Source organism: Haemorhous mexicanus, chromosome 9 (assembly GCF_027477595.1).
Source record: "Haemorhous mexicanus isolate bHaeMex1 chromosome 9, bHaeMex1.pri, whole genome shotgun sequence".
Lineage (NCBI taxonomy): Eukaryota > Metazoa > Chordata > Aves > Passeriformes > Fringillidae > Haemorhous > Haemorhous mexicanus.
The window spans coordinates 29478005-29617181 of NC_082349.1; the positions used below are offsets into that span (position 1 = coordinate 29478005).

The following is a 139177-nucleotide window of genomic DNA, read 5'->3' on the forward strand; positions in this document are numbered from 1 at the left end:
GGCTGGACACTCACTGCTGGCTCCTCCTGCTGCCCTCTCCCACAATATCCAGTTCTGGGGCTGGGCACTCACTGCTGGCTCCTCCTGCTGCCCTCACCCACAATATCCAGTTCTGGGGCTGGGCACTCACTGCTGGCTCCTCCTGCTGCCCTCACCCACAATATCCAGTTCTGGGGCTGGGCACTCACTGCTGGCTCCTCCTGCTGCCCTCACCCACAATATCCAGTTTTGGGGCTGGGCACTCACTGCTGGCTCCTCCTGCTGCCCTCACCCACAATATCCAGTTCTGGGGCTGCAGCTGTGCCCCTGAGCAGACCCTGCACACTGCTCTGATCCCAGTCCCTGCTGGGCCAGAGCAGAGCTGCTCACTGCTACCTTGTGCCTGGCTGCTGGATGGGCAGCCTGGCACAGAAAAGCTCCTTCCTCCTGCCAGCAGGGCAGGCAGAGACTGATGTGGGTGAATGAATGGGGCTCTCTTTGGATGCTGTGTGTGCCCTGGGTCACTCAGAGGTGCTGTGACACTGTGACCCCTCCAGCTTCTTTAGCAGGCATCCATTTCTGTTCCACTTCTGTCCTTCTGTTTTCCCAGACAGAGAAATGCTCATGCTTAGGTAGCTGTGGAAGTCCAGTATTTATTTTTTCCTTGATCTCATTGCCTGTTTCTCTTGGTTTTAACCCTTCAGTCCCAGACCATATACTGGATACTGGATTTTATTATTTTTTAATACTGGATTTTTAGGGAGTTGTTATTCACACAGAACCTTGTTGTGTTCTGTGGGTGCTGCCTGAAGTCCACAAGACTCCTGGGAATTGCATCCACGCTGTCTTTGCAATCAGTCTGAGCTCAGAATGGATCTGGATCAACTCCCCTTGTCTCAGGAACACCTCATTTTCCTGCTGCTCAAGGGTGGAACATCCTGCAATACAACCCCCTCTCTGGGGGTCACCTTGTTTGCACACATTTGCTCATGTATAAGGGGACTGCAGGATATGCAGAATTAGGGCAATAAATACAGAATTATGGCTTTAAACCACAGTGAAGACAGGTTTTAACAAGCTGCTAGGCCAGGCTTTAGAATGCTTCTGCCTTCCTCTTCTAAAGACATCCAAAGAATCTTTCCTGGCTCTGCAGCATTGCCAGGAGCAGAAGGGTTGGTCTCCAATGCCCCCTGCAGCACATCCTCAGTGCTCAGTGGCTGTCTTCTGCCTCCATGAGTATTTCCTGCAGAATTTTCAGGCCTTCCCAGCTCATGGCTGTTTGTGAGGGACTTTCTGCTGCCTGCCAGCATGGCTCTGGGCTTGGCTGGGCTGTGCCGATGGAAACGTGAAAGAGAAATTACCCTGCAGGTGCTTAGTCAGAGCTGGCACGTGCTTTCCCAGGCATGGGAGCCAATTCTCAGGGTCAGAGTGTCTGGACTGTGTTTGGCCAAGTGTCTGGATGGTGGCCAGCACCTCGAGAGTGGCTAATTCCAGCAGGCTGGGCAGGGGACAGGCACCACTTGGTTCTTGGCCTCTCCTTCTTTGCTAACGTTGCTGGGGTCCCACAGCCCAGAGGGGAGACACCCACGTGTCCCTGCCCTTTGAGCAGGGGCTCAGCAGCATTCCCAGATGTTCCTCTGGCAATGCCAGGGCTGAACAAACAGCAGCAGATGGGATGGCCCCGTTGTGGTGCTGCCAGACGCCCCCAGGACACGTTTTGTGGAGCTGCTGCTCACAGCGAGCAGGTTTGAGTGATGGGGAGGAAATGAGGGAGCAGCAGGATCACTGCTGGATCCTTCTCAGGTCTGATTAGGAAGGAGCATGGAAGATGATGGCTCACCTCTGAGCTCTGTGTGCTGCTGCTGCAGAGAGGGTAAATACAGAATCAATAGCAGCTTTTAGCTTTTTTTTCCTTTTTTTGTTTTGCCGAGACAGTTGCTCCCAGGGGCATTTATTTTAGGAGAGAGGTTATCTCAGGAGTCTTTTCCCAAGAGACTTCTGTGTTATGTGATGTTTTAGCAAGAAAGACCTTCCCCAGAGACTGTGCATTCTCTTGGGGAATTCATGTTTTGCAGAGAATTTCCTTGCATGTTTCAAAAAACCCAATTTCTGTCCTCATGTATTTAAAAACAACACCTCATATCAGTCATAGCCTTCAGTCTGTGATGTGGTGGCCTCGCTCACCTCCCAGGCTGGACTTCAGGTGGACAGGAGTCATCCTGCTGTCTGCAGCCAGTGCCTGTGCTCAGTGCTGCCCTTGGCTGCAGGTACTCAAAGCCCTGGGTCACCACCCTTCCTGGAAGTCTCATCCCTTGCTGCTTTAGGATCAGTGTCCAGGAATATGGCCCCAGAGGCCACAGGAGCCTCCACAATTCCTTTTCCTCTTGGTTTCCCTGCAGGAATGACTTTGCTGCCATTTGTGAGCCCAGTTCAGCCTTTAAAGGGCTTTTCTAGAGTCCCAGGGTGACAAATTCAAAGCCAGACAGGGAGCAGAGTCCTGCTGCTACCCACCAGTGCCAGCACTGCCACATGATGATTTCTGGAGCTGAAAGAACCCTGAAGTGCAGGGCTGTCTGAAAAACCCTGCAGTGACTGCCCCTGGGCTTTCCATTTCCGAGGCTGGGCACTGCTGGATTCCCAGCCTGGTTTAAGTAGGGCAGAGAATGCGAGTGGAAGGGGACAGAAATGTCACAGAAACGGCTGGCAGGGAGCTGTCTGCCCCTGCAGGGACCCGAGGTGGATCCAAGCCATCAGGCTTCACAGCCAGGACGAGCTGCTAATTTCAGTGGTGGCACTGGCCCAGCCCCGCTGCCCGGGTTTTGTTTGTGCACTAGGCAGTCGTGTTCTGTGGGTGCCCCATCCACCACGGGGGATGTCTCTGGGAGCAGAGGGCCAGCACTAATGCCATCCTGTGTGGCTGGGAATGAATTCCCCCTTTATTCTGTGCTCTCCATCCCTGCTGGGCCCGGGGCTGACAGGCAGGAGGAGATGCTGCCGTTTGCAGCTCCACACCCTGGTGCCTCTAATCCCGGACAAAAACCCGGCCCCTGGAGCAGCAAACACAACAAGACCTCTATTCTTAGCCTGGAAAGCCTCAAAGCTGCTTCTTTGGGGTGTGGGGAGATGAATATGCAGTTGCTGGAGCTCTCACAAAAGCCCTGAGCTGGGAGCAGACTCTCCTCTCCCATTGGATCCGTAGCCTTTGCTGCAGCTTTTCACAGTTACATAAATATGGCCTATTTTCCCCTCCCAAATTAACATCTTGCTCACTAAGTTTAGGATCTTGCATGCATACAAAACAAACCTGCTTTTTCACATGCAGCTGGAAATCCTGGGTCAGCCAGGGAGAAGCTGTCCCTGCCCCTGTAGAGCTGGGGGGCACCTTCACAGTGGTGACAGAGAGTGGCACTGACAGTGTCCCCTTGCAAGTCCTGGACACCACACTGCAAATCATCAAATTGCCCTTTTTTTTCCCCCTCTGGGAGAGTCAGATCCTAGCCTACAAGGCTGCCAGAGTGCCTGTCCTCCTAGAGACTAGGAGTTTGGCTTGGGGCACAGAGCAGACAGCTCCTCACTCCCCACAAGACACGGATGGGGGGATTATTTTCCCCAAAGATGGTTCTTGCCCACCCCTCCCTCTGCAGTGTATCTGCATTAAAAACAGCCCTACAGAGAATGGATGTCACTTGGAAATCTCCCAGCCCTGGGCTGTAGGAAAGCTGTGCATCCTCAGAGACTCCTGGCAGCTTTGGGAGTGGTGTCAGTGATACAGATGCAGAGAGCTGCAAGAGAGAGGCCCACGCCCCCCTTTGCAGTGACAGTGCTCCAAATTTCAGCATCCTAAAGGGATCCAGCTCCCCAGCACCACCGGGATGTCTCTGGGATGGAGAAACAATCATGATCTTGTCATGGCACCAAACCTCAGTTCCTCACTGCTCTTGTGCTGGGAATGAGGGTGGGATACTGATGCTTTGTCAGAGCTGACCTAGAGCAGACCAGATGGAGTTAAAGAATAAAGCAGGGACTTATTAGGAGGCCTCAATGGATCCACCTTGGGCAGCACAAGAGCCCAGCCAGGGCTGCACCCAAGGTGATCCCAAAATGGTCACAAAATGGACAACAGGTCACGGGGTCTCTCACTTTTATGAGTTCTGCTCCATTTGCATATTGGAGTTAATTGTCCCATTCCAGCTCCAGCCCAGGCAGTCCCACCCTGCTTGTTTTTCTCTCTCCAGCCCACGTTGTTTGTGCTCTTGGGCTTAAATTTGGATCATTTGTCCTTGGTGCCCAGCTGGAGCAGGAATTGTTTTGTCTCCCTGCCTGTGCAGAGAGCTCACCATCCCATAATATGAAGCCCAGACCCACTCACTAAAGCAGCACAGAATGTGAAAATATAAAAGCTCAAACCTGAGGCATCAATACCTGGTTAAAGGCCCTGAAGTGATCATCCCCTGGGCCTTGGATGTGCTGCTGCTCCAGGCAGAGAATCCGTCCACAGCCATGGACCCACAGTGAGACCTTTTCTCTTGCAGGGCTGATGGAATGCTGAGACTTGAAATCTGTTCTGACAGCTCCTGGCAGGGTGATCTGTGAGGAGGGGCTTTCCTGGAGCTGGGTGCCAACAGCCTGAGGCCAGTGGAGCAGGCAGGATACTGGATTTTGCTTGGTAGGACTGATCCTGTCCTCTGCTGTGGGAATGTTCATCATTTTAGGTGAGTCTTGAAGGTGTGTGACTGAACACAGCCACCCAGAGATGGGGATGGGCCTGGTGTGCTCCCAGGTTAGCTGCTGGGCAGGGAATTGACTTGGAAATTCTGCACTTGTAATTCCATGCATCACCCATTGATTTCTATTAACAGCAGCCCTGTGGCTCGAGATCCATGTGTCTGCAAACACCAGTGGGAAACCTTGGAGTAAAATGGGTGAGTGGGGCTTTTGGGGAGGGTAGAATGCCTCAAGCATCTGACTTGACTTTATTTTAACCCTTCTGACCCAAACTGAGCTCCCCCAGGTGAGATCTGAGTGGCAAAACATGGGAGCAGAGGAGGGGAAGAGACGTGGGAGCTTTCAAGAAGCTGAAAAAGGCATGAGGTACAAAGCTCTCCCTGCCTTCCAGAGGATCACACGCTTCTAAACACTCGATGTTTTAGAGAAATAAAATCTGTGGGGTGAGAAATTGGAGCCCCTTTGGGAAGGATTCTGGCTGGATCTCTGGTTCCCCCCGTTTTGGGTGTGTCAGGGGCTGCAGGGGGCTCTGCCAGCAGCTCCCTGAGAGCATCCAGAGGGGAGGTGGCACAGCTGGAGTGTCTTACAACCCCCAAACAGCCCTGCCAGCCCCTTGGACCTGCATCAGGATGAGCCAGATCATGGGGGTGAGAGGGGGAGGCTGAGCTGGTGCTCTGGGATGTGCTGGCTCAGGCCACCCCCATGGCATCCCTGAGTGTCCCTGGGGAGCACCAGGCTTGGGGGGTTTGTTATGTTCAAAGGAAAAATGGAGTCACCCACAAAAAGCTGAACTATCTCTGCAATCCCTTCCTGCCTGGGCGTGGGAAATAGATTTGTAGAGAAAATGCAAAGTTTGAATAATTATTATTATTATTATTATTATCATCATCATCATCATCATCATCATCATCATCATTATAGTTATCATTATCATTTATTACTATTATTACTATTATTATTACAATTATTTTAAGGGTTTATCTATTATGTATAAAATTAATATATATAACATATAACATACATAATATAACATATAACACATAACATATACCATATACCATAACATATATAACATATAACATGTATAACATATAACATATATAACATATAATGAAGGCTTTCATGTCTTCACACTATTTTACAGCACAGAACTTAGAGTATTTTATTCCTTGCACACAACACCGATTTTGTCAGATAAAACTCTTTTCTAACTCAAAAATAGAACAGCTAAGAAGCGTTTTTAAAACTTTTATTTCATTTTTTCAGTCTCATGGGAAGAGTGAGACAATACAGGTGTTACAATTCACACCACCACAATCAAAAGTCAACCATTTCCTAATTACAATGCATTATAAGTGTTTCTTAACCTACCAATTTTTACTACACTATACTATAAATACCTTAAAACCAATTATCTAAAATTACCCCTCATAAGTTCTGCTACAATGCATCTTGCATAGTTCTATTTCTCTAAAATATCCGGTCTTATTTACAAAACCATCTTTTAAAACTTATTTCTAACTCCATTTCTCTCTCAGCAATATCTATCCTATTCCATAACATTTCTAAGCCAACATTTCTTATCTCACAATTTACATACAAATAAAGACGATATAATCCTTCCATCAAACTTTAAGATTTCTCTACAAATCTATTTCCCACACCCAGGTGCAGCAAACAAAGACCATGGAGCCCAAAAGCTGTATTTGTTTTGGTTTAGGGTAATTTTGGGAAACAAATTCTTAAAGACTTCTTTTAGAAAAGTAAATTTAAGTGGTTTTTTTTTAATTGGTTTGGGAAAAATTTTTTTGGAGAAAAGTGGGAAAAAATGTTTATTTAATAGGTATTTATTAATATAAAAATCAGTAATATTAAATAATTTTTTTTGTTTGTTTTAAAAGAGATTATAAATTTAGAAAGGTTTATTTGTGGGTTGTAGTTTGGTTTAGTTTTTTTGGTGTTGGAAATGTTGTGGTTTGGATTTTGCTGGGTTATAGGTGTGAGTTTTTCGGGACTTTTGGGTGTTTAGTTTACAGTAGGTTTAAAGAAAAGAGAAAAAACACTTATAGTTTAGGGAATTCTTTTGTTTTAGTTAGTTAAAATTAATTAAAAGTAAAGGAGAGTTTTGTTTTGTTGTTTGTTTGTAGATAATATAGGAGTAGGAATGTGAAGGAGTGAGAGTTTTTGAAAATAAAGGAGTCCTTTCCTCGCTCTGATGGTGTGTGAGGCCCTGGTCCCTCTCCTGTCCCTTTCCTGTCCCTTTCCTGACTCTTTCCTATCCCTTTCCTGTCCTTTTCCTATCCCTTTCCTATTCCTTTCTGTCCCTTTCCCATCTCTTTCCTGTGCCTTTCCCATCCTTTTCCTCTCCCTTCCCTCTTTCCCATCCCTTTCCTGTCCCTTTCCTGTCCCTTCCCTCTTTCCCATCTCTTTCCCATCTCTTTCCTGTCCCTTTCCTCTCCCTTTCCTGACTCTTTCCCATCCCTTTCCCATCCCTTCTCTGTCTCTTTCCCATCCCTTTCCCATCCCTCTCCCGTCCCATTCCCATCCCTCTCCCATCCTTTTCCCATTCCTTTCCCGTCCCTCTGCCGTCCCTTTCCCGTCCCTTTCCCGGTCCCCCCGGGCAGCAGCCAGCCCGCAGCTCTGACAAGCCGGGCAGGCAGTGCCAGCCTGCCCCAGCCCTGCTCCGTGTGTGTGTGTGTGTGCATCTGCCAGGGCTCCCGCTCTCCCTTCTCCCCCTTCCCTCTCCTCCCGAAACCCCCTCCTTCCACCAGCTCTTGTTCTTCCCACGAGATGCGGGGCTGGGCAGCTGGGGAAGGGGCACGGTGCTGCTCCGGGGGGGATAACGGGGCTGGGCAGCCGGGGAAGGGGCACGGTGCTGCTCCGGAGGGGATTACGGGACTGGGCAGCCGGGGAAGGGGCACGGTGCTGCTCCGGGGGGGATAACGGGGCTGGGCAGCCGGGGGAAGGGGCACGGTGCTGCTCCGGAGGGGATAACGGGGCTGGGCAGCCGGGGAAGGGGCACGGTGCTGCTCCGGAGGGGATAACGGGGCTGGGCAGCCGGGGAAGGGGCACGGTGCTGCTCCGGAGGGGATAACGGGGCTGGGCAGCTGGGGAAGGGGCACGGTGCTGCTCCGGAGGGGATAGCGGGGCTGGGCAGCCGGGGAAGGGGCACGGTGCTGCTCCGGAGGGGATAACGGGGCTGGGCAGCCGGGGGAAGGGGCACGGTGCTGCTCCGGAGGGGATAACGGGGCTGGGCAGCCAGGGAAGGGGCACGGTGCTGCTCCGGAGGGGATAACGGGGCTGGGCAGCCGGGGAAGGGGCACGGTGCTGCTCCGGAGGGGATAACGGGGCTGGGCAGCCGGGGAGGGGCACGGTGCTGCTCCGGGGGGGATAACGGGGCTGGGCAGCCGGGGAAGGGGCACGGTGCTGCTCCGGGGGGGATAACGGGGCTGGACAGCCTGGGAAGGGGCACGGTGCTGCTCCGGGGGGGATAACGGGGCTGGGACGGGTCCCACGCCCGCCCCGATGCTCCGGGACCCCGCAGCTCCTCAGGGTCCCAGCCAGCCGTGGCCATCGAGCGCCAAATGCCAGGGAGGTGCAGCACAGGTAAGAGGCAGGAGGGTGATGAGAGGCCTCCCCTTGGCCGCATCCCTGCGGGAGGAGGGATTTTTGACCTGTTCCTGCCCCGGTTTCCTGCGGGGAAGGGCGACTCTGCAAAGTGGGAGGGGAAGGGTGATGCTGGATGTCACCCCGTTAATGGCATTGCGGTGCTGCTCCCCCCGGGTAATCTTCCCGGGGCATCTTGTGAATGGTCAGAGGGGCACGGGCACGGCTGGGAATTAATTAGCAGGCGGGGAAAGAGCAGCTTTTCTTAGGCTGAGCCCAGCCCTGCCTGGGGAGGAGCGGGACCGGTTCTGGGTGATCTCCGTTGCAATGGGATTAGCGCTGGGCCTTTGATGCTGGGAGAAAACACCAGCCCGTGCCTGTGCTTGTGCCTGCACCTCGGAGATCTTCGGCATGCCGGCTTCTCCCCCCGCCCTGCTTTGCTGCTGTTGTGGTTTTAAAATGGTGGATTGTGTTTGCTTTGAGTATTCGGGTCTCTGTGACATTGTGACTGAGCGCCGGGGCTGAGCTGGTTAAAAATGAGACCAACTGGAGCGAAAAGATTCCGTGTTGGAGAGAGGAGAGCTGTGCTGAGCCGAGGCTGGAGAGAAAACTTGCAGATAGCAGAGGCATTTGCACTCTTTGGGGAAGAACCAGCTGGACTGGGGGGTTTATTTTCCTCCTGCCCTTACTGTGGGGCTGTCACACCCCACAGCAGTGAGGATCAGCTCCTTGCTCTCCCCTGGCTGGGGGAAACAAACTGGTTATTTGGCACAGCTGGGAAACAAACCGGTTATTTGGCACAGCTGACAAATACAAGGGGCCCGTTGTGCTGGCATCCTCTGGGGCTGCTGTGCCCCATCCCAGCGGAATGCGGTGGAATTCCTCCCCCTGGGGACCCCACAGGTTGCATAATGAGCGGGCTGAGCTTCCTCTGCCCTGCTCTGCTGCCCTTCTCCCGTCCCTGCAGCCCCCAGAGCAGCGCTGGGACAATCCTGCCCTGTCCCCCTGCCACCCCGCCCCCCTGCCATGCGGCTCTGGGGACATTGCCCATCTGGGCTTTGGCATCTCTCTGCAGCCTGGCAGGGCACGGGCACTGCTGGCAGCCACTCTCCCGAAGAGAAGCTGCTGCTGGATGCATCAGACAGTTTTATGAAAGAAAAATCTGCTGGAGAAAGAGGACAAGCTCATCTCGCCCGCCTCATTTATATTTTAGCTCAGGCTACGGCAGCAGCCTCCAGAGATGGATGAAAGAGAAATCCCAGCTCTCCCTGGTGGCTAGCTCTGTTTGTATTTCATCCTAGATGAGGTGTTTAAAGCCAAGCACGTGCTCAGGTGTTTTGCTGTGGTGGGAGCGTATCCATGGAGTAGCGAATGGCCCCAGGAAATCCTTGCCGTGGGACCTGGATGCCCTGCAGGCCCCAGTCTGCGGGATACCAGCGATAAGAGCGGAGCAGAAGCAGACCTTGTCCATCATAAATGGCTTTGGGGCCGCAACCCCGAGAGCTCTGGGGCTGATTTTTAACACTCAATAAACAGCTCGTTTGCAGTAGTCAGCTCACAGAACGCCGGCTGCTTGCGAGCACCTCGGATGATCTCCCAGCAGAAAATTAACCTTGTCTGTCAGCGGGGCTGGCTCCCTGACCCGCGCTGAGCAGCAGATCCCAGTCAAACCCTGCGAGGCACGGGGCAATCCGTGGCAGGGCATCGCTGTGGAGCGCTGTCTGTCTGCCGGGGTGGGTCTGTCCCGGCTCCCCAGCCGTGCACAGCCGCTGCCATATTGACAGCAGCAGCGATGCTGAGAGCTGGGAGGGCTCCAAGGCTGCACAGAGCAGAGCTGGGAGGGCTCCAAGGCTGCACAGAGCAGCTCTGTGTCAGCTCCGATCCCTTCTGCCTCCCTGCCCCGCGCTCACAGCATCCTCCCCAGCGCCGCTTTCCGCGGAGCTGCCTTTGGCCGCGGCAGCGCGTTTCCTCGGAGAACAATTAGGAAATTGTAATAGAGTGCTTTAAAGGGGAAATTCTTCCCTTTGGTTCCCGCCTGCCCTTCTCAGCCTGGAGCTCCCTGCCCTGCTTTGCTGTTGGTTTTGTGTCCTGCCTGCCCGGAGGGACTGGGGAGGGAGCAGGGGAAGCATCTGCTCTGCTGCAGGAGCCACCGAGCCCAGGAGCCACAGGCACGGCCAGGAGATGCTTTTGTCATTGACACAGGGGACAATTTAAATAGCTGCCACGCTCTCGAGCTGAGCCACAGACACATCTGCGGATCCCACTTTATGTAACTCATTTTTATTTCTATTTTTGAACGTGTGCTTTCATTTTCAAGGGGAGCTGGCTCGGTGGGTGTCTCCCATCTCCGGCCCTGCATCGCAGAGCACGTGTGAGGTGCTTGCTCTCCTCTCCTGTCCCTGAAACTCTGGCTCTCCTTCTTTCACCTTTCAGGATTTCCTCCCTGCCAGGCCTGATGTGGAGAATGATCTGAGGTTTAAGATGAACAGATAAATCAACTCCTTAAGTTGACATTCTGAGCTTCATCTGTGGACATTTCCTGCTGTCCACACATTACCTGAGATTTTTTTTTTAAATTTTTTTAGGAGGGGATTCTGTTTGCAATGAAGACAAGTGTGTGGTTTGTTTTGTGATTTACACCAACCATAATTCCTTCCTTCCAAGGCAGTCACCTTGTGCTGGACCAAGTGTGCTTTCAGACAAGACAGCAGGGCAGCCTGGCACAGTGAGCAGAGCTGGATGCAAGTTCCAAGTAATTTCCTTCCAGGTTTAATTGCAAAGGGCGGTGGAGAAGAGCAACCTCTGGACAGTGATTAATTAATTACTAATCTGAATTCCCTTGGGGTTGGGCCCTTATCAGTGCCACTCTGGATAAATTTGGAATGACTGTGAAGGAGAGCAAATGCCATTTTACTCCTTTCAGTAGTGCAGCAAAAGCCCAAATCCCCCCTGGGTTACAGCAGCGTGCTGCAGCTTTGTGGCTCAGCCTAAGGCAGGCTTTGCAGCTCACCTGAATTCCCAGAGCCAGGACTGCTGTGGGAGGCAGCCAGCCCCTGTGATTGGCATTCTGCAGCCACAGAGCCCACACAGAATCCCAGAAGGGTTTGGATTGGAAGGAACCTTGAAGCTCATGGAGTTCCAGCCTCCTGCCATGGGCAGGGGCACCTTGCTCTGGGAAGATCTCAGAGGCAGCAGGGTCTCAGGCAGTGACTTCACCTGCAGGGGTGCAGCTGCCCAGCACCACAGCAAGGTGAATAAGTGCTTTTCTTGGCAGGAGGGAAAATCCTCTTGGACCAAGAGGTTGTGAGAGCTTGAGCAAGGCCCCTGGAGCACGGCACAGCCAGGAGAGATGCTGCCAGAGGAAAATCACAAAGTAAAAGCAACTGGAGCTGGTGGAGCTGTTTGGTCTGGATGAGGTTTTTTTGGACAAAACCCATTTGAGCCATGATCAATGGTCAAAACACCTGGAATAGGCAGGGAGGCATTGAAAATAAAAAAAAAACCCTGGAGAGGGAGATTAATGTGTGAGGAGGAAGCTGGGAAATTCCCTTCTGCCCTTCCACAGTGACAGCCAGCACTCCCAGCACTGTACGTGGGCACTGCTGCTGTGCTTGCTGCTGCCAGGTTAGCAGGAAATTGCTTTGGAGTAATTTTTGGAGAGATTTAAATTTTTGGATGGGTTTCAAGCCTAATATCAAAATGAGTTATTTTATTAAAAGCATTTAAATAGAAACTAAAGAGTGGTCAGAAGCAGGGGGGCTGTTTTAGAAGGAATTTGCTGTAAACCTGCTGCACAGAAGCTTTCTAAAATATTACCCTGTAAAAACCCCATAATTCTCTTTATCTGCAATTTAATTACATTTCCTGTAGTGCCTGTGTCAGAACAGTTCACTTATTCTTGTTTTCTATTAACTCACACCTGCCCCAGGAAACTAGAAGAAAAAACTGTTGGGATTCCAAGTCATTTGTGTGTTATTCAGGATCTCACTGAGCTCACAAAAAGGGTCCAAGGAGGTACTGGAGAAGTAGGAATTGGGGTTCTCATCGTGGTGATGGCTGTGAGATGGCAATATCTAAAAAGATATACTTATAGAAATTTATAAAATATATGTTTATATAAATATATAAAATATCTATATCAAGGTAGAAAATGTGTATGTATATATCTATATATAATTATAACTATATGTATATTTATATTTATAGGTGTATTTATATTTATAGGTATAGTTATATTATTTACAATTTTATATTTATATTTATATTTGTTTATATGCACATATAAATACATTGCATATAAACCTATGCATAATATATATTTTTATGTTATATAAATTAGAAAATATATAAAAATATAAGTATATAAATATAAATAAAGAATTATAAAGAGTTATAGCTATAATTATATAAAAATATGAAATAGAAATACAGAACATATGAATATATATTAAATATAAATATATTTAAATATGGCTATATAAACTATAAACATAGAAAATTAGACAATTAGAAAATATATAAACATAAACATAAATATATTAAAGCAGAGGGAGAAGTGGGAGCACTCTCACGATCCAGGGATTTGTCCCATCCCGTGTTGGTGGACCAGAGTCTTTGGGGCTGCAGCAAAGTCTCAGACAATTGGGATGCTGGAGCAGAACCAGCCCGAGCTGTGTGAACACGTGAGTGACCTCCTGCAGCCCACACCGTGTTTGTGAGTGAGCTCAGGGGTGTCCTGGGGCTGTGGTGACAACCTTGTCACTCGTGACCCCCTGCAGTGCCCAGAGGGCACCTGGGGGCATGGAAATGCTGCGTTAAACCAAAACTGACATGTTGGGAGTTAAATTTGGCTGGGGTTTTGGGGCAAGGGCTGCAGCTGACTGGGATTGAACTGGGCCAAACCAGCCTGTGGCAAGAGAGGCAGAGGATGGACCTCAACCTTTGACTGTGCTTAGAGGAGATTTTGCTGGCCAGGGCATTTTTGCAGTGCCTGTTTTCTGATAAGTGGAGATGTGATTAACCCCGGCCAGGACGAGCTGGGCTTTGCCAGGAGAGGGTGAGGACAAGGCAAACATCCCCACACAGCAGCAGGCAGGGTAGGAGGGATCCAGGCTGATGGGGAGCTGGGATCTCTGCTGCACTGCTGCTAATCCCTGGGCTTCTCCAGGACTCTGCCTCTCCCCAGGGATGGGGGCTGGTGATAATGTGCTATCTCAAGGCACCAGGCTGCCAGGGCCAGCAGTGTTTTAGCAGACAGGAAGGTGACTACAAGTTTCCAGGGAAAAGGCAACTATTGTATTTGCAGAGATTCTTGTGGCAAGAATGAATGATGAATTTATGTTTTCAGAAAGTTAATTTATTATTTTATGATATTATATTATATTAAAGAATATTGTACTAAACTATATTAAAGAACACAGAAAGGATATTTACAGAATGCTAAAAAGATAATAATGAAAACTCGTGACTCTCTCCAGAGCCTCGATGTAGCTTGGCACTGATTGGTTAATGAGTGAAAATACTTACAGCAGAAACTAATGAAACAATTACTTGTTGGATAAATAATTTTTAAACACATTTTACATGAGCAAAACACAGGAGAAGCAAATGAGATAATTATTGTTTTCCTTTTCTCTGAGGCATCTCAGCTTCCCAGAGAAAAATCCTGGGCGAAGGGATTTTTCAGAAAATGTGAATGTGACAGGCAGTGACTTGTTAAACTGCAGAGGACTTTTTTATTATGGTCATTCTTCTTCTTTCTGTGTTTTTTGTTTGTTTTAGTCAATCAGCTCTGCCAGGATCAAAAAAAGCAATGGAGATGCCACTGGCTGAGCTCTCAGTGAGGCCGTGCCCCCCATCAGTGCCTGTGTGCCACTGAGCCCACAGCTGGGGGATGCTGGTGCCATGGGGGAGGTTGGTAAGGGTTTGTCACAGTCCCTGTGGTGCCCTGCACATCCCACACGTGTTCTCTGGTGGGTGCAGGAGGAAAAAGGGGATTGCAGCCCATCCTCTGGGCAGAGGGCACCGAGGGATGCCCAGCCCCAGGGGTCTGCCACACCACTGGCTGCATTTTCCCGTCTGTCTCCCGTGCCCAGCAATAAAACCCTCCTTTGCTTCGTGCCCAAATCTCCTCCCTTGGCCCTGCTGGCCCCTGGGCACTTCAGCGAAACTCCCCCATCCCTCCTGTCCGTGGCAGCTCCTGGAGATGAGGGATCTGGGGGCAGCAGCCCTCCCCAGAGCCCCGGGAGCCGCTGGAAGCCCGGCGGGCGGGTGCTTTATTCCCGCATTCCCCTCCTGCCCCCCGGTGCTCCCCGGCAGCCTCCGGCACCCTCCGCCCGTGTGCGGCCGTGCCCGGCCCTCGGGGGGAGCCTGCGCTCCGGCTGCCAGGTGGGAGGGACTGGGATGTGCTGGGATGGACTGGGATGGACTGGGATGTGCTGGGATGGACTGGGAAGCACTGGGATGGGCTGGGATGGACTGGGATGGGCTGGGATGGACTGGGATGGACTGGGATGGGCTGGGATGGACTGGGATGGACTGGGATGGACTGGGCTGTGCTGGGATGGGCTGGGAAGCGCTGGGATGGACTGGGATGGGCTGGGATGGGCTGGGATGGACTGGGAAGCACTGGGATGGACTGGGATGTGCTGGGATGGACTGGGATGGGCTGGGATGGACTGGGAAGCACTGGGATGGACTGGGATGGGGTGGGACGTGCTGGGACGTGCTGGGACGAGCTGGGACGAGCTGGGACGGGGTGGGATGAGCTGGGATGAGCTGGGATGAGCTGGGATGTGCTGGGATGTGCTGGGATGCGCTGGGATGCGCTGGGATGAGCTGGGATGGGCTGGGATGGGCTGGGATGAGCTGGGATGCGCTTGGCTCCTGAGCAGAGCCGGCTGCGCAGCCGGGCTGGGGCTGATGCGAGAGCGGCTCTGAGCTGCGCTGCTGCCGCTGCTGCTGCCAGGGGAGGGGAGGGGAGAGGAGGGGAGGGGAGCCGAGGTGTGCCTGTCACCCCGAGCAGGGGGCTGGCCCTGAAGAAGCCCGCTCTGCTGTCTCCCCAGAGCCTCTCTGAGCACGCTGTCGGCACAGACCCACCGGCAGAGGGGACAGCTCAAGGCAGTGAGTATCTTTTTCTCGGTGTCTGTCTGTCTGTCTGCAGCGCCTTCGTGCTCGTTTTTTTTTTTTCCCCTGGCTTTCTCTGCATGAGAATGGATGGTCTTAATCTCCTGAAGCCCCTGAGAGATCTCATGGTTTGCCGTTCAGTTTATTTGTTTGGTTGGTTTTTTTAACCTTTGTGCTGCTGGGTTTTTTTGGATTGGGATGGCTTCTTTATCTTTGCCCAGGTGGATTGATAACCCGAACGTCCTAATCACAGCCCTCCCTTGCTGCCTGTCAAGGAGAAACCCCCAAAACTCATCCATGATGAGGCTGGTGGTTCTCCTTGACCGGGTTCCTTCCATAAAAAGGGGGAGGCAGGATGAAGGATGGAGCAGGGGAGGCAAAACCTCTCACCGAGACCTTTATTGCAATTTACCAGACACCACAGATGACATTTTAAAGCCAAAACTGACTGGATTCATTTGCAAACAGAGGGAACGTCCACGGGTGTGCCAGCTGAGCAGTGGGATTGCCTCCACAGGGAATGTAGGTCCCAGCACCCCTGAAGTCAGACAGACTTTGGGATCTCAGGGAAGTTGGGTGCCTGCCGTAGGGGCTGAGTGGGTGGCAGTGGGGGTGAGCAGAAGGCTCTTTCATAACAGCACCCCAAAATTCAGGCTGCCGGAGGAGGCTGCAAGGGAGAGAGGGCAGATGGCTCCGCTGCCAGCTCGGAGCAGCAGTGGGAAAGAGAGGCAGGAGCTGCTGGACTCTAGGAAGTCATGTGCTGTGGCCCCACATGGGGGTGAGGCTGTTAATGAGGAAATTTAGAGGGGCTTAAGGAATTACAAGGATTGATTTCAGTCAGAGAAGCAGCCGGCCGGGGCGAGGATTAAGGGAATGCACTCACTGCCAGTGCAGCACAATCCCAGCTCCATTAATTTAGTGGGGAAGAGGCTTTGTGCCTTTTTAATGTAATCAGGTTTTAAGGCGGATGGTGCACTGGGCAGCCCAAGCTCCAGGGTCTCCCCAGGCCCAAGCAGAGCAGGGTCCTGACTCCTTGCACACCCTCTCAGCTCTCATCAGCTCCTTGGGCTCCTCCTCAGTTGCTCCCAGTGACACCATGACATGGAGGGTACATGGAGCCTGGCAAACCAGAAACCTTTGCCTTTGCTTGTTGTTGAGTCCTGTTCTGTGTCCCCTGGCTCTCCTGCCTGCTGGATCCACCTTCACTCTCTGTTGATGTGAGAGTTGTCAATCAGTTGATCCCCAGTGTGCCAAGGCTCACGAGGAACCCACCATCTCCTTCCTTCCTTCCTTCCTTCCTTCCTTCCTTCCTTCCTTCCTTCCTTCCTTCCTTCCTTCCTTCCTTCCTTCCTTCCTTCCTTCCTTCCTTCCTTCCTTCCGCCACTTCCGCCACTTCCGCCACTTCCGCCACTTCCGCCACTTCCGCCACTTCCTTCCGCCACTTCCTTCCGCCACTTCCTTCCGCCACTTCCTTCCTTCCTTCCTTCCTTCCTTCCTTCCTTCCTTCCTTCCTTCCTTCCTTCCTTCCTTCCTTCCTTCCTTCCTTCCTTCCTTCCTTCCGCCACTTCCTTCCTTCCTTCCGCCACTTCCTTCCTTCCTTCCGCCACTTCCTTCCTTCCGCCACTTCCTTCCTTCCGCCACTTCCTTCCTTCCGCCACTTCCTTCCGCCACTTCCTTCCGCCACTTCCTTCCGCCACTTCCTTCCGCCACTTCCTTCCTTCCGCCACTTCCTTCCTTCCGCCACTTCCTTCCGCCACTTCCTTTCGCCACTTCCTTCCGCCACTTCCTTCCTTCCGCCACTTCCTTCCTTCCTTCCGCCACTTCCTTTCGCCACTTCCTTCCGCCACTTCCTTCCCTCCTTCCTTCCCTCCCTCCCTCCACCCCAGCGAGGCCCTGCTTGCCCTGAGCTGTTTTTGTGTGAGTGCCTGAGCCCTGGGGAAGGAGCAGCACCCACAGATGTGTGAAGTCCTCCTGTTGTTCTGTTTGCAGTGCCAGCTGTCCCGTGATGCCTGGCCACTGACACCAGCCATGACCTGCAGGGACAGGCACAAGAGGTAGTTTGGTCCTCTTAGCAAGGCCAGCCTGGAGCTCTGCCCCTTGAGGAGAGACCTTCAGAGGTGCTGGAGGATGAGTGGGATAATGCCAACTCCTGCTGCTCCCTGGTGAGCTGGGACACCAGACCTGAAGCTGGACTTGACCTGGTCTTAGAAGGAAATGCTGTCTTTCCTCTGTGGCCACCCCTCAGCTCTCAACGTCTTCCACTGAACAATTGACTTCCCACTCTAGGAGGCAAGGATCAAATGGGTTGAGGACAACTGGCCCTTCTTGGCTTTGGCAAAGAGGATTCTTTGGTGTATTTTGAAGTGCCAGGACATGAAACAGTAAATCCCTTCTTCCTGCACTCCTGCCAGCAGCCCTGACTGCAGTCCAAGCCAGCCAGTTAAAGGGTTAACCGTAGCTGGATGCCTGAATGGCTGCCTTGCTGATCCCACGGAGGTAACTGGAAAAACTACAGTGCATCCCCCAACCCTGCCATCCTGTCACTATCCACCTCGTCCAGCGAGCCCCTCTGCCCACTGCCGTGTCCCCTGCTGCCCTTCCCTCGCCTCTCCACCTCCTGCACACCCAATTTCTCTCCCCCCCTCTCTCCCCTGTGTCCTGTCTTGGAAGTCCTGACTGAGAGAAGTGTTTTCCACGAGGAACCAGCTCCCTGCTCTGATTCCCTGCTGCAGTCCCTTGATCTCAGGCATCCCAGGGGAATGGGAGCAGCGCTGCGCTGACGCCTGTCACACCTCTTGCTGGGAAATTCGTGAGCAAACAGAGCAGGGCACAGAAAGGTGGGGGGTAGGAGGCATCTGCAGAGGGACCAGAAGGATCCTGTGGTGGGTTTGGTGTCCACTGGAGCCCAGCTGGGAACGTGGCACTCCCTGTGCTCTCCTCTGGAGTTTGTGCAGTGCCCACGGCCGTGGGGCCGTAGTTGGAGGCTGTGCAACAATTCCTGTGGCTGAGGAGTTCCTGGGTTTTGTGCTTGTTAAATGCTGTGAGCTGCCTGTGCTGCACCAGGGAGACACTCGGTGCATTTAATTAACATTTAATTTGCTCGAAGATTACATTAAAATGTGCAATAATAGAAGCTCTCCGAGGGGCGGGAGGAGAAGGGGGAAACAGGCGCGTTACAGATTGGCTCAGGAGCTGGTGCTGAAGTGTTCTGCAAGAATTACAGATGGAAGGGGGAAAAATGCTCTGCTTGTGCAGCCACAGAGAGTATTGGGCATCTGTTTGGGAGCTGGGCTAGGGAAGGGCTTTCAGCAGCTCCAGAGGAGGTCCAGCAGCTGGGAAGTGGAGATGGGGTGGCTGAATGTTCCTCCCGTGGTCCCGAGGAGAGAATGGCCCAGGTTGATATCCAGGGAATCTCCAAGAGGAGACACCCTCGGGCTGGAGAGGCAGATCACAGAGCCCATGCAAAGCCATGAAGAAGCCCCCACATGTTTTTGGGAAGAGGGTGGTGCCAGTCCCGTGCAATGCATGTGCTCCCTGTCCCTGTCCCTCTGTCCTGTCCATCCCGGGTTATGTAATGAAGGATGCTGCAGCTGCTGTCCCGGGAAGGGGCTGGCACGGGATTGAAGGCTCTGGGGCTGGGCTGAAATTTAGAGGAAAAAAGCTATAAAGGCATTTTCTGCCTGGGTAAGCGTGTCAGGAAACAGGCACTTTGATCCTGCTTATGTAATCCTGAGTCTAAAGAGGACACTCGGGATTGATCCTGGCTGGGAACTCAGGGGGCTGCAGCACAGGCTCACCTGCAGGTGCCTTCCTACCCCTCTCCTTCTTCCAGCCCCCTCCACCTCGGGTATTTCTGCTGTTTCTGGTGCTGCTGGAACGTGGTGACCAATTTCTTGTGCTGCTGCCCATTGCTCTCCTCCCACACCCGACCAGAGCAGGACTTTCCAAGAAACCATCCCAAAGCGCAGCCTTTCAAAGCCTTTCACCCTTAACATCAGCCTGGAGATGTCTCAGGGTCCCTCTCACACGAGAGGGAACCAAGGACACTGATCTGGCACACAGGTTTTATATTTTTTTTTTGGGTTTGTTCTTTTACTTTTGCCAAGCTGGCTAGACTTATAATCATCCTGTTCTTTGGTTTTCCCCTGCTAACACCCCTGCTTCCCCACCTCGACCACAGGAACAGAGGGATGAGGACTCGCCTGGGCTGCCTGTCTCACAAATCAGACTCATATAATGATTTCACAGCTATTCTTCCGGACAAGCCCAACCGGGCTTTGAAGTGAGTATAGCTGCAGCATCCCACCCCAACCCCCCTCCTGCCCTTCTCCTCCCCACCCACCACCTCTCCCCTCCAGTATTGTCTTCCTTTTGTTGTACTTTGAGCTGTGAGTGCTTCCAGGAGGAAAAAAACCGGCACCGACCCAGCGGGAGCAGCCTCGGGAAATTCCTGCCCCTTTGGCACTGTGAGACAGGAGGTGCTCCCAGGCCCCACTGCCGTGTGGGGACACGTCTGCACCTCTTTGGGGATGTAATTTACACCCTGTCATCACAAATCAAAGCCTGAGCAGTTGGCTTGGTGTGAGAGGTGACCAGAAATTTCAGGTCACCTTCAGCTCAGCCTTGTATTTGACAGTGCCAAAATTCGGGTGATGGTTTGCAAAATGCTGGAGGGGAATGCTTCAACCCCTCCAGAGTCCTGGTTTGAGAAGTGTGGCATGGGACTCATCTGATCAGAGTCCCTGCTTCCACCTGGGATAAAATCTGTCCTTCCCCTGAAAGGCAAGCAAGAGAAATAAACACTTCTGCAGGGCTGAGTTCCATTTCGCCTGACTTTTGGCTTTTACAATGTAAATGTCTGCATCTGAGCTCGTTTCCTGGGCCTCTGCTCAGAGTCAGTGAGGAAAAATTGGTGCCTTCTTGGGTATGATTCATCTGGCCTATTTCACCTGCCTGCCTGGGGATGTGAGACGAGCAGAGTCCCTGCAGGTCCCCTGGGATCTCCTCACTGGTTCTAAAGGAAGCCCGGGGTCACTTGGCTCAGTTCTACACCCCAGACCTCCAAAATCAGGTGAGAGGAACTCCAGCCTTCCTCGGTGTCCTCACCAAGCAGCTCCAGAGGGGATGAGCAGCTGTGGGCTGTCTGTAACTTGCTCCTTCCTTCCCTTACAGAAGACTGTCAACAGAAGAAGCTACAAGATGGGCAGACTCTTTTGATGTCCTTTTGTCCCATAAATGTGAGTAGAGATGAAATTTAACCTTTTTTTTCCCCTCCTCTGCCCTTAACCCCTGTCCAGGGGCGTGGTCCCTCAGAGCTGCTCAGTCCCCAGGAGCCCCCATCCTTTACAGGCAGGAAAAGAGTTTTGTGTGGTCCCATCACAAATTTGCTCCTGACCACGAGAAAAACCACAGCTGCTGGAGCCATCAGCCCAAGGTGCTGCCTTTTCCAGCTCAGCACCCTTGACCAGCTTGCCCTGGCACAGAGGAATCCCCCTTGGTCCCCCTGAGCTGCAGTTATCACAGCAAACCTGAAAACTTCACATCCAGAGCCCTCATGCCAACCTGCAATCAGCAACCCCTGCTCTGTTCAATCCTGTGAGCTCTGTTCTGCAAATATTGCTCTGCTTCAGCAGCATTTTCACACTGAGAAATTATAAACAAAGCAAAGTTCCCAGTATGGGTTCATTCATGGGCTTTTGTTGAAGAGAAAAACCCAAATGAGTTGAGGATGGGGAAAAGCCACCGTGGGTGCTGAACTCTTTCATGGCAATAAGGAGCTGTCTGGCTTGCTTAGAGGCTCAGCTTTTCCTTCCATTTTAAAATGCAAGTGTAAATTATGTTATTAAGCTAATTTTAAGGTAATTTTGCCAGGTTTCTACTGAGATGACAACAGTTTTGGCAGGGAATTAAGTGACAACTTTAAACAGGCAGGCTGACCAAGGCAGGAAAAGCAGGATGTAATTTTAGCAGCAGTATCTAGTTGAGATCATTGCTCTTGCAGCCAATAGGGGAAAAAAAAATATATGGTGTAGCTGGGTATGGCTGAAAAGGACCATTTCTTTTGTGGAAATTCAGAACAAGAAGGGGAAAATACAGCCAGGAGATTGCAGGGTACCTGGGGGATGGAGAAAGGGGAGGGCAGGATTTTCACACCCCAGTTATCATCCTGAACTCAAACCCATTTCTTCTTCACTGGTGTAAAAGCAGAAATTTTCTTTATTAGACTGCAGAAGAAGTGCTTGGCTTACAAACCCCAGTGAATTTACCCACCTATGTCCTGATGTTATACAGATTCTTCCCTCTGCAGCTGACTGTTGTAAAAATGCAAAATCAAACCCCAGCTCAATGATTTTGTCCAGCAGCCTCCACCAGGGTGTCTGGTTTTATTAATAAATTAGCCTTATAGAGTGATAAATGAATTATCAAGACCTTTCCAATCTCTTAGAATGGAAAGTAATTCTGATAACTCTCTGGCACTAATGAAAAATATTCAGTTTCTAATGAAAAATATTCAGTTCCTAATGGCAACAGAAGGTGATCTTTAAAATTTAAATTAATCTATTTTTATCAGCAGTCACGGTGACATTGCCTGGTGATTGGTGACAAAAAAATTTGTTGTTTAATAAACTACTTTCTAAAGGAATATTTTATAACTGCTCTGCACCTGAAGTTTCTGGAATTGCCAGCCTGGCAGTCAAGGTTGATGCAAATACAAAAAGTTCTGTTGAAACAGAAGTGTTATTTTAGTTACACTGGTTTAAAGGAGAGAACAGCACATACTCACAGAATTAATTATATTGTCCAAGTTGCATTTTTGCTGTTAGGATGTGCTGATGTTACACAGGTAAAGGGAGCCTTATGCCTTAAGTGGCCAAAATCTGGGATTAAATAAAGCTGTGCCTGGCCTGCTGGCATCTGTCTGTGAGGGAAGCTGCCAGCAAAAATTCTGCTTTTAGTGCCAAGAGGAGGACAGAACTGCTCCAGCCTCATTTCCCTGTGACTGCTCAGGTGAACAGCATTAGCCAGGGAAAATTGGAATTCATGCTCGGGGGCATGGGCTAAGCACCAGCTGGGCTTGGGGAGAATTCCCCCTGGGGCTCACAGCATCAGCAGGTAGAGCACTTGTGCTTGACACATCTGTCAGAAAGTGTCTTCACTAGATGGACAGCTCATTTATTTTGGGAAGGGGATTGTGATTTCGGGGGTTTTGTGGTGCTTTCTGCTGCAGTCAGATGGATTTGGTGCCTTCCAGCCAAAGTGCTCTCCAGGGAAAATAACCCCCAAAGTGCTGGAGCAGGGCTCAGGAGCTGATGGAGCAGCTGAAAACGGGGCAGACCTTGTAGGAAATATTGCCAGGGGCTGGACTGAAATAGGGGTCTCCTCGAGCCAGGTCCCATAAGCTCTTGGAGATCTATTTCTCACCCAAGACAGCTCAGCTACCTTAGAAGGCTTAAAATCAGCAGGACGGCTTCTGTGGCAGTGCTGGAAACAAAAAGGTTTTAATAAAAGGCAAAATAACAAACTCTTTACAGAGAAAACCCCATCTATTGGCCTCTCCTGCTTCCCTGTGGTCCCAATCCCTCGTGTGAGGAGAGGATGAGGAGTTCAGCCTGACAGGCAGATCCACACAGGGAAGGGCTCAGAGCTTGTGAGCACTGCCAGCAGCAATCCCAGCAGGGTTTGGGCTGGGAAAGCCTCTGAGGTCATCCAGTCCATCAACCCAGCAGTGCCAGCAGCAATCCCAGCAGGGTTTGGGCTGGGAAAGCCTCTGAGGTCATCCAGTCCAACCATCAACCCAGCAGTGCCAAGGCCACCACTCAACCATGAAATAGAGGTCTCCTCCAGCCAGGTCCCATGAGCTCTTGGAGATCTATTTCACACCCAAGACAGCTCAGCTACCTTTGGAGGCATTAAATCAGCAGGATGGCTTCTGTGGCAGTGTTGGAAACAAAAAGGTTTTAATAAAAGGCAAAATAACAAAACTCTTTACAGAGAAAAACCGAGCCAGGTGCAAGAGGTTCTTGCTTCTGGTGAAACACCTCACAGAAGTGATTCGTTTCTTTGTTCTCTTCTTTTAGTGAATTGCTCAGGTGGGACTTTTGGCTCTGTCCACCTTAAGTTTGAGGTGAAGTCCCCTAAGTCCTATGAGATGTCTTTTCACCTAATCGAGGAGAGAAACTTCTGGGCTTATTTCCTTTCTAAAGGGACAAAGGAGAGTTTTGTCATTCCGTCAGCAAGGGGCACATCCTGTATTGGACAAGTGGCAAAATTGCTCCCAGGAGCAAGAATGTGGATCAGAGCTCCCCAAGAGGGCTCCAAAGTGCCCAGCTGAGCAGGCTCCCCTCGTACATGGAGCAGGTTCAGAGACCTGCAGTACTTTGGCAGATGAGAAAAACACTTCCTATTCCCTTCCTATTTTCATGAGTCTCCAAAAGCTTTCTTGTTGGATTATACTGACCCAGAGATGGGGTAACAGAGAGGTGTTTTAAAAACTTTTATTCCATTTTCAGTCTCATGAGAAGGGTGAGACAATACAGGTGTTATAATTCACTCCATCACAATCAGAAGCTGATTTTGTCTTAGAAGGACATGCTGTCTCTCCTCTTTGGCCACCCCTCAACTCTCAACATCTTCCACTGAATAATTGACTTTCCACTCTAGGAGGCAAGGATCAAATGGGTTGAGGACAACTGGCCTTTCTTGGCTTATAAACTTATACATAAGCTTATAATGCTTATATGTTATAAGCATTTTTTGGCCTATCAGCTTTTGCTGTAGACGCCTTAAAGCCAATCATCTAAAATTACCCCTCATGGGTCCTACTACAATGCATCTTCCATAGTTCTAGTTCTCCAAAGTATCCAGTCTTATTTACAAAACCATCCTTTGAAACTTGTTTCTAGTTCCATTTCTCTCTCAACAATGTCTGTCCTATCCCATGGCATTTCTAAGTCAGCATTTCTCACCTCAAGGTTTGCATGCAGATGCACACTGTGTGAGCCTTCTGCCAGGCTTTGAGAATTCTCTACAAATCCATTTCCCCCAGTTTCTAACCAGAAGTGACCTGAGGAGTGTCATGCACTGCACAGATTCCACGGAGAGTCCATGGGGATTTGAGCCACCTGGTCTAGTGGGAGGTGTCCCTGCCCATGGCAGAGGGGTTGGAATGAGATGATTTTTAAGGTCCCTTCCAGCCCAAACCATTCTGTGATTCCATGATCACCTTTGCCAGACATCCCTGGAAGTGGGACAGCCCTGGGGAGCTGCCCCTGCTCTCCCCTCCCCCTTCTGAAGAATGAATGGCTGCAGGTAATGCTTGATCCTGTTGTGGGAGGAAGACTGAAATCCCCTGGGATTTGAAGCAGTTGTTTTCTCCTGGGTGATTCCAGGCTGGGTAATGCCCTTCTCTCTGCACAGACTGGTCTGATTTGGATTTATTCCCCGAGCCATTCAAAGGATAATTTGAGCTGACAAGTTATTGGAGTTAACAAGAGATTGTGAGTACGGGAGGGCTCTCCCCACCTCCCTTTGTGCTGGCCCTGACACTGAATTCCCTCATCCCTCCTGGAGTGAGCAGTGCTGAGCAGCAGGATGCAGCAGCTCCACATCCCTAGGTTGGTGCAATGAACTCCTAATTGTTTTTGTTAATGGGCAGAGCAAATCAACTCAGAAACCCTGGGGTCAGGCAGACAATCCCTGCTTTACCAGGAGCTCTGTCTGAGCTCACTGCCACCTTCCCTGGGGTCAGGGCTTCTGAGCAAGCAACAGGAGAGGGAGCCTGCTGCTGTTCTTGTCAGGGGGTTGGCAGAGTAAGAGGCAGACCGTGTGCAGCATTTCCTTGGGTGCTCAGGGAGGAAAAGCAGAGGTTTTAACAGCTGGATTTTGGCAACTTTCCCCATTCTGTGCCAGGGACATGAGCTCAGCGTGGTCCCCAGAGTGTGAGTGCATGCTGGGGAGTAACTGAGGAGTAATCCCCTCCCTGTGCCCCTGCCCAGGAGGCTGGCCAGATGAGGATTCCTTTTGACAGCTTGTATTTCCCTGGAGGGAAATACAAGCCCCAGCATGTCTCATTCTGCATCCCCCACAGGGCTGGACACACAGATTTCTGTTCCTCCAGCATCCAGCAGGACAGTCTGTCCTCAACCCTTGGTCAATTTCTCACCCAACACCAAAAACATTCATCCTGGATTCCCACTTTTATCTCACGGGTGATTTTCCCCCGGATTTTTTGAAATCTGGAGGAAAAGGTGATTTTTCCTCTGGATTTTTTTTGTGATCTCCGTGCTCTTCCTCCCAAACTTTATTGTTGTTCTCCTCCTCCTGTTGTCTACACATTCCTTCACTTCCTACACAGCACAGGAATATCCCAACCTACTCCCAGCTCTTTCTGAGCCAGAAGAGCATTAGCATTGTGCTGCTGACAGGCAGCTGAGATGAAGGGGAGCTCTGCTCAGCAGCAGTGGGAGCTGATTCGTGTGCTGTGCAGAGCAATTGTGACCTTGTCCCTCCAGCCCTGCACCCAACACCTTCCAGGAAACAAATCCATCCATCCACCAGCCACAGGGACCCTACCTTTCCTCTCTGCATGAAGTCTGGTTGCTGAGGGGGTGGAACACATGCATTAAATAAATGATTGGGGATTGCTTTCTTGCTCTGACAGTGGCAGGTGCTTGGTTATTAAACTGCCTGAATGATTTAGGCCACTAATCTGGGCTCTTCCTCATGCTGATGAAGCTTAGCTAAGCCCTCTCTTGTGTTTTCTGGTCCTCACCTCAGTCCCTTTTTGCTGCATAGGATCCACTTTCCATCTCCTGAATGGGATTTCAGGAATCCCTGTCCCCACATGGTCACTGACCTGCCTGGCACTGCCCATTCATCCCCCAGAAATTCCTGTCACTGCCTGACTCACAGATGATCTGCAGCTTGGGGGTTGTGGAAGGAGTTTTGAGTTAGAGATGGCACCTCTGAATTTTTAGATGATATATTTTTCTTATCTTCTACACGGACAGGAAGGGGGAGTTCAGCTCCCATCTTCACTGCATGGCTCAGAAGGTCACAAGACCCCTAGTTACAAGACATTTTAAGGATTTATTAACCAATAAAACACTGCCAACAAGGATATTTATGATTTTGACCCAATCTCTAAATATTTTATGGACTCATGCTACAGTGTAAGCTTTCTTAGCCAATCATGTTCTGAGACACAAACCTACAGTGCTGCATTCTAAACTCCTTGTTCACCTTTGTAACTTATTTTATTTTATCTATATCTTAAGCTCTAAACCCCTAAACTTCCCTCTTCTTAACTTAATGTGTCTCTGTTTTAAAATCCACATTCTCACTTCTGGCACCTAAGCTTGGAAGCCTCGGATCAAATCCTGTGTTTAATTCTAAGCTTTGGATTTATTAACCAATAAGACACTGCCAACAAGGATATTTATGATTTTGACCCAATCCTTAAATATTTTATGGACTCATGCTACAGTGTAGGCTTTTTTAGCCAATCATGTTCTGAGACACAAACCTACAGTGCTGCATTCTAAACTCCTTGTTCACCTTTGTAACTTATTTTATTTTTTCTATATCTTAAGCTCTAAAACCTTAAACTTCCCTCTTCTTAACTTAATGTGTCTCTGCTTTAAAATCCACATTCTCACTTCTGGCACCTAAGTTTAGAAGCCTTTCCCAAGGTCTCAGATCAAATCCTGTGTTTAACTCTAAGCTTTGGCTTACAGGCTCAAAGCTCTGAGAATTTCCTGCATTTCAGATTCCAGCACTGCAGGATCCTGAGTAATGTCTGAGCACTTGCACAATCCCCTCTGCACGTTCCTCAGGCAGTCTGAAAGGAGAGCAGGGCGTTTTGAAGCTTGGATTTATACTGCAAAAGTCAAATATCAAATGTCTGCTGCTTCTCCCCCAGACTCTCAACATCCAGAAAAGAGCTCCACTTCTTTGCCTTCAACTTATCTGCTCCACCAGGATCAATTTCCTCTTCTGGCTTCAAGCAGAGGACTCTCGAGGCAAATTCCTGAATAATTGTCCAACAGTTGTCCCGAAGGGCTGTGCAGCCACAGCAGCACATCCTGTCCTCCTGAGTGGCCATGCCTTTGGGCCTCAGGTTGGGGATGATTTTGTGCTGCTGCCTCTGCAGATTTCTGATCCTGCTTTTAATTTCTGTGCTTTCTAAAGCATCCCCTTGAAACTGCACACCTGGATATTTCAGGAGTGAAATCTCTCTCCTGCTCGTAGCACACTGCACTCCAGTGGTGGTTGCTCTGGGAAAAAAAGATGTCCAGTTAATGAAAAAGTTAAAAGTTGTCCAATTGATTTTTGTGCTTTATAAAGCATTTCTCTGGAACTGCACACTTATTTTTCAGGAGGTGAAATCTCTTTCCTGCTTGTAGCACACTGCACTCCAGTGGTGGTTGCTCTGGAAAAAAAGCATGTCCAGTTGTCCAGTTAATGAAAAAGTTAAAATTTCTGTGCTTTCTCTTTAAAGCATCCCCATGGAACTGCACACTGGGATATTTCAGGAGGTGAAATCTCTCTCCTGCTGATATCACACTGCACTCCAGTGGTGTTTGCTCTGGGAAAAAAGATGTCCAGATGGCTGGGATGAGCTTTGAAATGCTGATCATTCATGAGTATCATTCCTTGAAAGCCTTCATGTGCTAGGAAGGAGAGGAGGAGATTTAAGTCAATATTTGTAACAAATATCCAGGTCAAATCCCAGCTCCCACGCCCAACTGTCTTCCTGCCCTTTCAGTCACACTTGTCATTGTTCCATGACAAACTTCTGGCAGTGATTCCCCAAACCTGGCTGTCAGGCACAGCTGGAAAGGCTGGCAGGCAGTCAGGGGTTAAAGATGAAACTGATGACAAGCCAGGCAGTCAGGGATGAGCTCTCCTGCACCCAGAGTGTCCCAGGCAAGGCCCTCACAGCTTCAGCCTCTCCATCTGCAGCTCCTCCAAGGCTCTGGGGACTGCATGACAGCAGGGGATAAAAAAAGCAGAGAACAGCCAGACACTATTATTTATCCATTCACTGTCTAAACTTATTTCAGGATCAAAAGGAGCTGATTGACATGAGAGCAGGAGGCAGAGCTCATGGAAACCTCCTGGTCCCAGGGGAACCTGCTGCAGCTGCTCTCTGGGGCAGGGCTGTAGCAAATGCCTTTCTCTCCTTGTCACTCGTGACATTCCCTTCTTTTAGCAGATATTGCATTTGTCAGGTATTTTATTTGTCAGGTATTATATTTGTCAGGTATTATATTTTTCAGGTGTTTTATTTCTCATGAATTATTTTTTTCAGATATGATATTTTCCAGGTATTTTATTTCTCGGGTATTTTATTTTTCAGATATTATAGTTTTCAGGCATTATATTTGTCAGGTATTATATTTTTCAGGTGTGTTATTTTCCAGGTATTTTATTATTCAGGTATTTTATTTCTCAAGTTTCATATTTTTCAGATATGATATTTTTCAGGTATTTTATTTCTCAGGTATTATATTTCTCAGATATTGTATTTTTGAGATATTATATTTTCCAGGTATTATATATTTCAGGTATTTTATTTCTCAGGTATTACATTTTTCAGATATGATATTTTTCAGGTATTTTATTTCTCAGGTATTTTATTTTTCAGATATTATAGTTTTCAGGCATTATATTTGTTAGGTATTTTATTTTCAGGTGCGATATTTTCCAGGTATTTTATTTCTCAGGTATCATATTTTCCAGGTATTATATTTTTCAGGTAATATATTTCTCAGGTATTTTTTTGTTCAGGTATTATTTTTTTCAGGTATTTTATTTCTCAGGTATTATATTTTTCAGTTATGATATTTTCCAGATAATATCTTTCTCAGATATTATACATTTCAGATATGATATTTTTCAGGTATTTTATTTCTCAGGTATTATATTTTTCAGATATTTTATTTCTCAGGTATATTTTTCAGATATGATATTTTCCAGGTGTTTTATTTCTCAGGTATTTTAATTTTTCAGATATAATATTTTCCAGGTATTTTATTTTTCTGGTATTTTTTTTCCCAGGTATCCTATTTTTCAGATATTCTATTCTGCATCAGTGACCAGTGGTACTTTCATGCAACACTGCTATCCCTGCAAGTGATCCTCTGTCAGTGCTACAGCTCTGGGGCTGTTGTAGAGGAAAAGGGAAAAAAAAAGACCAAGGCAGAGTCAGGGGAGCAAGACCTCAGCAGGGACTCAGCAGAGACTGCAGAGACATAGCAGTGTGTTTATGTGCTGGAATATTTAATGTCAAGCATCCTAGGAGCTGATGATTGATAAAATGACATAGACCTCGAGGAACTGGAACTTTCTCCCTGTTTTATTTCCTTCTTTCTGAAAGCTGCCAGCGTGCAAAGACTCCTTGCTCTGCTCTCCAGTCCTTCCCTTGCTCTCACTCAGGCCCTGTGAATTTTAGAGGCACTAAGGGGGACAGGGGTTTTGGGAAACGTTTTTGTGTCCCAGATTTCAGGAAGGGGAGCAGCTCTACAACACCCCTCACCTTCACCATATTTATCTCTCACCATATTTACCTGTCCAGGGGGGATAACAGCAGGTAGAGAACAGCAGCACAGGTGCCCTGCTCCTTTGGGGCTGATGTCACAACACTGCCCCAGGCTGGGACCCTCAATGTGCAGTGTCACTTGGGTGAGAGGCCCTTTTCTTGTCTAGCCTAGCAGTGCAAAGCCCTGATCTCCTCCTAAAATTGCTTGAAGGAAGAAGTGTCAGGAGGAGCTGGAATAATGCAGCTATTTCTGGGGCTGACAGCAGGAGGGAGCATGGCTGAGATGGGATGGATCCATTTTTATGCTGATAGCAGACTGCTGATGGAGCAGCCAGTGCAAAAAAAAAAAAAAAACCCAATGAAGGAGCTTTGAGAAGGCAGAGAAGAGAGGTTTACCCAGACTTTGGGCTTGCCTGGCCTTTTCTTTTCCCTCTGAGGATCTGGGCAGTCAGACATGTCCACTGACTGACACACAGACAGAAATAGGATTGTTTGGTGCTGTTCAATACCCAGGGCCACTCCTTGGGGCTTGAGGTTTCAGAGGGAGCTGGGAAATATCTAAGTTATTACCAGAAACAAGGGGAGCAGGAAGAAGTTTAGGACATGCAAGGGGATGCAGGGCAGTGATACATTTCTATGGATCTGTAGCACACATAGCAAATAGATATATACAGCATATAGAAAGCATATAAATAGCATATAAGAGATATTTTTATACTTTATATAAATAAATAAATATATAAAATATGTGATATATATAATATGTGAGATATAGATATAATGTAGCATATAATATATCTCTTATATACAGCATATAGAAGGAACTGTCTGATAGCCTGTTTGGAGAAAATGTTAGGATTATCCACAGGGATCTGGAGCAGCTTAAGAAATGAGCCCATGGAAATCTCATGAGGTTTAACAAGACCAAGTGCAAGGTGCTGCACCTGGATTACCCCCAAAATCAGTCCAGGCTGGGGGGATGAACAGATTGCTGGTGGATGAGAGGCTGGACATGCCTTGTCCCTGCTCCCTTTGTCCTTCCCAGGAGTCTGACCTCACCAGGCTCATCCCCAATTCCATCAATATTTTTAGGCAGTTGCTTGGAAGTAGCCAAGAGCTTTCCAGTCATGAACTACAAAAACCTGGATGCTATTGCTAAAGACCAGGAAGAGTTAGAAACACATTACTGGAAAAAAAAAAAAAAAGAATTTAACTTTATCCTGAGGAGAAAGGGGATGTGTGAAGCCTTCTGCTGCATCAACTCCCCTGGTGCTGTTCAGGGAAAGGAAATAAAAAACAATGGCTGGGTCCATAAATAGGCCCAGGCAGGGGTTTAACACAGATTGCTTAAGAAATCTTTCCATATTTCTAATCTGCCTGCGCTGACTCAGATTGCATTACTGAAATGTCACAATTGCTGAGCATTAGCAAGTGATAAGCACACTTTTACCACTGACTAGACAAGTTGTAATTAGGCCAAGTCCTTTCCCTCTCCCCTTTACTGGAGCTGTAACAGACTCTCTGAGAGCTTTTCTCTGTTTAAATAAGAACTAAAAATGGCACAAGGCAATAAAGAAAAATTACAGAAAACATAGGAGACAAGTCCACATCAGCCACGTTTTATTGAAGGTTTTTCTTAGTAGCAGATAAGGCCTTATAAAATGTGGCATTAGCATGACCTGAACCTTGATAATTCCATTAACAACTTCCCAAAGGGTGGGTGTCCCAGTCCTGAGGAAAGCCTTTTGCCACCTTAGCAAAGGAAAACACCCTTTTTCAGAGTTACATCAAGTGATGTTTGGCTTTGTGGCAGCTCACAGGAGCCTGGCTCATCAGTGGTGTAAGTAATGGATGCATCCTGGGATGGCAGAGCTTGGGAGAAATATCAAATTGTCTTTGGTAGACTGGGGTGGGTGGAAGGATGTATGAGAATGGAACAGCTCCCTGTCTTCTCTTGATCCCTCAGGTTTTAGCTTTTTATTTTTTTCAGATTCTGTGCTGCCTTACTGTGTGGGTCTGGGCTTCACATGAGGGGATGGTGAGCTCTGCACAGAGCAGGGAGACAAAACAATTCCTGCTCCAGCTGGGCACCAAGGACAAATGATCCAAATCTCAGCCCAAGAGCACAAACAATGTGGGCTGGAGAGAGAAAAACAAGCAGGGTTGGGACTGCCTGGGCTGGAGCTGGAATGGGACAATGAACTCCAATATGCAAATGGAGCAGAACTTACAGAAATGTGAGATCCTGTGACCAAGCCCTCTTTTGCTTCCATCTTGGAGCCATCCGGGCAGAGCCATGGCTCCGGTACTGCCGGGTGAGGCCTTTGAAGGCACTTCAACAAATCTCCACTTTATTCCTCTTAGCTCTGCCCAGCCTCTGCTCCAGCTCCTCAAGGCATCACTGGTATCACCTGCCAGGGGTTTATATACAAATCACAAACAGGATGAGACTGCTGGGAATGTGCCTTGAGCTGTTTTATGTTCCACCATCAGTCTCATTACATAGTTATCAATGGGAAGATGCCATCAGCTCACATCCCGGGCAGCAAACCAACAGCTTAATGTTACAACTTACTTTTTAAGCTTTTTGCCCAATCACACAAAGCAGAAGCACATTGACAGTGGTTCTATCCAAGCACTATAAGCACAGGTACTTTTGGTTAAACAATGCTTGCCTGTTTTGGATACAATACCTGCTTGTAAGCCTTACAACACAATGCACAGAGCTCCATTATTAAGCTTAGAACTTCCTAATGTCTCACTAGATAAACTTTTCTGCAGCTTAGGGAGTTATCCTAGAAAAGCCTGAATACCCAGACCATTGTTCTATTTGTCCTTGCTTTTCTACTTTTTACACAATTTTTCTGCTGGCCAATCTCATGGCTGCTGCTGAGCTCCAATCACAGTTGTGCTGTCTCTGAGGCCTGCCTTTGCAGCTTTCCCCAAACCCTCTGGTTTCATGGTTTCCCACAGCCCTCTCCTCCCTGTGTGTCTCTGGCAGATGGGCTGGCAGCTTTCCGTGCTTTCCTGAAGACAGAGTTCAGCGAGGAGAACCTGGAGTTCTGGCTGGCCTGCGAGGACTTCAAGAAGACGCGCTCGGCGGCCAAGCTGGCCTCCAAGGCCCAGCGCATCTTCGAGGAGTTCATCGACGTGCAGGCCCCTCGGGAGGTGGGTACGGGGTGCCACGGCGTGCCCAGGGCGCCCAGCAGGGCTGTCACCCCCAGCTGGGTGCTCTCCCTCTCTGCCTTCCCTCTCAGAGCGTGGCTGAGGACGGTGGCCATGCCGTCCTGCCTCTGCTGCTCCAGCTGCCTCTGCTCGCCCTGACTCATCCCTGGTGAGGGCAGCTGCTTTGGTGATGCTGAGTTAGTCACAGCCAGGGAGTTCACTGGCAGCCTCAGCCCACATTCCCTAAGCTCACCCAGCTCCCCAGGAGCATTTCACAGCGCTCCTGTCGTTTACTGTCAGCCTCGAGCAGGCTGTTGGGCTCTTCCCTGGCAGGACACTTTGAACAGGACCATCCCACCCACGAGTGGAACAAAGCCCTGAGGGAGCTGGAGGGTGTTTATCCTGGAGAAAAGGAGGCTCAGAGGCACCCTCATCACTCTCTACACCTCCTGAAGGGTGGCTGTGCTCAGCTGGGGCTGGGCTCTTTCTCCAGCAGCACTGACACAACCAGAGCACACAGCCTGGAGCTGCACCAAGGGAAATACAGGTTGGATATCAGGAAAAAGTTTTTTACAGAAAGGGTGATAAAGTTCTGGAATGGCTGCCCAGGGAGGTGGTGGAGTCCCCATCCCTGGGGGTGTTTAACAAAGCCTGGATGTATCACCGGGTGCCAGGGTTTGGGTTGGACTCGATGATCCTGAAGGTCTCTTCCCACCCAGTGATTCTGTCACTCTGTGAATTCTGTGAGTAACTTGTTGACTCCCAAGGGGGGAAAGTTTCTGACTAACCCCCCCTCACCCAGACCTCCTGAGAGATGCAAACAATAACTCCGAGCTGAACAGAAAATGCAGTCACACCCCAGAGCCTGGGATGGTTAAATCCTCCTTCAAGCACTCAACAGGCTGATGGCACTGCCAGGTCCTGCTGGTGGCACTGCCAGGTCCTGCTGATGGCACTGCCAGGTCCTGGTGATGGCACTGCCAGGTCCTAGGGATGGCATTGCCAGGTCCTAGGGATGGCACTGCCAGGTCCTGGTGATGGCACTGCCAGGTCCAGCCTGGTGACCACGCTGCCTTGTGTCACTGCAATCACAGCACAGCCGGGGGGGCCCTCACTGCACCCAGCTCCCCCCGCTCCTGCATGGGTGCCTGTCAGGGATTTTCCTCTTTTTCCTCCCTCTCCCAGCTAGGAAAGCCATTGCAAGGCCACTGGGAAGGACCCAGACTCACACTGAGCTGTGTGGCTGTCTCAGTGCTCTCCTTGAGCATTTCCCCATTGTTATTCAGGAAGCCTGATGAGATTTGAAGGACTGGAAGGCTGATTTTTGATTAGAAATGGGAGTGCAGGTAGGATGGGGTCCTTCCTACAATTTGATCCTGTGGTGATGTTTCCTTAGCACTGTTACATAATTTTGGCATGCTTAGAATATTAAATTATTAGAGCTAATCCATACTGCTGACACCCACGTTGAGGCAGACAGCTTTACTTTCCAGGCTCCTTCCAGTTTGGACACTAAATTAATAACAACAAATAACATTTTTTCAGCCTTTTTTTTTTCTTCCAGACAATAACCCTAAAAAATGCCGATTACCCTGCTAGGGAAGGAGAGCAGGAAAACTCCACTGGCTGCCTTTGCAAACAAATGGCAGTCATAACATTATTGGGTGGTTTATTTTTCCAAGCCTCTCCTCCAGATACTGTAAAGTGAAGCTGCTATGGGAAAAATTAAACAGTTTATTTTAGATCAGCTGAGTTTGGAGACATTTAATAAGAATGTACTAGTGGTTTAAACCCAGTTAAAAGTTTATTGACCCATTTATTAGGCATGTGGTGAAGAAGAGAGGGAGCAGGAGAGAGGTTAGGCTGAGTCAGCAGCTTTAGGTGATGTGCTGCTTAAGAGCCTGAATGAAAGTAATTCCAAAAGTGATTTCAGTAAAAGCAAAGTGATTTCAGAAGTGCTCAGATCACTACAAACCAAATTTTTCCAGGTTTGGGGCAGGATTCAGAGCCCTGAATCACTGTGGGGGCTGTTCAGGCATGGGCAGGGGTAGGACCTTGGTTCTGCTGCTGTTCCACAGCCGTGGCAGAGAGGGAATGAGCCATTTGAAGGAGGCCAGCTGGACACTCAGTGCCAAACTCTCTTCTGCTGCTTTCCCCAGGTGAACATAGACTTCCAGACACGAGAGCTGACCAGAAGAAATGTGCAGGAGCCCTCCCTCTCTTGCTTTGACCAAGCTCAGGGGAAGGTGCACAGCCTGATGGAGAAAGACTCGTACCCCAGGTTCCTGAGATCCAAAATTTACACAGACCTGCTGTCTCAGACCCAGAGGAGGCTCAGCTAGGAGAGCCACGGGGCCCTCAGAAACCACGTGCTTCCCTCCACAGCCAACATGTCCAAATGTGAAACTTTCTTGGTGTTAAAAGCAGTGGGAATGGGAAAAGAGGGAGAAGGGGCAGAGGAAGCTTCCAGAGAGTGATCCAGGCGTGGTATTAAGACTCTTTGACTATCTGTGCTTTTTTTTTTTCTGTTAGCAGTAGCACCTTGCAGTCGTTCCCTCTGTCTAGCACAAACCCACAACCCTCTCAGGGTCATCTGTGGGCAAGGCAGGCTCCCTTTGAAATGGCTGGGTTGGTTTGTGTGTAAATAACACCTTTCCATCCTCCCACACATCTCCCTGTCTCTCACCTCTCCCTTGTGCTCGGGAGGGCCCCCAGGGCAGTGCTGGCCCTCGTGAAGCCACATCCAGCCCCCCTCTCACCCTGCTGGGGTCTGGGGCTGAGGGGAGGGAGAGAGGGGACAGGGGACAAAGGCACAGGGTTCATTCCCTTTCTCGAAGTGGGAGCCATCAGCAAACTCAGCTCACCTCCCCATTTGTCTTGCACACCTTCTGGCTCAGCTGCCACCCTGTCACTGCCCCCTTTCCTTCAGGGATGGAGGCTCAGAGTATTCTCAAGGAGCTGAGCTTTCCTCCTGAGGAAGGCAATCCCAAAAGCTCTCACTAGGCCTGGGCAGGCAAGTCTTCTAATGTGAATGCTTGTTTTCCACGGCTATGATTTATTTGTGTGGTAGCTCAGTCTCAGCCATCATTCAGGCTCTGTTGTGCTGGGCACTGGACCAAAGCCTAGCACAAAGGGGCTCCTGGCTGCCACAGGCTTGGTGGCTCCTCAGGAAGGACCTGTTGGAACCCTCTGGCCCTTGCTGAGGTGTAGGAAAAGCACAAGGCCAGTCTGCCACAGCAGATGGCATTTTCCATGGGGTACCTGGCCAGAGGCAATGTGAAATATCCCATTTCTATTTTTGTTATTTCCCTTTTACTGACTGTTCCCACTTTCTGAGCGTCCCCTGTGGGTTCAGTGCCCTGCAAAGAGCTCCCCAGGACACAGACCCTGCTGCAGGGTGCTGGCCCCCAGGGGGACACAAAGCATGGATGGGTGTTGAGGGTGCAGTGGGGTCTGAAGGGCTCTTTGGCCCTATCCCCATAGCCTGGATGGCCACTGCAGGAGAATTCCCTGTGCAGGTGCCAGGGTGGAGCACTCCCCTGGGCTGGGCAATGATTCCTCCCATCTGATGGCCCCATTTCCACGGCACTGCTGCTCCAGCTTGGCAGATTCTTGCAATGCCTTTGAGGGGAGAAGCAGACAGCCTGTCTGTGGATTTGAGCCCGCAGACTGGAGGTCTCTTTCCTTAATTTAATGAAGGCCTGGAAAGTGACCCCATGGATCTTTTTTCCTCTCTCAGTCATCCCCAGACCAGAGGCTGCAAACCTCTGCTCCAGCCAAGGGTTCTGGGTCTGGGTGGCTTTGATACATCAGAAAGCTGCTGATATAGACTTTGTGTAATGTGGTGTAAATGAGGTAGAATGAATTCTAAAGCCAAGTAAAATGTTTTTTGAATGAGATAAAAAAAGTCTGGCTGGATATTAAAAATTACTGTCCATTAATGAAGTAGGAAACAGCTTTTGAGACTTTTTGCAAGGATGATGTGCAGGACAGTAGGACAAACAGGATCAAGGAGAGGTGGTAACCATGCTGGGTTTGTTTTGGAGGTGTATTCCTGTGGTCTCCAAGACACTGAAGTCTAAATACATTGCAAAGGCAAACTTTATGTTCAGTAGGGAAACCTGCTTTTCAGTGCCTGGTTGGTCAGCAGGAGGTCTTTGGGAGACAAATCCCATCTCCAGTTAAATTTCTGTGAGGAATGGCCAGAAAGAGCAGCAGTGACCCAGCTTCCCTGGCTGTCCCCTGCCCCTGCAGGGACACCTGAGGAACTGGGGCTGGCCTGTGGTGACAGAGGTGACACTCTGCTGCCACACCAGGCTCAGTGACACAGCTCCTGGGACTGCTGAGGCCCCTCAGGGGACACAAGAGACACAAAGCTCAGGGTCTGGACGTGGCACAGTTTGACACAAACTTTTTGCTGCTTGTTCAAAAGTGGGAGCAGTGAGGGACACCTGGAAAATGCTCCAGATTTGCCACGATTCTCCAAGGGAGCCAGATCCTGCAGGAGCTCAGAGTCCCAAAGCTTTATGGCAAGCATGGCACAGTGAGACAGGTCTGGTGAACCTGAGCAATGCGTGGAAGGAATCAGAGGTGGAAGCAAAGGACACAGAGCCACACATCCAGTGGCTGTGCCTGGTGCTGCCTGGGCTGCAGGAAAGTGTCTTGGTTTGGAAAGCCAGGTGTCTGCTAAGGAAGGCAGGAGCCTCCCCTGAAATGGAAAATGTAAACCCTTTCCCTCTTAATTATTGTAATTTTGAAATTAAAAGGCTCTCAGGCAAAGATATGGGAGTAGGAATAACAGTTCTTTACTAGGAAAATTAAAATACAAATGCAATGGTACAAACAAACCCCACTGCCAGAGTCAGAGCAGGCCCTGGCCCCTGTGTGTCAGGGTGGTGGCACAGTCCCATCCCAGGATGGCTCAGGGTGGTGGCACAGTCCCATCCCAGGGGGGCTCAGGGTGGTGGCACAGTCCCATCCCAGGGGGGCTCAGGGTGGTGGCACAGTCCCATCCCAGGGGGGCTCAGCCCTCCTGCAGTGCCAGCTGTGGTTCTGCTGGAGCAGGGATCCTGCACAAGGGGGGAGTTTTCCTCTGGAGCTCCAGGGCTGCTGGAGATGGGCCTGCTCTCCCTCTGGGAATGCAGGGGAGCAGAAAGCTGCTCCTCTGGGAATGCAGTGGGCAAAGGCTGCTGGGCTGTTCCCAGGTCAGATTGGATCCAGGTAGGAATGCTTGGCTCCTCCCCTGGGTGGAGCATCTCCCCATGGGATGCTGGAATTTGATCAGCCATGCAGGGACACTCAGTGGCCATGGACAGAAGATAATTAATAATTAATGGCCCATGAACAGAAGATAATTAATAATGAATGGCCCATGAACAGCAGAGATCTCCTGGAGGGAGGATTGGCTGTGGGACAGAAAAAGAAAACTGCAGCTCTCTGCCATGAACAGCAGAGAGCTGCCCCAGCTCTGACAGATGGGAATTGAACACACACCCCAGCCACATCATCTTACTAGGGCAGAAGGAGTCATATCACCCCCTAGCCCCTGGGGTAGGGAGCAAGAAGGACAAACCCAGCCACGCTGCAGTGACACACTCAGGGTTTGACCTGCAAGGCAGGATGGAAATCTTCCCTCTCTGGCTGTGAGCAGAGGCTGGGGGAAGTCTCCTTTCCCAGAAACACTGCTTTTGCAGTTTCCTCTCCCATCTGGGTCACCCAAAACTGATGCCTTGGAGTGGCTGCCTAGAACAGAGGCTAGACAAGGTTAAGAGGATAAAGTGGGTATTTATTGAAGGCCTTCAACAGGCACACCTTGGGCAGCCAAAAGCCTCCCCAAGGGGCTACAGTCAGGATGGACAATGGTCACGAGTTTTTCAGACAATTAAAAGTTTGGCCCATTCACATATCAGGGGTTAATCCTCCAATTACAGCTTCAGGTAATGAAGTCATATTTCCCCAGTTTGCTCTCCCCCAACTCACTTTTGTTTATACTTTTTCGGGCCTGAGGCTGTAGGGTATCATTGCATCACAGGCCTAGAGGGATTGTTTTGTCTGCCCAAAATGTAGAGAGAATTAACTAGACTTTATATGGAGTTTAGAGCTATGCACTAAGACATTGTAGGACTTGAAAAATAGAAAAGCTAAAATCTTAAGGCATCAGCCTGTGGTCCCAGATTTACCCAGTGATCCCAATGCTGCCAAAGGGCAGCTCAGCTTCCCAGCACTGTGGCATCAAACAAATGCTGCAAGTGGTGAACAAAGCCACCCTGTGTGGCCCTGCCTTCCTCCTTTCCCCCCTCCTCTTGCCTGTATATGCAAAAAGCATCCCAGAGCTGCCCTGCAGAGGGAGGCTGAAGCAGTCACTGCTTTTAAAGAGAAGGCAGAAAGCCATGACAACTCTCCAGACAGACCTTCTGAGTGGGCTTGGGTGCTGCTGACCTCTAGTGCCAGCTGAGGCACCCCAGACAGGGCTCTGCAGCACCTTGGGGAGGGTGACAGAGACAGCCAGGCCAGGGGACACAGCAGGAACCAGAGGCTTGTGTCCAGGAATGTGAGTGGGGACAATCCCCAGGCTCCCCTGGTGTCCAGAGTGACTCCCTGCTCCTGTCCAGAGTGTGACTCCATCTCTCCACGAGATGCTCCAGCAGTGTTGGTGCTGGAATTCTTTTCATTTTACATCAGAACTCATGGGAAAACTTCAAAGTGGCCAACACCCTATAAATCCAGGCTCCCTTCTCTCCTCCATCCACCTGGGGAATTGCTTGGAGCAGGGCACACACCTGGAGATGTCATTGCTGCAGTGGTGGCAGGAGCTGGAATCAGGCTGGCTGATGTAGGAGAAGTGTTTTCCCCAGTAAATTGTTCCCTCCACTGGGAACAGCATCCTGGAACACAGAGTGGAGCAAAAGTATTGTCTGAGGCATTTGAGTCTGCCACTCATTATTTTTGTTGCTGCTCTTGCAGTTTGTCTCTCTGGAAGGAAAGCAGACTAGTTATTTAAAGTAAAATTCTATTTTTCTTAAACAAGAAAATGGCACCAGCTGCTTATTTTATGACAAATGTCATTCTGAATCGAATCAAAATAAGCAGCTTGTAGCTCTACCCCTTAAACCTGGGGCTGATCAAAGAAATCATGACTGAGCCAAAGCTTTGGAAAGAGCTGAGTGGTGACTAATTCCCACCAAGGACAAATATCCTATCCTTGATTCATCTCTTCCTGCTGTGAAAGGGACACTCACAACCTACAAACCCATTTCCCCTCTCCACAAGCACACACCTCCAGAATTTTCCTCCTGTTTGGAGCAATGTTAAAATGTGCCATCACGTGAAGAGAGGGGGAAAAAATTGGTTCACTCAGTTCTTTTTATTCTGTTTGCTGGCCCATACCCAGTCAGGTCCCAGGTAGATTGGTGGCAGAAGAGAAAGAGAGTTTACAATTTTCCTTTTCTTCAAACTTCAGGTGGTGTTAACTTCAGGGTCAGATGCAGAACTCTAATCTGTCTGAAGTTTCTCCTGCTTTGGTCCATCAGCCAGGCTTGGGATGATCTCCACCACTTTTAGTGGACTCATGAATGCACCAAGGGGTCCCTGCTGCCCATACTGAGGAGGTGTGAAGGGCAAAGGGAGGGGGAAATTGCTGTGTGTGTCTGGGGTGTGGGTGGATGAGAGTGCATGTGACTTCATCTGTATCTTATTTAGTGTCCTCTACTCAGAAGATTTCTGAGATATAGATGTGCATGTTAAAATAGGAGAATTAGGCACAAATGACATAAACTGAGACCTTTAGCCAGTGTTGTGTTTGCCTCGTGTGTAAGTCCAAGTAGTAGTAAGAGATGTAAAACTCTGCTAGGTTCCCAGTCACCCCTAAGAGCACATGTATCAAACTGAACTGAATGTTCACTGATAGACACAAAACCAAAATGTTTACAGCATTCAGAGCAATAGCAAAGCATACCTCATGCCAGTCCTGGAGTGCCTCTCACCTGTCAGTGCAAGCTCTCCCCTCCCTGGGGGCCTCTGGCTTCTCCCTCCAAACTCCTCTCTCCTTCTCTCTCCTGTCCTGGTTGTCTTCCCTTCTCCTCCTCGAAGCACTCCAAACCTTCCTGTCCACCAGCACTGTTTGTCCTCACCTGTCTGAGCCTGGGACTCCCCTAACCTCCCCCTGCTTTGCCTCTCCTCCATCCCCATCCATCCCTCCTCTCTTCTTTGCCTTTCCCTTCCCCAGGCACTCATCTCTGGTCATGCCATCTCCCTCCTACACACCTCCTACTGCCACTGTAAAGCTCCTAGGAGCTCTTCCCTGCCCGTTATATAAGAACAAAACGTTTCACATCATTTCTGCATTATCCTCCATCCCTGGGGCTGCTGCAGTCGTCTCCTTCCTTGGTGCTGTGCTCTCTCTCTGGCATCGTAGCATTATATCCCAGAACTGGAATTAAAGTTCATTTTGCTGCTAGACCAGAATGCTTCTGTCTACCACGCACCCCTTGGGCTTTGCAGAGGCTCATCTTGTCCCCAAGTCTTTTGTCTTCCTTCTTTTTCTCCTCCTTCCATGCAGGCTGCACACGCAGTGCTTGTGGCAGGGGCTGGCTGGGGTGGAGGGTGCCCGTGCCGGGGTCACTCACAGCTGGGCACCCCCGTGGCTCTCTGGTTTATAAAAATAGTCTCAATAAAGGTGTGTGGGTTGTATTTGCTCAGCCAAGTCAGTCAGTGTGCTCTGTGCCTCCTGCAGGAGGATGTCTGTCTAATCTGAGACCGCGGTGAACTCAGCGCGAGTTCGGCGAGCCGAGGCCGTGGGAGGGAGGTGGCAGAGGGGGATGAGCTTGTTACCAAAAACATCCAACACTCCTGGCAAAAAGGCACAGGAGAAAAGGCAGTGCCTGCTTCTGGATGCACCAGGGAGCTCTGGGGACCAGCTGTGCTGTGAATTGTTTGTCTCAAGCAGCCCCACACCTCCCAGTCTGCCTCACGTGCTGCGTGCCCCAGGCTGGCTCTAAAGCATGACGGATGAGGAGCTGCTCAGCTTTGCAATTCCAGTGTGGGTAACAGCTTTATCCTGAGAGAAATGTCTTCATGTCGCTCTATCAGTGCCTGTAGCCACCAGCTGAGAAGCAGGGAGGGGAAGGAGGCACCTTCTGCTGTGTTTACTCCTGCAGACCTCTGGCAATGAAGAGAGGAGGGTACAAGCACACCCTGGGGTAGATCCCCCTTCCTTTAGAGCCACCATTGAAGATCTCATCTCCTCATAACCTCTCCCCCCAACTCCTCTGTGAGTTACCCAAATCAGAGCTAAGATTTGTCCTTGAGCTCCTTGGCACCTCCACCTTGGTGGGATGGCAGTGTCCCCTTGAGGACCTGACTACAAATCCACCCACCCAGCAAGGCTGCTTGAAATAACAAAGAAACCTGGTTCCTCTGCAAATTAACTCGTGGGTGGCTCAGAAGAGACTGAGGATGGCTCTGCTGCACGCAGTGAACTCAGAAGTGAGCCACCAGGCAGAAAGAACAGCTCAAAAGTGCTTCCCTGGGCAATGCTTTTATTTGCAGGAGATCCTGCTGCTGCAGCTGCCGCCCCTGCAGTGCTGCTGGTGTTGGGGCAGGCCAGGCAGGCTGTTCAGTCTAATCTCCTCCTGCTCAAGGAAAGGCATGGTCTCAGCTCCCCGGGTTCCCCTGCATTAGCTGCTTGTTTGCTAGGCTCCCCTTGTTCCCTGGGAGGCTGGAGAAGCTCCTCAGCCACGCCACAAATCCCCACCGAGCCGTGTCACCACGCTGTGCAGTGTTACACCCCTGCTGTATAGACACCCTGAGATGTAATAAACAGCCTGAGACTAGTTGTTCTCTGCCTGAGTGTCTGAAAAGCTGCAGTCCTGGGGATGGAGGGGTGTCTCCCAGCCAAACTGCTGAGGAGGAAGAGGAGGGGAGAAGCTGTTTGTCCTCAGGCCCTGGTGCAGACACGCTGGATGGAGCAGCAGAGTGGGGATGGGTTGGCTGCAAGCTGTGGATGGCTCAGATGGAGCAATTTAGAACCAGGCTCCCCAGAGGTCCAGTTTGGGGAAATGAGTCCCAAATGAGCCAGTAGGACCTGCAAGGAAGGAAAATCCCAAGAGCCTTCCAGCAGCACATTGCTGTCCTTCTCTGAGCACACTTCCCTGCTGCCCATGATGGACTCCCTGCCCCAAATCCCAAAACCATCATGGCCAGAGGAGGAAACAAGTGCTGAGCCTGCTCCCTGCACCAGGAGCAGCAGTGGGGGGGGACACACAAGCTCCTGGGAGAGGGAGCAGTGTGGATGGATGGATGGATGGATGGATGGATGGATGGATGGATGGATGGATGGATGGATGGATGGATGGATGGATGGATGGAGCTTGATGGGGTCACAAAGAGCAAACAGCAAATGAAGAGCTTTCTCCAGACCATAAAAAACCACCCTGTGCTCCAGCAGGCAGCTCACACCTGGGCCTAAGCTTGCTCCATCCTGGTGGGATAAACGAGGGAGGGATGAGCAGGAGAAGGGTGAGAGTCACCAGCCAGTCATGGGCCAGTTTGGGGAGTCTGGAGGGGGCTGGGATTGCTGGGGAAGGGCCAGGCAGCAGCTGAGGGCAATCTGGGGTAGAAGGGGAGGAAGGGGAGGCATTAGCAGGGGCAGGGTGCAGGGCACTTGAGGTGAGGTTAGGTGTTAGTGGGAAATTGCATGGTGAGAGATTGGCTTGGTTTGGAAAGCCAGGTGTCTGCTAAGGAAGGCAGGAGCCTCCCCTGAAATGGAAAATGTAAACCCCCTCCTCTGAATTATTGTAATTTTGAAATTAAACGCTCTCAGGCAAAGATATAGGAGTAGGAATAACAGTTCTTTTTCAGGAAAAATAAAAATACAAATGCTAGAGTACAAAAAAAGAAACAAAACCAGTGCCAGAGTCAGACCATGCCCTGCCCCCTGTGTGTCAGGGTGGTGGCACGGTCCCATCCCAGGGGGGCTCAGGGTGGTGGCACAGTCCCATCCCAGGGGGGCTCAGGGTGGTGGCACAGTCCCATCCCAGGGGGGCTCAGCCCTCCTGCAGTGCCAGCTGTGGTTCTGCTGGAGCAGGGATCCTGCTCAAGGGGGGAGTTTTCCTCTGCAGCTCCAGGGCTGCTGGAGATGGGCCTGCTCTCCCTCTGGGAATGCAGGGCAGGAGAAAGCTGCTCCTCTGGGAATGCAGGGGGCAAAGGCTGCTGTGCTGTTCCCAGGGCAGATTGGATCCAGGTAGGAATGCTTGGCTCCTCCCCTGGGTGGAGCATCTCCCCATGGGATGGTGGAATTTGATCAGCCCTGCAGGGACACTCACTGGCCATGGACAGGAGATAATTAATAATTAATGGCCCATGAACAGAAGATAATTAATAATGAATGGCCCATGAACAGCAGAGATCTCCTGGAGGGAGGATTGGCTGTGGGACAGATAAAGAAAACTGCCCAGTGAACAGCAGAGAGCTGCCCCAGCTCTGACAGATGGGAATACACACCCCCAAACCATATCCTGCAACCCAGGACAGAGATTTACTGCAGGAACCATGTCAGGAACCGTGTGGGGCTTCAGTGAGGAAGGGCTGAGCATCTCCTGAGCAGGTGTGGCCAGCAGGAAGAGCAGTGACCTGGATCTCACCTGGCCCTGGGCACACCGAGGGCTCCCACCCTGCATGGTGCACAGCAAAAGGTGAGTGTTTGCTCTGTGCTCTGCACACACACGTGTTGCAATTAAAACCAAAAATTTGGCTTGTTTTCCTCTGGAAATGGGTCTAGTGGAATTTATCTCTCCCTCTGGCTTCTTTCTATCCCCTTTATTTTTGCCCCTAAATCCCTTCTTCTGCTGCTTTTCTTCTTCATCTGCTGCTCTTCCCTCAGCCTGTCGCCGAGCCAAACCCATCTGAATGCATCCAGGGAAGGATCTGCCATTAGTGCTGCTCTGTCTCTCCTCTTAGTTAGGATATATTTAGCCATCATCTTTTAGCTTTTTTCTGGCTGTTCAGTGGCTTTAAAAAGCAGGTGCTGGGAACGGAAAGAGAAGATTAAAAGTACCTGCTGTCAGCTACCTCTCCCTGTGCAGCTGTGCAAAGCGAGCACGTGGGCAGAGTGGATAACAGCTGCCCCTTGAAAACCTCATTTGTAATTCTAATTATTCTTTTTTATTGTTATTATTCCAATAATCTCTTTCTGCACTGCTACAAATTTCCAGAGCAGCTATTTCCTCCCGTGCCTCATGTGAATGTGGAGTGTTGGGAATCCATCAAACTCCCCGTGGTGAGGGTGAGGCATCCTTCATGGGCAGCTGGGATATCCTGGATGGGCTGAGCAGGCCCAGATGGAGCCAGGCTCACCTGCAGCCACACAAATATGCCACCCCTGACTGTCCCTGTCCCACAAGATGTGCCCATGGCTGAGCCCCAGCTGCAATGTGGCTACTCAGGGACCACTTGTAAATTCTTGGCTGCTGTCTCAGCCTTGGCAGCTTCCCTGCTCCTCCCTGGCACCATCAGAGAATTTCTCAGGTTGGGAAAGACCTCTAAGATCATCAGGTCTAAGCCAAGCTCATCACCAGCCTCCATATCATCCCCATCTCCTTGGCATACTTCCCTCTTTAAACACACCCAGAGCTCATCAAGAGCTTGCAGGTGGAGAAAGGGGCTATGCAACATGAGCAGGGCCTTTAAACCTCCCATTTCTGCTCCTTTGCAGTCAGCACCTCCCTGATTTCATGGCAGGACTGCCTCCAGGTTTGGCCATCCCTGATTGCCACCTCTGTGGTTCCCCTCTGCTTTAGGAGAAATTGGGGACAGACTCCTTGGGGAGCCTGCCTGCAGTGAGACTCCAAAACAGCACAGCTCAGCCTGGCTCTTCCCCTCTTCCCTCTCCCTGCCTCCCCTTCCAAAACTCTTTCTGCATCCTCCCCTTATTCCACTTGAACAGTACAAAACCACAAAAATACCCCTGCCAGAAACTCTCCTCAGAGCCTGGCTGGGCACTGGGGCACATACACAAGGGCACTTGGCACCCTGTCACCAAACCCTTGTTTTCCCATTCCCCACCCCATTTCTGGGGCTGAACATTTTGGGTTTATGTTTTCCAAAGTTGCAGGCATTTTGCAAATAACCCAGAAACACCAGCAGCACTCCCTGGGGCTGGTGGGGTGTGTGTGTTTTGCTGCTGGGGGTGTCTCTATGCCCCAAAATGCTGACTGTGGGTGCCTTCTCAGCCCAGCCACCTCCCAGCCTGGACCTTCCTGGTGGAGATGAAACCCAGCGCTGTGGATGGGAGGTGGATTGGTGCTGGCACGGCTGCGGCAGGCTCTGGGAAGGGAGCCTGGCCCCAGGCGTTGCGACACAGAAGAGTTTTTTGTATTCCAAAACAAGGGCTGATAATGGAGGGCACGGGGCCGGAGCCGCGGGAGGCTGCTAAGCTAAATGAGACGGGAAGCACGTAATTCAATTAGATACAGAGCAGCACGAAGACATCTGAGTACACACACGGGGCTGGGCTCAGAGGCTGTTGCATAACCCTGGGAAGGGCTGTGCAATATGAAATATCTCACCTAGAGCAGCCCATGCCCGTCCTTGAGCAGCCCCATGGGAGGGGACAGGCAGAAAAGATGCTCCACGGAGCAGAGGGGTCAGCTGGTGGTTGTGGCACAGCGGGCACAGGGGCTGTCCCAGCCTTGGTGAGGAGGACTTTGCTGGAACAGCCCAGTCCTGCTCCCAGTCCAGGGCTCAGACCTGCACACGTGGATCTGGCACTGCCCTGAGCCCCAGAGCCAGCTCTGCAGCAGCAAACATCTTTGTGCCTCTTCTGCTCCCCAAAAAGAATCAACCTTTGACTGACCCCTTCCCTTCCCTAAGGGCTCTCTCTCTCACCACGGGCAGTTTCACTGTCAGCTTGGCCTCACCTGAGCCCAGAGCTTCAAAAGCTGCCACAGGGGACAAGGTAAAACCACACACACACACATGCTTGTCCAATGCACTTTATTTCTCTGGGGAAAAGCAGCAGGGAAACAGGGCCTGTGTGGTGCTGTTCACAGGGGCCCCAGGAAGAGGGAAGAGATGAGGATCTGACTCCATGTTTCAGAAGGCTTGATTTATTATTTTATGATATGTATAGGATATTAAAACTGTACTAAAAGAATAGAAGAAAGGATTTCATCAGAAGGCTTGAAAGGAAAAGCAGAGAATGGAATCAATAACAAAATCTTCTAACTCTCAGAGAGTCCAAGCCAGCTGACTGGGATTGGCCATTAATTAGAAACAACCAACATGGACCAATCAAGGATGCACCTGTTGCATTCCACCGCAGCAGTTAATTATTGTTTACATTTTGTTCCTGAGGCCTCTCAGCTTCTCAGGAGAAAAAAATCGTGGCAAAGGGATTTTTTAGAAAATATCATGGCTACAGGCCTGAAGCAAAGAGAGGGGCTCAGCAGGCTGTAATCTCCAGGCAGAGATGTGCAGAGTTTCTCTGCTCTGGCTCACGTCCCCCAGGCTGCTCACCAGTTGCAGTTGCTGCCATGCCAGCTGTGTTTTTGCCATAGTTACATTTGCTCCAAGCAGCACGTGGTTCCCAGCTCAGGGGCTGTGCCAGGCTCCATGGAGTTGCAGCCAGAAATCTGTCCCGTGTGCCTGGGACACGTGTCCAGGCTCCTGGAGCTTTTCCTCTTGGTGTGACCTGCTCAGACCATGCCTCAAACACCAGGGAGAGTTACCAGAGCATCCTGTGACTCTGCAGATCTGCAGCTGGGAGGATGGGCTGCAGCTCTAGAGGGGAGACGGACAGAGGTGAACGTTTCCACAGCACTTGTGTGGGAAATCCAGGGAGGAGATGGAGATGTGGGGGATGAGGAGAAGGGGCATTGCTACCCTGAACCTTCTGGTCACCTGCTGCAGCTGGCAGGTGAGTACCAAGCTGCTTTGGCATGATCTCCAGCCCTCCTTTCCAACCCTGACCATTGAGTGACTCTGTGGAAGAGCTGGGTGTGGGTGCCAGGAGCCTGTGCCCACCCCCCATGCCACTGCTGCTGTGACACCAGTGCTCCCAGCCTGCTGCTGAACTGGGGTGGAGCTCCAGGCTGTGTGGCACTTCCAAAACTGATGCCAAGCCCTGTGCACAGACATTCCCAGCTGTACAGGCAAAGGCAACCTTCCAGCCCTCTCTCCTTTACTCTTCCATTTCTTCCCTTGAATCCACAGCAAGGATCACAGCTCTAATCTTGGTTTTAAGTCACAGAGAAGACATGAATAAGAGCTTGGTGTAGCTCCAGCCATTTATCTGTAGCTGAATATCTTCTAACTAAGGCATAAACTTGATTATTTGAGTGAAAATACCCAGAGCCATCAGGAAAGAGGCAGCTCTCACATGGGGAGCTCAAAGTGAGTGTTCAGTCATTAGTCCTGATGTGATGCATCCTTCCTGTCTGTCCATGAGCAAGACCATCCTGTGCCTCCTTGTAAGTGATGAGAGAAAGACAGGACTCTACTGCTCAGTGGGCTGAGGGGCCTCATGCTCCTTCTGAAGTCTCCCACCCAGATATCCTCATGCTCCTGCTCCCACAGGCAGCTTGAGAGGAGCCTTTCCCCCTGGCCCAGGGCTCAGATGGCTTTGTGCTGTCACTCTCCTGGCACAGTTCATCTCTCCTGGGAAAGATGCTCTGGCAAAGGGAAAGATGCTCTGGCAATGTGCTGTGGGTGATGAATGCAGGCAGCAAGGGGAGGAGACAACCTGAGCTCTGGAAAAACGTCTGAGCTGGGAATAGCAGGGAGGAAGGGAGAGGATGAGGAGTGGAAGTGGCAGCTGTGGCCTTGTGCTTGGCTGGCCATGAGCAGGGGGTTTTAAGGTCGCTCCCTTCCAGAGCTGCTGAGCTGGGGAATTGCAGGGAAGGCAGCTCTGGGATCCTGGGTGAGCCTGACCTCACCATGGGGCCTGCTGGTTCACATGGACCTCTGGTTCTTGTAGCACCAGGCCCTGGGGTTTGCTGCTGCGCACTGATTTAACCCTTTCTCTTCACCTTTCTCTTTCGCTGGCTCAGTCCTTCCCCTCCAGTTTCCAACCTCTCCCTGGCTTTTAATCTCCTTTCAATTTCCAGGTCTCATCAGGATCCTCCATTATCAGATGCTTTCCCAGATTTTGGCTCCTTTGATGTGCATCCCTTCCCTCCTCTCCCCACACACCCAGCAGGGAATTTGTGATGAAGAAGTGCAACTTCAGCCAGCACATTCTATGTATTATATACTCCAGCTGTGAACTGGCAGTGCCATTAAGAGAGAAGTGGAAACATTAAACCCTCCTGCTTCATCTGCATCCCCCCAGGAAGCCCAAACCCTCCTGACCCTGCTGGGGGCTGCCACCCCCTGCTTTAACCTCTGGGGCAGGGCTGGAGCTGTGGGAGCTTTGGAAGCCCTGGGGCAGCGGGGTGGAGCAGCAGGACGGGGCTGACGACTCTCTGCGAGGGCTGCAGCGTCTGTCCTGTCCCTCTCTCTCCCACCCGCCGGCGCTTCATCAGCAGGCTCCACACGTCGCTGGGAACGAGCCTGTTTTTTCCTGTTCCCGAGGAAGCGGCGATGACTGTGATGCTCAAGGACGAGCCCGGGCCTCCCACTCCCCCCTCCCTTAGCAGCACACACAAACTTACCTAAGCTCTCCTCTTCAGGGGCGCTGCCTGAGCAGCTTTTGGTTGGCTGGAGGCTGGAGTGATGCTGGGTCCCCCTCCCCGCTCTCCCGCCTCCCGGCCCATATAAAGCGCGGCTCCGCGCCGCTGTCGCAGCCGCCAGCCCGGGACCGCGGGGCAGGTGGTGCCCGCAGCCGCCTGTTGCAGCCCCTGGCACCCTCGGGGAGGAGCCGATGAGTTGCTGGATGCCTGGGTGCCCAGCTCTCAGCATGTGCCGGGGCTTAGCCGCGCTGCCCATCACTTGCCTGGAAAGGTAAGGCGCTTCTGGGAGGCAGAGGGGTCGCACCTGGACCAGCCCCTGCTGCCGCCGATGTGATGGTAGGGTAGAAACTGGGCTGCACAAAGTGATTCCTTGTGGCTGCATCCCTTCTGCTCCCCAGGAGGGGAACACGGAGGTGAAACCGGCGGAGGGAGAGAGAGGAGGCTGGCCAGAGCTGTACAAACACACCAGGGGTTTCTGCCTCTGCCTCTGCACAACTTGCTCCGAGCTGACAGCAGCAGGAGTATTTTTGTCAACACGGCCGGACTGTTCAGTGACATGTCGCTCCTCCTGCCAAGCCCCACGCTGCCGGCTTGACATTTAAACCCTGATTTTTGTATGGGCGCCCAGGGACGCCTGAACGAGCCGCGGGCACGCAAATAGCAGCTGGGCCACAGCACCTCGGGGACACCCTGGGGACAGACAGGAGCAGCCGCCTCGGGGACACCCTGGGGACAGACAGGAGCCGCTTCTCCTGCCCTGCTGCCGCAGACACCTCCCGGCAGGGAGGTGCCTCCTCCGTGCCTTGGCCGCGGAGCCGCGGGGACGGGCAGGAGCATCCCAGCCTCTGGCACGGGAGCATCCCAGCCTCTGGTACAGGAGCATCAGTGCTGCCTCCTAAAGCCATGGGGTAGGTGGATGGCCCTTCCCTCTCCACGGCCTGGTGACAGGCTCCTGGGAGCCCAGGGGCACCCCAAAAATCAGAGCAGGGGAGCAGCAGCTGGCAGGCAGCAGGGGGATGCTCCCGCTGTGCCAAGAGGAAGGAAATCGCTGTTTTTCCAGCGGTTTGGGAGAAGCGGAGCGCTGCCAGGAGAGTGGGGTGGGGAAAGGAACCAGGCTAGCTCCGGGGAGCTGGAGGGGCTCCAGATGGGCACTCAGTAGCTTTTACTTGCCCCAGAGGAAAGAGCTCGTCTCTGCCTGGGCAGCGAGCAGGAGAAAACGGTCCCCCAGGCTTAATGCGCGGTTGCCAGGGAGCAGGAGAAGCAAGGGGGGAGCGTTTATTTCACACACCCGAGAGCCAAGAAGTGGCTGAAGCTGAGGGGCGAGGGCTGTCCCCCCGAGCCCGCGGAGTGCAGCCCCTGCCAGGGGTGGGAGCGGCAGACGGATGGTCCAGAGATCCCATCTCACCCCTCCCTCCCTCCTTTCTAGAGCCAAGGATCTGAAGACCCGCTTGGGCATCCTGCTTCATAAACCCGAGCCGGGACACAAGAGTGGGAGCTCCAGCAAGCTGCAGCTGGGCTCGAGGCGCAGGTAAGCCAAGCACAGCTCTGCCCTGGGTCCAGCCCGGGCTGAGCCCCCATGGAGCAGCCGTTCCCGAGGGATGCTCCTGCCCATCTGCGCAGCACAGAGCACAGAGCACAGCTCCCTCCTCCATGTAGTCCCACCCAGGCGGGCCGGGAAGGCGGATCACTTCCCTGCTCCAGCGGCTATAAAACCCGGCAGGGAACGGATGCTCTAGCATTAGGCACAGAGAGCAGGGCCTTGGCGACAGGCAGGGAACCCGCAGGGCTCCTGCCCTTCCTGGTGCCTCACACCAGTGGCTGGGATCCCCGGGGAATGCAGGCAGCATTAAACACAGAACACTGAATATTGCTGCTGAGGGCAGGGGGCTTTCCTGCAGAGGAGGCTCTGCTGGGCCAGCAGAAAAGGGCTCTTCTGAGCATCCCCTAAAGGACTTCCTGGACTTGTGTCGGCAGAAAAGGGCTCTTCTGAGCATCCCCTAAAGGACTTCCTGGACTTGTGTCGGCAGAAAAGGGCTCTTCTGAGCATCCCCTAGAGAACTTGCTGGACTTGTGTCGGCAGAAAGGGCTCTTCTGAGCATCCCCTAGAGAACTTGCTGGCCAGCAGCATGGAGATGAGGTCGGGTGAGCCATCAGGGAAGGTGAAAGAAAGGGAGGAGAGAGGAAAGAGAGCCCACAGGTAATGGATGTTGGCCCCTGGCTTTGGTTTCCTGCTGAAGGTTTCTGTGTCCTGTTGATGGAGCCGCTCAGCTGAAGTGCTCCCATCCCTCACTGCTGGACAGCGAGCCTCACAACCTTTCTGTCTTTTCCAGAAACTCCTCCCAAGAAGTGCTGGAATGGAGGGAGTCCTTTGACCAGCTCCTCAAGAGCAAAAGTGAGTAGCATCTTGTTTTCTTCTCTCGATGAGAGCGTGTAGGACAAATGGACTCACAGTGAGCTGTATGACTGGAGGCAGTGTAGGATGAAATCTCGCCTCCCCCTCAAATGAGGTGTTTGAGGATTTAGAAAGAGGTCCTTTCCCTGCCCAGATCTGAGGCACAGGGCTCACTGCCTGCTGTACCCAGGAAGCTGTACCTTTTCCTCCTGGCTGGGTGTTTTTGGGGGTAGAAGTGTTGTCTCACCGCTGCCTTGGGACGGGAGCACTGTCACAGGCATCCCCGGAGGAGCAGCCCACCAGGGGGAACGCCATGGTATTCCCAAAGCACCCCTTTCCCCACACTGGGGAGAAGGCAGTGTCTGCTCTGGGCGTCTGGTGGAAACAGCCATGCAGCCACCTCCCCTCGGGCTTCTTCAGACAACTGCATTGCTGCCCTCTGTCTGTCTGTCCTGTGCCTCCGGGGATGGCTCTTCCACAGGGAGCAGGAATTCAGCTGTTTGACTGCATAACCTTGCCCTTTTCCTACTCTGGTATCAGCTGTGTTCCTGTGATGCACAGGGCTCCTGTGAGATGCTGCTCTCCCTCTCCCTACGCAGGCAGCACCTCCAGACCCAGAGATGGGACCTCATTTTTAGTCCCACACATCATCCCCTCCTTACACTGGGCTCTGCACAATGGCAGCCTCCAAAAACAATTTTTACAATTATAGAGATTATAAATTATAATGAGAGCCAAAATGAGATTGCTGGCTATAACAAGCCAAGACCTTGTAATTATCTATTAACCTTTAAAAAACTATCACCTTGATTGAGCTTTGCAAAATTCAAATGGCAGAAACGCCAAATTTTAATCCAAAAATAGTTGTCTACCTTAAAAGCTCTTCCCCAGCCAGATGAAGTCCTTCCACAGCCAAAGTCTGGGGAAACTGTATTTTTTTTCCATCTCCCTCCCGTGCTGTGATGGCTAATGAGCATCTCTAGCTTTGTAACTTAATCCACCCTCCCAGCACAGCTTTGAAATCCTTGCTGCAATTACTCTGCTGTCCTCAGCACCTCGTTCCCCCAGATGTGGGCTGAGAAATCAGAACCGAGGCACGGCTACTCGGCTCCTGCAGCGTTCCGATGCGTCAGCGCGCTTCTCCTTAGGTAGAATTAGCTCTTTCCCCAAGCTGTAAAGAAAATACTCTGAAGCCTCATTACAGAAAGGTCAGATAAATAAAACCAGAGGATTACTTGTCTGTGGGAAAGGACTTTATTGGAGTCTAGAGGCCAATTAGCGGTGTCTCAGAGGGTGGAATTTGCCCGGAAGGGAAGGAAATCTGCCGATGTCACGGTCTGAGCTCCCAGGGCAACGCTCCCCAGGCAGTGTCTGCTGCTGATCCTCTTCCCCCTGCCTTCTTTCCGATTAACTGCTCTTCTCTCCTCTCCATAGGTGGGGTGAATGCATTCCACACCTTCCTGAAGACTGAATTCAGCGAGGAGAACCTCGACTTCTGGCTGGCATGTGAGGACTTCAAAAAGACCCGGTCGAAAACCAAGCTGGCCTCCAAAGCCAACAGGATCTTTGAGGAGTTTGTCCAAAATGAGGCGCCCAGGGAGGTGAGACCATTTTCTGTCACATCAAATAGGGTGGGAAAGGAATAAAATACCCTGGTGGGTTTTATTAAAATGCTGTTGGGTCAGTGGGAAGGTGTGCTCTTGTTCAATTTCTAACACCGTGTGGTCCTTCACTTAATGTTGGAACAGAAATTGAGTCTAACCATGAAGTGTAGCAGGCACAGGCCCTGCAGGGCTTCCCTGGTGGTCAGTTGTCTAGGATAAGAAATGCCTACTCATGATGACTGGACCAAAGAAACTCTTCTTCCACCCTCAGACCCTTGTTATCTCTCTGTAAGACCATAGGTCTTTTTCGCCTCGACCCTTCCTATTGGACTGTTTCCTAAAACTCCTGTACCCTATATAAAGCCCCAGTTTGGCAGAAGAGCTGTCTGAGACCGTTTGCAGAAGCTGCCAATAAAGACAACCTCTGTGGAACCTCATACAGGCTTCTCCTCTCTCTCCCTGCATCTGCCAAAGGCACATAGCAAGCAAAGAGCTGAAAATCACTAATGAGCTGAGAATCACTAAAGAGCTGATCTCATGTGGTGTTTGTGAGGGTCCCCAGGATGAGGTGATAAATGAGGATTTGACTCCATGTTCTCAGAAGGCTGATTTATTATTTCATGAGATTATATTATCTTAAAAATGCTATACTAAAACTACAGTAAAGAAAGAGAAAGGATACATCAGAAGGCTTAACAAGAATGATAATGAAAGCTCCTGACTGACTCCTCAGTCTGACACAGCTGATGGTGATTGGTCATTAATTAAAAACAATTCACATGGAACCAATCAAAGATGCACCTGTTGGTGAGCAATCTCCAGACCACATTCCCAAGCAAGCAGATAATTATTGTTTTCATTCTTTTCTGAGGCTTGTCAGCTTCCCAGGAGAAGAAATCCTGGCGAAGGGATTTTTCAGAAAATATCACAGTGACAGTCTCACTTAAGAGCTGAGCTTGCTAAGATTGCCTGTTGCTCTGGAGCCTGCATGAGGGGCCTGGTCAGGATGTGCTTAGCCGGACTTTGCTGTCTGGGACACCCACGGCAACCCAGGGGAGATCCCAAAAACCCTGGAGCCACATTAGTGAAGGGACAGAAAGGCTTGTGAGCATCTCCACCCTGATCCGAAGAAGAATCCAAACCAGGTTTTGTCCTCACATAGAAGAGGAGCTAACATTTGTGGGCTCTGCCGCCTTGCAGGTGAACATCGACCACGAAACCAGGGAGATCACCCGCAAGAACCTCTCGGGGGCCACCTCGGCCTGCTTCAACGAGGCGCAGGCCAAGACGCGCACGCTGATGGAGAAGGACTCCTACCCCCGCTTCCTGAAATCCGCCTCCTACCAGGACATGACCAAGCAGGCCGCCAGCCGCGGCGCCAGCAAGCGCTCGCACACCTGACCTGGGCCGGGGGACGAGCCGGGGGGGACGAGCCAGGGGGCCAGGCACGGGGTGGGACACGGATTGTGTGTGAGGGCCGAGGCCCGTGTGGCGGGGGTCCGGCTGAAGCCGTGGGGTTTTGGCAGGATCCCCTGCGCCCTCAGCGCTTCAGGAGCTGCCAGAGCCACATTCCTCCCTCCCCGGGGTGGAGCCCTCACAGCTCGGCCGGAGACCGGCAGCGCTGCAAACACGGAGAGAAATGGGGTTTGGGCTGTGAGTGCAGCTCAAACTCAGCTCATGGATTGCCCTGAGCACCCAAACCCAAGAGCTCCCACCTGCTCTCTGACCGCCACAGGCTGTGGGGCCAGCACAGGACCTGCCGCTCCTGCTCACAGGGAATGGCCAGGATAAAAACCCCGAGGCTACGTGGCAATTTCAGCTGGAGGGATCCTGCATCTGCCTTCTCCTGACCCCAAGATCCCCAGCATCCTGAATGCTTCATGAGCTGCCAGACTCACATTCCTCCCTCCCCGGGGATGGGAGCCCGGAGCCTCCCCTCACAGCTCGGCCGGAGACCTGCAGCGCTGCAAACACGGAGAGAAATGGGGTTTGGGCTGTGAGTGCACCTCAAACTCAGCTCATGGATTGCCCTGAGCACCCAAACCCAAGAGCTCCCACCTGCTCTCTGACCGCCACAGGCTGTGGGGCCAGCACAGGACCTGCCGCTCCTGCTCGCAGGGAATGGCCAGGATAAAAACCCCGAGGCTACGTGGCAATTTCAGCTGGAGGGATCCTGCATCTGCCTTCTCCTGACCCCAAGATCCCCAGCATCCTGAATGCTTCATGAGCTGCCAGACTCACATTCCTCCCTCCCCGGGGATGGGAGCCCGGAGCCTCCCCTCACAGCTCGGCCGGAGACCTGCAGCACTGCAAACACGGAGAGAAATGGGGTTTGGGCTGTGAGTGCACCTCAGACTCATTCAGAGATGGATTCCCCTGAGCACCCAAACACAAGAGCTCCCACCTGCTCTCTGACCAGCAGAAGCAGCCGCCAGCTGCGGGGCCAGCACAGGACCTGCTGCTCCTGCTCACAGGGAATGGCAAGAATAAAACCCCCGAGGTTACATGGCAATTTCAGCTGGAGGGATCCTGCTCCTGCCTTCTCCTGACCCCAAGATCCTCCAGCTGTGTCCTATGCATGCTCTGCATCGAAGCTTTCCACCTCCTTCCAGTGCAGTGACATTTTCATCCCTCGCTTGAGCTCCACGACCTTCAGATTGCACCTAATCTTAGGTCACGTGCGTGACGTTTTATCCCTGTTACTGTTATTTATTTCATCATTCTTGTTATTATTATTATTATAGCTATATTTATTAGAGGAGCACTGCTGAAAGCACACACGTGTATCCCTTGCTCCGAGGAGCTTGTAAATTAAATTATTTTAGCTGTTGTAGCACTTGGCATGCTTCCCACCTTTTCTGTGTAATAATTTGAGAGGACCAGACAGATTTGTAGCACAATTTTGGAGCAAGGTACACCAGTAGCAGCAGGGAGAGCTGCTAGAGAGTTTGGAGGGCAGTGCAAGGATGCTTTGCAGCCCATGTTGTTCCCTCTCTCCCCTTAAAGAAGTGGAAGGCATCTCAGCAGCTTGTCCTAGGCAGGGAACAGAGAGGTCAAACAGGTACTTTGGTGAGCAACTCTATGGAAAACTTGATTTTCACATCTGGGAGAGAAAACCCAGGGCTTTGCCTGGGTTTGTAATTGGGCTTGGTGTTCCCTTGGATGGTGAAACCAGTCTGCAGCCACAGCACTTTACCAGAAACCCATGGAGTGAGCAAAACCATCCCGTGAATTCAGTGACTTGGGGGCAGCTCTTCAGAAAGTCCCTCTCAGCAGGAATTTTGGGGTCCTGGAGAGGTGTGGGTCCCACTTGGCAGCAGTGGTGGGTGGGTGGGTGATGTGGAGCCTGTGCTGGGTCCTGGGGAATGTGCCACCAGCACTGCTCCTTGCTGAGGGCTGCTTTCCAGGGCTCTGTTTATCCCCAAAGAACAAACCTGGAGATCCTTATCCCACTGGTACTCACTCCTTGCCAAGGGAACTCTCTTTTGCCCCCCTGTCTCAGCAACATCAGAGCACAGCATCCTTTGGGCTTTTCACAGCTGCTTGAGCAGAGCAAGGGACCAAAGACCAGTTTGGGGATGTTACTCCGAGCCCTCTTCCACCACCCCCATCCTGGCCCCACCACTGAGCCTCTGGCTGTTGTCCTGGCTGTGTTTACAGGGAGATATCAGCTGCTTTCTTATTTATTATTTATTTTTACAACTGGAAGCACCTTTGCTGTGTTACTGAAGCGAGCGATGCACAATGGTCTGTTCTCATTGCTGACGTAACGTTGTCATTCCAAAATAAAATAAAATAAAATGTAAAGAGCAAAATACCCTGACAACATGGGCTGGGTCTTTATTTTTCTGGTCGTGGACTTTCAATTAAATTTTACATTCTAATTCTGGATGCTTTGCAAAGCTGCCTGTGTTGGGTGACTCAGGGGGCATTTCCAGTTCCTTTAAAAGTGACAGTGTCAAGGGCAGAAGAGGAAGGGGGAAGACTTTTGAGGCATAAAGCTTTGTGGTATTTGGTTTATCAAAGAAAACTGAATGATTCATAGAAAGCATGAAAGCAGAAGTGAAGCTTTGAATATATGAACTGCCAGGGTATTCAGTGCTGCTTGTATTGCTCATAATTTCTGAGCCCTTTACAGGACTGCAGTTCCCAATATCTGCTCAGTATTATTAAAAACATAAATGTCATAAAATTGAGAGGATGCAAGGAAAAAACCCTGCTTTTGGGTCACTGACATAAACAATACTTGATTTTTGTCAGTAACACACCTGATGTTTGAATTCATTATCAAGGGGGGAACTCTCTGGTACCAGAGGGGTTAAAAAAATCCTATTTCTGTTCAGAATAAGGTCTGAGCAGTTCCTTCAAATGCTCTGGGAGGAGAGGGGAAGTTTGCATGGAAAGAGCTCTCCATGGAAGCACCCAGGGCTGGAGAGGAGCAGCCCAGTGCAGCTCGAAAATGTGCTTGGAATAAAAACCCAACAGAAAATGGTTTTATTTCAGTTGCCTTCTTTCTATTTATTGCATGTTCTGGAAGCCAGAATTAACTGGCCTGCGTCAGCAGAGGAGAGTGTGAGAGGGCTGGTGAGGAGGAGCTGGAATCCCAGGGAATCACTCAGGATGTGCATGTTCCAAGGTGTCACTAGGAGCATGTGAAAAACGCCAATCACTCATTTTTAAAATTTTAAAAGTTTAATAGTAATAAAATGGTTATAAAAATAATAATATAATTGGAGTAATAATAATTTGGACAATTTGGATTAGGACAATATGAGACAATAAAAACAAAGAGTTTCAGACAGTCCGGGTACCTTTCCTGGGCAACATAAGCCTGAAAAAGGACCCACGTTAACAGAGAATTAACCCTTAAAAGCAACAGCCTGTTGCATATTCATACACCTCATCCATGATGCATCAATTCCATTCAAACACAGGATTCTGTCTGGGCAGTGTCAGCTTCTCCCTCTGAATCCTGACGGTGTCTTCAGGGCTGAGCGAGGCGGGAAGAAGTTCATTTCTTCTGATAAGGGGGCAATAAATTCTCTTTCTCTGAAAGGTTTAGGTGTCCTGTGGCTGCTGTCTCAGTGTGAGTCCTTTCTTTAGAAGAGTCTTACATAGCATAGTTCCTATTTTAACCTTATGTTATACCCTAAAACCATATTTAACACCCTACTTAAAATGAATACAGCATCACTTTCTGACACAACACATATAATATTCATTTGAATATTTGAAGAAAACCAATCATAAAATATGCATTTTTCATGAGCACAAGCCACCCCCTGCCACTCAAATGCATTTTCCAAGCAGCTGCAGCTCCTGAGCCCTGTGACAGCCATGCAGGGGCCAAGAATCAGCAGGCACTGTAAAACACATGGACTCTGCTCCATCCCCACCCATCCAGAGGAAAGCAGGCTGAGCTTCCCCTCACCTCTCATTTCCTGTTAAATTAAGCATGGCCTTGTCTTACAAGCCAGATGATTTAGGATCCTAGCAGTTTGCATCTCTATCTGATCTTTGCCCATGTCAGAGGGAAGAAATGAGCTGGAAAGTAGCCAGGAAATATTTAAATTACTTGTCAGGAAAGAGGGCAGTAAAGCAGACTAGAAGCAGCTAGAATCAAAAAATAATGTTGTTGCCTTTTCTTTTTTTTTTTTTAACTGCAGCTTCTGAATGAAAAATATGAATACTTTGTCTTGCACACCTTGAAGTTAATTTAAAACTGATTCTCCATTAAAAAAACCTAATCAAATTAAATTATTTAAAAATAAAATACATATTTAATTAAAATTTAAAATATTAAAAATAAAATCTAAAATTAAATTTAAAAAAAGAAGTAATAAAAATATAGAATTAAAACCTTTTTGAGCTTTCTTTAGAAGGAAATGTGAGGCTGTGTCCATTCTTGCTGCACCATGCATGGCCCAAGCTGAGCCTCAGCCTCAGGGGCAGCTCTCAGACCCCACAGCTGATTCTGCACAATCCCATTTGCAGCCCAGTTTCCTCTGAGATGCTTCCCAAAGAGAAAACCCAGTCACTAAAAGCCAGCCTTGCCTCCAGCTGTGCCTGCTGCCAAAACCCCGTGGTCATTCAACAAAACCTTAAAGCCTCGAGGGGGATTAAAAAAAAAACCCAACCCACAAAACCACATTAGAGACAGAGGAGCCAAAGCTTCCCTCATCCAGCTGTGGTCACTCAAATAAACCCAGGCTGAAGTTTCCCAGGGAGGAGGCTGCAAATTTGGAAGCAGCTGAGGGGATTTGAGTTCCACCGTGGGGGTGGCACTGCCCTGCCTCCAGGCTGTGAGCACGAATTTGCTCCTGGGCCAGCTTTCCATGAGCCAGCATGGGGAAGGGTGGATTAATTTGGTGGGAAAAAAAAAAAAAAAAAAAAAAAAAAAAGCTGTTTCCCCATGCCCTGGGAGCTGGAGCATTCCCAGCAGCAGCTCAGGGGCTCCTGCAGCCTGAAGATCCCTGCTCCAGTGGGACCAGGCAGCTTTGGGGTGCTCTTAGGACATGGATGGGGATGCAGGAGGGCACTGGGACAAGCATTTAGGCAGGTGGATGTGCAGGTATCTAAGTGTAGGAATTCTGAGCTTTTCATTTTCCATGGGTACACACACGTGACAGCAGGCTGCATGTGTGCACATCCATGATTTATTTCTCATTTTAAACAAAGGCCATGAAGGAATGCTGTAAGGTGTTATCTGGGTATGTTTCTGGAGGGAGCTCAGCTGCATGTGTGTACATCCATGATTTATTTCTCTTTTTAAAAAAAGGCCATGAAGGAAGGCTGTGAAAAGTTATCTGGAGATGTTTTTTTGGAGGAAGCTCAGCAGCATGTGTGCACATCCATGATTTATTTCTCATTTTAAACAAAGGCCATGAAGGAATGCTGTAAGGTGTTATCTGGGTATGTTTCTGGAGGGAGCTCAGCTGCATGTGTGTACATCCATGATTTATTTCTCTTTTTAAAAAAAGGCCATGAAGGAAGGCTGTGAAAAGTTATCTGGAGATGTTTTTTTGGAGGAAGCTCAGCAGCATGTGTGCACATCCATGATTTATTTCTCATTTTAAACAAAGGCCATGAAGGAATGCTGTAAGGTGTTATCTGGGTATGTTTCTGGAGGGAGCTCAGCTGCATGTGTGTACATCCATGATTTATTTCTCTTTTTAAAGAAAGGCCATGAAGGAAGGCTGTACAATGTTATCTGGAGTTTTTTGGAGGAAGCTCAGCAGCATGTGTGCACATCCATGATTTTCTTCTCTTTTTGAAGAAAGGCCTGCTGTAAAGTGTTGTCTGGATATTTTTTTGGAGGAAGCTCAGCTGCATGGGTGTAATCATGATTTACTTCTCTTCTTAAAGAAAGGCCTTGAAGGAAGGCCATAAAATGTTACCTGGGTATGTTTTTGGAGGGAGCTCAGCTGCTTATGTGTACATCATGATTTACTTCTCTTTTTGAAGAAAGGCCTGCTGTAAAATGTTTTCTGGATATGATTTTTGGAGGGAGCTCAGCTGCATGTGTGCACATCCATGATTTACTTCTCTTTTTGAAGAAAGGCTGTGGAGGGAGCCTATAAAAGGTTATCTGGGTATGTTTCTGGAGGAAGCTCAGCAGCATGTGTGCACATCCATGATTTACTTTTCTTTTTAAAGAAAGGCCTGTTGTAAAATGTTATCTGGATATTTTTTTGGAGGAAGCTCAACTACATGTGTGCACAACCATGATTTCGTTCTCATTTTAAAGAAAGGCCACAAAGGAATGCTGTAAAATGTTATCTGGATATGATTTTTGGAGGGAGCTCAGCTGCATGTGTGCACATCCATGATTTACTTCTCTTTCTCAAGAAAGGCCATGAAGGAAGGCTATAAAATGTTATCTTGGTATGGTTTTGGAGGGAGCTCAGCAGCAGAGAGGATGCACTGAGCCATTCCAAACACACCAAACGCCTCTCCCGTGTCCTGCAGAGCTCTGCCAGCCCCGGAGCAGCCAGCAGGGAGGGAGCAGCTGGATGGCATCCTCTGCAGCTCCCACTGCAAGGCCTTGGCCTGAACGAGGTGCCAGAACTCACAGCTGATGTGCTTCCCCTGCCCTGAGCAGGCAGCTGAATGCCAAGGTTGCCAACCCCCTCCAGCTGCACAGAAGGATTTGTGCCCCTGGGCTGCCTCGGGAGCTGAGGAGGAATGAGAGGTGATTTTCATGCATTGTGCTGCTGCTGGGGCACCAAGGGCAGTGCTGGGGTCTGCAGCCAATGTGGGAAATGGATTTGTAGAGAATTCTCAACCTGACAGAAGGCTCACATAGTGTGTGTCTGTGTGCAAAGCTTGAGATAAGAAATGCTGATTTAGAAATGCCATGGGATAGGACAGACATTGCTGAGAGAGAAATGGAATAGAAACAAGTTTCAAAGGATGGTTTTGTAAATAAGACTGGATACTTTGGAGAAGTAGAACTATGGAAGATGTGTTGTAGTAGGACTCACGAGGGGTAATTTTAGATGATTGGCTTTAAGGCATCTACAGCAAAAGGCCAAGAAACCCTTCTAGTGCATTGTAATTAAGAATTAATTGGCTTCTGATTGTGATGGTGTGAATTATAACATCTGTATTGTCTCACCCATCACATGAGACTGAAAATGGAATAAAAGTTTTTAAAACAGCTCTCAGTTGCTCCATCTCTGGGCCAGAAAAGAGCTTAATCCACCAGCCCTCCTGCCTCCCCAGGGCTGGGCTGCCTGTGCTGGAGGGGAGCTGGGACATGGCACAGCCACAGCCTGGGGGAAGGATGGGGATGAGAAACAGCTGGGGGAAATCCTGCTGGAGATCCACCTGCTCTCCTTGGAAAGGCATCTAAGCTCAGGTGCTCAGCCTGACTCCTTCTTTGACCTGTTTTGGTTGCTCTGGGTGGTTTTAGATGGATCTGCCCTGCTCTCTCTGCCCAGGGACTGGGATGTGCTGCTCTGCTTGGTGAGGTCCCTGCCTGCCTTGTTGCTGTCCTCATCTCTCCTTCCTTGCTGGCAAAAATCTCTTTCTTGGTGGTGATGAGGATTGAGCAGCAGTCCAAAAAAAACTAAAAAATGAAGTTTTAAAAAGGTAAAAATACTCCAGAAAAGGCATAGGTATGGGGGATGTGGTTCAGTGCTGGACTTGGCAGTGACGGATGATGGTTGGACTCAATGACTTTGGAGGTTGGACTCAATGATCTTGGAGGTCTTTCCAAACCTAAATGGCTCTGTGAGAAGTGGCTGATGCTCCTCCATGGGTAGCATCACCTACCATCCTTCTGTGGACTATTTTCCAGGGTTGTGTTCCAGCACTGAGAGTCACATCAGCATGGCCAAGCACATAAACCCTGGGATATTCCCACTTGGAAATATAATAAGAAAGCATGTGAAGGGAACATAAAGGCAAAAAACCTCATCCCACTATTCATAGCTCCTTTAAAAAATGATTTTGCCCTTGGCAGGCAGTTTTTGTTGCCACATTTTGCTCTGTGTTTATTTGTGGCTGCTGGGAGGACAAGGATTCTCGGGAGATGTCATCTCAGGGGAAGGGATGCAAAAATGGGTGGAAGTCCATCAGAATGAAGGAAAAGGGAGATTTGCTTAGCTGTGCCCTTGATTTCCCTGCTGTCTGTGTCTCAGCAGCTCATCTCCTGAGTGCGTGGGGGCAAATAATGACTGCAGATGTACAAATACAGCAGGAACTCCATAACCCAGAGACTACAGAATGGTGGTGGAGAGGAACTCTGTTACTCCTTGGAGACCCTTTCATTCCCTGCCTGTTACAGGGTCTCAGAGTTCAGACTTATGGCTCTGTGAAAAACAATGTGGATCAGGAAAGCATTGCCAGCACACTCTTCTTCCCTGGGATGCAGGCAACAGGACACTCCTGCCACAGCCCTGCTGCTAGCAAACACCTCATTCCCACACTGTAGGCTTTGGATTCCTACCATCCTAGGGATTTTCATCTTCCCACCATAAGCTAATAAATGACTTTAATTAAACCAGCAAGCTGAAGAAGGCTCTTGTACTTGGGTGGGTGGGCAATGTGATGTTGTTACACTGGCTTTTTTTTTAATGCCTTTTGGCTTTTTGGATGTCTTTTCTGGCTTTGAAGCAGAGATGTGCCCTTGCTCTGGTTGTTTCTCTGTTTTTGCAGCCTGCAAACGGGTACTTGAACACCAGCAGCTGCAGCCACAGCCCTGGTCAAACTAGGAGAGATCCTTGCTGTGAATTAAAATGAGATCCAGACAGCCGTGGGACAGACTGGAGATGGCCCCTGAGTTTGCACAGTCTCTATCCCTCTGGGGCTGTGTCAAGGCCTCCTGTGGCAGCACAAACCCTGCAGAATTCCATGCAGAGACTGTGGGAGGTTCCCAGAGCCTGTGGATGCTGTGGGAAGCAGGATGCCCAATGAGGTATGGGGATGTGACTCCTGCAGAGGCAGAGTTTAGGGAGAGCTGGTGTGGAGATGTGAGCAGAGGATTGGGATATCCACAGCAAACACACACAGGGCTGCACCCAGAGATGGGACCTCTCTTTTAGTCCCACACATCACCCCCTCCTTACCCTGGCCTCTGCACAACGGCAGTCTCCAAAAACAGTTTTTACAATTATAGAGATGATAAATTATAATGAGAGCTAAAACAAGATTGCTGGCTTTAGCAAGCCAAGACCTTGTAATTATCTATTTACCTTTAAAAAATTATTACCTTGATTGAGCTTTGCAAAATTCAAATGGCAGAAACGCCAAACTTTAATGCAAAAGTAGTTGGATTAAAAGCTTAAAAGCTCTTCCCCAGCCAGACAAAGCCCACCCTGCATCTACCCTCCCCCTTCAGGGCTTTTCTGTGCCCTTGTGCCTGTATCAGGCCATGTCTCAGGGTCCAAATGCAGATTCCCAGTTTGGGCAGGTACCCAGGCACCCGGGGAAGTCAGGGATGATTTAATGGATACAATTCCAGCCCTGCATCCTGCTGCTGGCACAGTGCAGTGGAGCTGCCTGGGGGAGCTGCACAGGCTCTGCTGAGCTCATCTCACCTCACAGGGCAGTGAAGGATGTGGGAACCCAGGGCACTGGGAATATTTCTCTGTCTACTCTGGGGTGCCCTGACTCCCAAGGGAGCTCTGACTTTGACCCTCATCCATGGAGAAAGTTTCCCAGACTTCAGGATAGACTGGAGCCCACAAAAGTGTGAAATAGATTATAGAGAGCAGTGTGGGTGTGTCACTGGGTGAGAAATTGAGGGTTTGGGATTTTTAGTGTGTTGTGGATGGAAGCAAGATGGGGAGCACAGGGTGTTGTCCTGGGTTTCTTCTTCATGCTTCTTCTTCCTCCTTCTCCATGGGTTTGGGTGGCATTTTGTAATTGGGCAGAAAAGTTATTTGGTTAAAAGGGAAAATAATCCAGGTGTCAGTTCTTAATTGGATAGTTTAGCCTTAAAAGACCTTGTACCAAGAGACTGTTGGCCATTTTGTGCCTTCTAATGAAAAGCTGCAGAACTCCCAGTAGTGAGACTGTTTCACTGATAAGAAATAATAAACACCTGAGTCCAAACATGAACTATCATCTCAAGTGCCTTCAACCCATACCCAGAGACACCCACAGCTGGGGCCACCACACAGGAAACTGGGTGGGACATCACCAGAGCCTGGGCTCCTCCTGTGTGTTTCCTGCACAGGCTTTGCAGGCAGATAAGGAGAGCCTGGAGGAGCAGGCTGGGTGTTTACACAGAGCCTACAAAGGGCAGGGAGCCAGGGTGATGCCAGGGAGGAGCCCACACATCTGCAGCTCAGCGATTCCCTGGGTGTAATTTAGCTGCATTTAGTCTCCTCATGTGGATGGATTTACAAAAAAGGTGAAGAAATGTCACTGTCATGTTTTCTGGAAAAATCCTCTTTGCCCAAGATTCTTCTCCTGGGAAGCTGAGAAGCCTCAGAGAAAAGGGGAAACAACAATTATCTGACTTGCTTCTCCTCTGTTTTGCTCCTTTGGAATGTGTTTAGACATTGTTTACCAACAGGTGATTGTTTCATTGGTTTCATGTGAATTGTTTTGGCTTAATGACCAATCACAGTCAGGCTGTGTTGAGACTCTGGAAAGAGTCACAAGTTTTCATTATTATCTTTTAGCCTTCTATAAGTATCCTTTCTGTATTCTTCAGTATAGTTGAACATTAATATAATATAATATAATATAATATAATATAATATAATATAATATAATATAATATAATATAATATAATATAATATAATATAATATAATATAATATAATATAATATAATATAATATAATATAATATAATATAATATAATATAATATAATATAATATAATATAATATAATATAATATAATATATAATGATATCCTTCTAAAAATAAGGACTCAGATTCATCTTTCCTTCCTGCCACAGGGTACCTCACAAATACAAGAAGGAAAAGCTTAAAATGAAACTCCAAATGTCCCCCAGTCTACAGCCCTGATGCATTCAATGCCTGCAGGCCTTCAGCTCCTGAAGCACTGCTGAGCAGATGTTTCTGAGCAGGGTCTGGGTGCATGGGGAGAGCACTTTGCTCATGATTTCTCTGCTGCATGCTGGAAAAAAGGCACCATTTACATGAATTTACCCTCAGGAAAGCCAAAGATTGGTTTTTGGAGGGTTTATTTCCCTGCCCAGCAGGAAATAACACAGAATTTCAAGAATTTCAAGAAAGAAACAGTGTTTCATTGATTTGGATGCATTTAATTTCCTTGTATTAATTTCTATTTGCCACACAGGGAAAAAAAAAAAAGGGTTACTTTCCTGGATGTACCTCCCCCAGAACCCCAGCATCCTCCTGGCAGGGTCCAGCACAAATCTGGGGACACCTTGGTGGCTGTGTCATTGAAGGTGGAGCAGGCAGGGCTGGGTGACACATGGGGACACGCAGGCATGGTCAAAAGTCAGTGGGGTGGGGAAAGAAATGTTTAAACATTTCCTGGAGTTCAGATCTTGTGAGTCTGCTGCTCGGAGGAGGAGGAGGAAGGTGCTCAGCCCCTCTCTTCCTCCTCCCCAGGGTTCTGCTGTCCTGACAGGGGTGAGGAACTTGAGCCCAGGGGATGCTATGCTGCTTTTCTGGCCAGGAAAGTAACTTTTTCTTTTCACCCTGTGTGGCAAAAGGTATAGAAGTTAATACAAGGTAATGAAATGCATTGAAACCAATGAAATTCTGTGTTTATTTCTTGAAATTCTTGAAATTCTGTGTTTATTCCTTGGGCAGGGAATAGAAGAAACCATCCAAAAAACAATCTTTGGCTTTCCTGAGGGTAAATTCATGTAAATTTATACTTTTCTTTTATACCTTAAGACTTCTCTACCCCTTTCCTGTTTGGCTTAGGTAATTAATTTCCAGTCCAGCTTGTCAGGCAGTAACTCCTAATAGTGCTGATCAGAAAATGGGTATTGGAGCCCCACTTTTTCTAGATACCAGACTGATAAAGGTAAATTAAGTCCTACCTGATCAATCTCCTAACGTGGTGAAAAGCTTAGGAGAGGCTCCCTGTCAGGTGGGGTCTCCTCTGAGCCTGTAGAAGCAGGAGGGATTAAGGATTTCTGTCTCACTCCAGTTGTTGGATCGGGGGCAGTCAGGACCGTGTGTGGCTGCCATCCAAAACTGAAGGGGAATCCCCATCTCCACCTGACACTGATGGCTCATCAGGTAACCTGGGACGAGTCTGAGGTGACATTCACAGCAAAAGCAGCAGGGACACCTCCCTGGGCTGTGACAGGGGCTGGGGCCAGGCAGGGAAACAAGGGGTCCATGAGTGCTAAAGCTGTGCTTCTCTCCAGGCCTTGGCTCTCCCAGCTGGCACTGGCACTGCTGTCCTCAGCTGCCCCTCACACAGGACAGATGGAGTGGGAATGGTGAGGTTCCACAGGCTAATGACACAGTATTTTCTGTTCATTCATCAGGTGAAGACCACAGAGCCCTCAAAAGTGCCCCTAATGTGTTGGATGGGCCACGCCTGGCACATGCCCCACTCTGAAAGCACTGAGCACTGCACCTCTCCCATCCTTGTGTGATGAGCCCAGAGCCCTCCCTCTGACCACCACACCTCTCCCATCCATGTGTGGTGAGCCCAGAGCCCTCCCTCTGAGCACTGCACCTCTCCCATCCTTGTGTGGTGAGCCCAGAGCCCTCCCTCTGAGCACTGCACCTCTCCCATCCTTGTGTGGTGAGCCCAGAGCCCTCCCTCTGACCACCACACCTCTCCCATCCTTGTGTGGTGAGCCCAGAGCCCTCCCTCTGAGCACTCCACCTCTCCCATCCTTCTGGTGGTGAGCCCAGAGCCCTCCCCCTGAGCACTGTACCTCTCCCATCCTTGTGTGGTGAGCCCAGAGCCCTCCCTCTGAGCACTGCACCTCTCCCATCCTTGTGTGGTGAGCCCAGAGCCCTCCCTCTGAGCACTCCACCTCTCCCATCCTTCTGGTGGTGAGCCCAGAGCCCTCCCCCTGAGCACTGTACCTCTCCCATCCTTGTGTGGTGAGCCCAGAGCCCTCCCTCTGAGCACTGCACCTCTCCCATCCTTCTGGTGGTGAGCCCAGAGCCCTCCCTCTGAGCACTGCACCTCTCCCATCCTTCTGGTGGTGAGCCCAGAGCCCTCCCTCTGAGCACTGCACCTCTCCCATCCTTGTGTGATGAGCCCAGAGCCCTCTCCCTGAGCACTGCACCTCTCCCATCCTTCTGGTGGTGAGCCCAGAGCCCTCCCTCTGAGCACTGCACCTCTCCCATCCTTGTGTGGTGAGCCCAGAGCCCTCTCCCTGTGCACCATGGAGCCCTCAGCTCACAGCCAGGAGACCACCACCCCTCCCAGAATGAAGGCAGCAGAGTTAAATGACGCTGTGTACAACAAGGATAAAGCAGCCGTGCTGAAGCTGCTGGAGCAAGGGGCAGATGTGAATTCCAAGGCCGGCAGTGGCTGGACACCCCTGCAGACTGCAGTGAGAATCGATGAGGAGGAGCTGGTCCGGCTTCTGCTGGCCAGGGGAGCCTCTGTGCACGCCAGGAAGGACAATGGGGGCACTGCCTTTATTGAGGCAGGGATTGCAGGGAACGTGGAGGTCCTGGAGCTCCTCCTGGAGCGTGGCTCCTCCATCCATGAGCAGGACATCAACGGCTTCACGGCCTTCATGGAGGCTGCGTGGTACGGGAAGGAGGAAGCCTTGAGGTTCCTGTACAGCAGAGGGGCAAAGGTGAATTTGAGGAGGGAACCCAGCCAGGAGAAAGCCAAACTGCACAAAGGAGGGGCCACAGCGCTGATGGACGCTTGCAGGGAGCGCCAATTCTCAGCTGTGAAAATCTTGGTCCAGGAGATGGGGGCTGATGTGAACATCCGTGACAACAGGGACAGGAATGCCCTGATCCACGCCCTAAAAAAAGGTTCAGGCAAAAGAAAGCACGAGTCACCTGTGCCCATAGTTTGCTTCCTGCTGGAGCACGGTGTGGATGTGAAGAGCAAAGATGAATGTGGGAAAACTGCCCTCATCCTGGCTGTTGAAATGGAGAGCCCGGAGCTGGTGACAGCTCTGTTGGAGAAGGATGAGATAGATATTGATGATGCAGATGAGGAGGGCAACACAGCCCTGATGGTGGCTGTGGAGAAAGATGATTGCAGAATAGCAAGGTTGTTGTGTGAAAAGGGAGCGAGGACGGATCTGGGGAACCTGATTGCAGTTGCAAGGAGGAATCGTTCTCCCAGCATGGAAAACCTTCTTCGTGAGCACAACGTCAGGCTTGTTCCAGAGACCCCCAGAGCCTGGGAGCCAAACAGCAAACGCTGGAGGGCCCAGCTGATAAACCTTGATCAAATGTATCGCCCCATGATTGGCAAACTGAAGACATTTCCATACATCCAGCAGAAAATTCAGGATGGCATCTACCTCGGGCTCCACGGAGGGACAGAGGTGGCAGTGCAAATAACCCGCAGTGCAGAGGGTGACAAAGAGAAAGAGTTCCTTGAGAAGTGTTCTCACAGCGAACATCTACTGAAGCTCTTCCAGTCTGAGAAGGAAAAAGGCTGCATGTACTTGTGCTTCCCACTCTGGGAGAAAAACCTCCAGGAGTACCTGCAGGACCCTGAAGGCCAGAAGGATTACAAAGCTGCTCTGAAGATCATCTTCCAGGCACTGAGAGAGCTGCACTCCCTCGGATTTGCTCACCAGGATCTACAGCCCAGGAACATCGTGATAGGTTATGTTTTGCTTTCCTTATATTTTTGTTTTGCTTTCTTTATGTTTTCATTTTGCTCTCCCTGAAGCTTAGAGAAGAAGGTGCCTCACAGCTGTCTGTAAAAGTAAGTCTGTAAAAGCTGTCTTTGTGCTGAAGGGGTGGCTTTAGATCTCCTCTTTGAATAAATACAGATAGGTTCACAGAGAGAGCAAGCTTACACATCCCATTAGCTCTGCCTGCCTCTCCAGGGCTCTGCAGGCAGACCAACCCATCACAGGTGCCTCCAGAGAACTGTTTTTTAAAGAAGGGGCCATCCAGAAGTCAGCAATGGACTGTATGAAGGTTTGCCACCTTTATTTGCTAACAATTTCTCTTACTTCCCCAGATCTAGGTGGCAAAATTTACTTGGCGGACTTTGGTAATAAAAGAAGGTCGATTGAAGGCCAAGAAGAACTTGTAAAGTCTGATTTACAGGCAAGTTCTCTGTCAACCAACCTATGGTTTAAAATGTTGGGTGCTCTGTAGCTGTGGGTCCTCAGGAAAGGCTTTTTGCATTCCTAACTAGAAAATGTTTTTGATTTGTGGGGAAATCAGTGTAGTGAGAGGTGTTGCATAAGAGGGATGTTGATTTGGATGCCCATCTCCTCTGTCCTGGTGTACACAGCTTTGAAGTTTGTGTTGGGTGTGTCGAGCCTTAACTTCTTTTTGCCAGGGCTGGGATTAAATGCATGTAGATGGTATTGCTTGTTGGGACTCAGATGTTTATTAGTTCTTATCCATGTCACAATCTCACAAACTGTGAGTTCTACAGCACTTCACTCTAACAAACTAAAAATGGAACGCCATCTCTCTCTCTACAAGGCCTTTTGGGGATAAAATGTCCAATAAAGAAGCGATGCCTAAATTATTTTTACTTTTAACCCAATGACCCAACCCACTTTTAATTATTTTCACATTTAACCCAATAACCAAACACCCATGTCCCACAATGTGGACTTTTTAACACAATTACACAAAACCACCCAAACCCATGGAAAAGAAGGCGAAGAAGAAGGACCAGCCACTGCCCTAAAACCTCCATCTTGCTTTATAGATATTACTATATTCTATAACCTTAAACTCTAAGTTTCCCACCCTGTGATACAGCACACTTCTATTCAAACTCCACACCCACAATCCCAGTTCTACCATTCAATTTTGGAAGCCTTCTCCACAGCCTCAGGTCAAAAGCAGTGTTCTCTTGGGGGTCAGTGCCTGCCAGCACAGAAAGTCTCGAATTCTCAGCAGCCAGGGCTCCATGAGGGCTGTATTTTACACTTCTGGGCCCCTGCAGGGTTTGGGGATATGAGCCCCTCTTCCTCCGGGCTGGAAGCTGGGTGCCAGTGGCACGGGAGCAGTGATGTCTCTTTGCAGGCCCTGGGCAGGCTTGTGCTCTACGTTTTAACAGGGGGTAGGAAACCCCTCCAGCAAGTTGGCATTGAGGATTTGGCTCCCAATTCCCCAGATTACACAGAGGCTCTGGACCTTGTACAAAGCCTGTCCTCTCCTGATGAACGAGGCTTGGAAGGGTTGAGCAAACATCCCTATTTCTGGAGCAATCAGAGGTAAGGCCTGGGAGTACAAAGGAGGTGCAGTTTTGGTGTGGGAATTGCCTGTAGTTCTGGGAACAGTGAGGTCCCACTGCAGCTAATGAAGCTTCTCATCCCACAGCAGGTTCAACTTCCTGAAGAGTATATGGAATAAAATCAAAGATGACCCAAACAAAAAAAGAATTTTTCAACATCCTAATGTCACTAAGAAAGCTTTTCCTTATCCACAGTGGACCAAAATGGTAATCCTCTTCAATTTGGGTTGGTATCAGGTTTGAGCTAGACATTCAGGCAGAGGATTTTCTGAGTGTTTAAAAATGCAACTGGAAAAAGTAGTCCCACACAAAATGCAGACAACTGGATAAAACAATTCAGTTGAAGGCACATAGTCAGAAGATGTTGATGCTAAAAGGAGCTCTGCTAACTGGGGTGATAAAAGGGACTGATCATTCTTGAACTGGCTGGCAAACCTTCAAAGTCTGTTGGTTTTTGTGGGGTGTGAAAGGCAGGGAATAACCTTCATGCTTTCTTTCAGATTGACGGAGATATTTTACATGTCATGGAAAATCCCAGGAATGCAAAGTCTACCAAATACAGAAATAATGTCATCCAACTCCTGAGGCTCATGAGAAACATGGATGAACACAAAGATGAAAGGTAAATGTTCTCATCCTTGCCCCTGCCATAGAGTCAGAGAATATCCTGAGCTGGAGAGACCCACAAGGATCACCAAGTCCTGTCTTTGCCCAGGACAAGCCCAAGAATCCCCACGATGGGCCTGAGAGATCTACCCAAGATGAAAGTGAAAGACAGATGGAGGTGCTGGAGGAATAGCCAAAAAAAAGAAAAAAAAAAACCCCCAAAAAAAAAAAGGATTGAGGAGTAGAAAAGTTGCAGCTCTGGGGTTTCTAGGAAACCTCTCCAAGTTATCAGAAAGCCTCTCTTGAAAGGCTTTCTCTTTGTAAGGACATCCTCTTCTTGGAGAAGCTTTAAAAATCCTGTTTGCTTTTGTTCTCTTTCAGCATCAGCAACAAAATAGGGGACTATGCTGAGTATTTCCTGGGGGTTTTCCCAGAACTCACCATCTATGTGTACAACAGCTTACGGCAGAACCCCGGGTGCAGCCACCTCGCAGACTTCCAGGAGCCTTCTCTGTAGGATGCCACTGCCTCCTGTCCCATGTCTGATCCCACCATCACTCCTTTTATTTCTTATTTATTCACCTCAAAAAGAGCTGAAGAGGTGGGTAAGGAGATGGGATAAAGCACACCCAGGGACAGAGTATGGAGGACTTGAAGTAGGAAAGATTCCAAAGAGTTTGGTATAACAACCACGAGCTTGGGATGCTCTGATTTGCACTGTGATTATATGTTGCTTATGGAAATATTTTTCATGTGTTGAAAAGGTTGTTTTTATCAGGTTTTTGTGGGGTTTTTTGGTGGGCTTTTTTTTCTTTTGTTTTGGTTTTGGTGTTTTTTTGTTGGTTTTTTTTTTTTTTGTTAGGTGGTTTGTTCTTTTTTGGGGTTTTTTTGTTTTGCCTTTTTGTTTGTTTGTTTGTTTGTTTGGTGGGTTTTGTGCGTCTGTTTTTTGCATTTGGGGTTTTTTTTCCCCAAACACAGATTGTTATTCTTTCAATGACCCCATGGAGAAAAAAACTTGAAATAAACTCAAAGAGAAAAGTGACTCTACGCTCCTTTAGGAACGAGGTTCCCCCGTCCCCTCTGCACATGAAGAGAGGTTCTGCAGCACTGTCAAACCACCAGCTGCATCAGTGCTCCTGCCTTGGAGCAAAGGTCCTTCTGAGGGTCCTGGGAACATTTTAAATACATTATGGAAGTCTGACTACACAACTGATGATGAGAAAATGTAACCTGGAGAATGCTGACTCCTCTTGCACCAATATTTTTGGGTTTTTTACCCTTCCTCCCTCCTCTTTTTTTTTTGTTTTCTTGCTCACTGTGTGTTTCTCATGCCCAGAAGGCAGGAGGACACCTAGAGAGGTGTGCTCAGGTCTCAGCAGTGGGGGGAGCAGGGGGCTATGGGGTGCCCTGTGCCATGGCAGCATTTCTGCTCTTGCATGAAGAGAAGTGAGGCCATGGGCTGGGCTCCTCCAGCCTCCTGTAAAATGCCACATTTCCTGCTTTCTGTGACCTTTGCAGCTTCTTCCATCCCTGTGCTGTTCCACTGAGGAGCTGGGTCAGGATAAGCATATGAGCCTGCCCTGTGGCTGAGGCACTTTCCTTAATGGTGAGAAATGAGGGAGTTTTCCATTATGACTTCTTTTAGTCGCTGTCATCTACAAAATATGCTGTGCTTAAAAGAGATCCATACAAATATTTCATTGACATGCTTTAAGCATCACTGCATATTGTCCCAGTGTGAAGAAACAATGTCAGGGCTTTGTTTTGATCAGCATTTTCCCTTGTGGGACATCTGCTCTTTATTTTGGTCCTACATAGAATCCATCCCAGCTAAAACCCTTCAAGAACAGCACCTGAGCTATCTTTAAAGGGATATGGTGATTCCATTTCTGTCCCCATGTCATTGTGGGAAGAATCCTGCCGTGGCAGCAGGCAGGTGCAAAAGGGCACCCTGGCTGAGGAGGCACTGGGAGCTGGCACGAGTTTTTGTTCCTGCTGTTACACAACAGGCAGCCTCCAAACAGAGCAGTGGCTAAACCCAGCAAGCTGTGATTTTTCTCTCTGGGGTGATCTGGCTGGCTCCTGTGCTCTGTTCTGGTGTCAGAGAAGAAACCTGATCCATTCACAGCATCTGCAGAGCAGACTGCTCCTGGAGCATTGGTGCCACAGCCTTGCTGAAGAAGCTTCTTGCAAAGCACACCTTGGGGGCACAGACATGTCAGAACTCAGGACATCGCTTTGGGATTCCGGAGTTGCCGGGACCCTTGCCAGGGGGCTCAGAGACCCTGGGACACAGCTCAGAACACCAGTGGGTTCAATTATGAACCCTGGAGCAAATTGCCACCTTTACATGAAGAGATAAAAGCCTCAGTAGTTTAAATAGTGTAAGAATAAAGTAATCACAGGGTGCAAATGTAGGTTTTAGTATTTTTAGTATAGGGGTTTTTGGGGACAAGATGGAGGGATTTGGGCGTGTCTAGCCTTTCTTCTTCTTCTTCTCTATCTCCATCTTCACTGGTGATGGTGGCACTTTTGGATTGGTTTAGAGTAGAAGCTCACTGTCTAACACAGGTGATAGGTATTGGGAAGTAATTGTAAATATTGTACACCTAGTTTGTAGTATATAAAGATAATACTGCGCTGGGGGCAGGCAGAGTGCCTCTGTCTGTCCTGCTGAGCGACCTCGGCTGGGCAGGAAGAAAATTTTATAGATAAGAAACAATCAACAACCTTGAGACCAAAAAACTGAAGAGCTCTGACTGATCCTTTGAAAACACGGGCTGAAACAGAGACTTTTAACACAAGTTGTGGTCGCAAACCTTGCAGCAATCCAACACAGACACACCTGTGCTCACACTGGATCAGTTCAGTATTTCCTGGGAGGGTTCCAAGGAGAGCTTTATTGAGCCTTTTTTATCAAAATAGTCCAGGGTTGAAGAGCCACTGGAGCAGGGAAAGCATGAGTTTATATATGGATTTTGAGGGGTGAGGCAGAACACCAGGGCCAATGGGATGAGGGCACAGGGTTGGAAGGACCAATGGGATACAGTAAATCTACATATCACAGCAAGGCATGCTGGGAGAAGCCTTTTTCCTCACCCTGACAAAGGTGGTTATGGCTCGAGGGGTTGCCCCTCCAGGGGAAGGTTGCAAGTTCTTTGATACATCAGCCCGTGGGAGGAAGGAATGCAGGACTGGGAGCAAGGCTGCTGGGCTCTTTCTCCAGGCAGCACTGACAGAACCAGAGCACACAGCCTCCAGCTGCACCAAGGCAAATACAGGTTGGATATCAGGGAAAAGCTTTTACAGAAAAGGTGATAAAGTTCTGGAATGGCTGCCCAGGGAGGTGGTGGAGTCCCAATCCCTGGGGGTGTTTAACAAAGCCTGGATGTGGCACTGGGTGCCAGGGTTGAGTTGAGGTGTTGGGGCTGGGTTGGACTTGATGATTTTGAAGGTCTCTTCCAACCCAGTGATTCTGTGAATTCTGTGGAAAACACCAGGCTGCCTCTCCCAGGAGGATGGGCCAGTGAGATGCCAGGCAGGATGGAAAACTGCTGGCCAGTGCTACAGCTGGTGGTGTGCAGTGTCTGGGGCACAGCCCGAGCATGGAGGTGTCCTGGGGAGCTGGGGGCAGAATCAGCTGCCAAAATTAGTGCTGTGGGCTGTCCCAGCAGCAGTGCCCACTGGGAGGTGCTGCCTTTGCCTCAGGCAGGTTTGAACAGCGCCCAGGGGTGTGATTTGACCCCACACGCTTCATTGCCCTGCTGTCCTGCCTGCATTTGCTGTACCTCTGCCTTTTTCCTCTGCTGGGGCTCCCCAGGACAGCTGGCTGAGCCCAGTGAAGGGCTCAGGTGCTCCCTGTCCTGGCTCTTGCATGCTGAGGATGCACACGCTTGTGTGCACAGGGATGCTCCCAGCTCCCCGTGGCTCATCTGCTGCTCTGAGAAACAACCCCACAAAGCAGCCCACAGAGGCAGTGCAGTGAAGGCTGTTCTTAGGCTTTGGTTTTGCTGTGCTGAGCTTCAGGCACATCTGTGAGGCTTTAGAGAGCTTGGGCTCAGCTGGGCTCGGGAGTGTTGGTGAAAAGCTCACAAAAACACAGCAAGGTTTTGGGGCTGAAAGCTTTCAGGGCAAAATCAACTTCCAGCACAGCAGTTCTGAGAGCTGGTCATGTTTCATGTTGTAGCAATGGTATCAGCTTCCCAGGCCTTTCAGTTAAGTAAATGTTCTTGGGTTTGGGTATTTCTGATCCTCCAGAGGCAAAATGTTGATAATCAGAACTGATAAATATGAAACATGTTGTCCTCTGCCTTCAAATGTACCTGGTGTTATTCCCAGGATGCATTCTTCTAGGATCTGAGATTAAAAAGTGGATAAAAATAGCTCAAAATGACAAAGCTGAGAGCTTGCCTCTGACAAACTGATAAAGGTTGTGGTCTTTTCTTCATGAAGTCCAAAGAGTATTTGTGGGTTCTGCAGCTTCCTGGTGACTTGGCAAAGTCACTTTGACTCAGTTTCACCAGGGGAAAATTAAGGCACTTGCTATGATTTGGTTAGTGCTTTGTAAACACACACTGGCTTAAAAAAACCCCAAAAAACCAATAAAAAACCCAAACCTCACCAGAAAAAAAGGCATGCTGAAGCCCCAGTAAGGCATGAGCTGATTTTTGCTGGAAATTCAGAAAGGCTTTGGCAAAACAGGCCCTGTCTCAGCAGCCAGCTGAGTTAAGTGAACCAAATGGGCTCTCTCAGCCTTGCTACCCACAGGACATATTTCATTTGTGTGGGAAGGTGAGGAGCTCAGGTGCATTTCACAGATCCACGTGAGGAAGGAGATTTGTGTGGTGTTTCAGCTGGAAACATGTGTCACAGCACATCCCTGCCATGGCTGTGAGCTGTGAGCTGCTGTGCTGTCACCAGGTAAGCTGGAGGATGCTGTGAGTTGCTTTATTTTTAGGTCTCTTATTGCTGAGTGCAAACAATTCCCTGTGTCCAGGCTGCTCAGCTTCCTTGGATCACAGCTGTGTAGGTGTTGTTTTGGGAGGGCTGAGCTTCTCTTAGATCCTGCAGGGAAAGGAAAGATGCTGCATCACTGGCTGCTGGTGCTGAAGGCAGGTGAGGGTGATCAGGGACCAGCAGGGAGGAGTTCTGGGCATGGAGAGGGACCAGGGGTGTTCCCAGGGAGGAGTTCTGGGCATGGAGAGGGTCAACACGTGGCTTTATGCTCTCAGGGAGGAGTTCTGGGCAGGGAGAGGGACCAGGGATGTTCCTAAGGAGGCGTTCTGGGCATGAAAAAGGATCAGGAAGGCTCCCAGGGAGGGGTTCTGGGCATGGAGAGGGATCAGGGATGCTCTCAGGGAGGAGTTCTGGGCATGGGGAAGGATCAGGGAGGCTCTCAGGGAGGAGTTCTGGGCATGGAGAGGGATCAGGGATGCTCCCAAGGAGGAGTTCTGGGCATGGAGAAGGATCAGGGAGGCTCTCAGGGAGGAGTTCTGGGCATGGAGAGGGATCAGGGAAGCTCCCAAGGAGGAGTTCTGGGCATGAAAAAGGATCAGGAAGGCTCCCAGGGAGGAATTCTGGGTGTGGAAAAGGTGAGCAGGGGTGAGCACATGGCTGTGTGCTCCCAAGGAGTAGTTCTGGGCATGAAGAGGGACCAGGGATGTTCCCAGGAAGGAGTTCTGGGCATGGAGAAGGACAAGAGATGCTCCCAGGGAGGAGTTCTGGGCATGGAGAGGGATCAGGGATGTTCCCAGGAAGGAGTTCTGGGCATGGAGAGGGACCAGGGATGCTCCCAAGGAGGAGTTCTGGGCATGAAAAAGGATCGGGGATGTTTCCAGGGAGGAGTTCTGGGCATGGAGAGGGACCATGGATGTTCCCAGGGAGGAGTTCTGGGCATGAAGAGGGATCAGGGAAGCTCTCAGGGAGGAGTTCTGGGTGTGGAAAAGGTGAGCAGGGGTGAGCACATGGCTGTGTGCTCCCAAGGAGGAGTTCTGGGCATGCAGAGGGATGAGGGAGGCTCTCAGGGAGAAGTTCTGGGCATGCAGAGGGATCAGGGAGGCTCCCAGGGAGGGGTTCTGGGCATGCAGAGGGATCAGGGAGGCTCCCAGGGAGGAGTTCTGGGCATGCAGAGGGATCAGGGATGCTCTCAGGGAGGAGTTCTGGGCAAGGAGACGTGCAGCATCTGGGAATTTCTGTGGCTGTTTCTCGAGGTGGTGGGGCTGCCCAGCATCCTGCACCAACCCCTGTGATTTAAGGGAGCCACAGGCTGTGCTGGTGGGGTCTGGAGGAGGTGAGCATCCCTGGGACCACCTACCCAGCCTGCAGGGCAGGCTCACTGAGCGAGGGCCTCTTCTCCCCACTGGGATCTGCAGCTGAGGGAAACAACAGCACAAAGTTCCCACCAGGGCTGCTGCAGGGACCCCTCCAGCCCAGCTCCTGTCCCCACATCCCTCAGGAGCAGGAGGGCTCCATTCAGTGCTCCATTCAGTGCTTCCTCACCTTTTTGCTCCTCTGGAGGCTCAGTTTTCTTGGGGGGCCGTGGCAGCAGGAGCTCGAGGCCATCTGACAATGTGTAGGTAAGGACAGCCTTTTTACCTGGTGGGGGAAGAGAGATGCACTGCTCTGATGGCAAAAGAGGGGGGACAGCACGGGTGTCCCCCTCAAATCATTTGAGGTTACCCAGAGCACAAGGAAGGATGGCTGAGCAAGGACTTGAGATCTCCTTGACAGTGAAACAGTTTGGGGGTGAATGTCTCACCCTGGCTCTGTGGCAAGGCTGGGTGGCAGAAATGGCAGATTTTTTTAATATATTTTTTTAAATACAGGCACATTAGGAGGTTTGTCCTCAAATTTCTTTGGACACTCACATTTACTAATTCAGCTTATGCATTTCTCACCTGCCAAGCTGAAGCATTCTGAACCACATCTGTGGATGACTGAGAAAACAAACTGGAAAAAAAAAATTCTAGAAAAAGAAAGGTGTGCCAGGCTTTGTGCCTGCCTGGGCAGATTGTCCCAGGAGTGCCCTGAGGATAGTGCCACAGTGATGCCTGCTGATGGCAGATGGGTCCCTGCCTGTCACCCCCCCAGCCCTGCTCAAACCATGCCTGCACATCCCTCACAGTAAAAGAGGAGGAGAGGAGGTTTTCTCTGCATTTACAGGTCTTTTCCTCAGCAATTTTGGTGCTTTTTAAAAGGCAACAGAAGCAATTTTTTTTTTTTTTTTATGACAGCTCAAAAGCAAGTTTTTACCTAAAGTTTTTACCTAAAGGTTAGAAAAGCAAGACCCTTGGAGAAAGGTCATTGTTGGAAGCATAAGGTGCAGAAAAGTGTCTTGGGAGCTGGTGTGGACATCAGCACAGTCAGAAACAGCAGCTAATTTGGGTCACACATCTTGTCCCCCACATGCCAGGCAAGCTGAGGGGTTTTTTCCTGCCTGGCTGCTGTTAAAAATTTTCCTGGTTTTTCTGACCCCATGTCTCACCCATCCCCGTGAGATGCAGCAAGGAGAGGTGGCTTGGGGAGTGTAGTCCCTGTGGGAATAATGTCCATTCTGGAGAGATCAGAGTCTTTTCTGTGTGTCCAGAGCAGCTCCAAGTGCAGTCACTCTGTGGCTGTAGTTAAACACGGGCTGTGCTGCTTGGGACTGCCCCAAGCCTTGCAGCAGTTTGCACTGATTTAAAGACAGAATAATTTGTGTTGGAAGGGACCTTTCAAGGCCATCTAGTGCAGCCCCCAACACCTTCCACTGGACCAGGTTGCTCAGAGCCCCATCCAACCTGATCCTGAATATTCCCAGGCATGGGGCTGCCACAGCTTCTCTGGACAACCTATACCAGTGTTTTACCACCCTCTAGTGTAAAAAACGACTTCCTGTCTCTGATCTGAATCGGTCTGGATGTCACTCTCTCTGCTCCCTGAAGACCCTGGCAAACACTGTCCTTGTCCTGGATAACTCCAAGGTTTCTGCCCCATCACCAGCTTGGAATACATGTGTGATACATGAAGTTTTCCTGGGGTGGTTTTTTGGTGACTTTTGTATTAAAACAACTACTTTTGAGAAGGTCCTGGAAGAGCAGTGAGGCTCTGTAACAAGGTGGAGACCCAAGCTGAAGACTGGATGTTGTCCATGGGAATAGCAAAGGGGGTGAGGTGGTTGGAGCTATGGACATGGCTTGGCATTCCTGGAGCACAGGGCTGTGTCACCTCAGCCCTGCTGGGGAGCAGGAGCTCAAGCACCTGCCTGGAGGCATCCAAATCCTCAAACTCTGCTGCTTTTTAGCCAGAACTTGACAGTGATAAATGACAGGGGAGCAGAGCAGCAGCTTGCTGACGCCCACTCATCCGTCAAAGCAAGATTAGTATGTGCCTATTTTGGTTTCCCCTTTAATCAAAAATCAATTAGACAATTTCCAAATGAATATTCAAGCCAAGGAGCAGGCTGTCAGGCAGACTGACAGTGCTCAGCATCACTTTGTGTTTTCCAGTTTAGAGTTATTCATTGTATCAAAACTAAACAAGGGGATGAGGAGGAAAAAACATCTCTTTCCCTGGAGATGTCACCTCGAACCCTGATGGAGCTTACTCTCCATTCCAGATATTCAAAGCACCCTCCATGGAAGGCCTGGTGTTTGGCTGCACAGTTGTTCTCCTTTTCCTGCTCCCATTTGACTTGCAGCCCAAAAGATTGGGGGTTTTTATTTCTGTTTCAGGGGGTGTGCCTGACTATTTTTAACTTGGCTATTGAAATAAATAGGAATTATGCAACAGTTCTTTGCATGGCAAGTCTCTGTGCTCACTTCCCTATTCACCAAAGAAAATGCCTAAGATCCCGCTGGACAGTTTTGACTGATTTTGACAGGAAAAACCAAAATATTTCATTCTCTTTTCCCAGCAGGCCTGCACCACATACATCCTGAAAGCCTGTGTGAAGGAGGAGGTCTTTCCAGGGGAACCTAAAAGATGTCAGGTCTGGGTGTTTCTGCACTGGAAGAACAAACCTGGAGCATGTTGTGTAGTAGAGGGAATGGCCTCCAACTTCTTGGGACCAGGGCTCTTGCGTGCTTTCGAGGGGGCTTTTGCAGGTGGAGAGGCTGGAACCCTGCCCTCCTTGTGGCCCCGGGAGCTCCTGCCCACCTTGGGCTCCTGAGAGCTCCTCTCATCCTGTTGGACCCGGGAGCTCCTGCCTGCCTTGGGCTCCTGAGAGCTCCTCTCCTGCTGTGGGACCTTGGAGCTCCTCTCCTGCTGTGGGACCTTGGAGCTCCTGCCTCCCTTGGGCTCCTGAGAGCTCCTGTCCCCCTTGGACTCCTGAGAGCTCTGTTCCTCCTCAGGGATCCCAGAGCTGCTGACCTCCTGGTAGGCCCGAAAGGTCCTCATCACCTTCCAGGTGCAGAACCTGCGTGAGAAACAGCAAGGACAGCAGAGCTCCAAGGAGACAATTCCAGCTGAGCTCACGGGGAGCATCTCGTCTGCATTTTCAGCTCACCCCTGTTCACCCTCTCCATGCCCAGAATTCTTCCCTGGGAGCATCCCTGATTCTTCTCTATGCCCAGAACTCCTCCCTGGGAGCATGCCTGGTCCCTCTCCATGCCCAGAATCCTTCCCTGGGAGCACCCCTGATTCTTCTCCATGTCCAGAACTCCTCCCTGAACACCTCCCTGATCCCTCTCCACGCCCAAAACTCCAACTTGGGAACCTCCCTGATCCCTTCCAATGCCCAGAACTCCTCTCTGGGAGCATTCCTGATCCTTCTCCATGGCCAGAACTCCTCCCTGGGAGCACCCCTTGTCTCTCTCCATGGCCAGAACTCCCTGGGAGCATCCCTGATGGCAGAGGAACAAGTGGCTGGAGATAAAGGGTGGCATCTCCAGAGCCTCCTCCACCTTGGAAGAGGGAGGATGGAGAGGTACCTTCTCCAGAAGTACATCAGGATGGGAAAGAGGGCGACCTTGGCGTTGTGGTAGATGGCCCGGGTCAGCGGCCCCTTGGAAGATGAGCGCCAGATTAAATCCCTCTCTTTCTCAGAGATGTTGACCTGGGCACAGAAGAGACCAAAGCACTCTGCAGCACTCCTGATGGGGCCAGGTTTCTCAGCCTGACCTCACCTCAGCAGTTTCTAAGCGGAGACCTAAATTCCATCCTGGCTGCTTGCCCCAGGCACAAGGGCAGGATCCCACCTGGGTTTCTGTGGGAAGCATTGTGCCCTCCAAGGGGGAGATGGCAGAGCTACTGGGAGGAGATGATGGTGACACTGGCCTCTGAGGAGTGAAAGGACTGGATTGGTGCTGTGCAGCACCATCCTGGCACTCCAGGCCTGGCATTTCTCCAGCAGGTAATGCTGGAGAATCATCCCCATCTTTCCCATCCTTTTCCACATGCTTGTTCTCAATTTATCAGCACCTGCTGGGGGGGGGGTGCTTCCCACCCCTCCCAGCCCATGTGGAAGTCCCGAGCTCCAGAGCACACACCAAAGCCCCCCCAGCAGATCCAGACCCCCTCCTGTTCCTCTTTCCCCACCACTGTTCCCAGCTGTGGTGCCATGGCCTTGAGCAATGAGCAGCCTCCAGCCTTCCTGGGCAGGTCCTGGGGTCTCACCCGCAGCTTGGGGGGGATGTCAGAGTCCAGGAAAAGTTTGCTGATGACCTCAAGTTTCTTTTTGAGAAAGGAACCATGCTTTTCTGACTCCATGTTCTGGGGTGCTGTAGCTTCCACGCCGTCAGCCAGCCTGGAAAACCTGCAAAGGCACGAGTGCTGCTTAACTGCTTGGCTAGACAGTCCTGTTCTTGCTAAATTTGGTGTGGGAAGTGGATTTGTAGAAAATTCTTAAATTCCTCTGGCCTTGCAAAAAAAGACTAAGTACTTTAGAGAACTAGAACTATGAAAGATGCATTGTAGTGGGACACAGGAGGAGTAATTTTAGATGATTGGCTTTAAGGCATTTAAAGCATGGTGTGGCAAAAGCTGATAGGCCAAGAAACACTTATCGTGTAATGAAATTAAGAATTAATTGGCTTCTGATTGTGATGGTGTGAATTATAACATCTGTATTGTCTCATCTTTCACATGAGACTGAAAATGGAATAAAAGTTTTTAAAACACCACTCAGTTGCCCCATCTCTGGGTCAGAAAAGAGCTTAATCCGACAATTGGGTGTTTGCTTGGCCAGGAAAAGCAATCCTCAATCCTCAAAGCAATCCCGTGGAGCAGTGACACTGGAGGTATGAAAAGCCACCTCCCTCTTCTGCCACCCTCGTGGTCACAGGGTTCACTTTTTGGGAAAAGAGGAGGACTAAAAGATGGGGATTTTCCTATTGTGGGCGTGTTGGCTGCAGGGCTGGTGCCCATTGGCCATGGATTGAGCTTAGAGGTTTGTTGGGAATGTGGACAGAGTCAAGGGAGAAATGTCACCACAACTGGGACATCCGGAATGGTGTAGCCAAACGCTGAATCGCTTGGGACTGCCAAACCAAAAGGATTTCAAACAGGAACCCTGAGCCAGTGGATGACTGCTGGCTGAAACGGGGGCTTTGGAGGTCTCCATCAGAGATGAGTTTGGCCTTTGGAGGTCTCCATCAGAGATAGGTTCAGGTCAGAGCCAAGGCAGGCTGGTGCCAAGGCCAAGTTGGATGGAGCTCTGAGCAACCTCGTCCAGAGGGACACATCCCTGCCCAAGGCAGGGAGCTGGAATGAGATGACCTTTAGGCTCCCTTCCAACCCAAACCATTCTGGGATTCTGTACCACCAGGTACCTGAGCACCTAGAAGAAGGTGGAAGCAGAACTTACCTGTCCATCTCCAGGTAAAAGCGGAGGTCATCCACGAGGAAGTTGACGACGATGATCTGTTTGTCCAAAATGCGGCGTTTGATCAGTGTCACCTTCTGCTGCTGCCCTTTGCCCTTGCCCTTACCCTTGCCCTTGTGGGGGCTCTTGGCAGGACTTTTGCTCTTCTTCTTCTCCTTGACAGGCAAGTCTGAGGCAGGGGAAGAGATGCTGTGTGCTGCTGCCCAGCACTGGGTTTGCTCCTTCACCTCACCTGGGTTTCCCTTAGCTGCATGCAATTTGCTGGGGGCCTTTCTAGCCCTGTGAGCTACACCTTTTCTCTAGCTTGGTGACCTCCCCCATCTCTCCTCCTCTTTGCACCCACAGAGTGTTTATGTTCGCTGTTTCCATAGGGAATGGCCTCTTGTTAAAGCCTGCTGGTCTGTCTAGCTGTTGGCCCTGGCTCTGACACAAGCAGATGAGTGAGGATGAAAGGGAAAAAATTTGTTTCCCCCATATACAAAATTCTCTTGATCTAAATAGGGTTTCTGTGTGTTTAGTAGATTACTTTTCTAACTGCTTTTCCTGCCTCCTCTCAAACCTGTGTGTAAACTTTCTGTTCAGGTCAGCTCCCTGTTGCCCAGAAAACAATTTCCTTTTGTTTGTTTTTCTGGCCTGTCTCACCTTAGCTCCATTTAATGTTTCCTGTTTTGGGTTGGTTTCTTTTTTTTAGGCAGGGATGCAAACTTGCATATACAACATTGCTTGAGAAAGATGCAACAGCATAACAGGGCACTAAGTCATGGTGGTGGGAGGTAAGGGACAGGTTTTTTCCATTTTCTTCTCTACCTAAACCTAGGGGAGGGAGGAGCAGGGGTGGCAGGACACTGGACATACTTTCCCTCTTGTTTCTTCGCTCCTGACGGAGAAACTCCTCAAATTCTGCACGGCGTGTGTGTTTCTTCATGTCCCTCCGGAACTTGCAGAAGCTCCTGACAAGCTCCCGGATGGCATCCCAGGCCCATCCCTGTGGAGAGACAGCACACGTGGCATCAGCCAGTGTCACTGTTATATTTTCTGGAAAAATCCCCTTGCCCAGGATTTCTTCTCCTGGGAAGCTGAGAAGCCTCAGAGAAAAATGAAAACAATAATTATCTGATTGCTTCTCCTGTGTTTTGCTGCTTTGGAATGTGGTTTGGACATTGTTTACCAATGAGTCATTGTTTGATTGGTTTCATGGGAATTGTTTTGACTTAATGGCCAATCAGTGCCAGCTGTGTTGAGGCTCTGGAGAGAGTCAGGAGTTTTTCATTAATATCTTGTTAAACCTTCTGTCTGTATCCTTTCTCAATGCTTTAATGTAATATAGATCATAAAATAATAAATTAGCCTTCTAAGAACATGGAGTGAGATTCATCTTTCCTTACTGCCACAGGGGCCCCTGAAAATACCACAAGCCAGGCAGCTGCAGCACTGCGGCTGGGCCCTCCTCTTTGGACCCAGCACTGTGAGCTGGAGCAGCCTTGGCAGTAGGATTTGTGCCCCAGGCATCATCTCTGCTTTCCAGCATTTCTCAGTTTCCCTGCTGGCCAAGGGGGATGGTGTGAATGGCTCAGCCAGTCCTGAGCCTGCAGGAGGGAGCTGTAGGAATGTGCCCCCGGTTGATGGAGTGACAAAACTATCCTTTGTCTCCTTAAAACAGAAAAAAGCCCAGAAGTTTCTTTCCTCAATTAGCGAAAAAGACATCTCATAGGACTTGGGGGACTTCACCTCAAATTTAAGGATAGCCAATTGGACAGGAGCCAAAAAGTCCCACCTGAGCAATTTACTAGAAAAAGAAGAGAACAAAGAAACTAATGGCTTTTGCGAGGTGTTTTACCAGAAGCAAGAACCTCTTGCACCTGGCTCGGTTTTTCTCTGTAAAAAGTGTTGTTATTTTGCCTTTTATTAAAGCCTGTTTGTTTCCAACACTGCCACAGAAGCCATCCTGCTGATTTTATGCCTTCTAAGGTAGCTGAGCTATCCTGGGTGTGAAATAGATCTCCATGAGACCTGGCTTGAGGAGACCCCTGTTTCAGGGAGCCTTTCCCTGCTGCCTTTCTGTAGCTCTCCAAGTCTGACCCCCTCACCCCATTTATGTGGCATCCCTTGTCTCACAGCACCTCCTCTCTTCCTTGCCTGGCAAACACCCTCAGCCTGGGAGGACACAGGGTCTTTCCTTACCATCCTCTGTGTCTTTAAGTTCTCTGTCCCTTCCTGCACAAGCTGAGGACGCCTAGACCTGGGCTTTCTGCTCCAGGGCAACAAATCCTGCTGCTGCTGCTCTTCCTTCCTCTTCTGCTTCTGTTTTTTCTGCTTCTCCATCTTTTTCTGCTTCTCCGTCTTTTTTTGCTTCTCTGTCGTTTTCTGCTTCTGCGTCTGTTTCTGCTTCTTCTTCTTCTGATAGTAGGGTCCTTCCTCCTCTTCCACATCTTCCTCATCTTCCTCATCCTCCTCGTCCTCCTCACCCTCCTCCTCCAACCTGCCAGATGAGAGAGCATCAAGGGCAGCCAGAGGCACGAGGAGGGCACTGGTGTGATGGAAGGGGGGCTAAGGTGGGGAGCAGCTGATAGGGGATGGCCCTGGGGTTGGGGTCCCACTGGATTTCTGGTCCTGAAGGAGGTTGGACAATGGTAGAGGGCACTAGATACCCTCCCCTGGACTCTCTTCTTGCACATGGGAGTGTCTGATCTGCTTATCTGCAGTGTTTCCTCCTCCAGTCCAGCAGCCTGCAGGCCCAGAAGTGATTTGGTAGGTTTGGGGTGAGAGTCTGCATGGAATATCAATGCTGATGGGCCATAGAAAAAATGCATTTATAGCAGTTGTTGTCTGGCCCCTTGGGGTGGGATGGATGCTGGGCAGGGTGCATTTGCAGAACTGCTCAGCCCAGGTGCTCACCATCATTTTTCCATTTGCTTTGTATCCCAGTGTGAAGCTGCAAGGACTCATGGCTGGAGTGTTCCCAGGAGGTGAGATGTGAGTCCAGAGATTTAAGGATGGCCACGGTGTGATTTTAAGTGATCCTTCTGGGAATCTAAGCACTGCTCAGGTGGCTTTCTGGGGGTTGACTGGGGATGAAGTGCACACGATTTGCACAAGGTGTGAAGAGTAAATCTGAACTGGGGGTGGGGAGTGTTAATTTTTCTCCTTTCCCTGGTAATTCTGCAGTTTAAACCCACAGGCCACCCTACATCTGAGAGGTCCAAATGAGCAAACAGGGAGCACTGGCACTACAGGGGAGCACTGGGAAAAACCTGAAAGAGTGGAAGGAGCAAAACTGTGTGCTGTGAGGTGCCAGACCTGCGTTTTCTAGCTGCCCTCTTCCTTGCAGCAGCAGCAGCATTCTCTCGAGCAATCCTCTCAGATGCAACAGCTGTGGGGACAGAAACAGGGCTGGTCTCTTCCCCAGGTGACAGGCAGAGGTGACAGCAGAGAGCTGGACCCTGGAGCCTCCACATGGTGACTCTGGCCCAGGAGACACTGAGGGAGCTCTTCACTACTGGGATACTGGGACACACAAGACAGATGATGATGGACTTTGGACCTGGCTAGCTTGAGAGATTTGATAACAGGATGCCTGGCAAGAGCAAACAGAACTTTGAGGATTAAATCAAGATTGCAAGAAGATTCAATCAGATGGGTTTACTGGAAAAAGAAAATTACATCAAGACTTCTGCAAGTAAGAGATATTTAAAATGTACAAGTTTGTTGATATGATTTTTAACCCAATCATTGTAGTAAAGCATTACTAGCCCTCCTAAAGCAGTCTATAAGCATTTGTAGTCCACAATAAAATTGGACTCTTTGACCACCTCACACTCTCTCCATCTCTCACATCATCACTGATACTTCACCTCTCATGGTTTGACCTTCTCAGCATCTGCTTTAGAGAAATCCCCCAGTGCCACCCTCCCTGGCTGGGTTAATGCCCCAGAGCCCAGCCTGTGGTGGCTGGATGGGCCCTTCCTTCTGGAGAAGCTGCCCAAGGGTGATGGATGTCTGGGAGCCCACCCCACCTCTTGCCTGGGCTCACCGAGTGCTGCACTCATGAGCTGCAGAAGCTCCTCTTCCTTGCTTGGGCTGCCCACAGCCAGCTCATCTGCTATCATCCTCTGGAATTCTGCATCAGAGAGAGGAGAGGGGACAGACCCCGTGGCCATTGCCTCTGGTTACAACAGCACTGGCACCTTCCTTGTCCCCTTGTGTGTCCTGCTCCACGATCCACCCGTGGCACTGCATTTCTTGGGTAAAACTGAGGGCCCACAAGCTACAGGGGTGCTGCAGGAGACTGCTGTCGCCCTAGAAAATGGGTGTAATTCCCAAAAGAACAAAGCTGAGGGGTTACACCAGTAGCAGCAGCATGGGCAGTCCCAGCACCCTCAGAAGGCCAAAATGTGGCACTGGGGTGACAGGAGCCACTGCTGCCTTTGGGCTTCAGCCACTTTGCTGCAGCCTTCATTTGATTTGGTGATCCAGGCCAGTGCAGGGATGTGGCATTTGGTGCCCCTGGTACTGGCAGGAGGGAATCTGGCCCTTGTCTAAAATCCCAGTGGACAGCTCTGACTGATTTTGACAGGAAAAAAAAGCTGCCAAAGCTTTCAATACAAATGAAAGCTCCCAGACCCACGGTACCAGCCCACCCCATGATGTCCATCACCTGTCTGGCTACCACCAGAGCATGAAACATGTTTTAGTGGCTTCAGCCAACATGAGCCCCACCAGGAATGGAGAGCCCCCTCTTACCAGCGCTGCCCAGGAGCAGCTCCATCTCTGCCTGGATGGAGCCCCCTTTCTGCAGATCCCGAGCAGCCAGCAGCTGCCAGTGCTTGGAGGAGATCTCCTCCAAGCTCCTCGTGCCATGCAAGGCCTGGCCCAGCTGCAGGGACTGGTTCATCCTCTGGGACAGGTGGAAGTGTCCCCATCTGCCAGCAGCACGGCCTGGCACCTCGGCCACGGGGACATCCGTGCCTGGAGCCTGTGGTGAGAGCAGGGCAGGGTGATGGCACAGAGCACCTTCCCCATCTCCAGCACTGTGCCAGGATGCCTCAGGTTTGAGCTTTTGTGTTTTTCAGGTTCTGTTCTGCCTTAGTGTGTGGGTCTGGGCTTCACATGAGGGGATGGAGAGCTCTCTGCACAGAGCAGGGAGACAAAACAATTCCTGCTCCAGCTGGGCACCAAGGACAAATGATCCAAATCTCAGCCCAAGAGCACAAACAACGTGGGCTGGAGAGAGAAAAACAAGCAGGGTGGGACTGCATGGGCTGGAGCTGGAATTGGACAATTAACTCCAATATGCAAATGGAGCAGAACTGATAAAAGTGAGAGACCCCGTGACCTGTTGTCCATTTTGTGACCATTTTGGTCCCTCTTGGGTGCAGCCCTGGCTGGGCTCTTGTGCTGCCCAAGGTGGATCCATTGAGGCCCCAAATAAATCCCTACTTTATTCTTTAACTCTGTCCAGCCTCTGCTCTAGGTCAGCCTGCACAAGGCATCACCCACGTGTTTCAGTGTGCCTCAGACCACAAACCTGCCTGGTTTAGACCTCTCCTGGAGCTTTAAGCAGTCTGGAAGGAATCCATGAGGGCACAAAGCTCAGCTCAGGCTGTCTGGGATGAACAGGCAGCCAGAGGTAGGCCAGACACGGCCTTGCAGCTTTCCTGGAGAGAAAACATCCCCCCAGGAGGGCTGGGAACACCCCTGAAGGTGTCCCCAGCAGCCTGGTGTCCTGTTTTGTGGGCTGCTGTCACCAGGACTGGCTCCAGCTGGTGCCCTGGGAGTGCCTCCCTCATTGCCCCAAACCCTCCTGCAGGTTTTGCCTCTCCCCAAAGACAAACAGTTGGCTCAGCCTAAGGGCTGGAGTGGCTGGTTTCTGGCTGGAGCTGAGAGCAGACACCCAAAATAACCCTGCTAAGCTGCCAGCAGCTCCCTGAGAGCAGAGCAGCAGCGCCGGGAGGAGTTTGGCTCTGGGATGGTGCCCACAGAGAGCAGGGCCCGACCCTGCTGAAGTGCTAATTGCACTCCCAGAGCAGCTCTGGCCTCAGAGGGGAGATTTCCTCCACAAGAGGTGCTTTAAAACCTGAGCAGCTAATTGACTTCCCACTAAGAGCAGCTGGGAGCTGCCAGCTGACTTTTCCAAAGTGCTCGGCTCTCCCTGGCTGAGGCTCTGGGAGCCAGGTCTTTGAGGACACCAAGCCCTGACAGCCTCTCCTTAACATCCCCAGATCAGCAGCTGATTTCACATTTCATTTTGGGGAAACAGTTGGTTTGAAGAGCACCATCTGCAGTGAGAAGAATTGCCTGCACGGGTACCAGTGCAGGTGGGATGCTCCTGCAAGGGGGTTGCTGGGTGTAATGCTGGAATTTTGGGGAGGTTTTATGGGATTTCTGATGCCAGGAGGAATAATAGTCTGGGAGCAGGGCTTGTGTGACTCTGATTTCTTATATCACCCTTTTTGGTGGGGGAAAAAATGTGGAAAACTTGAGGGTGGTTGAGTCATAGGCTAAAAGGCTGCATGGCCTCTTCCCCGCTGTGCTGGGCAGGCACTGGTGCTGGGGCAGGGTTATCCCATGTGTGTCCTGCACATGAGTCACATTAATAGCAGTAATAATTACACATTAATAGTGTGGGCAAGGGAAAAAAGAGCAGATCATTTCCCAGAAGTGCTGGGCTCACCCATGCCTACCCTACAAGCCTGTAATTACATTTCTCCCAGCTTTTAGGCAGGGTCACAGCTTGTCTCAGGGGAGCTCTCACAGGTTGTGCCTGCAGTGCTGCCAGCTGAATGGGGTGCTGTGCTGGAAGAGCTGAGGATCATTGCTCCAGGCAGCTGGAGCAGGGTAGGATCTGCTGTGTCACCCTGTGGCAGCACTGGCTGGGGATATTGTGGGATGCCAGACCACTGCAGCTAATGCTGAGTTTCTCCTCCCTCCCTCCCTCCCTCTCCAACTTTTCACATCCCCACTGGAGCCTGCACACCCCCCAGGGGATGCCCCTGTGCATCCCCCTTACCACAAACTGGAGGAACGTCCTGTCATCAGCAGCCAGAAATTCCTCATAGAGGCCACAGAGCACCTGAGGAGGAGCAAAGGGGGATTGTCCTCAGGCAGGGTGACAGTGCTGGTGCCACGGGTGGCTCACGACATGCTGACATGCCCAGGACACGCCTGCACATCCAGCTTGGTCCATGGGGCTGCCCAGAAGGGCTGGGACTCCAAATGGGTTTTACTGGGGTTGTGCTGGAGCTATGGTGGGTGCAAAAGGATGGTCCTGGAATGTGCCCCTAGCCAGGGTCACCAGAGATGTTCAGTGACTGCCCAGCCCTGCTCTGCTGCCCAGCAAACCAGTGAGGAAGCTCCTCTACACTGGCCTGGTCCATTGCAAGGTGACTGCAGGTTATTCCCTTCCTAATCCCTTTTCCTCTTCATTTTCCAAATGCTTCACTTCCTAAACATCCCCAGAGCCCTCACACCACCACAGGGGTGCCGATGCCAGCTGTACCTCCCAGCCTGACCCAGCACCCCTGTGTACCTTGCAAATCTCCTTCTGGGCTCTGAATATCCAGGGGGAGAATTCCCCACAGATCAGACGGTTCCACAAACTCACGAGAGTCCTGGTCTCCAAGGGGAGCTTCTCAATGCTGCTGTCCTCCAGGTAGGTCTTGCAGATCTTCTCCCCAATCAGATGGCGCAGGAAGAAGCTGTTTTCTCTGTTGGAGTCCAGCACCACAGGCAGAAACTCCTCCAGGTCGTGCCACAGGTCCAGGAGATGAGTCTCCATGGGCCGGTTCTGGTGCTGCAGGAAATCTCTGAAGGGTCTTCCAGCACAAGCCTCGGCACTCAGGGCCCAGGGAAGGAAATCCAAGGTCTTGATTGGCTTTTTCAGGGATGGCAGCCGGGCAAGAGATGCAGAGGGAAGCAGGTCAGAGGGCATTTTCTCCTTAGAGTGGTTTTCCAGATCCTGCACTGCACTGGACTGAGGTCTTCCAGGAAATGCTGCTCCTCCTCTGCCTCCAAAGGCAGGATGCTGTGAGTGCTGGGGAATGGATCCCACAGCATCCTTATCCAGACACAATTCCTCCCTGCTCCCAGCTGGCTCTGGCTGCTTCTCTGCTTTCACCCGAAAAGTAGCCATTTTCAATTCTTGGCTGTCTCTCCCCTCCTTGACCAGAGCCCAGACCTCTGCTTTGGCCTTCTGGCTGCAGTAGGGCCCTGGCACACCCTGGCTCCTTTTGATGTGCATGGTGGGGAGGGGCTCTGAAAGGCCTGGGGGCTGCTGCCAGGCAGTCTGTGATAAACGTTCCTGATACTCCTGGAGCAAAGGCCTGCACAATTCCTCTTCCTCCATTCCCATCTTGCAGTGCACAAAGAATTTAGGGAGCCAGTAACTCTGAATCATAAAAAGAACCTGTTCCTGCATCTTGCTTAGGATCTCCCTCCTGGTGGTGATGGACTGGATGTGCCTGGCTTTTGGAAGAGATCCTGAGATGGATTCAGGGAATTACAACAGGGAGGTGGCTCTGTGCAGGCTGTTCCCCAGGCAGGGGATGGCATCCCATCCCCCTGGGAGCAGCCAGGGAAGATCCACTCTCTGGAAGGGCAGTGCTCATCCCCAGCTCCTCTTACCCACGATGGTGGTGCAGAAGGTGAGGATGCTGGAGCCTTCACGCAGGTGAGTGGCTCTCAGCCTGTGCTCCAGGGACAAGAACAGTTCCCTCTGACTCCCATCCGACTCGTCCAGACCCAGGAGCCTTTCAGTGATGAGCCAGAAGTCGATCAGTTCTTCCCCTACAGATCAGACAAAGGATGCGAGTTGGGAGGAGCCCCTGGAAGCCCCGAGGGTGGATGAAGCAGAAGGAAAGATCGCCTGGACAAACGGAGGGAACAGAGCGGAGCAAAGCCACGGCTGTGCATCTCCCTCCCAGCTCCGCTGCTGGCTCACCTTCCAAAGCTTTCTCTGGCATCTTACCCATGGCCCCAGCTCTGTCCCAGCCTCCTGCCAGGCAGGTGGACCATGGCTGGCAGGGAGGGGTCTGTGGAGCATCCCGTGCCCACCTGCGGTTCCTCGGAGGAAGGCGCAGAAGTGCTGCATGCCCTGGCTCCCGCTGATGCACCTCTCCAGCAGCCACTGGTCAGCACTTTGCCAGTTCAGCAGCTCTGCTGTGGGACACGGCACAGATGGCATCAGGGCTTGCCTGCCAGATCCCAAGGAAACACTCCAGCTCCCACCCTGAGAGAGGCTGCTGGAGGGAGACCAGCAAATCACCCCGAACTGGGAGTTTCAGGCAGGCTGTGGGATGCACACGGGGTGTTTGCAAGGATAAGTGGCTACTGTCAGGGACAGCTTGTCCTGTTCTTGTGCCTCTCTTCCTTGCAAATGCCCATCTTTTCTGTCCTGAGTTTGGGGCTCGCCCCCAACTTCCTCTAGCTTTGAGTTTCAACCCGACTGGAGAAGCAGCAGCAATGCACTCAGAAAAAGCCTTAGTGAATTGCTTGTTTTTCCGAAATGAGAATCAGTATTCCTGCTGCCACAGCTTTCTTTCCAGCGGCAGTTGACATGCAGGCTGAGGAAGTACCTGGCTGGACTGAGAGGACTCGTTTTAGGGGCAAAGTGAGCAAAATCCCGAGTTGTTGCCAGTAAGAGAGACCACAGCCTGTTTTCCCAGGCAGCATCAGCACCTCGGCTTCCCGTGCCCTAAGATGCTCTCCAGCCCCGCTCCACCCCTGAGCCCCTCGGTAAACCCTGCTGGGCAGGTACTTATGACAGCGTGGAGGGGTAAATCCCACCGGCACCTGCTGCATCCCTAAAAATGGGATGTGCAACGCCTTCCTAACCCGGAGCAGAGGCACGACCCACTGGGCAGGCACCCGGCAGTGCCAGCCCCGCAGCGAGAGGAAGCCCGGGCGCAGAGGAGCAGCCGATCCGATTTCCTCCGTGCCGCGATGACTCACCTGCTTCCCCCGAGCGAATGAAAGCCAGCAGCTTCTGGCAGAGGACGAGGTGCAGGCACAGGCTGGATTTGCAGAAGTGAGGCAGACGGTGCTTTTCCAACCAAGCCAGCAAAGCCGCGGGGCTGGCATCCTGCGTTGCCCAAGGAGAGGATTAGCTGCGAGCGAGGAGCCGGCTCCTGCCCGGCCTTTAGGGTGAGTAACAGCTCCCTGCCACCGGGGAGGAGGTGGGGAAGGCGCCCTGTTGCTTTATGGCGATGGTGGTGCTGAGGTACAAGGGGGATGCTCGAGTTACAGCCGCTGCCTGTCCCCAAAACGAGCGCGGCAGCCCCGGCTCCTGCAGGGCTTCCTTCCTCTTCCTCACCCGCCTTCTCAGAGCCCAGGCATGGCAGCTCCCCGGGGGCTTCCAGAGGAGCGGGAGTTCCTGTTTGCTTTGGGATCCGAGCGCTGCAAGGGCTGGGGGGAACGGGGACGAGTGGGGAGGGAGGGCTGAGCCAGCGCGGTGACCCACAGGGCTTGGCTCCTGTTGAATTCAGGAGGGATCCAGGACGAGGGGCTGATGTTTGTGTCCTTCTGAGCCGCCCCACATGCTCTCGGTGTTTATGGATAGACCCCATAAACTGCAGCAGGACTTTAAATGGATCGTGCTCCGCCCAGGGCTTAACGCCTGGGGTTGAAATGATCGCCCAGCTGCACGAACAGAGAGCCAGAGAGGGGCCCTGGCAGTGACAAATCGGCTCCTTCCCTCCCCTGCCCCGTGCTCTTCCTCCCTCTGCCTCCCGCTCCTCCCTTCTAACGAGGGGCATGTTCTCACCAGGTGGCTCGGCAGCTCTGGCCACAGGCACCACCGACCTGTGCCACTGATGTAAAGGGGGGTCTGCCCAAAAATCTGGATTGAAACAGAAAGAGAGAGCTGAAAGAGATGGAGGGTGGCAGAGGAGCCCAGAGCCCAGGGTTCTAGTTAGTTCCTAGTACACAGAATTCCCTTTCAGACCCTTTATCTCCAAGTTGAAATCCTCAGGTCTCCCTCATTTTCCAGCCTGAACTGTTCCAGCCCAATTTTCCTGCAGCCTCTAAAATGCCACACAAAGTTCACCTGAGGGAAGCTCTGAAAGGCTTCAGGTTTTAGGTGCAGAGTGGACTTACGGGAAGGCTCAGAAAGATGTTGAAAAAGTCAACAAAAACATCATCTTGCAGCAGCAGCCCCACGTCCGTGGAGGCTATGGATGCTACAGGGGGAGAAGAGAAAGTTACCTGGGCTTTGTGTTGCCAGCTGTGAGCCATGGGAGGAATTTTGGGGGGGAATCAGCTTTAGGGGGTATGTGGTACAAGCTTGTCCTGTGCTCATGCAGGAGGATTTGGAGCTGGGGCAGTCTGTGACATGTGATTTGGGATGGGTGGCACAGGCTGTTTGGAAAGCACCAGGTTCAGGAGCGTGCAGGAGCTGGGGAGTTTGAATGGCAGCCTCCCAAACAGCAAAGGTTCACAGAGACTGGGCACAAATGTGGTGGTATCCATAGGGCAGAAGGGAGGTGGCTGCAAGGCAGGAGCTGTGCTCCTCTGCCTTACCCAGACACTGGGAATAACACAGTTTATCCACCCAGGACTCAGTGTAAATGCCAGTGGCCAACAGCTCCCAGCACCCTGCAAAGTTTAATTCATGTCTGAAAGATCTGGATGCAGGAAGGTGGGCTGGCATCAGCCTGCTGGTGGGTGGGTGCCCCTGGAAATGCCCTCTTCCATCAAGGTACAGCAGTGTTACAGGGAGGACCTACATTTCAAAGCTTAATAGTGCTTTTTTGCCCCCATTTTTCCACCTGTTGGGGTGTGTTTAGAGGGGCTGAAGCCCCCAGCAAAGGGAACTCACCAGCAGTCATCATGGTGGTGCAGGGTTCCGGCGCTGCGTTCCGAAGTGCCACCCTGATTGTGACACGCTTGTTTGGGTGACTCCTGGGGGACTGAGGGCTCTCAGCAGCTCCCTCCAGACCTGCTTATCCTGCAGAGGAGAACACTGAGAGAGGATCTGAGCAATGTCTGTATGTGCCTGAAGAGGGGATGTGCAGAGGGTGGAAGCCAGGCTGTTCTCGGTGGTACTGAGCAATAGGATGAGCAGAAATTGGAACAGAGGAATTCCTGCCTGAACATGAGGAAAAACTTCTTCCCTGTGATGGTAACTGAGCACTGGAACAGGTTGCCCTGAGAGGTTGTGGAGTCTCCCTTAGTGGAGATCTTATTTAAGAGCCATCTGGGTACAATCCTCAGTACTGGGCCCAGGGGACCCTGCTTGAGCTAAGATGTTGGACCAGGTGGTCCCTTCTTGTTGGAGCCCAGGACATTCCTCTGGCTGTCCTGAGCAGCCAGGACCCCTGCCAGGAGCCTCAGAGACCCTGGCACAGAGCCCAAGACACCTGTGGTTTTGATTATGACCCATGGAGCAAATTACCAACCTTAGATGAAGGATTGCAAGCCATGAAAGTTTAAGTAGAATGATGGTGAATTTATCATGAAAAATAGATTTTTGGGGTTTTTAGAATGGGGGTTCAGGGGGCAAGATGGAGGAATCTGGGCATGTCCAGCCTTTCTCCTTCTTCTTGGCCTCCATCTTCTGGGTGATGTTGGCACTTTTGGGTTGGTTTAGAGTAGAAGCTCACTGTCTAACATAGGTGATAGGTATTGGGAAGTAATTGTAAATATTGTACATGTAGGTTTTAGTATAAAAAGATAACACTGCCCTGGGGCAGGCAGAGTGCCTCTGTCTGTCCTGCTGAGCGACCTCGGCTGGGCAGGAGAAAGAATTTTATAGATAAGGAACAATAAACAACCTTGAGACCAAGAACTGAGGAGCTCTGACTCCTTCTTCAACCACTGGACTGGGAAAAGAGACTTTGTGACATGTCTGGAGGTCACTGTGAGCAGCAGAGACCCCGAGACACCTTCTGACCTTACCCATCCTGTGATGCTGTGAAATGTCACTTTTTAAATGGCCAGCCCTGCAGACACACTCGGGCAGTCCTGAAATGAAACCCTGTTGTATTTGTTGGGAAACTGCACCGAGGAAGGCAGGAATGATGCATTTGATTCTATGTTTTTAGAAGGTTAATTCATTACTTTATGATACTATATTATATTAAAGAATACTATGCTAAACTAAAGAATATAGGAAGGACACTTACTGAATGCTAAAAAGATAATAATGAAAACTGGTGACTCTTTTTAGAGTCTCAACACAGCTTGGCCCTGATTGGCCAATGAGTTAAAACAACTCACACTGAAGACTAATGAAATAATCACTTGGGGGTAAATAATTTTCAAACACCTTCTGCACATGAGCACAACACAGGAGAAGCAAATGAAAGAAGAATTGGTGGGGGTTTTTTTTTGTTTGGTTGGTTTTTTTAAGCTTTTTAGCTTCTCAAGAGAAAAATCTTAAAAGATTTTTTTCAGAGAATGTAAATGCCACAAAACCTTTCCCCTCTCCCTGCTGGGGCAAACTTTTTGCCTTCAGAGCAGGTTCCTGGTGGCACCTCAGCACCGGGTGTGGGGGCTGTCAGTCCATCTGCTCAGCTCGGGATGGGAATTTCACAGGAGACCCCGCTGACCAAGCCCACATTTCTTATCTGCTGTCTTTCTTCACCAGATCTGGGGCTGACACCCAACCTTGGAGACCCTGGAAGAGGAGAAGGAGGAGAAAAAGAAGGAGCCCCGTGCTGCAGCAGGAGTGAGCTGTTCTCCTGGCAGGAGGAGGAATCTGCTCCCCAGGTGGGTGTTTGATCCTACTCTGGTCTTTGTGCCAGAGCAGGGGGTAGGACAGTGTCCCACAGAGTCCCCAGCAGCGGGGCCACCTCACGAGGTGGCGCTGTCAAACTAGGAATGCGGAGCTGTTCCCAGCAGCAGGGCTGAGCATCTCAGACAGCGCCAGCGAGCACAGGCACAGCTCCGAGCAGATTGTGGGGCTGGTGGCTGTGCCAAAACCCCAAGTGATGTGGGGAAGGGGCACCTGTGAGCCACAAAACACCTTCCCAGGCAGAGCTGTGGGAAGGAGTTATGGAACACCCTGGGGAGGAGCAGCTCCCTTCATGGATCCCTAAAGATTTCTGCACCTGAGCCCAAGAGATGAGAGAGGGGGTAGGAATGAACTGGAGTGGTGGCTGTCTCACACCTAAAGTCCCCAGAGGAAGGTCAAAACTTAAAAAAAAATAACACACTTTCCAATTGGCTACCGAGCAGATGCCCAGTAGGATGCTCAGAGGCTGGAGTGGCTCCTTGGGTGCTCATCCAGCTCTGGACTGACCTCAGTGGGACTGTGGTGGCTTCTGCCAGGAAAAAACTAAGGTTGTGAGGAGGAACTGGCCAACATGGTCACTGTGGGAGGGCACAGGGCCATCTCCACAGAGTTGCTCCCCAAGAGGAGACCCCAAGAGGTCTGGCAGGATGGAGCTCTCCTCTCCTGGCTGCAGCTTCCCAGGTTTTCCCAGGGCACATGGTGTCCTCACAAGGAGCTCACGTGAGCTGGGAGGCTATTTAGGAAAAAAAAAACCAAAAAAAGTTTGAAAAAAAAGCAGTGGACACAGGAGCAGAGCCCAGATTTAGAAGGAAGCTCAGAGTGGCTGGACTCCATAAAAAGATAAGGGCAGGGTTGCAACATCAAACACGTCAGGAGGGCTTTGCTGCCCCCCTGCCCCAGCCCAAATCACCCACCCTGACGTGGGGAGCTGCCCTGAGGTGACGAGGGGCAGAGCTTCATGTTCCCAGAGGGGATGGGCTGGGGTTTTTCTCCTTGCCCAACATCAGCTGGCACTGCTCCCCAGCATGGCAAAGTCCAAGGCTGCCCAAACACAATGTCAGCCTCACTGCCTGGGGTCACTGGGCACTCACAGCCCCCCCAGCAGCCCAGCCTGGCCCTTTGGGTGCCATCAGGAGGGTGGGGGGTGTTTCCCACACCCCAAACATCTCAGCATTGCTTCTGCCTCTGGGTCATGGTCTGCAGAGCCAGAAATCTGGGGAACACCAGCCTGAGTGCACAAACCTGCTCTCCCCTCTGGCATAAGTATTAAATATAAGTATATAAGTATGTCCCTGCTTTTGGGGGAAGATTTGGGATTTTTTTGCCCCCTGTACAGCCTCATGCTCTTTTCATCTAAATATTTACAGGACATTAGGCCCACAGCAGCTTAAAAGTGGAGTTGCCCAAGGCTGAGGAATTCCAGGTCAGCCTTAAATATGAATTCCTTTCTTGAGCACACTACAGTGATTTTTCACATGTGATTTCCATGCTCAGTCCCCTGAGTGGATAAGATCTGTTTGCTCAGCAAGCACACCACTGGTGTTTCCTTGGGGAGTATTTTTGAGCCTGTTGCCATCTGTCTGTGGTTTCCTTGCTTGGGACTGTCCCTTACAGCTGACAGCCCCTGTGGCAGGCTCTGCCTTCACTTGTCTCCCCTCCAGCTGAAGCAGAACCACTGGTGTAACCTTACCCCAGCCTCTGGGGCTGTTGACTTCAGCAGCCTGGGTTAAGTATGTGTTGTGGCAGGACAGGGACCTAATTCAGCCATGAGGGAGGGACATGGGCAGCAGCACTTTGCTGTTATAATTAACCATTTATAATTTTTATAATTAATATTAATTTTTAAAATATTTTTTCTTTTATAATTTACAATGTCAGGCCCAGATTCACCACCTCATGCACTCAGGCAGCAGTTTCAGGATTTCTGCCCTCTCACTTATGGAGGTGTGAGGTGTGTTAGGCTGGGATTAACGTGCCAACCACAGCTAACCCAGCCCCAACCTGGCTGGGAGCACTTTTTACAGTGTGAACTGAAAATGGGGGGGGAGGAAAAATCCCAACAAAAACAACCCTGCACAATTTCCAGCAGCGGGGAAAGGCATGTGCTGAGCACTCCCTGGGCTATTCTCCACCCTTGTACAGAACGAACTGAGCCAAGCAATTCCTGGGTCTCAAATCCCGCCTGCCCCTGACGTTCTCATCTTCCAGCTTCCCCCCTGGCTGCTGCTGAAGGCGGGCACGTGCTCGGGGAAGGTGCTGGCCCCGGGCAAGCTCTGCAGAGCACAGCAGGTAGGGGCTGCCTGCCGGGAGTGCCCCTGGATCTGGGCAGGGGGCTGCTGGGGCACGGGGCAGTGCCAGGGGCTCCTGGGAGGGGTGCCAAGCCGAGCGGTGCTGTGAAAAACGCCAATCCCTTGCTTTTAAAGAATTTAAAAGTTTCATAGTAATAAAATAGTTATAAAAATAGCAATATAATTAGAGTAATAAAAATTTTGGACAATTTGGATTAGGTGTCCTGTGGCTGCTATCTCGATGCGAGTCCTTTCTTTAAAAAAGGTATCCTACATAGCATAGCTTCTATTTTAACATTATGTTATAACCTAAAACTATATTTAACACACTACTTAAGAGAATTAATACAGCATAACTTTCTAACATGACACATATAATATTCATTTGAATATTTGCAAAAAGCCAATCATAAAATACGCATTTTTCACAGGTGGGCATGGGGACAGGTGGCTCAGAGAGGGGTGGGGAGGGAGGTGGCTGTAGGAATGTGCTTCTTGTTACTATTTTTTGTCTTTTTAAAAAGGAAAAAAGCTTGGAAGTTTTTTGGTTGGTTTTTTTTGTTTAGTGTTGGAAACAGAAAAGGTTTAATAAAAGGCAAAATAACAAAACTCTAAACAGAGGAAACCCGAGCCAGGTGCAAGAGGTTCTTGCTCCTGGCAAAACACCCCACAAAAGCAATCAGTTCCTTTGTGCCTTTCTTTTTCTAGTGCATTGCTTAGGCAAGACTTTTTGGCTCCTGTCCAGTTGGCTATCCTTAGATCCCCAAAGTCCTATGAGGTGTCTTTTTACTGAACTGAAGAAAGAAACTGGTGCCAGCACCTGGGCTGTCCTGGGGGCCGTGCCCTAAGGTCCCTCTTCCCTCTGTGCATGGTCCAGGGAGCTGAATGGGGAGGGAGGGCTTTTTTTCTTTCACTCTGAGTGTGCCTCAGCAAGTTTGCACTGACTAATTTGCTTTCCCAAACTGGCCCAGGTGATCTTCTCTGGAAAGGCTGAAAGCCCAAGGTCCCTCTTCCCTCTGTGCATGGTCCAGGGAGCTGAATGGGGAGGGAGGGTTTTTTTCATTTCACTCTGCATGTGCCTCTACAAGTTTGCACTGACTAATTTGCTTTCCTAAACCACCCTTTAGTGCAGCCCAGGTGATCTGCTCTGGAAAGGCTGAAAGCCCTCTGGCCACCAGCCCACGGCCACCCTTGACCCTGGCAGCATCTTCAAAGGGAGCATGGGGCTGCTGCGGAGCCTGCAATGTTTGCTCACAGCCAGGGCCAGCAGCTGCTGCCTGCCTGCCCTGGGGGGTTTCGTCAGCGTCCTGCAGCGCTCCGGGGGACACTGCTCAGCCACTGCTGCTTGCACAAGGTCAGTGCCCCCAGGGCCCTCATCCCCCACACCCCACGGGGACCTCCCCGGGCTCCAGCACTTCTCAGCTAAGTGCTGCCTCAGGTGTCTGGTTGGTTTTTGCAGCCCTGGGTGAAACGTGCTGCATGTCCAGGTGTGCCAGGCTGGGAGCAGCTCAAAAGGCCACCAGGAGCCGCTGGCATGGGTCCAGGCAGAGGCAGCTGTGCCCAGGGGTGGGCAGGGGTGGAGGTGATGCAATATCAGGACAGGCAGCCCATGGCTGAGGTCACTTGGGCGCAGTTCAGTTGCTCATGCAGGGCCTCCCAGCTTAAAGCACTTCCCAGGATGCATCTGAAAGTCACAGAACTCACAGAATCACTGGGTTGGAAGAGACCTCCAAGATCATCGAGTCCAGCCCAGCCCCAACCCCTCAGCTGAACCCTGGCACCCAGTGCCACATCCAGGCTTTGTTAAACACCCCCAGGGATGGGGACTCCACCACCTCCCTGGGCAGCCATTCCAGAACTTTATCACCCTTTCTGTGAAGAACTTTTCCCTGATATCCAACCTGTATTTGCCTTGGTGCAGCCTGAGGCTGTGTGCTCTGGTTCTGTCAGTGCTGCTGGAGAAAGAGCCCAGCCCCAGCTGAGCACAGCCACCTAATTTAGCTCAGTTTAGGAGTGTGTTGAGTATGGGGAAAGAAGAGATGCTGAAGATGCTCCTGCTCATTGCAGGGGGTTGGACTTGATGACCTTCAGGTCCCTTCCAAACCAAACCAAAGCATTCTGTGATTCCATGATGCTATGGCTATCCCTTCTCCCTCCCAGCTGTGCCACTGCTGGAGGCTGGGGCATTTTGGGTGTGTCCAGCCTCCTCCTGGGACCTGGGATCACAACAAAATGGGCAATTCCTCCTCCCTGTGTGACATCTCTGTTGGGAAAAAAAACCCCAAAATAACAACATTCCTTTCTACTTCAGAATTTTTCTTTAGTGGTGGTGAAAAACCAGTGGGTACCGGGGTTTAGCAGTCTGGGTCTGCAATCTGTTGGGCTCGAGATCCCAGGATCTGGGGTGAGGATCACAGTGCTGGGAAAGTCCCCAAAAGCCATCAGCCACTGCCCCAGGGCCCGAGCCACAGGGAAATCTCACATCCTATTTAACCCTCAAGTTGCCACCCTTCTCTCCCCACCCACCCCCCTACCCCCCAATGGTGTGACATTGCTGCATTTTAAGGCATTCCCAGATGGAAGACAGGGATGGAGGGGGACACACGGACAAGGGATGGGTCACAGCAGCCCCAGCAAGGCACAGTGCAGAGGGAAGGAAGCCTTGATCCTTTACTGCCTGCTGGCTGGAGCTGGAAAAGGGGAGGAATGTCTCGTGCTAGCTGAGAGAAACTCCTCCTGCTCCCCACACCTTCCCTGGAGAGCGCAGGGACACGGCTGTGCCCTGTCCCTGAGGGTTTGCCTTGGAGGCAGGAGGCTGCAAAGTCCAGCCTGCCCAACCCTCCTAACTCAGCAGCCACTTCCCAGCCTTGGCACCTCTCTCAGGATATCAAACTGTGCCGGCGGGAAGCGCCGGGCCGGGCCAGTAAAGCCAATAAAGGTGTTCCCACCAATTAACAGCAGGAAGAAGGAAAAACTTGTGCCAGTTGGGACTCACCCCTGGAAGGGGACATTGTCTCACCCTCTGGCTGTGCGTGTGGCCCTTTGAAGGTGGATTTCAACCCACCCCTGGGTTGGCACCGAGCCCTGCCCAGCTGCCCCCCAGGAGGGTTTTGTTGGTGATGCCAGGGGTCACTGGAGCACGCAGCTGGGACAAAGCACAGCCCGAGCAGGCTTTTCCAAAAAAATAATTTAAAAAAGAAAAAAATTTTAAAAAGGGAACTGAATTAAATTTTTAAAAAGCACAGCCGGAGAAGGCTTTCCCAAAAAAATAATTTAAAAGTTATTCAGTGACACCGGAGGTCACTGGAGCACGCAGCTGGGCCAAAGCTGGGCCAATTAAATTTTATAAAGCACAGCCTGAGCAGGCTTTCCCAAAAAAATAATTTAAAAATTATTCAGCGACACCAGGGGTCACTGGGACATGCAGCTGGGCCAAAGCACAGCCCTAGCAGGCTTTCCCCAAAAAATGATTTTAAAAAAGAAATTAAATTAAATTTTAAAAAAGCACATCTAGAGCAGGCTTTCCCCCCCAAAAAAAATTAAAAAATATAAAAATAATTTTAGAAAGAAAATTAATTTTAAAAATAATAATTGAAAAAAAAGGCAGGCTGGAAGGGGAGGAGGGGAAGGAAGGCAGGCGGTAAACAAGCAGGGTCAGCCCCGTGAGGAGGCCCGGGACGGCTTCCCGGGAGAGGGCGCTGGGTCCGCGGCTGCCGCTTCTCTCCGGCACCGGGGCTTGGGCATGAGCCAGCCAAACCCTCCCGGGGCTGGCAGCTCCATCCTGCCACCACAGCCCTGCCCACCCTGGGGGTCTGTGCCAGGCTGGGGGTTGCTGCCCGGTGTGGATTTTTGGGATGGAGAGATGATGTTTGCATTGTCCAGCTGCCTTCGGGGTTGGCTGGAGCTGCCCAGCCCCGAGGCTTGCAGGGCACGGGGGTGACCCCAGTGCTCAGGGGCCTCCTCTCGTAAACATCTGCGTGTGTTCGAAGCCAAAGGTGGACGGAGTTACTGGGAAATCAGCAGGTAGCAACCGTAATTCCAAGAATTTGGAGCTATCAGAGCTCTCCGATTAAAGAAACCCTCAACAAACCTGGGGAAGAGGGCTGGACACTGCTTCACGTTGCCTGTGGCTTGACAGCTCCCCTTGATGGGAGCTATTTTGGGCTCCTGCTCTGCTTCCTTTTCCTCCAGCTGAGCTGTTAGATTTGGGTGACCACAGCTGAACTTGGGCTGAACGTGAGTTGCTGAGCTCATTTCCGAGGGTAAAACACCACGTTTGGTGGTTTGTTTGTGTGCCGGAGCCATTTCTCCGTGCTCAGGGTGCAGGAGCAGGGCTGGTGCTGGCAGGAGGCACCTTCTGGGCTGCTGAGGGGAGGCTGTTGCAATGCTCGGTGGCTCTGCCTTGCCCAAGCAATTCCAGGAGGAGAAAAGCACCCGAATTTCACCTCGTTCTGGACAGCCTCGGGGGATTGCCACACACCCACGGCTGCTCCAAGGTGCTGCTGAGGACTGAGCCAAGCTGTCCCCGCAGGGAAGGTGGGGATCTGGCTCTTGAGATGGGCGATAAATCAAAGCCTGGTTTTGGCCAGCACTTCCACCTCCTCCCCCCTGAGGATCCGGCTCTCCCTGGCCACTTTCCCTCCGGATTCTGGCTCTCCAGTGGCCGTGTCCGGAGCAGGGTGGCTGGGATGGCCGGGAGGCTCCAGCTTCTCGAGGAATGGCATCTCTGGTGCCATCTCCTGAGGCTGGCACGGGGCACAGCAGGATCCTGTGGCTCCGTGGCAGGCGTGTGGGTGGCGTGTGCTCGCCCTGAGACCTGCGTGTGCCCTGCTGTGTGTGCACACGGGTGCCAGCTCCGTCTGCTCCTGCTGGCGTGGCTCTCCCGCCCCTTGGATCCGGGCTGGGACTTGCAGCTCCTGGAACTGCAGGGGATGGGACAAGCGACCCGGTGGGGTGGAGACCCGGACATTGTGGAAAAACACTGGGCACTGCCTGCGGTTTGCTGGGCGCTTCCATGGTGGGGCTGGGGGATGTCTCCCCCCTCGAGTGACAGCGAGCGATCCTTGCAGCGAGGCTCTGCAGATCCGGCTGCTGGAGGCTGTGACCTGCTCCAAGGAGGACAAGGGGGGCACCGAGGCTTTTGTCCCCCTCCCAAGAGTGGGCACCAAGCCAAAGGGGCTCGGTGGCGCTCCGGTGTCTCCCTCTCTCCCCCTGTTTTCCCAGTGCGGCCGGTTTCCATCCCTGCCAGCTCTGCCAAGGCAGCCTAATGTAAACGCTGTCGAAAGCCCTGGATCCGCTCCCGCCTGCCCAGGGACGAGGGGTTGTTTTTCCGGCCGGGAGCGCTGTTAAAAAGACCCCAACCCCCCCCCAAGCTCTCCGCTTTCTGCCCTCCCTTCCCTCACTTTTCCGCACCCACCCCAGTGCCCCTTTGCCGGGGGCGGCCGGGGCGGAGGAGGAGGAGGAGGAGGAGGAGGAGGGAGGCGGGGTGGTGGCCCTGTCCCCCCTGCCGTGTCCCTCCCGTCCCGCCCCGCTGCCCAATCCGTGCGGCGGGGCCGGCGCTGCTCCGCCATAAAGGGGCGGCGGGCGCGGCCCCGGGAGCCGAGCGTGGGAGCCCCGCGCCCGCCCGCAGCCGCCGCCGAGCGCAGGTACCGGCCCGGGGGGACACGGGGACACCGCTGCCCGCCACCCGCCGCAGCCCCCCGGGCACGGCAGGGCCGGGGAGGCAGCCCCGCGGAGATCTTCCAAGGGAAAATTCCTCCTTTGGGGGAAGGGGAGGAATGGGGGGGGGGGGGGGGGGTTGGGGGAGGAAGTGGCAGCTTGAGTTTTCTGTTGAAAACATTCCCTTTGCAGTTTTTGTGGGTTTTTTTTTTACCCCCGCGAGGCTCCTCGGCTGCTGCCTGGAGATGCACGCGTGGGAGATGCTTCTGGCAGGGCAGCGGGGCGGTGGGAGCCGCGGCGGGGTGGGCTGGGGACGGCTCATCCCGCAGGACAACGGGATGGATGTTGGAGCCACTTCCTCAGTCAGTCCGCATTCCCAAACTGCCAGCATTCCCAAGCTCCCTGGAAAACAGCCGGTGCTGTGGGCCGGACACGAGTGGGCTGGCTGGCGTGTGGAGCCGGCCCGCAAGGCTCTGGGGATGCTGCAGCTCCCACGCACTGGTTCTAGAGCCAGCCCGGCCCGTCCTGCTCCCCCACTGCTGCCCGGGGTGCTCAGGTCTCCTGTGTGCCGCCTGTTGCTTTTCCTGCTGCCCTGGGACCGGGCTTGGATGACCTCAGCCGGGCTGAGAAGGCAGCTGGGGCAGAAAAGCCCTCCTCGATGATGCAGATTTGTTAAGAAAGCCCTAGCTAAGCTTTCCTTGCATTAGCCTTGCTCTTGAGCGGAGTGTGGAGGTGAAAAGTTCATGTGGGGCTAAGGAGCCCTTTGGAAGTCTGTTGCTGTGGTTTATTACCAGGAGTTTGGTGTTTTGAAGGGCTTCCTGGAGCAGGGCTAGCCTGAGCCGCTGTGTGTTCTCCCTGAGGAATGACAGGGAACCTCTGGAGATGGCAGCCAGCCCTGCGGCCGAGCTGTCTCCTGCTCCTCCCTGGCCTTGGGTGGGGAAGGGGGGTGCTGAAAAATGTGGGCACGCAGGAAAGGGCTCACACCTGGGGCTGTTTGTGATTCCCCCCTGCAGGAACCCCCTCGTCAGGACTGCAGCCATGGCCACCTCAGCGAGCTCCCACCTGAGCAAAGCCATCAAGCACATGTACATGAAGCTGCCGCAGGGAGAGAAGGTGCAGGCCATGTACATCTGGATCGATGGCACGGGGGAGCACCTCCGCTGCAAAACCCGCACGCTGGACCACGAGCCCAAGAGTCTGGAAGGTGAGAGGGCAGTTGCAGCACTCGTGGCTCCTCTCTGGGTAGAGGAAGGATGCCATTTCTCTCTTCCCGTGGCAGAAGGATGGTTTTTAGGGAGGACGTTCCACCTTGCTCCCTCCCAGTTACCTCTTTCCCCAGATACCGCAGGGGAACATTCCCAGCTCTCCAGATGTGGAGTTCCAGGGAGATGCCTGGGGCTGGGAGCACGTCCTTGGTGCTGTCCCTGCTGTGGAGTGGCTGCTGGCAGGGGCTGGGGGCTCTTGGCAGGGGCTGGGCTGCCCATTGACTCTTGAGTACTCGTTTTGGCCGGAAGTAGTTTGGCAGAAGAAAGTGCAGGGGAAAGAATGGAGCTATCCGGTGTAATTAAGAGCTTGTGTCCCTCAGAACAAACAGTCCCAGCTTACACAATAATAGCATTAGGATTTTCCCCAGGTTGCCATGGAGCTGGCTGGAGACAGTTATGAAATGAAAATACTGTGTGTGACTGAGCAGAATTATCTTTTTTCTTTCCTTTTTTTTTTTTTTTTTTTTTTTTAATCTTTTCCCCTCTCTCCTTTCCCCTTTTCCCTCTGAGGGAGTGGTTGGCACAGCTGCCTGGAAATCTTTGTGCTTCCCATCCTCCCTCTTTCCCCCTGGGATATGGAGGAGATAACATTGCTGGGGTGGAGTTCTGGGCATTGACCTGGAGGAGGGCAGTGCTCAGGATGGAGGGGTGGGCGAGGGGCACACTCCCCTTCCATGTGAGATTCCACCTCTCTATGATTTGCCTTCCCACCTTCTTAAGGCCTTGTAGTGTGATTGACATTATTCCATGGCTCCCCTCATTCCCACAGCTGGAAGAGCCCTCTCCCAGCTGAGGGGACCGGGTGCTTTGCTCATCCCTGTGGTTGTTGTGACATGGGAAATGTCCTCAGTGCTACTCTGTTCACTCAGGCTTGGCCAGCAGCCCAGCAACTTGTTATTTTCCAGGGTGGCCGGGGAATTGCACTCCTCTGATTTTTTTTTTTTTTTTGCTTGTTTTAGGGTTTTTTTGGTTGTTTTTTTTTTTCTCTTCCCCCATTTGGAACAAAATCAGCTGAGCTGGGACTAAACCTATTCTCTGTGAGCATCTTCACCTCTGCCTTCCTGGAGGGTGGCAGGGAGCCCATGGGTCACTGTGGCTGGTTCCTCTCTTTGCTCCAGATCTCCCTGAGTGGAATTTCGATGGCTCCAGCACCTACCAGTCCGAAGGCTCCAACAGTGACATGTACCTGCGACCTGCTGCCATGTTTCGCGACCCTTTCCGCAAGGACCCCAACAAACTCGTTCTCTGTGAGGTCTTCAAATACAACCGCCAGTCTGCAGGTGAATGAACAAGCCTTCTCCCTTCTCCTGGTGGAGGTGGTGTTCCTGGGAAGGGGAGTGGGAGACCTGCCCAAATGCTGTCTGTGCCCTTAGCATGACACAGAAAGAACGTGAAAGTAGAGGGCAAACGAAGTGCTGGTGATGGACAAAGGGCTGGGCTTGGGATTCTTCAACGCTGCTGGGACTCAAAGTGTAAAATCAGTGGAAGTGGGGAGTGGAGGTGGCATCGCTCATGAGCCTCGCGTCGCTTTTCCCTTCCAGAGTCAAATCTCCGGCACACCTGCAGGAGGATTATGGACATGGTGTCCAACCAGCACCCCTGGTTTGGGATGGAGCAGGAGTACACTCTCCTGGGGACAGATGGACATCCGTTTGGCTGGCCTTCCAATGGCTTCCCCGGACCCCAAGGTAATCTTTTGGGAGCCTGGACCAAGTCAGGAGTGTTTGAACTGAAATCTGTGTGGCACAGCTTCAGGCGAGTTGAGGGCTCCAAGGTGCTCCTAGAACCTAAGGTGGATGGTAGAAAGCGGATTATTGGCAAAAACCAACCACGAGATTAAATCTGTCACAGAAAGGCTGAGATGGGGATTGGTCCAAATTTGCTGCTGGGTTTGTTGGTCTGCAGGGGACTTAAACTCAGGGGCAGACTTAAACTTGGGGCGAACTTGCTCTCCGTCAGTGTTCTACCCTGCTAGTTCTTCCATGAAAAACACACCCTGGGGCTTTTTGAAGAGTTCTCTGTGCGTGCTGGGTCTTCACTGGATTGTCAGCTTTTCTCCCTGTGGAGGCTGATGTTGCCCTGTGCTGTTGCAGGTCCGTATTACTGCGGTGTGGGGGCAGACAAAGCCTATGGCAGGGACATTGTGGAGGCCCACTACCGAGCGTGCCTTTATGCCGGCGTCAAAATCGGAGGAACCAACGCAGAAGTGATGCCAGCCCAGGTAAATCATTCTAAGATGCTTCATGGAGTGAGAGAGCAGCAGGGAAGAACCCCAGGCAGGGGGAGCTGTGTCTGCCTGCTCTGAGCTGTGTGGCTGTGCCCAGCATCAGGGGGTGGGAGGTGTCTGTCTCCACCCCGCTGAGGCCCTGACGCCTCCTCCTTGCAGTGGGAGTTCCAGGTGGGACCATGCGAGGGGATTGAGATGGGCGATCACCTCTGGATCGCGCGCTTCATCCTGCACCGGGTGTGCGAGGACTTCGGGGTCGTGGTGTCCTTCGATCCCAAACCCATCCCTGGGAACTGGAACGGTGCTGGCTGCCACACCAACTTCAGCACCAAGAGCATGAGGGAAGAAGGAGGTCTCAAGTAAGCGTTTGGGTTGTTTACTGGGCAGCAGGATTTTGGATGACACGGGAGTTTGGTGCTTGGCATGACATCTGAGTCTTCTGGATAGGGTTTTTTTTTGGTCGTTTTGTTTTTGTGGTTTCTTTTTTTCTTAGTATGTATTTTTTCTTAGAATGACACATTCTCATCTTGATGCTTGGTGGGCAATTCAGCCAGCAGTACAGCTTCACCAGCACAGGATGCAGCTATCTCTAACAGCCTGTCCAGCTCCCAACCTCCCAGTGCTGGGAACAAACAAACAAACCAACTCATCACAGGGCTTTTTAAATGATATTTTTATAGACATGATGAAAGAGAAAGTCCATTTGCTTTGTCTGGGCAAGGCTGCCATGTTTTCTTAAGAGATGAACATCCTAAAAATGCAAACTGTGAGTTCCTGCACGTGACTGTTGTGCAGTCAGGGACACTGTGTCACTGGAGCTGTGTAGAGGGATCCATCCTGGCAGCTCTGGTTTTTTGCCTTAATCTTAGTGCTGCCCTGAGATAACGGGACTCTGTGAGCTTCATGAATAGAAATCCCTGTGTTGAGAGCTCTCCCCTCCAAAAGCAGGTGGAAGTGGGGAGTTTAAATGGTGGTGTCTCACAGATGACACTCCCTAGGGAGCCTGTAGGATTTGGCCACGAGGACTTTTCTGGGTCAGCAACAAGAGTGGAGAAAAGCCCCGTGTTGGGATCAACAGCCAAGCGGGCCGTGGGGCACAAGGCATCATCACAAAGTGCCTTGGGGACTCTGATTAATCTCGTTATCACTTTGACACGACAGTCCAGAGGCGTTCGGCCCCAGAGGCGCTCAGCTCGTCCCATCCCTCACTGTGCCACCCCCGTCCCTCCTCCCTCTCTCTGCAGGCACATCGAGGAGGCCATCGAGAAGCTGAGCAAGCGCCACCAGTACCACATCCGCGCCTACGACCCCAAGGGGGGGCTGGACAATGCCCGGCGCCTGACGGGCTTCCACGAGACCTCCAACATCAACGAGTTCTCGGCCGGCGTGGCCAACCGCGGCGCCAGCATCCGCATCCCGCGCAACGTGGGCCACGAGAAGAAGGGCTACTTCGAGGACCGCCGGCCCTCGGCCAACTGCGACCCCTACGCCGTGACGGAGGCGCTGGTCCGCACGTGTCTCCTCAACGAAACCGGGGACGAGCCTTTTGAGTACAAGAACTGAGCAGACTGCGCCCCGCCGCCGCCGCCGCCGCCTCCCCCCGCGCCCCTAAAGTTCCCTTCTAGCTGTAATCCCGAGGGTACAAGATAACATGTTTCGTGTCTCAGTAACTCTTGTTGTCTTGAGGTGGGGGAGGAGGGCAGGTTTAGTTTTATCCGTGTCTATTTGTCGTTGACTCTTCGGAAGAGGAAAGGAGGACGGGGTGTTAGAGAACTTTTAACCACTTGTTTTATTATTTTTGTCTAATTCATGTGTACGTCCGATGGGATCCGGTGGCTTCCGGGGACAGCCTGCACTCACAGAAAATGTGTAGGAGAGGAGAAAGCTTAAAACAGAGCCAGATTTGGGGGGCCAGCCCTGCTGCTGGCTCTCTGCAGACTGATGGCTGTCTGAGGTTGGTGCCTCTCTGTGGAGAAGGGAAGATGGGAGCTGTGGTGACGGGAGCTGTGCGTGTGCTCCTGCCTGTGCGGGGACGTGACGGGGACATCGTCGCCCTCCGGCCACTCTGAGGTTTCTGGGAATCTTCTGGCATTGAGGAGAACTCTGGGTTCTGTCACTGGAAGTCAACCCATCTCTGGCTCATAACACAGAGTGAAGTAGTATTTTTCTATTTAAATATAAAAACAGAAAAAAAAAATTATATATGAAAGTGTTTTTTTCTTGGAAGAGATGACGCTCCAACACCTCATCCAGCCGGAGCAGGCAGAGCTCTTGCGGATGCAGTCGGATGCAGGTGGGACTGAGGGTGAGCTCGGAGGGAGACTGGGATGAGATTTGTTCCAGCATGGAGTGGAGCTTGCAGGAGGGGGTTCCCAGAGCAGGAAGCCTGCAGAAGCATTTGTTACTGTAATTCAGGTGGCCGTGACACTCGGAGTGGGAGGAAGGTGTCCTGAACCAAGAGTTGACTGGTCAACAGCGTTCTGGACAGAGCTGTGGCTGTGTCACCTGTCCAGCAGGGCTAGCATGTCACTAAAGCAGGGCTTTGGATAAAGGTTAAAAAAAAAAAAAAAAAAAGAGAAAAAAAAAAAGGAGTTTTAGATTTTTTTTTTTCGTAATGTTCTTAGTTTCTCTGCCTGAATGGTTTTACAGAGACCGTTGATGCCACTGTTGTGTCCTGGCTCTCTTGGGCTGCCTGCCATCCAGCCAGGATGATGGGGGCTAGGAGAAGGGAAGGGAGAGGCCACCTGGCTCTCCCAGCCAGCCCTGGCACTCCCAGCTGCTGCTGGGGGGCTCAGACGTTCTGGGATTTTACACTTGGGTATCTTAGGTGGTGCCAGTTATATTCCATTGCATTTGGACTTCTTCCCAATAGGTTTCTTTTTTTTTTTTTTTTTTTTTTTGTAATAAAAAAAGAAAAAAAGAACAAAACCTTCAATCTGATCTCTGCCGCCTCTTTCTGTACGTGTGTTGTCTTCACCATTTGAAAGGATTTTGACTCTGAGAGTGGGTAGATTTGGCTTTTCATTTGTGGTTTTTTTTTGGGGGGGGGGTCGGGGGTCAGGGGTCTTTCAATCCATGTGTGCTGTCCAGAAAATGGGAATTTGTCAGCAGTGGTTGTTTCTGTGGTGAGGGATGGTCCAGCTCTGGCTTGAATGGGATTCTTTTGGGATGGGAAGGGGCCTGGGCTTGTGGGTGGCCATGGGGAGGGTTATGGGGTCACTGCAGATGTTTGTGCATTTCCCAGCCTCCTCCACCTCACAAGTTCTACAGAAATCCTACAGAAAACAAATCCCCAGCAAACTTAATTTAAAAGGGAGCTTTGTGGAAGAAGAACCTTTCCCATTCTCCCTAAGAAAGAAAAATGAGAGAGAAATGAGAAAATGCTGCTCATCCTCCTTTGGCACAAACCCAGTCATTCAGGAAAATAACCCAGGCAGTAGAAATGTGTCACTTTGCTCCTGTGGTGCCATTCCCCAGCTCCCCAGGAGGTGCTTCCATCAGGAGAGGATGCTTTAACCATTCCCACCTTTAAATCTGGATTAACTGCACCTGAGCCTCCTGCTGGGCTGATGAGGCCATTCCTGCCTTCAGGTTTTTTGTGGACCAACTGTTTTCCTGCATTGGAGGCAGCACCTTCCTCAGCACAGTCCCAAAATTACTCTGTCCCTGTGCCTGCTGTGACTGGAACAGAGGCAAAGTGAACACCTTTCCTTTCCTCCCCTCCTGACACAGCCACAAGGACTTGGGAGCTGGGGTGCTGCAGCCAAAACAAACCCAGGGGTAACTCAGGAGCCTGGAAATCTTCAAGTTTTGTTCTGATTTGGGCTCAGGAGCAAGGCAGCTGCTGTTTCTGATGCATTCCAAGAAAATGTTACAGAGGAAAGAACTGGATTTCACATGAAGTAAGAGAACTTTTCTAAAGGCATTGGCACAGAAGGAAGGAAGGACAAGACATGGTTTGGTTTTCTGTTTGTTTTTCTTAAAGATCCTGTGCTTCCAAACACTGTGAAATATTGAAGCTGAATCTCCCTCCAGACACCCTTCCCTCCTGGGGAATAAAAAAATTGGGAACAGGGGGCATGGCTCAGTTTTGGCCACTAAGCACCAGCAAGGCAGGAGGAGCTGATGGGCAGCAGGTTTTGTGTTTTCCATTGGAATCATGGAATGGCTTGGGCAGGAGGAGCTGGTGGGCAGCAGGTTTTGTGTTTTGCCATGGAATCATGGAATTATTTGGGCAGGAGGAACTGATGGGCAGCAGGTTTTGTGTTTTGCCATGGAATCATGGAATGGTTTGGGCAGGAGGAGCTGATGGGCAGCAGGTTTTGTGTTTTCCATTGGAATCATGGAATGGCTTGGGTAGGAGGAGCTGGTGGGCAGCAGGTTTTGTATTTTTCCCTCAAATCATGGACTGGTTTGGGCAGGAGGAGCTGGTGGGCAGCAGGTTTTGTGTTTTTCCCTCAAATCATGGAATGGTTTGGGCAGGAGGAGCTGGTGGGCAGCAGGTTTTGTGTTTTTCCCTCAAATCATGGAATGGCTTGGGCAGGAGGAGCTGGTGGGCAGCAGGTTTTGTGTTTTTCCCTCAAATCATGGAATGGTTTGGGCAGGAGGAGCTGATGGGCAGCAGGTTTTGTGTTTTCCATTGGAATCATGGAATGGTTTGGTTTGGAAGGGACCATGAATATCATCTCATTCCAGCCTCCTGGCATGGGCAGGGACACCTTCCTTGGGTTGTTTTGGGACAAACAGCCTCTCCCTCTGCCATTGGGGTGTCCCTGAGGAAGATGCCATCGACAGGGTGTCCCTCAGGCTGATAAGGGGAGCAGGCATCAGTCCTTTGCTCCTCCAGCTGCCCTGAATGTGAATTTAGGTCAGGAGCTTGATGCCCAGTGGTTCCTCTTGTTCTCAGCTGAGAAAGCATTTATCCACTCACTGCACAATTACCCGGCTGAAAACAAGGTCAGAACAACATTGTGCAGGGAAATGGTTTTTCAGATCATTATTAACAGTATAAGGAAAAAAATAATATTATAATGAATTAGAAAGGGGGAAGAAAATAATTTATTCCCCCTAGACATTGTTTTCTGACTTTTTTGCCTAAAGCCTGCTTGCTGAATCTGCTTTGTAGTTACCTAAACACCATTTCCCAGCTCTGTAGGGTAGGGAGACCTCCTCTTAAGGCCACGGGGCTCTTACAAATTGAGATTGAAACCCTCAGAAGCTGAATTTATGTCTTATGCATTCATAGCAAACATTTTGACTTTTGATCTGAGCCTCTCAGGAGGAAGTGAGTCTCTTTTCTCTGTACTCACACATCCTTAAAATGTGAATAATGATATAGCAAGGATCGGTCCCAAAGGGTTTGCTGGGCACATCCAGGCATCAGGAACTGCTCCAAATGAAGCAGCCAAAAATAGCAGCAGCTTTTTGAAGCGCCTGTTGGTTGTGCTCCCTTTTAATCAAACACCAGCTTAGGAGACAAGGCTGCCCCTAACCCATTAATATATCTGCTCACATGCCAGGCTTTCCCCCACAGCTGGATTTTAAGGCAATCAAAAGAAGATTAGCCACAGCCTGGAGCACATGAGCTAATCAAGATCACACTTGAAGCATCTTTTTGTGCCAGGCTGTGCCAGCCCAGTTATTGCCTGGACATGAGGGATTTTCCCTTTCTGCAGAGCCTGCTGTGCCAGGGGTGGCTGTTTGGATTTCTCCTGCCCTTTCCCACTCCCAGTGATGCTGCTCCAGTATCCCCATCCCACTTCCCCTACCATTTTGTGGGAGATTTTCAGTGCCATTTGATCTTCCTTGATTACCTTTTGTTGGTAGGTCAGCCTTCACAGGCTGGCACAGCCTCTGGCTGAACACATCTGGAGGAGGAGGAGGAAGAGGAGGAATCAGGCAGCCTTAGCTGGGCCAGGGTTGCTGAGCTGACTTTTGGCTGCCCTTACCTGGGGGAGAAGAGAGGCAGGGAGGGAGAAGCTGCAGGGTGAAAGTGTTTTTATTTCTCCAGTCTGTGTTTCCCCTCTTCCTGGGGTGCTGATGCTGGGAGCATCCTGCATCTCCTTCTGCCCACAGAGGATGGAGGGGACGGCCCCAGGCACAGGCTGCTGAGGGGGTGATTTGCTCTGCAAGAGCCTCTGTGTGGGCTTGAAGCTGCTGTTATCAGAGCAGCTTTGTTCTCTTGAGATGCCTTTGGGAGCTCCAGCAGCTCCTCTGGTGTGGGGCCTGGCTGAGATCTACACTTGCAGTTCATCAGCTGATAAAAGTGATGAGCTTTCCACCCTAGGAGAAGAGGCTGGAGGTTCTCTGTGCCCTCTCAGGAGGCCAGGGCATGCTCTAGAAGGCTGCTGGAGAAAGGTCAGGTGTGGTAATTTCCTGTGTGAGCCCTTGGAGGAAGCTGGCAGAGCTGGGAGGGCACTCCTGCCTTCCCACACATCCATAACCCAGCTCCAGCTGAGGCAGCATCTCATCCCACTTGCTCAGTTACTGATTAAACTGAGGACAGCTGCTTAGGGAACAAGTGGGAGCTCTTGAAAGGGAAGATCTCCTCAGGCCTGGCTGGCTTCCCCAGCCAGCTGGCTGCAGAGTCAGACCTGGGCTGCCTCCTGAGTGGGTCCTCCACCCACGAGGGCTTCTCCAGGCTCTCCAGCTGGGACTGATGACCTATTTGCAGTTTCAACACGTCTGGTGTGGATGCAAATGGAACCCTGACTCTTTGCTTGCTGACAAAGGGGCCAGGCCACTGGTAGGATCAGCTTTTCCCGAGGCCACGCAGGTTGTGGGGGATATCAGTCACTGAGGGATGACTAAAGATGTCACTTGTGAACTGCCTGGCTCACGAGTGGTGACCTCAGTCTGAGCCTCGTGACTCCACCCTGAGCTGGTGCTTGGGGACTGTTCCTCCTTTTTGTGCACTGATCTCTGGTGGGAACCTGTGGAGAAAGGTTCTGGGCAGACACAATCCCACTGCTCTCCATACTGGAGCATCATCTCCAGGGGCTCCACTCCACTGATGTGGGTCAGAGCACCTCCGAGCTGCCTCTGGAGGTGTCAGTGCCCAGAAGGAATGGAATTTGGGGCTGGGTGCTTCTTGCACCTTAGCCCCCCAAAACCTGCAGTGGTTGACCTCAACATGAACTTGCCTGATTGAGGAAAAACCCAGGGTGAGAGAGGCAAACTGGGGAGGAAAATCCACATTCTGTGACTCCAGACTGAGCACCAGGGCTGCAGCCCTTCCCAGCCTTGCAGGAGAACCGGGCCCTTCTCGCTCCCTGCTCCCTTCCTCTCCCTCCCCAGTGACACTGCACGGCAAGGGGGGCAGCCAGGCTTCACCTCAGCCAAAAGACGTCTTTCTTTCCCTTTCTTTGCTCCCATCCTGGCCTGCCCACAGGCTGGCATGGCCGTGCTATTTTGCTTTCATAAGCTGCATTATGTAAGCCGAGTCTTGAGTGGGGCTGCGGTGCCAACTTGGACTCCGCAGCGGGAAGGAGCCACATTCCTGAGCACGGGCTTTAATCCCTGCCTCCAGCCACAGTCGGTTTGCTGGGAGGAATCCGAGGGTTGTGCCGATCATTCTAATCCCTTGCCCCAGGTGGAGCCAGCTTGTTTGCTCGGGAGCTCCTTTGTCAGCAGGTCTCCTCCCCGCAAGCCCTCGGCAGCGGGGTTGGCTCAGCTCACCTCGGCACCCTCCTCTGCTGAACTCTCTGCCCTCCCTGGCTTCACTTTTGCTTCCTCAAAGCTGCCGGTAAGGCAGGAAAATGGAAACGGGAGCTCCCACAATCCCAGCACCAGAGAGCTGGCGTGGAAAACACAGCCTGGGGGAGACCACGTTGGTGGCAAGGAACTCCTCACCTGTCCCAGCACTGGCTGCCCTGCCAGTGTCCCTTCTGTCCTCCTGTCCCACCAAGGATCTTTTTATTGATGCCACGAGAGGAAACAGCAAAGCAGGAAGTCTACCTCCTCCCTGGCAAATACCAGTCGATATTCCAAGGGATCCATTCCCCACATGCACAAGTATAAGCCCTGCAGTGCACTGTGATAAGATCTGGAGGTCCTGCACCCAGGGGTGCTGTTGGCACCATCCTGGCGGGGTGCAGGGCAGCAGTGGGTGCTTGGTGGCTCCCCAGCAGCCTCAGCCCTCTGCCCTGACCCCCTGCACCTGGCACTGGTGATCTTCAGGACCCCGTCTGGCTGGGCATGAGGGTTCAGAGGGAAAGGTCCTCACCCTCCAGGCAGGTTTGAAGCTGACAGCAGGCTTGTTTTCATGTCCTGTGGGTGGGTGAGGCACCAGGCTCCACAGTTTTTGCTGGCAGCTTCCCCCAGTGCCAAACATGTTGTTAAAATGAGAAATATTGATCAGAGCCAGGGTTAGGCTGTGATTTCTCATCACAGAGCTGTGGGGCTCCAACCCATCCATGGCTTGTGGAGATGCTGAGCAGCTGCTGGATTGCCCAGCTGCCTCTGTCCCGTGCCAGAGCTTGGCCAAAATGCCTAAAATACTGGGAAAGGAGGGAATAGGAGCCTCCTGCCCTACTGAGCTGGATTTTGGCAAGCAGGGTGGCCAGCAGGTATTTGGAAAAATTCTGGGACTGTTTCTTTCAACCACAATCTGCCCAATGCCTCTCCATGTCATTCATTGCACTGTTAAGGATGGTTTATTTTCTTTTCACTTTAATCTCTTATCACCTGTAAATATCTTTATTTACAGGTGTCTTTTCTACTCTGCTCAAATACTGTTTGTAACATTACTAATCTGTGGTTGGTTATAAGTACAGTTATATTGAAACTGGTGTAAAACGTTGCTTAATGTGTTAAAAGGTCAGAGTGTCTGGACTCTGGATTTCATGCAAACAGGAAAATATAATTTCAGTTAAGGCAGCACTTCAGCCCTCAAATAATCCTTTGGCATTGTTCTAAAGTCACTACATACTGGCTGACTTTAGTGCTAAATTGTAATTTTCTGATGAACTTCAGAGTAAGAAGCTTAAAAGTGAAACAAAAATCTTCAGGTGGTTTTGTTTTTAGGGGATTCTGAGCAAGCCCCCAAGTTTGAGGTGGGAATAGCTGTGCCCAGGGCTGTGTTGTCCAGATTTCCATTTCCATTTTGGAAGCTACCTGGGAACAGCTGGGCTTAGAGATGGGCTTAATCTGAAGGTTGGAGGCCAAGGCTTCAGGTGGCTGAATCACCACGCACTTGCTCTGAAGCCCAGGGTGTTTTCAGGCCATTTTCCACGCAGACAGATCACACATGCTGGGTGATTAACTGGCTCCCTCTTTTCCACCTCTCCTTGTGGCTGGCTCTCCTGGAAAGTTCTCCCTCAGCTTGCTGATGATCTTGAGCTGGAGAAAGCCATGGAACTTGTAAGATGGGAGCTTCTGCTGGAAGAGATGGTCTTGGCAAACCAAGAACCTCAAAGCAAAGCTCGGGGTAGGGGGATGGCAGCGATACCCCACAGCTTCTGCAGGAGGACGGGATGTCTGGGGTGGGAGCTTGGGGCAGTTTTGCCCTAAGAGCCCTTTGAGATCCAGCAGCTCCCCCTGCTCGTCTCCCCCTGTCCATGGAGCAGTGGGAACTGCTCCCATGAAATCTAAAGCAAGCACAGCAATGCTTGTCTTTTTGTTGTGAATAATGTCAGGCTTTTTTTTCGGCAGCGCTATTGAGGCAGCAGCTGTATTTCACCCAGCTGGCAGCGCTCAGGGAGGAGATCAAGTGTTCTCAGCAGAGCTGGGCCAGATCTAGGGCTGGGGGAAGGTGGTGCAATCCTGAGCTGGGCTCCCAGACCTGGGCTTGGGGGGATTTTGGGGAGGTGAAGCGGTCCTGTGTGCTCAGGGCTCTGTGGGAGCAGCAGGATCGGGAGCTCGGCTGCTGCTGGGTGGGATTTTAGTGGTGTGTGTCTCTTGTTGTTGGACAGTCCTCTTCTGGAGCCAAAAAACCAGAGGCACCTGGAGCTGTGTGTGTGTATTTCTGCTCTCTGCCCGAGCATGCTGCAAGGGCAGAGCTGCAGCCCTGCCAAAACATCCTGCAGTTCTGGGAAGCGTCCTGGGCACCGTGTGCCCATCCCGTGGGGTACGCCGTGCCTCCCTCTGCCAGGTACCCCTGGGCAGGTGCCAGCCCTTCCTCTGGGCTTGGGAACAGCTTGTTTTCAACCTCAGTGCCATGGGAAGCAGAGCAAGCAGCAGCAGATGTGCCCCTGGGCACTGCTGGCCCATCTCCCTGGCACGGGCAGGACTCGTTCCTCTGTCCCCGTGCTGAGCCCTGAACTCTGCACAGAAGGACTTGGGAAGAAAAGTTGTGTTAATTAGAGTTGTGTTAATTAGAGCTGCAGCTCCTCTGGATCCTCAGCTCAAGCCTCCTGTCCCTCTGCTGTTTGCCCACTAATGGGAAGCTCAGTGAGGGACATGGATGGGAAGGATGCTGGGGACAGGAGAAGGCTGGAAGGCAAGGAATGTGCTCAGATGAGAGGGGTTTGGTTTGCTTGTTTGGAATATTTCTTTGGGCCATTCATTATATTCCAGTCATGAGGAAACATGTGACTTCTCTCTGTAAGAAAAACCCAGTTTGTTTGGGGTTTTTTTTTTGTTGGTTGTTTTTTGTTTTGGTGGGGTTTTTTGTGTCGTTTTTGTTTGTTTGTTTGGGATTTTTGATTTTGTGTTTTGTTGGGTTTTGGTTGGTTGGTTGGTTGGTTGGTTGGGTTTTTAGGGTTTCTTTTGTTTTTGTTTTGTTTTGCTTCCTCTCCCCTCCAGAGATCTGGTTCTTAGTCCTGAGGGGACCTTTGCTGTCAGAGCTCCATCCTCCCTCTACCTATCAGCGATTTCTGTTGCTTTGCACCTCCCTCCACCTTTCACTGAATCCACAAAACCCTCTGCCCTGTGCTGTTCCCAGTACCTGTGCTGGCTGTTTCCAGCTTGCCAAATCTGCAGGGACCAGGGTGGCCCCTCCAGAGACACGTGGGTGTGCTCCCAGCACAGCAGCAAACAGGAGCAGTGGGAGCATGGAATAAATTACACCCCTGGGTGGTGTTTGCTGCCTGACTTGGTTGCTCTCACCCAGGGTTTATTGCCTTGCACGTTTCTGCCCCATGCCCAGGTTCATTTGGGTGTGCTGGGCTCGTGGCTCCCTGGCACGGATCTGCATTTCCAGCTGTTGACATCTGCAGCTCCCTTTCCAACCATTAAACCCAAGGCAGAATGGGAGGAGGGGAGGACACCTCATTAATTTTTACTCCTTCCCAACTCTTTCCCCTGGCAGAGACTGGGAGGAACATTATTTTGCACACCCCCTGCTTCCCACTGCCATCCCAAAAATCAGTCTCACCGTTGCCACAGCAAGGTCGGGCCCCTCAGGTCTGGATTTTTTGGGGGTTGTTTTTTGGCATTTTCATTTAGTCTGGTGCTGTGTTGCAGGTGGTGAGGCAGAACATTGTGCTGCACAGCAGCTCTGTATTTAGGAGCAGAAGCAAGGCGCAGGATGCACGTTTTTAGCATCCCAAATACACAGGGATCCAAAAGAGTTTGCAGGGAAAATCCAACTATTGCTATTCCAGAGTGCCAGAGAAGCCTGGCATCCAGCAGCCACAGAGTGGATGAGCCTGGTGGGTCCTGGCTTGGCTCCTGCTGCTCTCCTGGGGCAGGGATGGGGATGGGCAGGAGCTGGGCTGTCCTGGGAGCCCGTTCTGGTGGGACAGGCTTGAGCTTCCATCCCAGCCCAGCTCGCTGTGCCCAAACTACCCAACAGTGCTGGGAGCAGCCAGGTGAGACTCAGACAGCAAATTCCTCATCAGAAAAGCTCCACTTTCCCTTTCTCTGGTCCCAGCTGATGTTTGACAGGAGCTGCAGGTGCTTCATATCCAAGGGCATTTTTGGTTTTTGGGTTTTTTTTCCCTAGGTGTTATTTTTCTAAGCAGGGAGTTGAGAGCATGGACCAAGAACAGGATGATATTCTAAAAGTGGTCATATTTTACTGTCCCTGAATGTAGCTCCTGGGCCAAATGGAGACTGATTTGAACAGGGATTGCAGCAGTGCTGCCTGCTGGGCTGGTTTTGGGTGATGGGCAAGGCGGTGTTTGTCAGGAGAGGTAAAACATTGTTAGACACTGGGAAACAAACATAGGAAGTGATAAAAAAAATCTATTCAGGTAAGGCTTTTTTTGACAAAAGAAACTCTAGTAAGAATAGCAGTATCTACTTAACTGGCAATAAAAGTTACTTCCAAAGCAAACACATCAGAAACATTAATTATTTCTTCTGCACGTAGAAGGGTTGGACTCGATGATCTTAAAGGTCTCTTCCAACCTAGAAATTCTGTGATTCTGTGAAATAGGATAACTCTCTCCAGTCAGATCAAAATGGGAAACAAACAGTTCACCTTCTGGCACAAGGGAAAGAAAACAAGAACTGTGTGAGCAGAGACGTGGCCAGCTCCAAACCAGCCATGAGAGCTGGCTCTGCTACTGGCCCTGGGTTGGAGACCTCTTGCTCCATCTCAGACCTCAGGTGCGTTTGGGCCAGCATCAATTTGGGGTTTCCACAGCTGTTCTGCTAGAGAAGAATTCCTTTCCCTTCAGATTTAAGGACTTGACACCTGTGGTTTATCCATCTCCACTTTCTTGGCTAAACAGGGCTGAAAGATCCCGTGGCTTTGAAAGAGAAGATGTGAGAGGTGCTTTTCACAGCTCCTCACGGCGTGGGAGGTGAGTCCCAGGGAGCCAGGCACAGATGGGGATCTGAGAGGGATTAATGCAAACACCTGGTCCAGCAGATCGTGGCCAAACCCCACCTGGATCACTCCTGGCCTGGAATTTTCCCAGGGAAAGGCAGGAGGGGGACGAGCCCGATCCTGCTGTGCTTTCCAGCACCTGGGAAACGCTGCTGGAGATTTTTTGGTGGAAAGGTGACTCCACCTCGTAGGTGCCACAGCAGGGCTGGATGAAGCAGCAGGCAGGCAGGAGGAACAAAGGCACCTTTGTGGCCCTTGCCCTGCCCTGCAGAGCTGGCCCCAAGCCAGGGAGGTGCCTGGCTCCCTCCTGTGAACAACGCCAGTCGCTTGGTTTTGAAATTTTGAAAGTTTAATAGTAATAAAATGGTTATAAAAATAGCAATAGAATTAGAGTAATAATAATTTGGACAATTTGGATTAGGACAATATGAGACAATAGAAAAAAAGAGTTAGGGACAGTCCAGGTACCTCTTTCTGGGCAAAATAAGCCTGAAAAAGGCCCCACATTAACAGAGGATTAACCCTTAAAAGCAACAGCCTGTTGCATATTCATACACCTCATCCGTGGTGCATCAATTCCATTCACACACAGGATTCTGTCTGGGCAGTGTCAGCTTCTTCCTCTGAATCCTGACGGCGTCTTCAGGGCTGAGCACGGCAGGAAGAAGTTCATTTCTTCTGATAAGGGGGCAATAAATTCTCTTTCTCTGAAAGATTGAGGTGTCCTGTGGCTGCTATCTGGTGTGAGTACCTCATTCCTTTCTTTAAAAAAAAATCTCACATACATAGTTTCTATTTTAACATTTTGTCATAACCTAAAACTATATTTACCACACTACTTAAGAGAATTAATACAGCATCGCTTTCTAACACAACAGAGAGAACATTCATTTGAATATCTGCAAAAAGCCAATCATAAAATACACATTTTTCACACTCCCGAGGCCTGGGCATGGCTGGCTGAGCAGCCAAGAGCTGGAATTTGGGGCAGTTGCTCTCTCACCTGGAAAAGCAAGCTCTCTCCTGGCAGCAGCATCCAAGGGATGGGGTGACTCCTGGAAGTGCTCCCAGCCCAGCTGGGCACACTGGGGGTGCTCCTGTACCCCTCGAGGCACCTCCACCACCTGCTGGCCAGGAGGGTGCAGGAATGGCCACAAATTCAAAATTAGATTTATGATTGCTGCCACGCCAAGCAGGGCAGGAAGGATACAAGACCATGGAAACATCAAAACAGCTCGGATAAACCTGTGTGCAGCTGCAGGGAAGCAAAGCAGCAGCTTCATCCAAACACTGAAATAAGGCCCTCAGCCCCTTTTGTCTCCTGAGACATTACAATGTCTCCTGTAATCTTTGCCATCAGGATTTTCCCCTTTCATGATTTGCAATGCTGGAGATGTGTGTGGCACAACAGAAGGAGGGAATTGAACCGAGGCTCAGTAGAACCATGAGGGACAAAAGAGTGAGTTTCCCCTGTAGGTGTCACAGAGATATCAACCTTGCTAAGAGTTTTGCTCACACAAAACTGGCAGGGCTCTTTTGTGGCACAGGGGGAGTGGGCACGGGCAGGATTCCTGTGGGAATGGTCCCTGGTGGGTGGGGACAGTGCCAGCTCAGCATCACCTCCCTCTGTGCCAAACCAAGCTGTGCCATGCCAGGACATCTCCTCTGGAATGGCAGGAGATGGATCTCTCTGGGTCTAGCATCCTTAAAAAATGTAAACTTCTGCACAGAAAGTGGGAAAATCCTCTGGAATGGCAGGAGATGGATCTCTCTGGGTCTAGCACCCTTTAAAAAATGTCAGATTCCACCCAGGGAATTAAAAAGTTCTCTGGAATGGCAGGAGATGGATTTCTCCAGGTCTAACACCCTTAAAAGCATCAGATTCTGCCCAGGGAATGAAAAAATCTTCTGGAATGGCAGGAGATGGATCTCTCTGGGTCTAGCACCCTTAAAAACATCAAATTCCACCCAGAAACTGAAAAAATCCTCTGGAATGGCAGGAGATGGATCTCTCTGGGTCTAGCACCCTTAAAAACATCAAATTCCACCCAGAAACTGAAAAAATCCTCTGGAATGGCAGGAGATGGATCTCTCTGCATCTAGTACCCATAAAAATGTCAAATTCTACCCAGAAAGTGGAAAAATCCTCTGGAATGGGAGAGGATGGATTTCTCCAGGTCTAGCACCCTATAAAAAATGTCAAATTCTGCCCAGGGAATGAACAAATCCTCTGGAATGGGAGGAGATGGATCTCTCCAGATGTAGCACCCTTGGAAAAAAGTCAAATTCCACCCAGGGAATGAAAAAAATCTTCTGGAATTGCAGGAGATGGATCTCTCTGGGTCTAGCACCCTTAAAAACATCAGATTCTTCCCAGGGAATGGAAAATACCTCTGGAATGGGAGGAGATGGATCTCTCTGGGTCTAGCACCCTTAAAAACATCAAATTCCACCTAGAAGGTGAAAAAATCCTCTGGAATGGGAAGAGATGGATTTCTCTGGGTCTAGCACCCATAAAAATGTCAAATTCCACCCAGGGAATGAGAAATCCTCTGGAATGGGAGGAGATGGATTTCTCCAGGTCTAGCACCCTTAAAAATGTCAAATTCTACCCAGGGAATGAACAAGTCCTGTGGAATGGCAGGAGATGGATCTCTCTGGGTCTAGCACCCTTAAAAACATCAGATTCTACCCAGGGAATGGAAAAATCCCCAATCCTTTGGGATCTCCCACTTGTTGCACCAGCATGAAACCCACTTTTCCACACCCCTGCTGGGGGAGGAGAGGATGAATCCCTCCAGGAATGGGATGGATCCCCTCATGAATGCTTTCATGAATCCCTTTGGTGTTCCATCACCCCAGGAGGGGTGGGAATGGCTCTGCTGGCACATCCCCCTCCCCTGGGACCCCGTTCCTGTCTCCCCTCCCTGCTCCCCAGTGGAAAACCCCTGGGACTGCGAGAGTTAATTCCTCATCCCAGCTGCTTTCCTCAGCAGGAAGAGGGATTGTGCTAGGCAAGGGGCACCGCTGTAGAGGGGGAGGAGGCAAAAAATAAAAAAAAAAAAAAGGAAAAAGTTTCGTGTTTAGACCTTTTACCTAATTTCCAAAGGGGCAGACCTGAGGGCCATAGCAACCAGAGCTGCCAGGGGTGTGATTGGAGGCAGGGCTGCCCTCCCAGCTTCCCCAGCAGCATCCCCTGATGGAACACAGCAGGACTGAGGCCACTCTTGGCTTTCTGCCTCCCCTTCCCCACGGGAAGAGCTCGAGGCATGTGGCTCTGTGTGCAGTGGGATTTTATTTTTATTTTTTTTTCTTTCCCCCTCCAGCTGATTGGTCGTTTCAATTCCAAATTTCCCTGGTTTCTGGGAGTTGTTTGGAAAGTTCTTGGGCACTTGTGAAAGCAGAGGAGGGCTGTTCCCCTGGAAATCAGCAGGGTGGTACAAACCCAGCCAGGTGTGTGTATTTGTATAAACACAGGTAGGTGACAGGGGCTGGCACTTTGCTTGAGTCCAGCAACACTTTCCTTCTCCTGTCAAAGGAGTCTTTGCAAAAAATACCAGGGGCTCCTGCAAAACAACAGCAAAGACGTGGTTTGGGGCAACAAAAACTGCAAATTGTTGTTGTTGATGCTTACAGCTTGCTGCTTCTCCTTTTGGCTTTATCAGAGGGGTTCAACCATCATGTTCCTCTCTGAGCACAGCCCATCCTGGGGAAATGCTGTGGGGGTCCCAGCTGTGGGTGTCTCTGGGTCTGGGTTGAAGGCACTTGAGATGATAGTTCATGTTTGGACTCAGGTGTTTATTATTTCTTATCAGTGAAACAGTCTCACTGCTGTGAGTTCAGCAGCTTTTCATTAGAAGGCACAAAATGGCCAACAGTCTCTTGGTACAAGGGCTTTTAAGGCTAAACTATCCAATTAAGAACTGACACCTGGATTATTTTCCCTTTTAACCCAGTAACTGATCCCAAAGAGCCCAGTGGGGACTTTTCTGCCCAATTACAAAATGCCACCCAAACCCATGGAGAAGGAGGAAGAAGCAGCATGAAGGAGAAACCCAGGACAACACCCTGTGCTCCCCATCTTGCTTCCATCCACAACACACTAAAAATCCCAAACCCTCAATTTCTCACCCAGTGACACACCCACACTGCTCTCTATAATCTATTTCACACTTTTGTGGGTTCCAGTCTATCTTGAGGTCTGGGAAACTTTCTCCATGGATGAGGGTCAGAGTCAGAGCTCCCCTGGGGGTCAGGGCACCCCAGAGCAGACAGAGAAATATTCCCAGTGCCCTGGGTTCCCACAAAATACAGAATCACAGGATATCCTGAGGAGGACCATGGAGTCCAGCTCCTGTCCCTGCACAGGAGAGCCCAAAAATCCCACCCTGTCCCTGAGTGCTGTCCAAATGCTTCTTGAGCTCAGGCAGGCTTGGTGCAGTCTCTTCAGGGAAAAATCCCAATGAAGCTTGGATGGGCTGCCCACCTGAGCATCCACATTTGGTGGCAGCATTCCCAATTATTCTTTTTATTATTCCCAATTATTCAATTACTCTCAATATGAGCTTGTGTTCCTTTAGTATAAAGAAAAAAAACCCATATTTCTGTTAATCATAGCTTTGAGACCACGACTCCTTTGCTTGGAAACATCCTTAAATGACTTGTTTTGAATAAGATTTTTGTGCCATCAGCTGCAAGATTTTCATGCCACATCATTCTTTGGCTTTGATTTTTGGTTTTTGATTTTGGTTTTGATTAATTTTTAGAGTCTAGGAGTCCAAAGTATTAGAATTAACAAGCAAAAAATTTAATGTTTATGCTACCATCTCTTCTACCCTGAGCTTTGACTTTGCCTTTCTACCAGCATGGGCTATGATTTGATATCAAATTGGCTTTAGCACCACATGGAATAGAGAATGCATATGGAAATACAGAGCAGTTTATCTTGCTCTGTATTTCCATATGAATTTTGTTACCTGACCTGAGTAGCCCTGCTGAGCTGACCCAGCCTTGGGCTCAGTTTCTGCAGGTCATGGAGATCAAACCCCCCCTGCCACATTCGTATTTTCTGGAAAAATCTCTTTGCCCAGGATTTCTTCTCCTGGGAAGCTGAGAAGCCTCAAAGAAAAAGGAAAACAATATTTATCTCATTTGCTTCTCCTGCGTTTTGCTGCTTTGGAATGTGGTTGGAGATTGTTTACCCATATGGTGATTGCTTCATTGATTTCATGGGAATTATTTTGACTTAATGACCAATCCCTGTCCAGCTGTGTCAGGACTGGAGAGAGTCACAAGTTTTTCATTATCTTTTAGCCTTCTGACTGTATCTTTTATGCATTCTTTAGTATAATAATGTAATTTAATGTAATATAATGTAATGTAATGTAATGTAATATAATATAATGTAATGTAATGTAATATAGTGTAATGTAATGTAATATAATATAATATAATATAATGTAATATAATGTAATGTAATAATATATAATATAATAATATATAATATAATAAAATATATTATAATATATAATATATTACATTATAATATATTATATATTATATATAGCAGAATTTTTATTATTATATTATATTATATTATATTATATTATATTATTAATAATATAATATATTATGCATGATATTTTATAAATAATATAATGTAATATAATATAATGTAATGTAATATAATAATATACAATATAACATGATTAAATATAATATAATATAATATAATATAATATAATATAATATAATATAATATAATATAATATAATATGTATAATTAATATAATATAATTAATATATTAGCCTTCTAAGAGCATGGAGTCAGATCCATCATTCCTCCCACCCATCCCCCCTCCTGGGGGACCCTGAAAACCCCACACCCCCCATCTCTTCCAGAGCTCTTTTGGAGCAGAACTCCTTTTCAAGCTGCAGGTGTGAGCGTTTCTGGCAGCACTGAGTGGTCAGGGAGAAGGGAGGATGGAAGTGGCTGAAAGGAGAAGTGTGTGCAGAGGGAAAAGGTGGGGATGGTAGGAGCCACTGAGCTGAGCTGAATTCCCCAGACCTTCAGGAGCACTCCAGGCTTCAGCAGGCTTCAGCTAAGCTTGATTGTGTCTGTGTCATGGTTCTCTTGTGCCTTCCCTCCACTCCTCTTCCTCAGTGAGCCACAGGCTTCACAAAGGCACTCACTGAATGCCCTTAATTCTCCTTACACTGGCACCAGGTTGTCTTTGTCGTGGGGAAAAGGTTTCCAGCACAAAGCTGCCGGAATTTCTGCTCTTCCCAGCCTGGGCATGGCTGTGTGGGCTTGCAGTTCTTTTCCCTGGAGAGGAGCATGTATTTCCATCAGCGTTGTGTATTTCTCTTCCAATCTGAATTAGTATTTAGAAGGAAATAAGGGTGAAATACCCCAGGCAGAGCTACCCTGGTGTTTCCTGCTGTGCATCCCTGTAGGATTCGAGCCCTCCCCAGAGCAGTGAAACAGGGTTCATCCCTAGGGGGCTGTGTGCACAGACAGCATCACCTTCCCCAGGATTTTAATAAGCCATGAAATTGGGTGTTCAGCTGTTTGCATTATTCTACTACTCTGTGTCTAAAAGAATCACTGCATTATTTTGCCATTCATCCCCAAGATCTAGTGTGATATTCCCATCCTTTGGTGCCCTTGGAATGTCAGGCTCTCTCCTCACCACCCCTCTCCCTTCCACCTGATTTACAGGGTGGAAATACATATATATATCTATATATCCATATATCTGTATCTAGCTATATAGATTTATATGTATATATTTTATATATCCTGGATATATAAATATTTATTTATACTTTATAATTTTATAATTTTATATTTATATTTTATACACATATATAATATATATTATATATTATTTTCTCTATATAAACATATTATATATGTTTATATAAATATATAATATATTATATAAAATATAAATTTATATTATAATATATTTTATTTTCTCTATATAAACATATTATATACATTTATATAAATATATTATATATTCTAATATATAATATAAATAAATATTTTATTTAAAATATATAATATAAAAATAAATGTATACAACAAATATTTATATTTATATTTATATTTATAGTTAGAGTTAGAGTTAGAGTTAGAGTTAGAGTTAGAGTTATATATATTTATATTCATAGTTATATGTATAGTTATTAATATTTATATTTTTGTTTGTTTGTGGGCTTTTTTGTTGCTGTTTCTTTGTTTTGTTTTTGTTTTTTGTGCAGAAAACCCTCAGGAGCTTGGAGCCCCTCTCTTTTCCCAGGGCTCTGAGCCAGCAGATGTGTTTGATGTATTTCCCTGGCAGACAAGAGCAGGATGGCTCACTTGCACTCACCTGTCTGCTCTCCAGGAGTCACTGGGATATGAACAGGATCCTTATCAAAGCCGGTTCACCCGGGGCACAAGAATTGTTGAACAGCCTTCCTCCTGATGCCTCTGTTGCCCATTCTGACCCCTGGCCAGCTCAGGCAGGGCTCAGCTGCAGGGGGTGACAGCTTTTGGCCCTTTTGGCACCTTCTGGACCATCCCCAGCTTCCCAGGGGGTGTGATGGAGCATCCTGGCAGGAGCTTCTATCTGGACCCTTCCAGTGATGGATTTGGGAGGTAAAAACCCAGTGCCTCTCCCACTGGGGGCCCAAATGTGGAGGGGGGAGCTGGTGGGAGCTCAGCATTTTCCCTTGGGGCTGTTTGCCCTGCACTGGGCTGGGGGTGATGGATCCTGGCGAGGAGATGGAAACCAGGGCTTGGCTCCCTTCCCAGGCCAGCACTGGCATCCCAAAATACGAGAGGCCACAAGTCACAGGGACTTTCTGTGCCCCAGGAAAGAGGCAGGTGACACAGGGCACGGCCAGAGCTCCCAACATCCCACCTCTCACTGCTGGGAAATGCTCTTTGTCATCTGCTTAACGAGGAGAGAAAAACTCGCAAGCCTCTTCCTTGGTCTTGCTGCACTTTGGATGGCCAGAAGAGCTGTGATGGCACCCAGGCTGCCTTGCCCTGCTCTCCAGAGCACTCTGGGGGGTTTCTCTGCCAGGACCCTGCCCCTGGAGCACATCTGGGGGCTGCAGGCTCGGGGCTGAGCTAGAAGCAAAAGAAGGGTGTAGGAGTCTGAGCTGCTGCTAGCATAGTCCAGGGGAAGGAAGCAAAAAGGATCTTTGCATAAGATCCACAGATGTTTTATTCAGCCGTGCAGTGAGGTGTTCAGGTCCCAGCTCCCACACCCAGAGGGTCTCACTGTTTCTCTACAGGGGCCTGGGGGCTGACCCAGGTCTTGGGGCAGTACAAAGGTGAGGGACAATCAGGGAATAGGGAAGGAGTGGCTCAGGAACAAAGGAACAGACATAGGAACAGGGGAAGGAGCCAATGGGGTCTAAAAAACCATTTTGAGACCATGGAGTCTAAAACCATTTTTGAGGGAAGCTTCTGGAGTCTCCCTAGCCCAGGGAATGCCCCCCAGGGTCTCCACAACTCCCCGTTTTTTATGTTGTTAAGAAAGCTTCTCTGAAGGAACAACTGCATCAACACAAAATGGCAAAAACAATCCAGAGCAGCCATAAGACAGTTGTTCAAAATGCAAACGTTTCTGAGTTCCCAATGTCCCAACAGATTTCTTGGAGTGCTTTAGAGCTGGCAGGAGGGATGTGGAGTTTTCTTAGCACGGTTTATCAGGTTAACGAGGAGAGAAAAACTCTCAAGCCTCTTCCTTTGTCTTGCTGCACTTTGGATGGCCAGAAGAGCTGTGATGGCACCCAGGCTGCCTTGCCCTGCTCTCCAGAGCACTCTGGGGGGTTTCTCTGCCAGGACCCTGCCCCTGGAGCACATCTGGGGGCTGCAGGCTCGGGGCTGAGCTCGAAGCAAAGGAAGGGCACACATGGAGTTGATGTTGATGCTGGCCAGGCTGCTGGCTCTCCAGAAGGGCTCATGTCTGCATAACTTCAGTCTAGGGCTAAATTTAAACACCAAAATGCAGCGTTTAGGAGCCCAGGGAATAGCCCAGCCCTCATCTCCTGTGGCTGCCTGCAGCCAGAGCTCCCTTTGGCAAGGAAGGAGCTTTTGTTTCCCTTGGACCCCGGGCCAGCTTGGAATAATAACAGCAGCCAAACCCTCCCTGCCCCAGCACAATGAGGCAGGGCTGTCAATTCCCAGATGTGCAGAGGGGAAGTGCCCAGGGTGGCCCTTCCTGCTGCTTCCCTTCCAGATGTGGAGTGGCAGACAGCTGGGTGCCAGCCAGGAGAGGAGTGGACGGTGGATTTTGGCCCTGGAGACCCTCTGGATCTCACTGCCCGTGGCTGAGGGAAGGGGTTTGGGTGCCCTGCCAGCTGCTCAGCTGGTCTGAAACAGCTTGAGAGTGCTATGTGCTGCCCACCAGGAGAGGTGAGGATGCCCTCCCTCTCAGACAGGTCAGCATCCTCAAGGAACCCTCAGCCCCCGTCTTCTCCCCCTCCAGCACCTCTTGCTCCTCATCATTTCCTCCTGAGCACCACCAGCAGGGCTGGACTCTGTTAAAATCCCTGCAGGGACAGAGTCCCATCCCCTGCCCAGGCACAGGGGCAGCAGGGAGCCACCCCTGCTCGAATCCTCCTGCCAGGGCCATGCTGAGTGAGCCTCAGGTGAGCTGCTGTGGGGGGAACCTGCAGACTGAAGCCTGTCCCCCCCTCAGCATGAGGTGGGAATGGTGCAGGTTCAGCCTCTCCTGGGCAATCTCCTGGGATTTGGGCAGCACAGCAGTGTGGCAACCCAGGAAATTCCTCTGGCTGCCCTGGAGGGCTCCAGCCCCTGCCTAGGGGGCTCAGAGACCTTGGCCCACAGCCCAAGACCCTGTGCCTTTGATTCAGCCCTTGGAAAGAACGATTACCAACCTTGTATGAAGGATTACAAGCCATGAAAGTTTAAGTAGAATGACAGTGAATTTATCACAGGGTGAAAAATAGATTTTTGGGGTTTTTAGAATGGGGGTTCAGGGGGCAAGATGGAGGAATCTGGGCATGTCCAGCCTTTCTCCTTCTTCTTCTTGGCCTCCATCTTCTGGGTGATGGTGGCACTTCTGGATTGGTTTAGAGTAGAAGCTCACTGTCTAACACAGGTGATGGGTATTGGGAAGTAATTGTAAATATTGTACATGTAGGTTTTAGTATAAAGACATAACACTGCCCTGGGGCAGGCAGAGTGCCTCTGTCTGTCCTGCTGAGCGACCTCGGCTGGACAGGAGAAAGAATTTTATAGATAAGGAACAATAAACAACCTTGAGACCGAGAACTGAGGAGCTCTGACTCCTTCTTCAGTGCCAGGCTGGGAAAAGAGACTTTGTGACCCATCTGGAGGTCACTGTGAGCAGCAGGTACCCCGAGACACAGGAGGGGCTGCCTGTGGGCACAGCTGCCTCTCAGGGTGCTGGGGGTGATGCAAGCCAGGGCACTGCATCTTGTGACCCAGGGCTGGCTGCACCCAGCCCGTGGAAAATTCCTCCTGCCCATGGACAATGTCCTCGTGCCTTTGGCTTGAAGCAGCTCCCGAGGACAGGCAGGAGATAACGGGTGCTGACAGGGGCCTGGCTGCTCACTGGGGTCTTGCCAGGGCTTCCATGATGTTCACAATTAAAAGAGGTGGAAAGTAGGAGGAGGAGGAGGAAGAGGACAGCACACGTGTGACAGAGAGACAGAGCCTGCAGAGGAGCTGGGGGTGTCTGAGGAGGTCACAGGGAGGGATCCTCATCCCAAAGGCAGGGCTGGGATTGCTCACAGCCATGACATCAGCCTGGGGCCCTCCCAAGCTGTCCCTGTGCTGGGAAGGCTGGGACAGGGCTTTCCCCTGTGTGGGATGGGGATCCAGAGCCTGCACGGGGTCAAGGCTGGTCCATCCCCACGTGACAGCAGTGCTGAGCACTGGGAGAGGTCACCTGAAATCTGGGGGTGCTCGTGGCATTCCCTGCAGTCCCCTTCACATCCTTCCCTCATTTTCATGCAGCACTACTGGCCACCCATATTCCAGAGCCATATTCCAGAGCCCACCCCATGGGGTGGATGGTGCCCTGACCCTTTGGAAAACCAACCATTTATTTAAAAAGCTTTTTTTTTTTTTTTTTTTTTCTTTCCTCCTTTGCCCAGATTGAATTTTCCACTGGGTAGCAAAGGTGCTTTGTTTGGCTCTTTGTTTACAGAGGGAAAATGCACAGCAGAAAAAAACAGCCCAGGAGGTTTGAGTGAACTTGCAGCTTGAAGCTGTTTAGTTTGCCATGAAGGAATCATGCAGGTGTCTCAACAAAACACTTCAGGGGTTTTTGCAAGATTAGATCTTTTAGCTTGTCTTCCTGAATGTGTAAAATTATCCCAGGGAGACCTTTGCCCTGATGGCAGCTTAGGATAACATCTAGTTTATCTCAAAAAGAAATCTGGAATAAAAATAGAAAGCTTTGGACACAAAACCCTCTGAAAGCTGTAAACAATCTGTCTTGGGATGTATTTAAAGTGAACCAGAGAAAAAAGAGCTCAGGAGTGCCGAGGAGGTGCTGGACATGGTGCTGGAGGTGATGGGGGAATTCAGGTGAAGCCCAGCTGTGGGTGATGCTGCTCCCAGAAGAGAGGGACAGCAAAAGATTTCCAGCAGGCTGAGAAGGCAGGGCTGGGCTGGGCCTGGCTGAGGAGTGGTTCAGTTATGGGATCCCAGCTCAGGACGTCTGCCAACAAGCACAGGGATCCAGGAGAGCTTTGGAGCAGCACCTGCAGGGATCCCCCTCCCTCTGGCCTGCCCTGCTGGGATCAGAGGTGTGCAGGGGCTTGGGGGAAGGAACATGAGCAAGCAGGGGGCTTGTTACCCTAATGCCTGGCTGTGCAAGTGAAGGTCAGACCCACACCCCACTCCAAAAGCCATTTAGAGAGCCGGCAGTGCAGGACTTCATTCCTTCCCTCAACCCTGGAGGCGCTGCCTGGGGCTCTGGTGCCACCTGAGCAGTCTCACAGCACAGGACTGGAGAAAACCCAGCACTTACCCATCCCCTGACCTGAGAGATGGGAAAAATCTCTTTTACCCATCCCCCTGAAATGAGAGATATTTAGGTATTTTTAGGTATATTCGGTATTTTTAGCTATATTATACATAATATATATAATAATATATGATATATTTATATCTAAATATATATATTTATATTTTATATATAAATACAAATAAATATATATTTATATTTTATATAAAAATATTAAAATATTTCTATTTTTTCTTTTTAAAATTTATTTTTCTATTTTCCCTACATTAATATATTTATAAATATATATATAATATATATGATATCGTATATACCGAATGTATAATAATATGTTGTACATTTTTATATAAATATATTTATATCTTTTTCTTCTTTTTTCTTTTTTCTATTTCGTAAATATATTTATAAATTTATTTATCTTTCTATTTGTATTTATATCTCTATATATTTCTATATATTATATATTATATATTATATACCTAATCTATAATAATATATTATATATTTATATATAAATATAGGCCAGCTCCAAACCCTCTCCCAGAGTCAGGAACAGCCTCTTGGCCAAGGGACAAGAGGTGCTCCAGCTCCTGAGGGTTTTCTCCACAAAAAAAACCCAAACAAAAAAACCCCCAACCAACCAAAATTTTATCTTTATCTTTATCTTTGTATTTATCTTTGTATTTATCTTTGTATTTATATTTATATTTATATTTATATTTATATTTATATTTATATTTATATTTATATTATTTACAGTTATATTTATATTTATATTTATATTTATAGTGTATACCTTATATATAAAATATATTTAGATATTAATATATAAATAAATCAATTAATATTAATAGATAAATACATTAGTACATATAAATATATTCATTATATAATATATAATATATAATATATAATTTTATTAATATAAAATATATAGATATATAAATATATAAATATATAAATATATTTTTCTTTTTTATTTTTAAATAATTTTGTCTATTTTTATATATTTTTAAATCTATTCATATTAACATTAATGTTAACATTAGTATTTATATTTATATTTATATTTATATTTATATTTATATTTATATTTATTCATATTTATAGGTAATTTTATATTTATATTTATATTTATGGATATATTTGTATTTATAATAAATATATAAATATATATTTATAATATATATTACATATTATATACCTAATATAAAGAACTATATTATATATTTATATGTAATATAATATATGATGTCCCCTCCCTCTTTTTTTTTAGTATAGCTTTAGTATATAATTTTCTTTTAATATCATATAATAACTTAATAAATCAGCCTCCTAGGAACCTGGAGTCAGATTCTCATTTCTCACCTCGTCCTGGTGACCCTCACAACACCACACCAGGGGCTTGTCTGAAGTGGCTGAGGACAAGGACACCGTGAGGAGGGGATGATCTTGGTAGGATGTGATCCCCATGGCTGTGACCCTGCTGTGTCCCCTGGCTGAGTGTCTTGGTTTGGAAAGACAGGTGTTTGCTAAGGAAGGCAGGAGCCTCCCCTGAAATGGAGAATGTAAACTTTCCCCACCTCCAAATTGCTATGAATTTTAAGTTAAGGGCTCTCAGGCAAAAAATATGGGAGCAGGAAATAACTGTTCTTTACTAGGGAAGGAAGTAAAAGGATAAAATAAACAATGCAATACACTAGAACAACACTGACAGAGTCAGAACTCAGCCTGACACCCTGTTGTCAGGATGTTGGTAGCAGTCCAGTTGGAAATGTGGCTGCAGCCCTCCTGGAGTGTCAGGTGTGGTTCTGCTGGAGCAGAGATCCTGTAGGAAAGGGTGCAGTCTTCCTCTGAAGATCCAGTGGAAGAGGCAGCTGCTGTTCCTCTGGGAAGGAAATCCAGTGGAGAAGCTGTGCTGGTGTTCCAGAATCTCCAGATTATATCTGGGTAGGAATGCTTGGCTCCTCCCTCTGGGCTCCCATCTCCCAGTGGGATGCTGTAGTTCTCATCAGCCATGCAGTGACATTCAATGGCCTGTTATCAGTAGATGTCCCTCCAGAGGGAGGAGTGGGTGTGGAAGAGATAAGGAAAACTGCCCATGACAAAAGACAGCTGCCATACAGATGGTAATAGAATACATCTTGCCTTGCAGTCTGGGACACTGAGGCAGCATGAGAGGGGCAACAGGGTGATCAGAGGGATGGGGAGGTAGGATGAGCTTGGCTGGTCTGGCTTAGCAGAGCAGGGAGTGTGAGGGGCACACAGAACCTTCCTGTTCCTCACTCTATATCCTGATCTCCTAAAATTTGCCCTAACTTTCAGCCTTCAGCTGATTTTCTCTCAGCCAGGGAGGCAGGGCCTGGCTGAGCAGCCCTCTGTGGGACACGGGGTGGGGCTGGGCTGCCCACTGCTTGATTTGTATTTTTAGAGCACGCCACAGGCACTAGGTCACTGCAGTGAGTGAAATTCCACCCTGGAGCCTGCAGCAAGTCCTCATCCCCATCCCTCTGCTCAGGGATGGGCTGGAGTCAACAGCTGAGCTGGGGCTCAAGTGTCTCAGGCACCACAGTGCCCACAGAGGGGTGGGTGGGAGAGCAAGGCAGGTCTGGGTGGGAGAGCAGCACAGGGGACAGGGGACAGCACTGCTGTCACTCCTGGAAGAGTCCCAGGGGAGGGAGGGTCTGGTGGGGCTGAGCTGGAGACCCCACTGGTGGCACAGGGGGCTCTTGGTGGGAGTGGAATTGGTTTGGGGGGACAACAGGCAATAGTTTGCAAATAGAAATTTGAAAACTTTGCTGGATTTCTACAAAACTAAAGCTGCCAGCTACTAGGACCCTGTAAGTCCTTAGAGCCCCAAATGCCACCTCTGAGCTGGTACCCAGACCATGGGGAAATGACTTCTCTTAGCCATGGAAAATGGGCTCCCTTTGCAGCCTCCTGCACTGGCAATAATAGAGTGCCAACCAGAAAACTGGCAAACTTTGCTGGATTTCTCCTTGTGCTGAGGGAGCTGAGGGCACTGGGATGCTGAGATGAGGCTGGGACAAACTGGAGAAGGGTGGGGAGGAGGCCACCCCTGCCCTGCTTGCTCAGTGCAGTGATGAGCTGGCAACGTGGTGAGTCCAAAGCTGAAAAAGGGGGGAAAAACCTTGAAAATGAGAATGTGTGGGGGTTTAAAACAGCACAGCACATCTTGGAAGCACAGCTTGGGTCACTTTGTCATCTCCAGAGTGACTGATGCAAGGGAAGCAGCTCACCAGGGCTTGGGCTCACAGGGAGTGAGTCAGGAGGGCTGGAGTCCCACCTCTTGAGTCACTGCTGGCAGCACTGGAAGCCTGCCCCTTTCATTTGTCAGTGGTGATGGAGTCACCATCCCCTTGGGGGAAAATCATCAATTTCTCACTGAAGCCTGAAATACAGAGAGAAATTCTCCCCAGGGATGCTGACCCAGACAGCAAGGGTGGCAAGAGATGCTTCCTGGAAGGACAGTGAGTATCAGATCCCTGCTTCAAGGCATGAGGTTTGCCTGGAAATGAGGCCAAGCAAGACAGTGCTGGGAGTCATCTTCTGAGAGCTCTGCCTCACGAGGTGTGAAATATCTGCCTTTTCTCGTCATCTTCCAGGAGATGATTTTCTCTGCTTGAGCCACCCAAATTCTTGGCCTCACCTGCTCCAGGTGGCCCAAGCAGCCAGCAGTGATCAATCCTACACTGCTTCCATCCAGGGCTGAGATCCCACTGATGGGATTTAGCGGGACCAACACTCCAACCTCGCCTTGAACATGAAAGGCTGTGACGAACTCCAGGAGCAGAGGATGCCAAGCACTGCTTTTATTGCTGGAAACAGCCAGATATGAGGACTGGGGTTTTTTTCCTGAGCCATCACACAATTTTGGGATGATTTTTCCCCTCTACACACAACCCAGAGCGTGCCTGCACTTCCCTGTGTCCTACTGCCAGCTCACAGCTCTGCTCTGCCCCATCCCCTCCGGCGTTTTTTCCCCCCAGACATTTTTCTCAGAGATCCACCCTTTTTTTTTTCCAAAACAGGCAGTTTCCCCTAACAGCAAGCACCCAGTGGCCGGCAGCTGATGGCTCAGTTGCTTTGCCTTGTGCACAAAACTTTCCACTGGTGCTTTTCGCAGGAAGTGCCTGCCCTCTCCTGCAGCAGGGAAACGTCTGCCCTCCGGTGTTCAAAGTCCCCTCCAGAGAGCAGCCGAGGGTGCACTGACCTCACAGGGTAAATATTTTCCATGACACCTCCTCCTGACGTCTCCTCTGCACCTATAGCTGGCCCAGCTCTGCCTTTACAGCCAGGTCCTTGCTTCCCTGCATGTCCCCACGCAATGTCACCCCCTGAAGGTCTCAGTGACCTCTCTGGCCAAGGAGGTGGCCCTTGGGCCAGTGCTGCTCCCCAGGGACACCAAATCCTTCTGGCTTGCTGTGATGGCATCTCCAACATGTCCCATGCCTGCTCAGAGCTCTGATGCTGATGCCAAGGGAGCTGGGAAAGCGGAGCCAGCAGGCACAAAGCACCCTGAGGTGGGATGCAGGGAGGTTGTCTGGAAGTGGGAACAGCTTGTCAGCAGGTCTGGATGGGAGGGGGAGAGACACCCACTGACTCCATCCCTGCTGCTCACCCAGCTGGATGGGAAGGGGGGGATGACCCAAGAGGTATTTTCCACCTCCAGCCCCTGGCTGTGTGGACACAGACCTTCCCCAGACTGTCCTTCTCAAGGGGACAGTCACATCTGGTGTCTGGATTTCCTGCACAGTGCTGCAGAGCCCAGAGGTCTTCATGGTCCAGGAGTTTCATTTGCAGCCATGAGAAGTCCTCCACCTTCAGCTTTCTGAGACAAGGTGCTGTGGAGGTGTTTTTTTTATTTTTCCACAAACAGGCCAGCACTGCTGGGGTATGTTCTGTGAGGTTTTATTTGCAGCATCAGCCTCATTACAGGCTTGAGACAATAGAAAGATGGCAAAAGCTCATGTGCAACCAGCAGCAGCCAGAGATTTCTTTGTTACAGAGCATTTTAAAAACTTTCTAGCCAACAGCACATTGCTAAAGCTCACAGACAATTGTTCTAGCCAGTCACTAAAAGCACACCTACACCTGCTTCACACAATGCTTGCTTGCATTGCTTTCTATTAACCATACACAATACACCATTATGAAGTTTAAAACCTTTTACTATCTTGCTAAGCAGATTTTCCTGCAGTCCTTAA

At 50.4% G+C, this 139177-nt stretch overlaps 5 protein-coding genes across 6 annotated transcripts; 4 read left to right on the forward strand and 1 right to left on the reverse strand.

Annotated features, from left to right (window-relative positions):
* The first annotated feature begins 17487 nt into the window (after positions 1-17487).
* On the forward strand, positions 17488-36577 carry RGS8 (regulator of G protein signaling 8). The gene is made up of 5 exons (XM_059854736.1): positions 17488-17931; positions 19616-19717; positions 20608-20672; positions 32979-33145; positions 35302-36577. Exons 1-5 carry the CDS (start codon positions 17906-17908, stop codon positions 35482-35484), a joined length of 543 nt encoding a protein of 180 aa, XP_059710719.1. The 5' UTR covers positions 17488-17905; the 3' UTR covers positions 35485-36577.
* A 13028-nt stretch (positions 36578-49605) lies between these two features.
* On the forward strand, positions 49606-57619 carry LOC132331357 (regulator of G-protein signaling 16-like). 2 transcript variants are annotated; one of them, XM_059854737.1, is made up of 5 exons: positions 49606-50077; positions 51233-51334; positions 52137-52198; positions 53633-53799; positions 55003-57619. In XM_059854737.1, the coding sequence occupies exons 1-5, from the start codon at positions 49998-50000 to the stop codon at positions 55201-55203; spliced, it is 612 nt and encodes a 203-aa protein (XP_059710720.1). In that variant the 5' UTR covers positions 49606-49997; the 3' UTR covers positions 55204-57619. The 2 variants fall into 2 exon arrangements, with proteins under 2 accessions (XP_059710720.1, XP_059710721.1); XM_059854738.1 differs by lacking the exons at positions 49606-50077; positions 51233-51334 and adding an exon at positions 51544-52003.
* Positions 57620-66945: 9326 nt separating this feature from the next.
* Positions 66946-73286, forward strand: RNASEL (ribonuclease L). The gene is made up of 7 exons (XM_059854741.1): positions 66946-67503; positions 67758-70035; positions 70400-70488; positions 71428-71618; positions 71725-71845; positions 72139-72260; positions 72626-73286. The coding sequence occupies exons 2-7, from the start codon at positions 68616-68618 to the stop codon at positions 72759-72761; spliced, it is 2079 nt and encodes a 692-aa protein (XP_059710724.1). The 5' UTR covers positions 66946-67503; positions 67758-68615; the 3' UTR covers positions 72762-73286.
* A 5267-nt stretch (positions 73287-78553) lies between these two features.
* Positions 78554-104794, reverse strand: RGSL1 (regulator of G protein signaling like 1). The gene is made up of 18 exons (XM_059854854.1): positions 104651-104794; positions 95692-95757; positions 95133-95216; positions 94801-94875; positions 93990-94119; positions 93093-93197; positions 92664-92825; positions 91570-92519; positions 91051-91113; positions 88785-89016; positions 88058-88161; positions 84900-85029; positions 84027-84213; positions 82838-82976; positions 82153-82277; positions 81244-81638; positions 78743-78838; positions 78554-78615 (listed from the first exon to the last, which is right to left on the reverse strand). The coding sequence occupies exons 1-18, from the start codon at positions 104792-104794 to the stop codon at positions 78554-78556; spliced, it is 3249 nt and encodes a 1082-aa protein (XP_059710837.1).
* On the forward strand, positions 101389-110878 carry GLUL (glutamate-ammonia ligase). The gene is made up of 7 exons (XM_059854742.1): positions 101389-101412; positions 106730-106920; positions 108100-108261; positions 108523-108669; positions 109075-109202; positions 109368-109567; positions 110453-110878. The coding sequence occupies exons 2-7, from the start codon at positions 106755-106757 to the stop codon at positions 110769-110771; spliced, it is 1122 nt and encodes a 373-aa protein (XP_059710725.1). The 5' UTR covers positions 101389-101412; positions 106730-106754; the 3' UTR covers positions 110772-110878.
* Positions 110879-139177: the final 28299 nt, after the last annotated feature.

What these genes read in the sequence shown, in the direction of transcription:
- LOC132331357 (XM_059854737.1), top strand. Translation starts at nt 49,998, where the DNA reads ATGAGTTGCTGGATGCCTGGGTGCCCAGCTCTCAGCATGTGCCGGGGC. An exon ending in CCCATCACTTGCCTGGAAAG is followed by an intron (nt 50,078 to 51,232) that starts GTAAGGCGCTTC and finishes CCTCCTTTCTAG; the next exon opens with AGCCAAGGATCTGAAGACCC. An exon ending in CCAGCTCCTCAAGAGCAAAA is followed by an intron (nt 52,199 to 53,632) that starts GTGAGTAGCATC and finishes TCCTCTCCATAG; the next exon opens with GTGGGGTGAATGCATTCCAC.
- RNASEL (XM_059854741.1), top strand. Translation starts at nt 68,616, where the DNA reads ATGGAGCCCTCAGCTCACAGCCAGGAGACCACCACCCCTCCCAGAATG. An exon ending in TATTTCTGGAGCAATCAGAG is followed by an intron (nt 71,619 to 71,724) that starts GTAAGGCCTGGG and finishes CTCATCCCACAG; the next exon opens with CAGGTTCAACTTCCTGAAGA. An exon ending in ATCCACAGTGGACCAAAATG is followed by an intron (nt 71,846 to 72,138) that starts GTAATCCTCTTC and finishes GCTTTCTTTCAG; the next exon opens with ATTGACGGAGATATTTTACA.
- RGSL1 (XM_059854854.1), bottom strand. Translation starts at nt 104,794, where the DNA reads ATGGCACCAGAGATGCCATTCCTCGAGAAGCTGGAGCCTCCCGGCCAT. An exon ending in CAGAGCTGCCGAGCCACCTG is followed by an intron (nt 94,120 to 94,800) that starts GTGAGAACATGC and finishes TGGGCAACGCAG; the next exon opens with GATGCCAGCCCCGCGGCTTT. An exon ending in CTGATGTACTTCTGGAGAAG is followed by an intron (nt 81,639 to 82,152) that starts GTACCTCTCCAT and finishes TTTCTCACGCAG; the next exon opens with GTTCTGCACCTGGAAGGTGA.
- GLUL (XM_059854742.1), top strand. Translation starts at nt 106,755, where the DNA reads ATGGCCACCTCAGCGAGCTCCCACCTGAGCAAAGCCATCAAGCACATG. An exon ending in CGAGCCCAAGAGTCTGGAAG is followed by an intron (nt 106,921 to 108,099) that starts GTGAGAGGGCAG and finishes TCTTTGCTCCAG; the next exon opens with ATCTCCCTGAGTGGAATTTC. An exon ending in TGGCTTCCCCGGACCCCAAG is followed by an intron (nt 108,670 to 109,074) that starts GTAATCTTTTGG and finishes GTGCTGTTGCAG; the next exon opens with GTCCGTATTACTGCGGTGTG.
- RGS8 (XM_059854736.1), top strand. Translation starts at nt 17,906, where the DNA reads ATGGCTGCCTTGCTGATCCCACGGAG. An exon ending in GCCTTGCTGATCCCACGGAG is followed by an intron (nt 17,932 to 19,615) that starts GTAACTGGAAAA and finishes CCTCGACCACAG; the next exon opens with GAACAGAGGGATGAGGACTC. An exon ending in TGTCCTTTTGTCCCATAAAT is followed by an intron (nt 20,673 to 32,978) that starts GTGAGTAGAGAT and finishes TGTCTCTGGCAG; the next exon opens with ATGGGCTGGCAGCTTTCCGT.